The following is a 110,924-nucleotide window of genomic DNA, read 5'->3' as shown; positions in this document are numbered from 1 at the left end:
TATGAGGGCCATGCCATTGATTAAACCTTTGTGTATGCAATGGGTGGATTTGTAGTGATTGATGTGGGAGAGTGTGTGTGAGAAGGGGGTTTTTTCTTTTTTCCTTTCAAATTTCTATTTTCAAAATGCATTATTATGAATTTTGGTAGAAAGAGATTTTGGCATAATCCACTAGAAACCCTATTTGAGAACCCATTCATATCTTGTAGTCAAAGAGCTATAGATATGCTTTAAGAAGAGAGTGTGTCTGTGAGAGATTGGACAGCCAACCACTAACACCAACCAAAAAAATGTTTTTTTTTTATTTAAAAAAATTAATTTTATAAAAAGCATAATTAAACCCATTTGCAAAAGGTGAAAAAGGAGCTTGAAGGGTATCTTGTTATAAACAAAGAGCATAGTATTTCACAAAGCTTGAGAGAAAAGGATTAAGATTAACTATACATATATGCTGTTTAGATATTTGTACAGTTGTAAATATAATAATCAGGTTTAAAATATTGTTAATCTTATGATGTAAATACAACAAAGTTTCCCTCCTACATTAAAAGTTATATGAAAATTTTCAATTTATACTTCTAAACATAAACTTTGGAGGTTGTATTAATTTAACTTTAAATTAATAATTGTGTTAGTTTAAATTTGGAATGAAGGTTTAAATTGATATATGTATGAAAGTTTGAGAGTTTAAAGTGTTTTATGTTAAAGTTATCCTTATAAATATTTTACAATTATTTTTTGTTCAAATTTGTGGATGATTTGCTAAGCTGCTTTTGAATGAAGTGATAAGATTTGAAATCTCTAGTCTATGTGTTGATCTCCATACTTCAAAGGGCAAACAACCAATTAGGGATGATTATTCTGTTTAGAATTACAGAATTTGTGCAGCATATTTATATCCACTTTGACAATAAAAAAATAGTGAAATTTCAAGATTTTTGTTCTTTAATGTTGGAGCAAGAATTTTGGATTGATACAAAAGAGAATATAATCTTCTGTTTTTTTTTTTTAAATTTTATTTCTTTAACACAATAATTTAGGGTTCAGAACATTTGGTTGATGGGTCATTTCATTTCAATGGCTGTTCAAAAAATTAAAAGGGATCTTCTTGGAGAATAGTTCTAAAACTTTTAACTCAACCCACTATCTATGGTTTTGCCAATAGATTTGTCAACTCTTCTACTGTTTTTTTTTTTAAAGAAAATTCATTTTTTATGGGGAAATTTGAAGTAAATACATAAAGATCAAAGGTCAGACTTTTACTTTTACTTTGGATGTATTCCTCTTGTTTTTGATTTGTACAAATGTAATTGCCTGTGGGTTGGATTTTCAATTTTGTATTAAAGAATTGAAATTGGGTTTGGGGAAAAGGATTGATATTTGGAGCATATTCAGTAGAATCCCAATTAAAAAGAATTGAAAAAAAAAAAGAAAAAAAGTTTGATGGTGTGAGATTGAAAATAAAGTAGGAAAGAAATTTTTTTGAAAAATGTAAGTCATAAAGATTTGTGGTAAAGCACATAGCTTTCTGAATTCAACCCAAAACTTGCTTTTGTATTTTATGGCCTTTTATTTAACCTCAACGACAGAGAAAACAGAAACCACAGGTCAAATCCTCAAGGCTCAAGGCGAGCTGTCCTCTTTCTCCTTCTCTCTCTCTCTAATTCTTGGCAGCCATTGAAATGAACAAAACAAACCAGAGAAGTTCTTGCAGTGTTCTTATAGAGCTTCATTTTTCCCTTAACCATGCTTTTTGGTGATATATTCATTCTCTTATCTTCTTTTCCTTCTGTTAAAACCCCATTAGACTTGTTTTTCTCTTGGTATTCGTGTTCCTCTTTCAACTTTTACTAAAGCCCATTTCCATTTCATCTCTCTCAAAAGGAGGGGATTGGTTTACAGCCTTACAAGGGCTTGGTTGAGATCTGGAGTTTGTATTTTCACTTCTATTTTGGTACTTTTTGGGGAGTTTTTTTTTTTTTTTTTGCTTGATTTCTATCTTGTAGTTGTTCTGTTTTGTGGGTTTGTGGGGGGTTTTGGGATCTGAAATTGTGAAATGGGTAGTAAGTGGAGGAAGATGAAGCTGGCTCTTGGTTTGAATCTTTGTGTTTTTGTTCCAAGAACACTTGAAGACTCTCCATCTTTACCTGATTGTGATTCTACTGAGAGATTTTCAGATGCTGCTTTGCTTTCTCCCGCACATTGGGGCTCTTCTCGCCCTTCTACACCAACTCCATCTTCTCATGGCTTAATTTTCTCTAAAAGTGGCAGCAAATCTTCAAAGGTTTGTCTGTTTTTGTTTTTCTCTGTACTTGATTCCTGCTTCTACACTGAGTTTTATTGGGTTTGTTTCTTCTAAGCAAAAAGTAAAGTTATAGATCTTGAAGACTTGAACCCTTTTTTTCCTCACCAATTCTTTGTTCTTTACTCATTTGTATGCTATGTTTTCTGAGAAATTCCATATGAACTTTAGTAAAGATTTGTCTTCTTTTAATCATCTTGCGTTTTCTTGTTGATATGTTTACTTTTGTAGAAAAAACTAAAAAAGGAAAGACAGAAAGGAAGAAGAGATTTTAATTCCCTTCTTTTAGACTGAAGAAATTTTAGTATGGAAGTCAGCTTGTGACTACATACGGGTCAAAATCTTTACCATTTTCCGATTGTTTGTTTGAAACCCAAATTGATTCCTTCTTTAAATTCTCATTTCAGTTGAAGTTCATCAAACTTTAGTTGTGGACATAGATGTGATGACAAAATTGGTGATGTTTGTCCAAAGAGGTCAATGAAAGTTAATGGAATGTAAACCAAAAGAAGGTTGAATGGAAAATATCAGTGAAGTGAATTGAAGAAAGGCTCTTAATAGTTTCCATTAACATTCAACTTGCTTTCTCCTGGATTTTTTTTCTATTACTGAATAGGGAAACGGTTCTGCAATTTAGACAAATTAGATATTTTGAAATAGCAATTTGTGCTTCGGTATATTAGAACATAAAGATTGCAGAGATCTATGCTTTGGATTCTAATAAGAAAACACAAAACAATTACAAGCTATAGTTCCATAAATTTTGTACGTGTAGCCTTATGATGTTGACTCATATTAGATCACTTTTCAGATTCCTATCATTACCAGACATCATTTTTCGTTGCTGAAATTTAGGCAGACGTGTTCTTACAAAAGTGTCTCTAGTGTGCCTCAGCCTCAGCCTCAGCCTCAGCTATCTATTTTCTGTGGTTTTGCTCTCCTCTATAGGTTGATTGGGACTGACTAGTTAAGTCACTAACTTATTTTAAGTTTGTGATAATTCCATACCTACAGAGTTATCGAGGAGTGGCTAGAATCCGATATTGTGTGTTGATCTCGAGTGCGGCGTAGCTTAACTTTTTGTATAGAAAAGCACAGAATTTGGATTTCCTTCTTCTGCCAATGGAAAAGAGAAGTGTTTGATGCCCCTACTTGTCAAGAATTTGGTTTTGGTTGCAATTTTCTTCATAACCTTTTGTCTCTGCATACACACACAAAGAGATAGAATCAAATAACTTTGAATTGTGCAATTCTTAACATCTGTTTCAGAATTTTGATTTGTTTTGCATTTAGTAAAATTTCCTTTGTGGATGATCATCAAATTTTGTTGAAAACATTCATGTATTTGTTGATACGTTGCTGCTGCCGAATTCATTTGACTGATGTCTGTGGTCTTGATATTATGCAGCAGACTTGCTCGATTTGCTTAACAAAGTTGAAACAAGGAGGCGGACTTGCTATATTTACGGCTGAATGCTCACATTCCTTCCATTTTCACTGTGTCGTATCGAATGTAAAATATGGCAATCAAATATGCCCAGTCTGCAGAGCACAATGGAAAGAAATTCCTGTGCAAGGTCCCAATTTGGACCCTTCTCCTGGAAGAGCATCAGTTGGTCCTGCTGGCTGGAATCAAAATAATGCTTTAATGACTGTTGTCCGACGATTACCTCCTCCTCGAAGGGATTTGAGTCGGCGACTCATTGTTCCATTATGTCAGGCTCCCGAGCCAGGTGTATTTGATGATGATGAATCATTAGGTAACCAGACTATTTGTGCTGAAAGTTCTTGCAACAAAAATAGTGCAGATGGTGACTCCACTAAAATAATACAGATGAAAACGTATCCAGAGATTTCTGCTGCGCCAAAGTCGAAATCTTATGATGATTTCACTGTACTTGTCCATCTTAAAGCTGCTGCTGCTTCAGTTACGAGACAAAACTGTGCCGGAAATCAAGCTAGTTTGCCACAGTTTTCTCGGGCTCCTCGTGCACCAGTTGACTTAGTAACAGTTCTCGACATCAGTGGTAGCATGGCTGGTACTAAACTTGCGTTGCTAAAACGAGCAATGGGATTTGTGATACAGAATCTTAGCTCTAGTGACAGACTGTCAGTAATTGCCTTCTCCTCTACAGCTCGTCGCCTCTTTCCTCTTCGTCGGATGACTGACACAGGTCGCCAACAGGCCCTCCAGGCTGTCAATTCTTTAGTTGCAAATGGCGGAACCAATATTGCTGAAGGTCTAAGAAAGGGTGCCAAAATAATGGAAGATCGAAGGGAAAAGAATGCGGTTTCTAGTATAATACTCTTGTCAGATGGCCAGGACACGTATACGGTCAGTGGTTCGGGAGTTAACCAACCACAACCCAATTACCAGTTACTTCTTCCTCTGTCAATGCATGCTAAGGACGAGTCAGGATTCCAGATTCCTGTTCATTCTTTTGGATTTGGTGCAGATCATGATGCTTCTTCTATGCACTCAATTTCGGAGATATCTGGGGGAACCTTTTCTTTCATCGAGACTGAAGCTGTGATCCAAGATGCATTTGCACAGTGCATTGGGGGTCTCTTAAGCGTGGTGGTGCAGGAGCTGCAAGTTGCAATTGAATGTATACACCCGAAGATTCATCTTGGATCACTAAAAGCTGGAAGTTATCCAAGTCGACTGATGGTTGGTGGACGCACAGGATTTATCGATGTCGGGGACTTGTATGCTGATGAAGAGAGGGACTTTTTGGTCTCAGTGAGTGTCCCTGTAGAGCCTTCCAGCAATTCAACACCACTACTAAAAGTTAGGTGTGTTTACAGGGATCCAATCACCAAACAAACGACGACATTGGAAAGTGATGAAGTAAGGATCGAAAGGCCGGAAATGGGAGGAGAACCAGGAGTCATTTCAGTGGAAGTTGATCGACAATGCAATCGACTCCAAGCAGCGGAGGCAATGGCACAAGCAAGAATTGCAGCAGAGCAGGGGGACCTTTCTGGTGCAGTTGCCATACTAGAAAAGTGTAGGATGGCGTTGTCTCAAACCGTCTCCGCTAAATCTCACGACCGATTATGCGTTGCCTTAGATGCCGAGCTCAAGGAAATGCAAGAGAGGATGGCTAGCAGGCATGTATACGAGGCATCGGGAAGAGCATATATTCTTTCAGGACTTAGCTCACATTCTTGGCAAAGAGCAACAGCAAGAGGTGACTCAACCGATAGCTCAAGTCTCGTTCAATCATATCAAACCCCATCAATGCTAGAGATGCTTACTCGATCACAGGCTACATATCTGGGTAGCCCATCAGCACAGAGGCTTGTGCAGCCATTGTTGTCTTGTAGATCACAACCAAAACCAAGGTAATGAAGAAGTTGAATCCTTTTTGGGTTCTGTCAGTTCTTTTGAAGAAGAAGGGATGAAATGAAGAAGGAAATTTTTGCTGTTTGTTTTTGATTCCTGAACTGTATTGTACTTTTGTAAATGAATAAATGGGGAGAAGGGGTGAAAGGAGATTTTTGGAATGAAAAAAAGAAACAAGGAGAGAAGTAGGAAGTAGAGTTTTTTTTTTGGGGGGGAGGGGTTTGGTTTTTGTTTCATGGTTTATTCTGGGGTTGGTGTACATAAAGAGAAATGGTTTTTCTCTGTAAGAGAATTGGGTATAAGTGTGTGATTGTGAAAAATCTTGGACAACTCTTCACCTAATATATGGCTTGCCTTGTACATCAGCTAAATATTGTTAGGTTTCCCATTGACTAATTTGACTTGTAACATGTGCATCACACACCTACGGTCCATATTTCCTTTATTATCATTTGAACCATTGTCGAGCTAGCATTGATATAAGGAGAGAGATTTTGATATTGACTTTACTTTTTAGAATTTGAGTCCACCCTAATCAACTAATCATAACAAATTTCATCTCAAAATAAATTCCGTAGTAGAGTCCAATTTCATACCTAAAACCAACCGTTCAAACTTATGATTTATAATAGTGAATTTAACTATTTTTATTGATAGTCTTTAACAACATGAATACTTCAACCATTGCATAGGATAAAGTTGTTTTAGATAAATTTATTACAATTAAAATGCTTTGTAAAATGGTCAAATCGTTAAGTTTGGTTATTCTAGAAGAAGCGAAAATAATGATATTATACCAATGAGTTGATAAAATTGTGCGGTGAAAGAGCAATAACTCTATACCATTTTATTTTAGGTAGTTGTAATTTCTACCACTAATAATTGAGTCTATAACAACCAATATAGTAAAATTTATAAAGGACAAATGTTGCCATATTTATTTTGAATAATTTGGTGATGGAAAGAGAGATTGGTAAATGGTAAGTACAAGATTTAGGGCTGAGTTTGAGCATGTAAATAGGAGAGGACAGAGCAAAAACATCTCATTTTTCAAGGGCTGAAATTCCAATATATTGAGAGCCATACAATTAATTGGTTTCTTTCACTCCCAACCATTCCTTTTTTGGCTTTTTTTTTTCTTTAAATAAATAAATAAAACTCATTTCACCTCTTTTATTATTATTATTTGTTTCTGGATCAAAGACAATCAATGATAACAAAATTAACTATTAATCAGTTGGGTTTGTTAGATTCGAACTAAAAGAAAAGAAAAGGTATCCACCAAAAAGAAAACAAAAAGTTCATATTTATAGGCGTAATTACCTAAAATTCACAACGCATTCTAATTCCACACAATTTCCAGCACAAAAATAGTTCAATATTATTTACAGGCAATGTCCAAAAAGGGCGATTATTATATACAAATTTACGCTTTTACCCTTCAACATTGAATTAGAATTGCTACCCAAAGGCAAAGAGCATTACATGATTTTTAATATATAACAACATTAATCAAACCTTATTCTTCTAAACTAATCATATTTCAATCAGCAAAACATAATCAAGGAACTCAAGCAAATAACAATAAGTATTCGTCAACTTAATACATAGCTTAGCTTATGCATATCTAATCGCTTTTGTTTTTAGTATTACAAGTTACATTCACCATAGAGAAAACTTTTTTAAATGATAAAACTATTAAAAATATAGCAAAATGTCTACGTGTATTTATAATGGAATATATTACTTTTTTGTGCTTTCCCGACCCTACAATATTTGAACTAAAATAAAATGAAAAAAAAAAACATCAACCTAGCGGTGGTATTAACATGGTTTGTTAAGGGTATTTTTTTTACTAAAAATTAGAAGGTGAAATTTTAAAAAAGAAATTAGAAAAAAGAAAAAAGAAAAAAGAAAAAGGAAAAAGGAAAAAGAGAAGGGTAAAAGGGTAATTGCGAATATGGTTATGGTAATATTGTTTGTACGCCAAAACAGAGGGAGTTTAAAAAAGGAGTAAGAGAGATCAAAACGAAAATTGAGAAAGAAGAGGGAAGAAGCTTTCTCCATCTCCCTGAGAATTCAGAATCTGGATTTTTTTTCTCTTTCAATTTTCTGCCCTTGATTCTCTGATTCCCTTCGTCGGAATCAGAGAGTCATTTTCAATCCTCTGTTTCTTCCTTATTTTCATATAACCCCTCTTCTTCTTCTTTCACATTCTCTGTTTCAACCCATTTTGGGGGGAATTTTTCTGCATTCAAATCCATATCCCCATTCTAATGGCCATGCTCTAACCATAATTTCATCCCTCAATCTTCTGTAACTTCTTCCCTTTCTTCCTTCTTCTCATCATGGGGGCTCCTATTGAAGACGGCAAAATGGAAGGTTGGCTCTATCTCATCCGCTCTAACCGTTTCGGCTTGCAATACTCGCAGAAGCGATACTTCGTTCTTCAAGATGATTGCCTCAAGAGCTTTAAATCTGTCCCTGTTTCCGGGAACGAGGTATTATTCCCTTTATTTCTATTTCACCTCATTTTTTGTACTTTCTGTTTTTTCCTTTATTTCGTATCTGCTTAAGCGTTTATTTTGAAGAATTATTCCTTAATCATGCCTTTTTCTATCCGTTTATTAAGCATACTTGACTTGACTCTGGTTGATATGATAGTTTGTTCTGTCTTTCATATAGTTGGAAATTGGATAAAAGATAAGAAATGCCTAAGGGTCCACATTGTTCACTTCATCTAACTGCTTTTGTCTTATCTGTGCGGATTATTGGGCATCTCTGGATCATGGATGTGAACTATTATAGCTTTAACTGAAGTTATTCTCATTATGAATTTCCAATCAGCACGCCCTTCGAGGAAAACTTTGTGTAAGTTGTACAAATTGGTTTTTGATTTGTCCAACCCATGGTTAAACTCGTCATCTTCTTAAACAAAGTCCCAATAGTTTTTTATTCGTCTTTTTCCTCCTGTTCTTCTTGCTGTTTCTCTTTAACAATTCAATAGTTGAAGACACTCGCAGAAGACTTTTATTTGAGTATCGTTCTGTGGTAATTGACAGTTACTCCCTTCCTTGAAGTTGGAGGTTTTTATCCCTAGATTTTGGCTTCTTGTACATATAAGATATTAATTGCATGCTTTGGATGCATTTGCATTTTGTAGTTTCTTCAATAATCCTTAAATTGAATATTGATTAAACAAAAAGGTATACTAATTGAGATACTGTTTTTCACCAGGAACCAAATAGAAGTGCAGTGATTGACTCCTATATACGAGTTACAGATAATGGGAGGGAGAGTATTCATAGAAAAGTACGTTGGTAGTAGAGATTAGTATCTTTGAATGGGTTGTTTCTCGAGTAAATTTGTATTTGATAATTTCATATGAAATCTGTAGGTATTCTTCATCTTCACACTTCATAATACTGTCAATCAAAATGATCGACTCAAGGTAAAGTTAATTCTATATGAAATACAATGCAACATTTGGAATGAATTTGATTCTAAATTCCTTACATTTAACTTTATAGTTGGGAGCCAGCAGTCCAGAAGATGCAGCAAGATGGATCCGCTCTCTGCTTGATACTACGTTGAAGGTATAAAAGTTTGTATTTACAAATAAAGTGTTATTCCCATGGCAGAGTCCTTATTTTTCACTGTGCATCTAGGGCTGTTCGGATCCAACAAGAAATTTCAGGGATCGCTCTAAGAGACAGTATCCAGTTTTAAGGTATACTATAGCTGTTCATCCTTCAGTTCTTTTTTCTTTTAGTTCAATTGTGGGGTGCGGTCAAAATTGGAACCTCAGATCTCTTGGTGAATGGTTTGGCTTTTTCATATGGTTCTTTAGAGGTCTCTTTGCTGCTTTTATTTTTCTTTGATTTTTTAAAATAAAACATATGGTTAAGAAAAAAAAAAATGATGTTACCGTTGATTGAAATTATCTTTTCCCAAACGAAAAATTATTATATTATTATAATTTTAGAAGTAAAAAGTAAAATAATAGAGAAATATTTTCAACTATAGGATAATAAATTTAAAAAATTATAATATGTAGAGAAGATTTGTTTATCAATATTTATCATTGAAAATAAACGGACTCATTTTGTTATATTTTATAAATATTTTAGTTCTGTCATTTATAATAATTTTTCAATAATAAATATTAAAATATTATAAAATTATAGGTTAAATGCAAAATATTGAAGTTTTGGAGTATGATATTAACTTAGATGTTTTCAAATATAGCAAAATAAGTCAATTTATTTATAAATATAATAAAATTTTACTTTCTATTTGTGATGGTAGGCTACAAGGCCCAAATAGACATTTCTGACTGAAAGCAAAATATTACATGAGTGTACTTTTTTTTTTTGCTAATTTTCTATAAAAAAAACTGTAATTTAATATTTTTAAAAAAAATTGAAGGGAATTTTATAAATTTTAGAAGTAAACAAAACTAGGGGTAAAAAAATTCAATGAGAAAAAAGATAATGGGAAAAAAAAATGAGTATATAAAGTTTTTAAATTAAATTTAGAAAAAGACTAAAAAAGAAGGGAAAAACAGTCATTATTATAAAGAATTTATATTTGTAATATTAGAAAAAGGAGCAAAATGTGTAGAGAAGGTTTCTCTTATGGGGTGTGCGTGTGTAAGGATATCATGCATGTAAGTATTGAATTTTTGTTTCTGAATGCGTTTCGATAGGATCTTCTTTTTCTTTCTTGGATAGATTTCGTGGGTCAAAAAGAATGGACTGGAAGGCTTCAATAGACTGGACTGTCTGTTCCTCTGTACAAATGGAAGCAATGACATCTGATGTTATTGCACCTTCCCCATGGAAAATTTTTGGTTGCCAAAATGGTGAGACCTGAATTTCTCATTTGCATTAAAGTAGCCAAAATGGATATGTGGCTCCATTAATAATATATGTTGAGTTTGATTATATGCAGGTTTACGGCTTTTCAAAGAAGCAAAGGATAATGATTCTCATCGGAGGGTAAGTTTCCATTTTCATTTCCTTACCTGTTCTGATTCAATGTTTCTGTTCGATCTCTTTGTTTGATAATTTTGTGCTTTGTCAGCAATGGGATGATCATCCCGCTATAATGGCAGTGGGTATGGTTTGTGGAACTTCCGAAGAAATTTTTCGGACCCTTATGTCTCTTGGCCCATCAAGATCAGAGTAAGACTCTTTTATTACGTTTGCTAATGGAACTGTACTGATAAGCTCCGAGTTTTTCATATTTCATTTGTTCATTCCTTTTCCTTTTTTTTTCTCCCCCTCCCCCTATTTAGAACTCTTTGTAGTGCAATTGATAATTGTAGTTATGGTTTGTTCATGATTAATAGAGTTAATTATTCTTTGGTTTTCATGTCCTTTAGAACTAACTTCTTTCTGTCTCCAGATGGGACTTCTGCTTCCTCCGTGGAAGTTTGGTCGAACACCTTGACGGTCATACAGATATCATACATATGCAACTATATCGTGATTGGTTACCTTGGTTAGAACTTCCTATCTTGTAGAATTCTCGTTAGTATTTTCGTTAACAAAAAAAGAATGCATGCTTATGCATACTGAATGCAACATAACTTTCAGGGGAATGAAAAAGCGAGATTTTCTTTTGCGTCGGTATTGGAGAAGAGAAGATGATGGCACATATGGTAACAATTTTCAGGAGAAATTGAATGCTTGAGAAACTTTGGAATCTATAATAAGATCAACCCCTAACTTCTCTCATCTGTTTCTTCACAGTTCTACTATATCATTCTGTGTTTCACATGAAGTTTCCACCACAGAAAGGCTACGTTCGTGCTTGCCTTAAAAGTAATGTATGCAATGCCAATTAACTTTGTAGATACTGTAAAGAACACAATAGCTAACATTCATTCTCGACCCATTTGCTTCATTCACGTTGGTTCTTCCACATCTTTCAGGAATTATATATAAATAGTTTTTCTATACCATCTCTCGCTCCTATTAATTAATCCACACCGAAATTCTTTACCTCCTGAGTATTGGTGGATTGTAATTTGTTCTAATACTCAAGGATCTTTTATGGATGAACGTCCAGGTGGAGGATATGTTGTAACTCCAGTAAACCAAGGTAAACACTCTCTAGTAAAACACATGCTTGCAGTCGATTGGAAGTTCTGGAAACTTTACCTGCGCCCTTCATCAGCCAGAGCTATTACTATACGAATGGTAGAGAGGCTTGCAGGTATCAATATACTATTTAGAGGGTGTCCATGATGTAATTGGCTTTTATTTTAGATTTATATGGGAGATTTTCTCAAATTATACTGCATAATGGCAGCACTAAGAGAGCTTTTCAGAGCCAAGGTTGGTGACTCTTCGTCTGAGTTCTCATCATCAAGTAGAGATCTTAGACACTTTGAGTTGCCCCAAAGTGAAATGGACGAGATAAAGACAGAAATACAGTCTCCTGAAACAATGAGGAAAATCAAAGAGGCGTTTTCAAAAGAGAATGAAGCGGAAATGCCCCGTGCTAGTTTGATTGGACTGAATGATGCTGTTGATGAATTTTTCGACGTTCCTGAACCTTCAGAACTTGACCTCTATGAGAATGAATGGACGTCTGACTTGACTTTGCAACAGCTGGTACTTTCTTATTGCTGAACTTAAAATTTCTTACAATATTTATACCAACTTTATTCTGTTTTGCGATCTGCAGAATATGTCTCAGAACAAACTATCAACAGCAGCTGTTTTTGTGAAAAAGTTGCACGATCTTGCTGGTCAGTTTTTGGTGGTGATTTAATTTATTTTAAATGTGGAATTACAAGCTTTCTTTAGATTTCTTACTTCTAAAGAATAAAACAAGAATTGTGAGTTTCAGTTCAGAAGAAGGGTTATGCAGAATTACCCGAGTTGCCCAGAGAAGAAAGTATGGCATACTCGTATGGATCCACACTTCCAAAAGACTTAAACTTTTCTACTCCCTGCAGTGTAGCATCAGCAGATCCCTCTTTGTTTTTGATACGCGGAGAAAACTATTTGAAGGACAGCCAGAAGGTATTGTTTAATGTTATATATGGCTGCGTTTCATGATGTTGTTCAGCATATAATGGATATGGAAGTAACCCACCCGAAAATCTATGATAGAAAAAAATCTACATAACTCAAATTCTCTCGAAGTTTGGTACACTACGTTCTCATCGAATGACAAAGATGGGATATCATCCAGCAATATTTATGATCGAACTCAAACATTGGAATTGGACAAATTTTGATTATTTTCCACAATTCTCTATACCAGATCAAGGCAAATGGCACGTTGATGCAACTGGTTGGTGCAGACTGGCTAAGGTCTGACAGACGAGAAGATAATCTTGGTGGGCGTCCTGGTAGTATTGTTCAGGTTTGGCTTGGTTTGAAACTATATGTACTGTACTTACAAGAGTACATCATATGAATGAGGAAAATGGTTGATGTTAGTTATTATATATATGTGTGTGCAGAAGTATGCAGAACGAGGTGGACCAGAATTCTTCTTCGTTGTTAACATACAAGTAAGTGGCTTTTATGTTTCTTCTCACAGCCACCATAATTAAGTAGGATGGAAGTTTACTCATTGGTACTGTGAAACATGAATTAGGTTCCTGGCACAACCATGTATACCTTGGCAATGTATTACATGATGAGGACTCCTCTCGAGAGCAGTCCCTTGCTCAAAAATTTTGTTGAAGGAGACGATGCCTTTAGGAATTCGAGATTTAAGCTTATACCTTACATTTCTCAGGTCAGAAACAAAAGCTACACATATGAAATTAAAAACTTAACAATTCTGTCGTCTGACATTCTCCATTGTAAATTATATTGTTAGGGATCATGGATAGTCAAGCAAAGCGTTGGCAAGAAAGCATGCTTGGTTGGTCATGCACTTGAAGTACATTACTTTCGTGGAAAGAACTATTTGGAGGTGAAGTAACTAACTAAACTAAGAAGAGAGTAGTTATAATGATCTCTCTCACTCGCTCGTTCGTTCGCTGTCATGATATTGTAATTCCTTGTTTTTGGGTGAAAGCAGGTAGAAATTGATGTTGGGTCTTCAACGGTGGCAAGAGGGGTGGTCAGTCTTGTTCTTGGTTATTTAAACAATTTGGTCATAGAAATGGCTTTTGTAATTCAGGTGATACACTCCACACGCTTTCAAACATCTTCTACTGTCTTCTCTTCTCAGTTATACATTGTGGAGGAATAAGAACAATCTCATGAAATGTCAACGAATTTCATTTACTTACACGTTTGACTGGGAATGGTTTCGTTCTTTTGTTTTTTGGCAGGGCAACACGCAAGAGGAGCTTCCTGAGATCCTTCTCGGGACATGTCGACTCAATCATTTGGATGTGGCTAAATCACTCCTTGTAAAGCCATGAAAATACCTACCTCCAAAAGTTCTCAACCTATCTCAGAACAAGCATTGGACTCATTGAATTTGGATGTAGATTGATGATGCCATTTTGTTTCCCCCACAATATACAAAAATTTTCAGTTGATTGATGGGGGAAGAAGAGAGAGGGTGCCAGAAGAAAAGATTTATATTTGGTTGATTCTTTTTCCTGATTAACATTGTATAGAATCACTCAATTTTTTCTATTCAATCTGAATTCTCAGTTCAATTGTAAGGAACTTTCGTTCCATCTGACTCTTTTAGTTAATAGTCAAATAAAAAATAAAAATAAAAGGAAAAAAGTTGCTCTAAAGTTATGATGTCAATTAACCCTACGTCGTTTTGTCGTGGTTTATACCAAATTCTTATGCAATTTTGTGTGTTAATTATGGATAAATATACTGTGGATATCAGTTATTAATTGTTATGATAAATTTATTTGGTTTTTATCTAAGGATAGTTGTAAATTTAGTCATTAGATGCAAAATAATTAAGTATATAGCAACATTTTTAAAAAATTATAAATATAACCAAAATTGTCAAATTTTATCAATGATAAAAGTCTATTACTAATAGACCATATTGTAAATATTGGTCTATCATTGATATATCATATAAATCTATCAGTCATATAAGTCTATTAATGCTATATTTATAATTCAATTATACAAAAGTAATTACCCTTTTATTAGTACAAAACTAATCCAAAATAAAATGGAGTTATGGGCTGAGAGTATTAGGCTCCCATCATAGTCCTTCTGGGCCTAATAGCCGAGTACGGCCTAATCAATCTGAGATGTCCAATTTTCAATGGGCTTAGTAAAGTCCAATCAAGTGAGTCCGATGAAGAAATAAATATATAATATATATTAACAATTTCTTTTCGAATTATTATTATTGGATAGAATTCTTTCGACCTCTGAGTGCCACTAAAGATTGAGATACATTAGCTAAATGAAGAATTCATTCATCTCGAGATATAGTATGTCCTATATTGTGTATTAAAATCTACACGAATCGTATATCATCCGCAATTAAGAGAACTAATCTAGCTAATCGTTTATTTCGTAAAATTAGCTTTTGTTATAAATAATTTTAAAAGGTCATCAGAGTAAAAAAGAGTCTAAATTGATTGAAAATTATGGAGTTTAATAAACTGAAATGAACTTATAAGTTCCATATACTATTAATGGACAAAAGTTTACCGTTTATTTTGATAAAGTTATTAACTTATACTGTTAATTTATTTCAGAGTAATAAAGGAATGGTTTGTGTTGTTAATTGAATTTGAATGATTGTGATTGAAAATGGAAGACATTATAAATAACACCAAAAATTCAGAAAGAGAAATTAAATTTGTGTACGAAGAAATAATTAAAAATGGTGTGTCTGTCTGCACATAATTGGCGAATTTAAGAGGATACATATTTAGTATTTTGTTATAAAGAGGTTGAAATAAATGTAGAAACCTTTTTAGATAACAATTTAATTTTCCTCCTCTATCCCTTTTTCTTTTCTTTTAAATACATTTTTCCACCCATCACTTAAATACAAATACAAAACTTCCATCCTTCTTTTTAGATATACAATATTAAATTTATATGCCATCTATCAACTTCAATTTAAATAATTCAGTTATTTAAAACTATATAAAAAAACAAGTGTTTACGTGAAATTTCGAGAAAACTTAATATGTGGAGTTGAACTTATGTTCATGTTATATTTGTGTTGTTTTAATGCAGTATAGTTTGATCTCTAATATTTGATCATCTGATTCTCTATCGTTTGGATGCTCACGTTTGATTTGAGGAAAGAGAGCATGCGATGTTCTTGAGGTTAGAGTCTTGGAAAATAGCCTGTATCTTCAAAGAAGAGCTTCAATCTTCAAGTGCGATAAGCTTCGGGAGTTAGAGAGTCTTTTAACTCTTGAGAGAATTCTCTTTAGACTTTTTGGAGTCAAAATATTTCGAGGATAACTCTCATATTTATAGAGTTGATTCTACATGAGCTTTGTGGACTTGAGCCTGGTTGGTCCGTGTAATAGACTCAAATGCTCAACCACATGGATTTATGTTATATTTAGCACTTAGGCTAAATTAATTAAGTTTATTTTCTTAACTCAATTGAACTTTAGTCAAAAGTAAATAATATTTAATTGAACCAAAATAAATAACTTGATCCAATTGTCATAATGAAAACACGTGACATCATTATAATTCGTCAATTTATATCATCAATTTTAATTTGGGACACATGTCAAATCTTTTAATTAGTTCCAAATTCAATCACATGTATTTTTCATCTTTAATTTAGTAAATGTTATGGCATTTTGTGATTGGTCTAAAATTTCTTATTCAAGAACAAACAATTTCTATTCTAATTAACATTAAATTTATCTTTACCCATCAACTTTAAATTTTGTAGTGCATCAATTATTTAAATTTCTACAAATTAAATTTTAAGTTTTGAGATGAATACAAAATATAATCTACAACACTAACTATATACATATCAATATAATATAAGATATATAACAAATTACATGACATAAAAAAAAAGTAATTAAATACCACAAATACTAATATGACAAATAGTATTTTGTTTATAGACTATTATTTGTATAGATACAGTTACTAGATTGTCTTGTTCTATCACGAACAGATAGATCTAAAGTGTGATATTTTGTAAATATTTTAACTTATTTTGTGATATTTAAAAATAAACATAAAAGATGAATTTATATATATATATATATATATAATATAGATGACGTTGAAGCAAACACTCAACCAAATTGGGTGCATGATTGAAGTGAACCCATCTGCCCAAATTGGGCCCATGGAATTTACTTCCAAAAATAATTTTTGTAATTGTTATATAATATATATATATAAAAGAAACAAAGAATAATAGCAATAATAACAAGAATAATAATTTTAAAAAGAAATAGTGATGAATGATGCAAAAGTGAAAGGTAGAGTGCCATTTTCTTAAAATGACCTATAAAAATAAAATGTGAATGAAACTAAATATAGTAATACAAATAAGACATCCAATTTTACAAAACCCTAAACTATACTCTCCCAATACACTCTTTTTCATTCATAGTTAATGGACCAAAGTAGTTGTCTTCTCCCCTCTTACAACTTTCCATTATTAATTTCATTCACCAATATATCTCTACTTTTCCCACCCTATTTCATCCATTTCTTACGCTTTTCTTCCTTTATCGTAATAGATAAATCGATTTTGGTATAGCATCTCAAAATCTATCTTTGTCTACTATTAAAAAAAACAATCAAGTTTTGTAATGTTTATAAATATTTTAATTTATTTACGAAAACAATCTTCCTAAAACACATAACCCTCCAATTTGATGAACAAAATCAATGTTTTGGTTTGTGAATCTTCTCAAAACCAATATCGACATAATCCTTCCTTATTTTCAATCGACCACTTTGTGTTCGGTGACTTGTGCTCGCATGGCCGCTTTGCCTTGAATCCGTGATGAACTATTTAGCATATGATGGGCAATTTTGTGATTTTAATCGGTTTGAATTATTGTTTAGGCGCACGTTGGTGGCACATGTCAAAGCGCCCACGTGGCACGTGCCTCCCAAAAATTCAATGCTTTGTTTTTGTATGTAATAAAATTAAAATAATAAGAAAAAGAAAGATAGGGGTAATGTTGGTAAATTAGAAAAAATATATATATAATCACATGGGGGCGTCCCCACCATGTGGATGATGAAAGAGTGTACCAAAAAGGGTTGATCATTAAACCACCAATATCATTAACAAATCCACCACGTGGCATGATCTCATTTTCCAATTTTATATATATTTTTGTGATCTACTCTTACATGTTCTCACATTATTATCTCATCCTATTTTTAATACTAATTAAACTAACCCTCTCCCTCTCCTCATAAACATTTCATTTAAATTGTTTTTAATGAACTACATAAAACCTTCAATCACTACCATTTGATGATATTAAAACAATATATATATATATACAACATTTCAAGTTGAGTTCTCTTAATGATACATTTTCTTAAAAAAAAACAAATACTTCAACTTTTCATATTTTGTGTCGGTCGATTATAAACTTATCTTTTCGTATCTTTCACTTGCTTAAAATCGTCGAATGAGGTTACTTACCGTTTAACTCGTGTAGTGGTGTTTTGTTTGTGGTAATTTTGGAGTTCTCTTCATCTTACTTTGAAGATGTTGGTAAGGATTTGCTTGGTTTTTCTCAACTCTCGAAGTTTTCAATCGCTATGCGTAATATGTCTTTCACCTATTTCAAAATTTTCTTGTTCACGAATTTAACTAACAGACAAACAATCAAAGGCTTAATCTCCTGTTTCAAATAAAGTTCAATTTTGTGTAACAAAAACATGAAATAATATGTAAATCTGTGTACAGTTTGATTCACCTTGTTTTTCTCAAATAATCATATAATCTTTTAAAAGTCCTTTGTTTACGAGAGTAAGTCCAATTGATAAAAATATGTTTTGTCATAAATATTTATAATATTATACTTTTGAAAACATTGGTTTGGAGAAAGTTGTATATTCAAAAGATTTGGGAAAGATTACGTACAATTTCGAGATTAACAACAAGAAAAAAGAAAAAACCAAAACAAATTATAGTTTGGATGTGGGATAAAAAAAATCAAAATTTTATTTGAAAAACATGGTCTATCTCGATTTGGAAGTATAAAAAAAATCTTATAACAAATACAAAAAAAATGTGTTAATTCTTATGTTTAAAATTTTGGAAGTTCTACTCATTTTTTAAACGTATATATTACATTTTATACGTGTTTATCTCTATAAAATATGATGTTTTTGTGTCATATTTTCAATTATTTTATAAAGAATTAGGAAACTTTTTTTCTTGATATGTGTACTTATCATTACCAATGGGATAAAATAACTTCTTGAAGTGATCACGACCATGTATACGAATTGATTTTGAGACTATTTTTTCAATAGTTCAATCCGTTTCATATTTATGGTTGAGTTTAATTGCTTAGAACTAGAGAGCTATTCTACTAAATAATATATTGTTGTTGATATTTGTGAAGTCTATTTCTTTATTTATAGCATATATTGATCCGCTATGACTTATGATGAGTATATCTTCACCAACCAAAAATATAAATTTCGTATCAAAATTATTAGTGTTTCAATCAATAATATTAATTTTAAATTGAGAGAGATTAATTTAAAAATATTAATATCATTCTAATTCATAAGCTTTCAAATTTGTTCCATTAATTTAATCAATAAAATTTCATTTCATAACCATTCAAGTCTTTGAGTTTTTTATTTTGAAAATTAACACTTTTATCTATTGTTTAAAATGTTCATATTGTCTATTGAAGGTATTCCTTGAAAAGGGCCAAACCTAGAGGGAATTTGAATCTTCACGAGGAAACATGTGTTCCAAAAGAGAAAAGTCAAAGCATTAGGTTTTGAACTCACTAGTCATGTTGGTAATTAATTATATACCAATAGAAAAATAACCAAGTCGTGTTTGATCTAGCGCTTTGTAGCATTAAGGAAAATACGTTATAAATAGTATCATTCAATGTCTTCAATAAAGAAGAGTAAGTAATCTCCAAATGAGAGTCATGATCTTACTTTTTATTCTTAGCTAAACTATATGGTCGTCCCTGTATACTAACTTAGGCATTCGTGCATGAAAATTTGACACCACATTGGTAGGAAAACTCTCGCGTAGGTTACCTCGAATAGCGAGACTCAATGAAGAGAAGTGGTTGGTTGACAAGCCCACAAGAGCCTGCAACAAAAAAGAAGCGTGTGATCTAGTTACCCACACCAACATTATATATATCTTAGAAGTTTTTTTTTTTTTAATTAAAGACAAATATTCTAATAATTGAAGGGAAAAAATCTAATTTTAAAAAAGATTTCTAATTTTCTTTTGGGTAAATATGTTTTTTTTTTTTGTTTGAAATCATGTTTGTACTATTAACACACTAGTACACATATTCAAAGCTATTTATTATGTTCTTGTTTCATTTGAATTCATGCTAATATTAACATGTTAGCACATACATTCAAAATCGTAAAAGATATTTCTTTTGAAACCATACTCGTTTTAAGTAGTCTAATTTCCAACACACGTATTCCAAGCTAGATTATTTTCTTTTTATTTCTTTTGAAATCATACTTGTATTAGCAACGACGATACACATATTGAAAGCTATATTATTATAATATTTTTATTTAGTTTGAAATCATGTTGATATTATCATGCTAACACACACCTATTCAAAGCTATATTATTATCTTTTTATTCCTTTTAAAATCATGATCGTATTAATATTCTAGTAGAGATTCAAAAGTACATGGTAACCTTTTTATTTAGTTTGAAATCATGTCCCCTGTTAACATGGTATTGCAGATATTGAAATGGAAAATTAATTTAAAAAGTTGAAATTAAGATGGTAAAATATTGAAAAAAAGGAAAAGTTTATGGAGGTGATAATGAATAAGGTTGAAAGTGTAGATAGAAAATAGGTAAAGTTGAAAGTAAAGAAAGAGTAATTAGAAAAAGAGAATGGGAGAGAGGTTTGGCAGCAACCTGTTGGTGAATATATTGAGCTCATAATAAGGAAGAAATGCACATTGATGAAAATTACTTTTGTTCTATATATGCTCTTTTTGTTGTTCTAAATAATTGAATACAAAAACGATTTTAATTTATTCCTAGGTTTATGTTAATGTATAGGAGGAGGCATGAGTAAGTGAAGTGACACAACTTTATTATTTATTTATTTATTAATCATCATCATTATTATTATTATTATGATAAGTGGATTTTTGGCTAGCACATTGCAAGTGCAAATGCTTTGACATTTGGGGGGTCAAAGAACAAATACCAAAAACTCGGGGCCAGCTAGCTTTTGCTTTACAATGTTTATTTTATTTTTCTTTTTGCTTTATTTCTTTTGGAACTATTAATCATAATTTAGTGTAAGTAATAAAGTGAGTGGAGGTTCACTTCTTCTATACAATTACGTATACGTAATTCCCATTTTAGAGAATAAAATATAAAATATTCCACTTTTTTTATTAAAAAAAAAACGCGTTATTTGATTTTTGACTTTTAAATCACAAATTTGCAAAATTATTCACAAAAGGAAATATCGGGTGTGGCCGGGCCCACGGGTAGTCCGTCATCAGATCATGATTTTTGTCTTTAAAAAAAAACACTGTGATGTACGGTATGTGATTGATGGGTCCCACTGACAGTTCTTCTCCCTTATGGATCATCCCAACATCAACGAAACTTAAGCAAAGTGACAACTAGGCATTATCACGTGACTCTGGGACCTACTTCCCAGTTCCCCCTTACTTTCTCCTCTCCTCTCACCCATTATTCCATTCCATTTATATTTTTGCCTTCTTCCTAAATTAATAAGATTCTTTCTTTTCTCATTTTTCTCCATTTTTCGTATTTTGTATTTACTGTCATTACCCACACTTTTACATATTTTTCAAAATTTATATACATATATATACACAAAGTATTTATAATTTGAGAGCACGTTGGACACTCGTTTACAGTGGGTGGCTGCGTTATGGTGACCCAGCTGTAACATTGAGGAGTCGATTCCCTGTGGTGGGATCCACCCTAACCCTCAAATCTATTTTTATGAAACGCGTAATACCGTCGGTGGAAACGTGCCTCTGGCCCCCACCCACCGCACGCTTCATTCACGTGACATCCTCCTCCGCCGCCCGTTGCGCCGGGTTTTCCCTTTTTCATTCTTTTTTTCCCTTTCTGCCCCCACCCATCTTCAACTCTAACCATTTGGTTCATCGCCCTATTTTCGTCTTTCTTCTTTTCAATTGAAACCCACCGACTCCCACTCACATGATTTTTATGAAATTTCTTCTTTCTTTATGTATTCTATATGTTCCAAACACTTCTACGCGTACTACTTATTTACTTTATGTATTATTCAAATTCAAAAGTTTTAATTTATTTTAAAATAAAACCAAAATTGTTGCACATTTAACTTTAATCATTGAAACAAAAAGTAGATATATTGTTTTATTAATTTAAAATATTTTTTAAAAAATTCCCATTTACACCTATCCATTCATAATCCAATTTTAACTTTAGTTTAAAATTTTGACATTCATTGGATTTCCATCTTATTACATAAGTTATATCCAACCTGTATTATTTTCAGCATGATTAAATGAGTTGTTACATGTGTAATTAAAGAAATGTGATTAAAAAATAATATAACAAAATCAAAGGATGAGAAAAGGGGAAGTAAAATATGGAGGGCAAAATAAAATTGAAAGGGAACATTGTATTAGAAGAATAAAAAAGGAAGATTGACCTTTTTAATTAACATTCCCTTAGCTTAGAAGGAATGAGATGTTTTTATGTCTGATTAAGTTTAAAATATAAATTTATTAAAAGTTCACACACCAAAGGCCAAAGCCCAAGGTTTGACTGCCCTTCAAATTTGGGGGCACTTTGTCCCAAACCAAATTTTATCACTTAACAAAAACAAGTAAAAGAAACAACTTTCTAAAAGAAGTTGATATTCAATGAGTACATTGCAAGTTAATTGTTTCCTTTTTCTCTCTTTCTCATTAATTACAACATAAAAGTTACATCAAAACACTAACTTTTCATCCTTTTAATGTTTTTTTTTCTTCTTTTTTTCTTTTTTTCTTTTGTTTTGTGAGAGGGTCTTTAAGAAGGGATAGATTCAAAGAGTAGAAATCAAGTTAATTTAAAAGGTGATAGAGTTATATATATATACAAATTGAAGAAAACCCCTGAAATCAATACACGTCTTTATTTTGTTGTAATTTTAGCTGACTCTTTATATATTCCTTTGTAGTGAAAAATATTATTAAAACAAAATAATTTTTGAATACATTATCCATTTGGTTATTTTTGACAAATTCACTAAAAATTTAAGTTGTCAATTATATTTACAATAAGATAAAACCTTACAATTGTTTTTATTAATGTTTGTCACTTACCATTTTGGGCAGCGACCACCGACAATTCCGCCGACGATAATGAATCCTTTTTCGTAGGTGGGGTGAAGTTGTAAATTTAAGTAAATTGGGTTTAATATTTTATTGTGTTACAATTTTGTTTTTCTTTTCTTTTATATTGCTTCCATTCCTCATTTTCCAAAGTTAATTTTTATAAATATATCCAAAATATTTACGGTCTTTCAAAAAATTACACATTTATTCTTCATTTTTATCGTATATTTTCTTTTTTTTTTAAAACAATAATCTTTTTTTTTCAAATATAAAAGATCTTAAAGAAATCATTATAACTCAAAAAACACGGTTGTTTAGATTTGGATTGGAACTCAAAACACATTTGCTTTAAAATACGATCCTTTAGATTTAGGTTATTTAAAGAACGACTATAGTTAAAACAAAATACGATAGTCTAGCAAAAAAATCTCGAAAAAAATTTGTTTATATTATAAAAAGTACTCAAAATTTAAATTATATTAGCTATAAACTTTTAGTTGAAATCATGTTATATTTTATAAATATTTATTTTTATCAATTTTGTCATAATTCATTTTTCTCAATTATTTATAATTTAAATGATTGAATATACCAATTATTATTTTATAAAACTTCATTAACAACAACTTGGGAAAATAAAAAAATAAATTTAATATTGAAAAAAAATTATTTATACAGAAATTCATTATGGTTAAGTTAAAGAGTTTAATAACGTTTTTTTCAAAGTGAGCTTGGTTCATTAATAGTTAATTTAACATGAAAATTGACTACACTATTTTAATATAATTTTGGATATTTATCTTGAATATTTGAAATTCCATGAAATGGGAAAAAATAAATTATAATCCCCTAATATTTGACAGAATAAACTTTATACTAATAAACATGCATTAAAAATGAATGGAGTAAGAATGACGAGAAATAAAAAAGAAAAAATAATAATTGTTACTTATTTAAATTAATCAAATTTGATGAAAAGAATTAGAATGAATTAATTTAAATTAAATATACTAATTATATCGTAATTATCGGTTGTGATTTTCTTAATTTTCACCCTTCTACTTTTTTACGTAATTTCTCATTTTCCCACCGCCATCTATTATTATACTAATTTGATGGATTGCATTTTTTTTTTCTCCTTTGATTTAGACGATCTTTCCCACCTTACTTATTATTGTTATTATTTACTACTTAAGTTGTGTCTTTCTTGAAACTATTGAAAAAAAAAAAAAACAAAAATAGAGAATAGAGAATAGAAAATTTGACAGACTTTATCATAAATGTTAAACAGTTTCAATTTTTGATATTTTCTACGGAAATATTGAAACTGTTTAAAAATATAATAAAATCCATCGATTATTATTATTTTCTATTCATAAAAATTATCCTATAGAGAAATAAAAAATAATATAAAACCAATTATTAGTTAAGTGGATTTAACGTGGTGAATATAATTTAAGATGTAATTTGATTTTACATTTATATATATATATATAAAAATAGATTCTAGATTAAGGAACATAGAATTAGAATTGAAAAAAAAAAAAAAGGAAGAAATTGGTTGTGGGAAAGTGGGTCCCATTGGGTGCAATGAAAGAAGAAAGAGAAAGCTTGAAAATGAAGATATATATATATATATATAAATATAAAAATACAGCTAAGCATCCCAACAACAACCACTCTGTGTTTCTTTTTAGTCTCTCTTTTTGTTTCCCTCCTTCTTCATCTTCTTCTTCCCAATTTCATTTCACAACTCTCTCTCTACAATGCAACTTTCTTAAACTCTCCCTCCCTCCCTCAAACTCTCTCTGTCCATTCTCTTCACTTCAATTTCTATTTTCATTTTAGGTAATTTCAAATTCCTCACCTTCGTGTGTGTGTGTGTGTGTATATATATATTCCACAAATTATATATATACACACTTTATTTTTTGAAACGGAGATCTTTTTTCTTTTTTTCTTTTTTTCTTTTTTTATGGATATTGGTATTCGTATTCCTTATATATATATGAACTTAATTTTGTGTTTTTTTGTGTCTCTCAGTAAATTAGGAGAAATTTTATTTGTTTAAAGAGGATGATTGGAGAAAATATCGCGGAGGAAATTGACTGTGGGAATTTCTTCGACAATATTGAGGACCTTCTTGAAGACCTTGATCACGACGTCGATTTCAATACCAACTCCGCAGCCTTTCCTCCCATTTGGTCTGAACATTCCGATTCTTTGCCCTCCGACCCCGTCGTCGACCCCGTCTTGTTTTCCGTTAATACTGCTCCTGACTCTGCTCTCTCCCCCGACCTCTGTGTTCCTGTGAGTTCTCACTTTAATTTCAATACTTCATTTTCAAATTTTGTGAAAATTAAACTCTCTATTTTTTCCCTTACTTATCAATTCTCAATATTTGAGTATAATTGCAGGTATTTAAGATTAGGTGAATATAACATCAAATTTAAGATTTGAAAAAAAAAATTTCACAAATACACTGGAAAACTGATATACTAACTACAATCATAGTTAAACACTGGTTCATATAACGATGTAACGATGGATATATCTGCATATTCGTTGTTACTACTATATATTAACCAATATATTCGTAATTGAATGATTTAATATTGATATAAAGTATTAATAAAAAATATATAGAAATAGGTTGAATATCTTTTATATACAATTCTTATCATCTATTTAGCCCATATGAATTTAATACAATAGGATGGGCTTGGAGACAACCATTTATTATGCATGACTGCTGCACCCAATTAAAAATGCTAAGCTTTTTCAAAAGAATATTAAAATATTAATGTTTTATGTGGATAGAAAAAATAGATTATGGAATTTAATTTTATCTAACTCAAAATTTTATAAATTTTCTGAAATTTATATAAAAAATATGAAATTAACGGGACATTAGTAAAATGACGTCATGATGAAAAGTAAATTGAAAGAAATGGGGTTTTGATAGGCTAAGTAGTAGACCATGGAAATATACAATGAGTCCTAAATTCATAAATTTCTCTCCTTTTTTGTTCCAGTACGATGACCAAATGGAATGGCTCTCAAATTTCGTTGACGATTCCTTCTCCGGCGCTGAAACCCTAACCATCAACGCCTCCAATTTATCACCGCCGAGCCAATTTCACATCTCAAGTCCAGTCTCCGTTCTCGACAGTAGCAGCAGCAGCTCCAGCTCCGACGAAAAGAAGCCTCTATCCACCAAGGATGGTAGACGAGGCCGCGCTCGCAGCAAGCGACCTCGACCAACGACGACTTTCATTCCCCGGACACCGGAACTAACTTCACCAACGAATTCAGGCATTAAGGTTTCATCGGAATCAGAGAACTACGCGGAATCCTGTCCTCCATTACCACTACCAAAGAAAACGAAGAAAATCAAATTGACATTCCGACGGGATCAAAACGATACGCTTAATCCGCAAGGGGTGAGAAAATGCCTACATTGTGAAGTGACGAAGACTCCGCAATGGAGAGCAGGGCCATTAGGACCTAAAACTCTATGCAATGCTTGTGGGGTCAGATACAAATCGGGCCGCCTGTACCCGGAGTACCGACCGGCAGCGAGTCCAACATTCGTCCCGTGTTTACACTCCAATTCGCACAAGAAAGTTCTGGAGATGAGAATAAAACAAGTGGAGAAAGGTGTGGAGTTGAGGGCGGAGGAATCACCAGCGGAACTCATTCCAAATACAGACAGCGGCATTATCCTCGGGTACATTCGACCGGAGAAATCCATGTTGAACCTGACCTCAACCTCAATTCCTTGATTTTTTTTCTTTTTTATATAAATCTTACTTTGTAGGGGTTATTTGTACAAAGAGATGGATTTGGGAGTAAAATGAAAGAAATAGATGAGAGAATTTAGAATATTTAAAAGGGTTTTAGGAAGAGAGAGGAAATATGAAGGGTAGAAAGGACTAGGGGTTTTTAGTTTGGTTAATTGCTATTAGGTCCTTTATTTATAAGTTTATTATTAGATATTGGTTTATGGCTTTTTGGGGCTTTCTAATTCTTTTGTTTCATTTTGATATCCATGTTTGTTTATCACAATATTCTTTTTGCAGTTTAAACGGTAATGAAAAAGTTTTTATTTTTTATTTTTTTCATTAATACTTCCTTCTTTGTTTTTTTAAAGATACATTGGATCACAAAATTACTGTGGCTTAAAATTAACCAAAACCCTTTAAACCCCAATAAATTCTTTATTATTAATTTTCAAAAAGTGTTTTTAAGTGTTAAACTGACTCGATTGATCCAACCGATCGATCGACCGCTTACACATCGAAGTCAAGATTGATTTTGAACCTTTACTAAATCGACTACGGTTGGACTTTTAATGATCACTCATAATTATAGTTTGTTGAAGACGCTTACCATCTAAGCTTATTATTAATTTTAAAATATAAATTTATATCTCATATATTTATTATAAATATTAGAGAAATATATAGATGTCCATTTCAAGTCATGTGTCTTAGTCTTATGTACTTAGGGGCCGTTTGGGGTAAGGGTTGGATAATGAAAGGGTCAGAGTTATGATAAAACTAGTGTTAAGATAAATTGTATTTGTGGGAAGAGTTTATGAAAGTAGTATTATGATAAGATGTGTTTGGAGGAAAGTTATGTGAGTAGGGTTATAATAGTGTTACGATAAGGTGTATTTGAGAGAGGATTATGTAGATAGTGTTATGATAGTTTTATGATAATATGTGTTTGGAGAAAAGATTATGTAGGTAGTGTTATGATAAAAAAAAAAGGATTCTAAGAATGAACGTTTAATTAAGAAGTGATTTTAATAAATACATTCACAACCAATCTTATCACTTATAGATCCTATACTAAACCACCATGTCATCAGTCTCATGATATGCTCATTTACTATCACTGGTACGACATCTAACACTGATAGGTCCTACAGTAAACCACCATGTCATCTGCTCATTTACTATCAATGAGACGATATCTATCAGTGATAGACCATATCATTAAAAGCTTGATTGATGATATATATTGTAAGAATAAAAACATACCTGGGTTAATTTCTTTTAGTTTTGTAAAAAAGTTGGGAATCAAGGCATAAGATTCTTTTGCTTCACCATTCAAAGAATTCATAATAAGTTCCTTTGCCCTCCACGCTTTATAGTAGCTAACATTTACACTAAGTTTAGTGCGCATGTGAGTCATAATATCGTTTGGAGTCGAACAGTCAAAAGAACTAAAGTCTTTTATCATACAATCACTAATCAATGATGAAGATGCTTGTATTTGAGTAGTTTGAATAACATTCATGGAGCAATCATGATTAACAATATACTTTCTTAGTCGCCATAATTTCTCACCCTTGTAATGAAATGCACGAACATACCATGAACAATTATCTTGGGAGCACTTAAACCTAATAGATTTATAATTTGATCTCACGGTTTTGAACTCAAAATTGTTATTTATAGCAATGTAGTAAAATGACTTTGATAGTAGTTCCTTGCTAGCAAACATATCATTTTCTTTCAAATCGAATGTAGAAGACAACCTACTAACATGAATATATGTAAGAATTTGAAAATCATCATCAATTGAAGAAGAAGGTAGCAGAGAAGGCAAATTATTCATCCCACTGTTAACAACACTAGATGACCATTCTAAATCCATAGAGACATGAGGAGCATGGACAACTAATGGATGTCTTGTAATTTGCCCTTTAACTAAACTTAGAAACCAAGCAACATCTTTATCTTCAGGAATTTCAACCACAGTTTGAATATTAGTGATGCCATAATCCAATAAGATTGACAATTGTATTGAAGAAGGAGATGCATCCAATCGAACTTCCCTTAATATTAAGCCCACTAAATTTTCAAAACATATTGTCTCATCAACCAATACACATGTAGTCTTGTAATTCAAGTATTTATTTGTATCATCCCATTGTCCACTATGAAACACTATTATTGGAAGGTTAATCATAATTCCGAATTACTGCAAAATAAAAGAAAACAATTATCATCCTACTATTACATTGAAGTATTGATAAAATCTTTAAAGAAAACAAAGATCAAATGTAAAATCTTTAAAGAAAACAAATTCAATTGCATACCATATGATTTAACGAAAGATTGTTGCAAAGTTGTTGGACATTGAGAGCGACTAGTTGGAGGACGACTAATTGTTGGCGCACAATGAAGAAGGTTATCTTTAGAAGAAAATCACGAAGAAGATAGAGAAACGACGGTGAAGATGGAGAAGAGAGAAAATCGTGGAGTAATGACGGTGAAGATGGAGAAGTAGAAAATCGCGCAAATTTCCTTTTAAACCGAGAGTAATTTTGGAATATTTTAAAGAATAATTAAAGATTTGCTATATATGCAAATTGTTATATACTTAATATTTTATGCCAAATAGGTTACACATTACAATTACCCTTCAATAAATATATCTAGCTCAATACACTAATAAGTATTCCCAAGTAAAAAAAAAGTAAATCTCGTAAATTTTGAGAGCAAAGAAGTTCAAACTCGGCCAAATAAGCACATACATGAACATCTATTTTGAATTTTAAACTCAAAATAAGAAATATCACGATCGAGTTTGGTCAAGATTAACCAACAAAAACATTACAATAAATTTACAAAAGATTGGTTATTTTTTAAATGTTAAATTCAAAATTTTGAACAATTTCTCTATTTATTTAACTAAAAAAGAAGGAAAAAAATTAGGGTTAAAAATATTTATTATTAACTTGTATATATTTATTATTAATTTATAAATAGTAAATAGAAAATTGTTAAATTCGTCACATATATATATATATATATTTATTATTAATTTAGTAAATACTAAACCCTAAACCCTATATCATTTCCAATCGTCTCTCCTTCTCAGAAGTCTCCGATAGTCGCTCGCGCTCGGCTCTCCCTCACCATTGCGTTGTTGCCGGCTTCTATACTTTTGTTGTCTACAACTTTATCCTCAGCCTAAACTCAAAATTTAGGGTTTTTTCTTCGCCAAATTGAAACTCGCTCTGGAGCTCCCACCCGGCCATTTTTAAGGTAAGAAACTTACCTTCTAATCCTTCTTTCTTCATCAGTTTTAGGGCTTTAACTTGTACTTCCAAGCGTTCTAGTTAATGACTAATTCAAGATTTATCTTCATCTGAATTGAAATGTTCATAGTTTCTTTCCGTTCTGTCTAATTTCAGACACAATCGATGTTCAATAGCAAAAAGATATTATTTGCCTGTAGTCAAGCTATTGGGAACTGTTCTTTACGAAATTTCAATTCTGTTTCTTTTTCTTCTTTACAATTTGAAACGGGTAATCACTATTCTGTTCTTCAGTCCAGTAGTTTTCAACATTGGTTCAAAAATTGGCAAGAGCTTCGAAAGCATAAGTTAACAGCAAGTACTTTTGCTGGGGCAATTGGGTTTTGGCCTCGTCGAAGGACTCAACTATGGTTGGAGAAACTTGGGGCAATTGATCAATTTTGTGGTAATCTTGCTACTTGTTGGAGTAATATGAAAGAAGAAGAAGCACTCGAAAGATACAAGCTTATTACTGGAAACTCTGTTTTGTTTCCTGAATTTCAAGTCTATGGTAAAGCAAACTCGGAAGATGATTGGTTGGCTGCTTCACCTGATGGTGCAATTGATAAAATGGTTTATGGATTGCCTTCACGAGGTGTGTTGGAGATTAAGTGCCCATTTTTTAACGGTGATTTGAGAAATGCTTTACCATGGTCACGAGTTCCTCGTTACTGTATTCCTCAGGCTCAAGGTTTGATGGAAATAATGGATAGGGATTGGATGGACTTTTATGTTTGGACTCCTAACGGTAGTAGTTTGTTTAGATTGTATCGAGATCCCGAATATTGGGATGTCTTGAAGATTGCTTTGTCGGATTTTTGGTGGAAGCATGTTCAACCTGCAAGGGAGATGTGTAGTAAATATGTCATTACAAATCCCCTCGTTGAGCTTAAGTCTCTTAGGCCGTCACCCAGGCATGAACTGTGTAGTTATATAGTTTGTGAGAGCAAACGGGTTGTCAATAATTCTAAGTTGCTCTTGCGTGAATTTGATGGGAGACTTCAAACCTAATTCATTGCAATCAATGGCTAAGCTTACAGTAAGGAATCTCAAACTCGAGCTTGAAGGGAGTTCTTGTTAACTCGAAAATTGCGGAATCTAACAATGATGTGAATGTTGTCAAACCAAGCACATCTCAAGTTTGACTACTACCCTTTTGCATCCATTGTTGACCCCCAGCCACGTGCTAGGGAAGTCCATCATTGCTTAGAGACATATTGAACATGCCGTGACACATATATCAGTCCCAATTCTAACTTCATTGGTGTGTAAGGATATGGTAGCAGCATGAAATGCAAAGGGCCATGGGGGAAGGTAAGCCTTTGGACTTCTGTTTGAAGGCTATTGATAATAGAAAAATCTGAACACTCATCCGTTTTCTTATTGAAAACACACAAACTAAGACTAAACTAAAGGAGACTCTGAGTTCAGATCAGAACTTAGACCTATGCATCTTAGAAATAATTGTAATTGTCTTTTGTTCTTGGGCAATGATATTGAATTAAAGGAGGAGGTTACATGATTCTTTATCACAATTAATATCTCTATCAATTCTTCTTCTCTACTCCAATATCTTAAAGCTATTTTTCATTTCTTTATTGGGTTTGGAAAGAAAGTCGACGAGTAATTCCTAAATTACATTATTAATTATTAGGTTTCAAGTTATGAAGTTGGTGGGTTGTTTTTGTTGAAATTTAGTAGAACATGAAAACCATGATTGGACTCATGGTTTGTTCTTGACATTTTGCTTCATGTTTTACCTTCTATTTAAATTTAGAATCTTTTTCAACTAATTTATTTGGAAAGTTAAGTTTAATTTGAAATTTCCAAGTGTTTGTTAGACATTTTTTAATAATTTATTTTGCACTAAATTTGAAGCTTATAGCGTTTGATTATTAGATTATCCTTTTTTTTCCTTCATGTTTTTGTTTTCTCTTAAAATTATACTTATATATTAATACACATAATTTGCATTAAAAATTATAATGTGTCTATGTTCTCAAAATTTATAGTACAAAGGCTAAAATCAAAGTGTAAAATGAACTAACATTTGGATTAATCCAAATTTAGAATTCAATTCTAAGTATAGAAACTAAAATTGAAGTATAGATGATCAAAATAATACATTAACTTTAACGAAAAAGGCTTGATGTATATTACCTGTTTATTTATTTAAATTGAGCATATGTGGGAAAAAGTGAAATCAAATACATGATTTTAAGCTTATTGATATCTTACCCAACATAATATGAAGCTTTTAATGCAAATAGAGAATCGTGAACTTAAATCAAAGGAGTGATGCTAATAATTATTGTTTCCTCTTCACTCATTAGAAAGGCAAGCTTTTGGAAACATACAAGCAATTTGATTTGGGAATGGTTGGATGGGACAATTGACCAATATACATTAAGCTAGATTGATTTTCTATAAACAATTGATTTTCATTGAGGGTCATTATGTTAGGGCCATTTTTCCCATGGAAATATCTTGATATTGATTCAACTAGTTGATGATTGATGTACATTTTTTTTTCCAATATAGTGTTATTTTGCTCTCTCTTTCTTTCTTCTAGTTAAGAAAGTTGAAAGTTCAAATCCTCCCACCACAAGTTGTTTTACTAAAAGGGGATAGGTTTCGTGATGTTTTTTCATTCATAGCTTCACATAATATTATTATCGTTTTAGTTTGTTAAAATTTATTTTTAAATTAAAGTTGAATATATACTAAATAAGTGATTCCAGCCATTGTTGAACTCGTGAAAAGTAGAAAACAAAGTAACCTATTTAGCAGATATATAATCTCAAGCTTAAAAGTTCAAAATGAAATTAGTATATTGAAGAAAAAAAATTATGTAATGGAAGTAAAATGTCTTTTTAAAAATCAAATACAACTCAATCGTCGATTCTCTTACTCTTTAAAGTTTAAATTGATAAGAAGGGATAATGTGGCCTAAACCAAATACATATGGTGGGTCTTAATCCCTACCTTTCTCATTTTGTTGGCTTCACCTAAACTTGTTTAAACCCAAACCAAATCTTTATTAAATAATGTTCATTTAAATAACTAATAAAAAAACATTATTTTTTTAATCTATGCAACCTGTCATTGTTTGAACTATTTTTATTTAATTTTACCCTAACTTAACTTGAAATTTTGAAAATTTGAAGTTTTGACTTTTTTTTTTTTTTGGTTGTTGATAGTACAGTGTTTTGAGGACTAATTGGGTTTATCCTAGAGTTGATAAGATAAGATTATTATAGAGAATTATTGTTGTCTTGATTAAGTTGAAGAAGGTTTTTAAAGAAAATTACGTCCTAAGGTTTCGATGAGAAAATAGATATCCCAATAGTGAACCTTAGATTCATCTAATGATGAAACGAGACTTTATTGTTTCTTTCATTAGTTGAGTTAATGATTGGGTAAGGTTCTTATAATAAACATAGAAAAATACAATTAATCAAAAGTACTTATTTATTAACAATAATCGTATCTATTCATTGTTTATTTCTTATTTTACTGAAAATTATATTGATAGTATAAAAATTAAAGTCAAATTGGAATTGAAAGCAAACACAATGTTTCAAACATATTTGATATTTATCCCAACATAACAAGGTATATCTTAAAACCCTTCAATCCATTAATTTCACCAAGTCTTAAAATAGTTTTGTTTTTCTAAAAAATGATCGAGTCTCTACGATCATTTCCTTTAAAAATTGTGGAAATTGTCTTTAAAAATTAGTTTTAAATAACTTCTTAAAAATTATAGAGGACTAGAATTTGAAGATTGAATGAAGAGTATAGCAACTAGAATTGAGAAAAAATCACCATAGGGTTAGAATTGTTGTTTGTTTCTGATTGAAGTTAGATTGATAAAGGGTGTGAGAATTACAAGCAACGACGGGATAAGTGATAAAATTTCTTTAGTGAATAATTTTATATGTGTGTTTGTTTATTAATGTTTTAGAGGGTTTGTTCCAAACGTTACATAAGTTGACTAATCAATAATAATAATTCAATCGTTAAAGTATCAATTATCATTTTAAAGGTTGATGGTCTAATATCTCATTTTACAATTTTTTTTAAACTAAAAAGTATATCAAATAAAGGTTTTGAGAGTGAAAGAGTGTGAATTGGCAAACTTTGAAGAGAACTAAGTTCTTAATTAATCTGAAAGTTAAGAACTTGTACTATGAACCCCACTTCGTGTTTGATGTTAGTAGAAGGAAAAGAAAAGCATATAAGGGATGGGTGATGTGGGCCTAAGATTGAATGGGCTTTGTAGAGTCCAGTTTCATTATCACCAAGTTTAAAAAAGAAACGTAAATAGAAGTATTTAAAGTGGAGAAATTTTGAAGAGAAATAATAATGATATTATTATAAAACAAGAAGAAAGAAACTATATGAGAAGAGTGAAACCACCAAAGAGAGGCAATAGGGAATGGAGGAAGTAGAGAACAATTGAACTCAATTGTGGCGTGTCTTACAAATGCACTACATAACTCTATTTATAGGATATGTCATGGTATGAGTTACATTAAAAAATTCAATGGGATGAAAGTTACAGCATGGAGAAAGGGAGAATTTTAGGAATATTGGTAACATCTTATAGGTTATGGATATCTATATAATTACATTTATAATATTTTTCCTTAGATATACATATTATATTAAATAAATGTCTCGTTAAAACCTTACTAGGGAAAAATCCGATGGGAAAAAGTCCTAGTGAAGGAAAAAGAGTACATCATTTTATATATTAATAACGGCCTTATTAAAAACCTTACTAAGAAAACCCAATAGGAAAAACCATAGTCAAGGGAAAAAGAGTGCAGTATTTCTATTCCTTGAAGGCAATATTTCTACTCCCCATTGTGAATACGTCACTTGAGTTCTTTAAGTCATTGCATTTTAATGTTATGCACTAACTTTTCAAATGTTGATGTGGGTAATGCCTTTATGAATAAGTCTGCCAAGTTGTCATTTGAAGAAATTTGTTGAATACTGGTGTCACCATTTTCTTCAAGGTCATGTGCATAGAAGAGTTTTGGTGAGATATGTTTTGTTCTATCTCCTTTTATATACCCTCCTTTGATTTGTGCTATACATGCAGTATTGTCCTCAAATAACAATTTTGGTAGGTTTTTATTGAAAAACAAACCACGTGTTTCTTGAATATGATGAGTTATTGACCTCAACCATACACATTCTCTATTAGCCTCATGAATTGCAAGAATTTATGCATGATTCGATGAAGTGGTCGTAATAGTTTGCTGTACAAATCGCCAAGATATAGTAGTTCCTCCACATGTAAACATATAACATGTTTGAGATCTTGCTTTATGTGTGTTAGATAAATATCCAGCATCTGCATAACCAACTAAATCAATGTTTAATTTGATTGAATATAATTCTCTAGATTTTGAATTATATGATTCATGTATCTTAAATCTTTCAGGGATTTTCATATAGATTTCATTTTCCAAAGATCCATACAAATATGTTGTAACTACATCCATAAGATGCATATCAAGCTTTTCACATATAGTTAGACTAATTAGATATCTTAATGTAATAGCATCCACTACATGAGAGTATGTTTCCTCATAATCAATGTTCGATCTTTGCGAAAATCCTTATGCAACAAGCCGTGCTTTATATCTAGTGACCTCATTATTTTCATTTCTTTTAGACACAAATACCCATTCAAATCCCACAGGTTTTACCCATTTAGGTGTATGAACTACAGGTCCAAAAACTTCAAGTTTTGAAAATGAGTTCAATTCTGCTTGGATGACTTTTTTTCACTTGGGCCAATCCTTTCTATTACGACATTCTTCAACAGATTTAGGTTCAGAATCTTCATTTTCATGAATGATATTATGTGCAACATTATATGCAAAAATGTTGTCCACAACTACATCAGTTCTATTCCATCCTTTTCCTATCATGATATAATTTATCGAGATCTCATTGTTATTTACTTGAGTCTCTTCAACATTTTTACCATTAGTTATGTCCAAGACTTCTTCTTGAATGTTTCTATTGTGAATTAAGTCATTTCGACTATTGATCACTTTTCTTTTTTGAGGATTTTTATCCTTTGAACATATTGGTCTGCCATGCTTTTCTCGCAACACAGATTTGGCGACGTGCTGAATTGGGATTTCAATTTTAGATAGAGCATTTGCAGCTGGAATACATGACTTGATCATTTTTTTTGTATCTGTAAATACATTTGACATTTGGTTTGTAAATGAATTATCTTTTGAACTTCCAGTTCACATTGCTTTGTATGGGGGTCTAAATGAGACAATAATGATACATTTCAGACAATTTCATTTTTCAACTTCTTAATTCCTCCCCTAATGTTAGAAAATTGTCTCATTAAAATGACAATCAGCAAACCGTGCAATAAATACATCATCCTTCAAGGGTTCAAGATATTGGTAAATACATCGTGGATATCTACGTGATTACATTTATAATAGATATATATATATTGTTTTATTTAAAAGAGAAAAAAGAAAAAAGAAAAAGGGAGAGTTGACTGAAAAAAAAAGGAAGAGAGGTTTGGTTGGGTAAAGAGCAATGGGCGGGGCCGGCGGGGCGGCGTTGGAACAGCCACCGGAGACGCGTCGACATGTGTGAGCAATCAATGTTCCAACCCATCACCCATCAACCATCACCCACACTCCCACTCCCTCTCTTTTCCCACTTGCAGTTTTCTTAATTAATAAACACACCCCTTTGATGTGTTCTAGAGTTTTGTTTCTTATTTTATTTTGCTAAACATTTTATAATAATTAATTTTGAAATTAATTTATTTATGTTTCACCTCCTATTGTTAATCCAAAACGAAGAGATTTGAATAATAATAAATGAGAATAAACCGTGGTTACATTTAAAATGTTTATAGTTTGAATAATATTTAAGAGAGAGAGAGAGAGAGAGAGGAGAAAGGGAAGAGGAAGAAGAAGAAGAAGAAGAAGGAGGAGGAGGGCTTAGGGCAAAGAAGACAGAGATACGGAGAAGGGCCCGCATGGAAGGAAGGGCATTGGATGTCAAATCAAATAAGGCTGTCAATGAGGGTGACACATAGTGGGCCCTATTTTTGAGAAGTTACATCACACCCCTGAACTCAAATAATCCTTTCTCTTTTTATTATTCTAAAATCTAAACCCAATTATACGTACGCTTAAATAATCACCCTGAGCAATCCCCATATCACACACACACACTTCTCCCTTTCCTCTTACCCTATCCTTACCTCACATGTTCTTTCCCAGACCTTCCAACTTTAACTATCTTATATCATTTCAAATACATTTTCCCCATCCAATTAATAACCTTTTTTTTTTTTTTTGTTATTTTAGATTTTAAATCTAACGTTTTACTCCTATCAATTTCTAATTTTACATTTTAGGTTCTATTAATTAAATCTCAAATCATTTTTATATCATAATATTCAATTTAAACAACATTTTTTAAGATAAACATTTCAACGTTCATTTGGATTCAATTAAAAAAAAACTTGTTAGATTAAAAAATTCATTTTTGTTTAAATACTTTTTCTTACCAATTGTTTAAAATGCACATTAAAATCTGTTTTTGGTGTTAGTTTTTTTTTCAAAATAACTTATTTTTTAAATTAAACACTTGAAAATGTAATCCAAACATACGTTTATTTGAAAATAACTTAACAAGGAAAATAACCAAATGCAAAGTTAGCTCAAATATAATAATAAATTAAAACTCAGTTTTATCTATTTGATTCTCACATTTATCTGTTTGAGTCCATCGTGATCTAATTATAATATAAAGTAAATTTTTATTATATATATATATATATATTTAACAATTTTACTAATTAGAATAATTTTCCAAAAAGTTAATTTAATAAAATTTTGAACCTATAAGCTTAAAAAGATAGAGACCTGAAAAACTATATTTTTTTGTTTAGATTTTTTTTCTAAAATAAAATAATTAAATACAGAATTTAGGCGAATTGGTGCAGCTATAAATAAAAAACTGAGTAAATTGTTCACAACTATAAATAAAATAATTGTTCACAAATATATAAATAATGTTCACAATTTTAGGTCCAATGTTATTATTGCTATTTTGTATATTATTGGGTATTAAGATAATTAGTTGGATAATTAGATAAAAGTAAAACAAAGTAAAATTGTGAGTTTGGTTGAGAATATAATTCTGAATAATGGTTTTTATGTTTGTGAAGGAAGCAATTGAATGATGTGTTGTGAAGAAGAACAAGAAAGTGTTTATATATATATAAAAGAGTAAAAATGAAAAAGAAAAAAAAGGGAATTGAAGTGATGTGAAGTTGGACATAATAGTAACAGTTGGTTGTCTTGTCAATGTTTTGAATGATGTCCAACTCTCTTTGTGTCCCTATATCCCTATAAACCACCAAACAATACTCCATATCTTTTATTTCTAACATAATATACACACACACTTATACTTATATATAAATTCATTCATAAGATCATGTATATTATAAAATAAAAAATGTCAATTTTAAGACAGCATAGTGTGGTTAAACAGTCCTTTTCTACTCTACCTACATTGCCAGATTCCTTTTTCCAGAATGTCTTCTTTATTTCTCATTTATTCTCTATCATTTCTTCTCTTTTTACCTTTTTCACTTTTTATTACTCCTTCTTTCCCCCTCACTTCTTCTCATCATCTATATTTTTTTTTTTATCAATATTACAAAATCAATTATTCCAATTTTTGTCGCTATTTAGATAATATCTATGGACAAAATTAAATTAAATATTGAAAAATAAAATCTATATTTAGTTAGAGAAGCATATTTGTATGGAACCTAAAACTCAAATTGTGTGTGGTTTTAATTTCAACCTTATGAATAATAAAAAAGTGAGAATAAATTAATAAATATACTAAAAGGGAAATTTTAAAAAATATAATATTTATCTTTTCTAACGGTTTTTTTTAGTAATTTTGTTGGTAAATTGTTTGTTAATTTTTTATTTTTAAAAAATATGATTTTTTTTTTTGTTTTTTTTACAAAATATAGACTTTTACTCCACAATCTCAATTCATGTTTTACGAAAAAAAAAACTAAAATAAAATACTTGTATTATTAAACACAAATTCAAATCCATATGAACAACACCACATGTTACACAAATCTAAGAGTACAACTCAAGCTTACTACAATAGTGTCTCAATACACCTCCTCGTAGTTTGCTTAGAGTGGTTCAAGTTCATCCAATAATAAAATGGTAAAATTTATTTTCTGTTTTTAAATCTTAAAATGAGTTTTGAATAATGGTAGTCACTAGAAGAAAATGGATTTGTGGGGGGTCCTTAGTTAACAAAAATGGGTTGATCCAAAAAGAGATGAAGCGTAATGGAGAAATTAAAAAGAGATTTAATTAAAAGACAAAATGAGGGTTGGGGGGAGATATGAATGGCGAATGGAGTGTTGTAGTGTGTAGAACTGACCAAATCTTTGGAAGAGACCTAAAAATGGGGAAAACAAATAACAAAAAAAGAGGGGAAGAAAATTAAAGCTTATTTTGTTATTGTTAACCGACAACTTGGAAAGCCGGGATTCGGTTAAAGCCTTAACCATGGTTAACTCCGGAGAGTTAGGATTCATGACAACCTAACCTTGACTATGGTTCCTTTTTTACCGCCTCCACCCTCCCTTGATTTCAGTGCTTCTTCAACAATATCATCCCCCCAACCCCAACCATTTTGACTCTATCTTCTTAATACTATTTTTCTTTTCTTTCTAAATTACTACTTTTTCTCCTTTTTCCTTTTCTTTTCAAACTTTTATGTTCAAAAAAAAAAACAAATAGAATAATAATAAATTATTCTAAGAAATGCCTAATTATGTTATATAGTGTGGGAGACAAGACATTGATGTTGGGCTAGGGAGTAAGACAAGATATTAAGTAGTAGATTATGACAATTATTTAACTTATGTTTAAGTCAACACCATTTGTTTTAATATTAACATTTATACTTTCTAATCAAACAAGACTCAATTGTTCAATAAGAAAAATCTTTGCTTTTTATGAAATCGGATAAATTTTATGTGTTATAACTTTGAATCTCCAATATCTAAAAGAACAACTATATTTAATCACATGTGGTTGACTTTTCTTTCCCTATTTGTAAAAAGCACTATGTGATGATAGATTTGTTACATGAAAAATTAATAAAGTGAAAATGTGCTAAATCTCTAAGTAAATTTAAAATTTTAAATAATACATAAATTATTGTTATGTGTTTTTTCTCATAATGGATGAAAATGTTAAACACATAATATAGTAGAACTAAGAGGTGAGAAAATACTAATAAGCTAAATGTTAGAATTTGCCATAAATGACACTATTGACTATGTAGTCTTAGGATGGTTAAGAACTTGAAATAATTTTGGGATGTGGAAATAAATGTCAAATAGTGATTATAAAAAAAGGCATAATTTTGGTCGAACTACATCATGCACGCACTCCATCAATTCCTAGTTAATATGTTACCATATAATAAAAATTTCAAAGTAACTAATTAATACAACACAATTTCTTTTGTTATTTGATTAAAATTAAATAAATAGTCCTGAAAAAAAGAGAGTGAGGTCACGCGTCAAGAGGAAGAGTGGGAACAAAAAAAGCGGGAAAGGGGAAAAATAGAAATAATAGAAATAAAAAATTCGAGCAAATCGATGTTTGGGATCCAATAAATAAAATTACAAAAATTAAATTAAATTGCTATTTAATTAATTATATATATAGAGAGATATAAAATTTTATAGAAAAAATTGAAATAACAAACAAGGAAGAAGAAGAAGGAAAAGGACACCTGAATGAATGGCTGAATTTGTGGTTTTCTTGGGATGTGGTTGTTACACTCTTTGAGATCTAAAAAATAAAAATAAAAAACAAATATTAGAGGTTTTGATATTATTATTTTACAATTTGGAAATGGTAATTTTTTGTTTATTAATGTAAAAAAAAAAGATAAATATTGGATGTGTTTACTCGGCGCTGTTCCGAAAAATTTCCGAAAAAAATCTCATTCCTTACTTTCAACTATAATGCGAAATGAAAGGAAAGAAAAAAGGTGTTTTGTTACAAAAAAAAAAAGAAAGAAAAGAAAATAAAGATATATGACGTCATATAGTTAAAAAATAATAATTAGAAAAATATCGAAGAATGTTTTTATTTTTACTTTTTTTTTAAAAAAAGATTTGCAATATTTTTGTCTATGTTGAATTGACTACACTTTTAATTAACTTTATGTAGTTATTAACATAATCCAATTGACCAAAATAATGATTTGACTTTAGAGTTAATGTCACAAAATGATGGTGAAAAAATCACAAACTTATGCAAATAGATATTATTTGAAAATAATAATAATAAGGAACGAAAATTAGTTTAATTAAAATATCTAAAATGAGAGAGAGAGAGAAAAAAAAAAAAGAAAAGAGAGATGGAATTTGGGATTAAATAAATAAAGAGAAAATGAAATCGACAATATAAAAAAATAAAAAAGGAAGAGAAAAACAATTGAGAAGAGAATATAAATAAATCTCTCAGTTTCTCACTGGCAATTAAAGTGAGGTCGGCGAAGAAGAAAGAGTTTTCAGGCGAGTGTTGGTGAAGGAGGAAGCACTTCATTTCTAGCTCTCTTTTCCTCTGTACGGACGGTCTTAATCATAATTATCTTTATCAATTCTTCTCTTTCCCTTCTAATTTCAGCTTTTTTTCCTTTTCATTTCTTTGTTGTATCTGTGAAGTAAATTAAGACGGTTTTTTAGATTTGTATTATGGGTTTCACTCAGATTCTGTAATAACAGCTTGACAATTATTGAGTTAGTCTAGAGTTTTTTGCTTCTTTTTTTTTCTTTCTTTTTTTTTTCTTTTTCTTTTTGTATTTTTGTTCCGTCCATTTGGGGATTTGGGGAAACGATTTGGTTGATTGTGGAAGAATCGGTGTGGGTTTTGGTTTGGAATCTTGAGTTCTGTGTAAATGACAGCGAATTTGAGTTTGGGGTTTCACTGAAGTTTCATTCTCTTCGATTCTATTTGGATGTTATTTCGGAGGAGTCAACTTTTGATTCAGGATAAGAGGTAGGATAAATTTTTGTTTTTTGTTTTTTTGTTTTATTTTTCATTTTCTTGATGAATGTGTTTTTAGCTTCTGTAAAAATCACAATAGATCGACTGGTGGATATTTGTTTTTTCCTTGACTCATTTTGATGAGAAAATGCGTCTAGTTGTTTTTGTGGCCGATTTCTGATATTTTGTATTATTATTCAGCTTTTGGGTGTCTTAGAGTTTATTTTTTATTTTTTTGTTCTGATTTTTCCTTTTCTATTTGTTTGTTTGTTCTCCAGTAATCAAGCTTGGGCACCGGAGCTTTTTGTTGTTCTTTAGGATTTTTGGTATTTCCCCCCCTAATTTGTGTACGTTTATCAGAGGGTGATTGATTACTGTTCGCCTAGTTTTGTTAAATTCATTTATCTGTGAGGATTTTGATTGAGAATCAATAAGGAAGGAAGAGTTGTTTCTGTGACTTGGAGGACCTTTTGGTTTTATTACGACTAGAGGAATGGATTCAGTGATTGATCCAATGATGAACCATGACAAGCATTTAGATTCTCAGCTATGGCATGCCTGTGCCGGTGGGCTGATTCAATTGCCTACTATTAACTCAAAGGTAGTTTATTTCCCTCAGGGCCACACTGAGCATGCCCAGGGAAATGTCGATTTTGGGAATGCTCGAATTCCTTCAATCATTCCTTGCAGGGTATCTGGCATAAGACATATGGCAGATCCTGAAACTGATGAGGTTTTTGCCAAGATAAAGTTGAGTCCACTGGCGAACAACGAATTCAATTTGGATAATGAGGATGATTTACTAATTCACAATGAACTTAAGAGTCAGGATAAACCTACCTCGTTTGCAAAGACATTGACACAATCTGATGCAAACAATGGTGGAGGGTTCTCTGTGCCTCGTTATTGCGCTGAGACAATCTTTCCTCGGTTGGATTACTCGGTAGAGCCTCCTGTTCAGACTATTCTTGCCAAGGATGTTCATGGTGAGATTTGGAAGTTTAGGCATATATATAGAGGAACACCACGTCGTCATCTTTTGACGACTGGGTGGAGTAGTTTTGTAAATCAGAAGAAACTTGTTGCTGGGGACTCGATTGTTTTCTTGAGGGCAGAAACTGGCGATCTGTGTATTGGAGTTAGACGAGCCAAGAGGGGAATTGGTTGTGGAATTGATTACTCACCTGGCTGGAACCCAACTAATTCAGGCTCTTCACTTGTGGGGTATTCAGATTATATGAGGGAGAGTGAAGGTAGATTGGGGAGAAGAAACTCAAATGGGAATCTGAGCGGGAGAGTGAAGGTCGAATCTGTCATTGAAGCTGCAATGCTTGCGGCCAGTGGCCAGTCCTTTGAGATTGTGTACTACCCATGTGCTGGTACTCCAGAGTTTGTTGTTAAGGCCTCTAGTTTAAGATCTGCAATGCAAATTCACTGGTATTCTGCTATGAGATTCAAGATGCCTTTTGAAACTGAGGATTCATCTCGAATAAGCTGGTTCATGGGAACTGTATCTTCTATCCAGGCAGCTGATCCTATACGGTGGCCTGATTCTCCATGGCGAATGCTGCAGGTTTGTTTTTACATCAATTTGTTTATGCATTGTTTACTTACACAATTTGTTGGCATCAATCATCCCTCACAAAGAACAGAAATCCTTTGTATATGTTAAATTCAAATTACTTCATCTAGTTCACCTGTTGAGTGAATTTCCTGAGACTGTTGGGAATACGAGCTTTGAATAGGGTGCCTTTTTGATCTAGTAATTGATCATTTTCTTTTGTTATCATCACAAGCAATATGGTTTATATGTTCTGGGTTGTAATTTTTGCAATGGCTCATCATTGTTATAGGTGACATGGGATGAGCCAGATTTGCTGCAAAATGTAAAGAGTGTCAACCCGTGGTTGGTTGAAGTGGTAGTAAATATGCCAGCTATCCATGTCTCCCCCTTCTCGCCACCGAGAAAGAAGCCACGTTTTCCACTTCAAGCAGATAGTTCTGGTTTTGGTCACCTTCCAATGCCATCGTTTTCCACCAATATCTTTGACACAACCAACCCCTTACAAGGTATTACCGCTAACAAAATTCCTGCAGGCATACAGGGAGCCAGGCATACTCAATTTGGACTCTCTTCACCCAACCTCCAAATCAGCAAACTGCTTCCGGGACAATTTTCCCCTGGTCTTAAGCACCTTGATGATGCCACTCCTCTTCCTGGCATCCGAGGCGAAGATATTTTTGCAGGCATGAAAAACCCTGATAATTGTTCTCTCTGGCTACCAATGAGAAATCATATCCAAAGCTCGAAAGAAAGCTCAAAGGAAAGCTCAAAGGAAAGCTCGAAGGAGAGCAAAGAAACAAAACCAGCTCATATAATATTGTTTGGCCAACTTATTTTTCCTAACCAACAGAATTCTAACAGCTGCTCTGGAGATACGATGAATGCATCAGATGCAAATCAAGAGAAAGCATCAAATCTTTCTGACGGTTCTGGTTTGTCATCGCAGCAAAATGGTTCACTTGAGAATTCATCAGAGGGAGGATCTACCTTGTATAATGGTCAGGACAAATCTGGTCTTAGCTTGGACACTGTTTATTGCAAAGTGTTTGTGGAGTTGGAGAATGTTGGTTGTAACCTTGATCTTTCATCCCTCAGGTCGTATGAAGAATTATATAGAAAATTAGGCAATATGGTCGGTCTAGGAAGCTCAGAGATGCTGAATTCTGTTCTTTATCAGGATACATTAGGTGCTACAAAGCATGTTGGAGAAGAGCCTTTCAGGTAATCTTGTTTTAGATATTTTTAGTCTCTTTCATCATTGCCAATCGTCTGACCACGTAGTCTAAAAGACACTGTTTTTTTTTTTTTTCTTCTGGTTTTGACAGTGAGTTTCTGAAGAAAGCGCAAAAACTAACCATAAGCACAGATTCTCGAAGTAGGGACAACATTGATTCTCGAAGTAGAGACAAGATTAGAGGACATTAGAATGTAGTCGTAGGGAATATATGGAACTGCCTTTTCGTTGTACAGTTGAGTTATAAGTTGTGTTTGTTATTTCTTTCTATTTTTCTCATCTTGCCGGAAGTCTAAATTTTGATACTTTTCAGTTTGAAATGAGCACTTCTCCTTTGTTTACCCAGTAAACAAGAACTGGGTTTGTTTTTTAATTGTTGAAAACTTCAGAATTTTCTAGTAACGATATTCTCCTTTATTAGTTACTCAGTTTTGGTCAATAATTACCATGAAAAGGAAGGAAGTAAGCAGCAATACGAAATGATTCATTCATCTATGCAAATCCTAAACTATGCAAGGATTAATGTAAAAGTGTGAATGGATAAGATTTGAGAAGGTAAAAAAGGGTAAGATAAGTTTCAGGTTTATAGAAACAAAAGTAAACTGGACCAAAAGAGTGTCAGAAGAGGGAAAAAAAAAACAGAGAGTGTGATGAGAGAGGAAGAAAGAAAGAAACAATGACACTCAAAACTGCATTAGACAGAAACAGAACATAACAAAGGCCATGCTGTCACCTACTTTTTTTTTTTTTTTTTTTTTTTTGAAATTATGCTGTCAGCTACCTTAGAATCCATAAACTAAAAAAAAAAAGAGGGAAAAACCAAGGTTGTCGGTGGCCATGTTCACATGACCAAACACTGCACTATCTTCTAAGTCAACCAACAAACACTCACAAACACCCAAACAATCACAGAGGTGTCTTCCAAGAATATATATATATATATATATATATATATTTAAAATATGTCTTTTGGAGGTCTATCGACATTGTTTTAAGTAACCCCAGATCCAAGAATCCATGGGGAAGGCAGGTGGGGGGTTTTAAAAGTCAACTTTATGAGATCATTTTCTCCCTCCTTCCTTGTGCTTTCTCCTCTCCTCTCCTCTCTCTTTGTTTAAGAACTAAAAAGACTACAGTTCTTCTTTTTCCTTCTAATTTAATATTGGTTCTTCTGAGTCAGACTTGCATACCCCTTCCCGAGTAGATGGTTCCTTCAGTTTCCTCATTTCATACTATGGTATAAAACTGTTAAAATGTTAAGATGAAAATAGAACTTATAATGAATGATAAAAATCTCAAATTTTAATAAGACTTTTATTCAACAGATGACATATTTAGTTTATGGATGCTTTTTAATTAATACAAACAAGCTAGCCACGTACAATTAACTTAGTTGTTGGTCCTTAATATCTAGGTGATTCTGTAGGTTTAATCTGTATCTAATGGTATTTTGAATCAAACAAATCTATTAAAATAATCTCCTCTCAGATCAAAGATATGCTTACAGGATAACAATCACATCGGTGTTATTCTCACAAACCTCATTACAAATGATCTCTAGGTTTAGTGGTATCAAACCCCAACCTCAAGGTGGTGAAATAGAACGATATATTTGAAGCTCCAACAATAATAGAGAGGAAATGTTTTTTAATTATCATAGTCTACACAGATTATAATAACCAACTCAATGTTTCAAATACCCGCTTAAACCATAAATAAATGATGAGCATTATAGTTTGAATCTAATCCCGATCATAAACCCTAAACATTAAAGAATATGAAAAGAAAAGGTGGTGTAAAGTCAACAAAAAAATTGGTCAAACAAACAGACATTTATTACCTTGTTCATCGCCATGGTTTCTTCCAAGTTTGACGATTGCTAAGAACAGCTCAATGTACAAACATTTAAATATTCATCTGATTCCTCGTTGCTTCCACAAACAAACCCCCCCTCTTCTCTTTTTCAAATTAAACTATACCAATGAGACATTCGTGAAAATTTTTATAATGTTTTAATAATCCAAGAACACGGTTCTACTTCTTTATTTTATAATAAAGATGTTTTAAAACAAATATATAAAAGATTAGTGTTTAGACTAATTTATATCAAAATATCATATCAATAGGGTTAGTATTATTATATAAAAACAATCTTATCTTCTTCACCCTTCAAAATGTCTACAACTAACTATAAATATTGTCTTTTAACAATAGACTCTTCCTAATTTATTATAATTATTTTTCTTTTACTACTTATTTCATTAATTTTTTTTATCAATCTATTGAGATATAGTATAAAAGCACGTTGTCCAAGACATGTATTTTTTTCAAGTTCATAAGTGAGAAATTAGTAGATAGTTTTGATACTTTAAAAGTTTAAATTTCATCATTAATTTTTTGGTATATAAATTATAGACACCTTTTTTTAAAAAAAAAAAAGTGCTACACTTACCTGTTTTCGACAACTTTTAATCGTGGGGTGATGGTAATCTTCATGATGAATTCACGTCTTTCTTGATATTATCTTAGTACGTATAACACATTGAATAGATTCCTATTTCTCTTTTTTTTCTTTCTAGTACACAAATTTGTAGTAGGAAAGCAGATGATATAGAGTAAGAGAACTGAAACTGCCTAAGTCGAACAAAAACTGTTAAGGAGGAGAGATGGTGTGGAGGAAGGGTAGGAGAGGCTTCCCAACCCCTATTTCGAACCATAACACTAAACGAAAATCTTCTTTTACTTTTTCGGGATTTACGGGATGCGAATCCCCATAACAAAAAGAAAAATAATATTGATTCTTTTCATGGATTAAAATCTTATTTTGATATTTTTTTGTATCTTTTTTTGGTTTCTAAACTAAAAATACTTTCTAAACTAAAAATACTTTCTTCTGTCTAATTGGACTCTATATTTATTATATTGATTAAATAGATAAATAACATAAAAAAATCTTACTAATTTATTTATAAATCTTTTATATCAACCCTGAAATTGAATATAAGGAACTCGAATTAAAAATTAAGGTTGTTTTTTTTCTCCAAAAAAACTTAAATCCGTTACCCTGCTTTTGACCCTTTATTTATTTATTTTTCAAATTGAAATCTTCTGATACATTAGTGTTAACATTAATATAAGCTAAAAAAATAAAATATGTAAACACGTATAAAATAAACTCTACAAAATTGCAAATAAATATTTATGAAATGAATTACAAAACCCAAAAAGGAAGGAAGAAGAAAGAATTGATAGGAAGAGGGAAAAATGGTGGATGAATTGCATCTAAAACGTGAGTTGAGAAAGTAAAACTAAAACGACAATGTGCCAAAATGGTGATGATCAAAATCGTGAAAACAAAATGACTTTTAAAGTTCTCCTATAAAACTTCAATTTATTATCTAACCTTTTATTAAAAATTAAAACCTTAAATTATTATGACTGATTATCTTATTTTGGTAGTCTAGTCATCCAATTATAAAAGTCATCTCATTATTCTTATTCTAAATTTTAAAGCAACGACATTATGTTACATAACCAAAATACGTATTTTTAAAAGTTAAAAGAGATTAAAACATACAACTTTAGGAACAAAATAGAAAACTATATAAAATATCGAGGACTAAAATAGAATTTGAACTTTGCACCTTTTTTTTTTTGTGAAATTTTTGTGAGTAGATAGGCAGAGACAGAGTCTACTTAAGTATAACCATTGTGGGGATGAAAGGTTGAGTCCCCAGCTCTAACATTAACGAGTTATGTCTTCTCCAATTACTGCTATTCTCCAAACTCCCGTCTCATTCTGACTCTCCGCAGGATAAATGGACACTAAAGAGTTATGTTTGGAAGGGTAGATTTGATGTACACAAAGGTCCAAACCTCCTTTTATTTTTACAACATTACTATCAGGTTGAAAAGGTATGTGTGCCCTTTTTGTACACATTTTTATACCTTGTGTCTTACAAGTTAATTAACAGATAACATTTCACAGGTTTTCTACACAAAACTTAATCATTGGTAAGAAACCTCGGAGTAATTAAGAGACCTAAAACAATGTAACAATGAATTCGTTCTAAATGTTTTATGCTGCTAATTGCTAAATAATTAAGAGTGCTTTTAAAACAAATAGTAAGATTCCAATGATTTTTTTCAAAACCTAACCTAACTAATTAGATCCTATCATATAAAATTAACCATAAATATTATCGTGTCTCGTTTGCTTTCTTTTAATGCCACTAAGAACAAGATAATGAATAAAAATGGAATGGCATCTAATACCATTCCTATAGACTCCAAAACTATAAAACTAATTAAAAATAATATCCAAATCTTATAGGCCAATCTTAGTTCTTCCTAAATTTAAAATCTCAAATTGACAAGTTGCAAAATTATTTTTCAACCTTACTGAGACAACAGCAATAGAATTAACAAGTAACAGTCTTCATTCTTCAAATTTTAAAAATAGTTGAAGTTGAAGCTGAGAGAAATAGGAGAATATATTCCCCATCCTACAAATACATATTTATCAACTTTTATTAAATCCCTAACGAACATACTAAAAACTCAATTATTTATTGACGAAAGAATCCGAATCTTCAAACAATGATATTCTACAAACCTCATTCCTAATTCTTCAAATAAAAAATGGGGTAACAATGAAAATAAAAACAAAATCATAGGATCAAGAAAGACAGTTTAGCTCTATACATTGCTCCACTGTATGTAGGTACCGCATAGCTTTTAAAATTCTGAATTTGAAATCAACTGCTTAAATTCAAATTCATTGAAAACACAAAAACTAAACAATCAGTTAGAGCATAAGGTTAAATGAAGTTACCACATCATATGATATCACCGAACAAGCAGTTTGATTGTATATGTATTACATTGAAATCCCCAATCGAGTTTTATTCTGAAACAGTCATCAATATATGCTGTCTTATGTTACACAAATTACACAGGCAATGCCACACGACAACATTGAGCTCAGAGAGTTGTAGCAAAGCAGATCATATGGCTTTCCATGCCTGCATTAACTGAATTAAAAAGCGATAAATCAGCCCATTACTATTCAAGAACATGGAAACAGGTAGCTTGATGTATCTTAGTTGTTGGCAGGATTTACTTTAAAGGGTTATAATAATTATCCAGTCTTTTGTATTTACCATTTTCTTTATGTTCTGGAAGTTTCTAAACAGTAACTTTGTTTAGGCTGTTTTTAGTTTTATCGGCCAATATATAAGCTAGACCAGTTAGCTTGTTAAGTAATAAGAATCCATTTTTAGTTTTTGTCTTCCCAATTGATTACATCATAGCTTCTCCCAAATGAAAAGCAACCATCTGTAGTATTTGCTAAGAATAAAAACAAAGAAATACGCCTATTCAACAAGCGTGTTATCATTAAAATGCTAGTTTAAGGAATTTTATGCAATGTTTTGACTGCAATCAAGGGACATATATAACTTTTTTAGCTCAGAGACAAGTGGAGTGGAATGTTTGAACCTATGGCCTCGAAGTTGAAGACATTTTTTACCTTGAGGTTTAACATTGAGGAGTATAAAGTTGCCTCTCCATGACTACAAGAAAACACACCAGGCTACGTGGAGTAAGGCTCACTAAATGAAGGATCCAGAATTAAAACCTCACCATGGATGATTGATAATTTACCACGGTCCAGCAGACTAATTGATCACCATTGATGGATGACTCATAGTAGATAAAACATGGTTATATAATTAGTAATAGGAAATCCATAATTTTCATTTCTGAAAAGATCAAAAATCGCTAATCCTACCCCGTAAGAAAGGACCAAGATCGTTAAGAAAGAACCAGAGGGATATGACTTGACATATTGCAGCTTACAGTCATGAACAGCCCCCTACTCAGTAAATTAATTTTCCAAAAGTATTTCTTGATTTAGTTAGCGAAGTTGTAAGGCTCCAATATAGATTCTCCGGCAAGAATGAAAGGCTTCCTAAGTCACCTAGAATGAACTATACTCCAAATAAGGATCTAACGAATACATAGACAGAGAAAATTAGAGCAGTACTACTACAGAAAATTTATCTGAACTGTGGGCACCTTTGTGTTTCACCAACTTCTTTTATGTCTAATTTACAACAACCAAAACATGCCTTGTCGATCTCAAATAAAAAACATAATATGTAGTGCTTTCACATTCGAAGTGATCTTTCTCCTTTACACTGTAATCATCAATATTTAAATTAAAATAAAATGGAACTACGGGACTTCGGGGGAAATTAGTCAAGAACTCATGGAAGGAGTAAAAAAAATATTAGAAAAGAAAAGAGTTGTAAAAAAATAACCTAATTGTAACCATCAACCAGAGCCTGTAAAATTCATTCCAGAAGAAAAACAAATAAGTATCCGGAAAGCGATGAGAAAATAACCTAATTGTAGTAGAGTTCGAGGCCCATGCCGTCGTGGATTTCATAATCCTTGAGAGTAATATGATCCTTGTAGATATTGTACCATTTTTGAATCCGAATCTTCTCAGATCTAGTCCCAGTCTGGGCAGCCACGAGCTTCTTCAAGTCACCAATGGTGTCATCATCGTTGCATTTCACTCTGACCTTCTTCCCCAACCGATCATTCAGCACAACCTCGATCATCTTCTTCTGTCTCCCAAAAAAGCAAAACCCTAGGTCGTCTCAGAGTACAACAAGAGCAAAATGCAAAATTGAAGAGAAAATTTTGTTCCGCTCGTTCATGATTTATTTATTATATATTTTCCGCCGCCTTGAAAACTTTTGTGTCAATGGCGTTGACTCGGTCGTCATATAATATAATTGAATATTCTTAGTACCAACACGACGTCGTTTCATATTTATTTTTTTGGTTCCTATTTATTCAGTCTCGTTATAATATTAGAACGTGAAATTGAAGAATAAACTCATTTCTTCCACAAATTTATTACATCTTTCGTTTATTATTCTTGTAGTTCTTTTTATCTATTAGGTTTATTAAAATAAATTTAAAAGCCTCTCAAATAACTTTAATACTTTATTTTATAAATTATATAATATTTTAATTAAAATAATAACTTCTAAAAAATATATTCACTCGAAACTATTTGTTAAATATGAAATTTTGTTCAATTAAATTTTTGTCACATCATCACAACAAATAAAATGATAATTATATTTTTATTTAATTTTAGATAATTAAGTTTCCTCAACCAAACAAACTCAACATATGTGGGCTCAAGCCCAAGTCTAATAATAAAATGAACCTAAGCCCATATAAAGTTTATGAAATTTCTCGCTAAATAGATACATTTGTCATCTATTTAAAGGATCTTGTATTGAAGGAAGAAAAATTTTGAAGTGTTGAAGCTTTGAGGAATAGAATATTCAAATTTTTACAAGCTCTCAAGACGTACAAGTTCGTAATCAACATCTTCTAAAAGACTGAAGAGAAGCTTTCAAGACGTGCAAGTCCGTATCAACCTCAAGATTAACATATTTTGAAATATTAAAGAATTTGAGATTAAACTTTAATTAGACTCCAAAATATCGAAATTCATACTAACTTGCGACTACAATATCCCAAAAATCGAAAACTAAACAGTTCTAAAATTTTTATTTCGCATCAAAAAAGCAAATACTATAAACTATATTTACAATATTTATCAAAAGTTTAATTCCACAAATTACATTTCGTGTGAATACTATTCTTTTAGTAATTTTAAATATAATTAATTGACTTTTTAAAAACTAAACAAAAATACCTTTAGAATCTTCTAAATCTATCTTACAAAATCAATGACTAAAATGTATCATTTAAAAATTTAAAGACCAAAATAGTATACTTTTACAAACAATAGAAATCAATGACCAAACATACATTTTTAAATTTTAGCATTTCACACCCTTTAATTTTGATTCAATTACCTCATTTAATATCTACAACTTAATTATTCAATAATTATTAATATTTTTGGTTAATTCCATAAATTAATAAAAATAAGGTTAAATTGAAATGTCAAAATTAATTTTAATTTTATATAATAATAATGAAACTAACTAATTATAAATATCTTAGTTTAATCGGTAGATTTTAACCTAAGTAATTATGATTCAATCATAGTATATTGTTATATTTTTATAAATATTTTAATTTATTTTTGGTATATTTGTAAATAGGTATTTGTGAAAGCCAAAATATTGATTGATTTAAAGTCACCAAAGACATAGAACAGCAGGTGAAGAAAGGTGGAAGTTCTTGCTATCTCCGCACTGCCGAATAGCTTCTCTCCCTCAAAATATTGTAGAACCAAATCTCTGCTCTTTCAATGGCAGGTACACTTCATTTCATTGCAGTCTCTTAAGTTCTTCGATTTACAATTTAAGTTCAATTCCATATTCTAATATTCCATTTTTCCGGACAATCTGAATTTGGCATTATTGTATCATTTCGCCATATGTTGAAAATTCATTTCCCTCCGATGCGGTTCCTTCTTCTGGGAACTACTATGCAATTACTGGCAATCGAATAGGGGATAAATCTGTTGTTATGTGACGTCTTCGTTGACAATAGTTATATTGATGTAATACTATGTGAAAGTGAAGAGTGCGCTCAAGCTTTTGATTTCATTTCTTGTTCCTTCGTTCGTTTGTCAAGTTTCCTTCGATTGAATTTTGAAATTGTGTTGGAGTATTAGACTGGAGTGAGCTTCAGGAAGAAATGACTTAGCATGGGTTTTAAGTTTTTTTTAGTACAACAAATTTTCAACCCTGAGGGATGGAGTAGATGCCTTTGCCTCAACTTGTTAGTTATGTTTATTCAATCTTCCCACTATGTTGGCGACACATGGGAAATTCTCTTTAATGTATTTATCAGGTCTTTTAACTGTCGTGACCCATCAATCAACCCTGCATCACTGCAGATTTCTCAAACTATGACACTTTCAAGTTTATTTCCAAACTAATGGAAGATTGAATACAAAAAAGACTAGTAAAATTTCAACAGAAAAAACGAGTCAAATGACTATCAGAGTTTCACTCTTTTGCCAGACCATATTTTTACAGTATGTAGATGTTAAGCTTCAATCTTCCCTCTGGTCAAGGAGATTAGAATAATTTAGACCGTATTCATGGCTCACTCATTTCTAGCCATGGGCAACATAACTAACACAGAAGAGCAAGAGCAAGACTTCTGTCTTGTATGATTTTGAAGAATTGGGATAAATGAATGTACCATAACCTATCATCTTATCTGGAAGAATCCCCCTCCATTGCTGTTCCCTTGATTCGTCATATCTGGAAGAATAAAATTCCGAAGAAGGTGAAGTTTTTCTTATCGTCGCTTGCTTACAGAAGCCTCAACACCCATGAGAAACTACAAAAAAAAATTCAGAACACATTGCTTAGCCCCTCGATGTGTTGCCTATGCTCTAAAGATGAGGAAACCTTGGATCATTTATTTCTACATTGTCCCTTCACAAAAAAAGCTTGGAACACTCTGTTTGGTATTTTTGACTTGGAGCTTTGTCTTCCTAGTAAGATTGATAGTTGGATGATTGAAGGTCTTAATATTAGAGGTTACAGCCCTAAAGGAAACATCTTATGGAAATGTGCGACACGTTCCCTTTTGTGGAGCATTTGGAAAGAAAGGAATAGCAGAATTTTTTAAGATAGATTTAATTCTTTTGATTCTTTTTGGACTATGGTTCAGCACACAGCCTCTTGGTGGAGTACGAATTACACCAAACACTTTTGTAATTATAGCCTTTCTATGATTTTCAACAATTGGAAGGCCATCATTTCTTAGTTCCCTAGCTTCTTCCGGGGAGGGCCCTCTTGTCCCTCGCCCTTAGGATGTTCTGTTCTGTTATATGAATATATTTGTCTCTTATCAAAAAAAAAAAACCTATCATCTTAAGCTTTTGGGTTGAGTGGTAATTTAATATAATATTAGAGCAAAATGTCCCCTGTCCGAACCCTTGTAATGTCTTTTCATCTTCAATCAATGTTGATTGCTAGTTTTTGGAGCTTCTACGAGATTTCAAGTCCACAATTGACGAGAAGTGTTGGTATGATTAAATTTAGTGTAATCGATTAGATTGAGCTTTTGGTTTAAGTACTGATTGAACAAGCACGAAGAAAAAGGAAGAGAGGTATGTAACAAGTTGCTATAAAATTATTCAATTGTTGCAGAAGTTAATTGTTCACGACCCACACAGTAGTGGTGCGGTGCCAAACTAATGAAGATTAAAGTTTTCTCTGTGTTTTTAGCCTAAATAAAATGCTCAATGGCCTGAAGTGGTACTTCAGGAACAATATGACTACTAACATGATGGATTAATATTCTATGAATACTAAGTCTATAAATTGTAAATTTTTATGCAGCAATTTCAGGGAAGGTTTTCCAAAATATTAATGTATCACAGTGCTACCAACAGTCTAGGCAGTTCAGCAACCAATATCGAAGGGACTGTTTTGCCCCTTTTAACTTGCCTGCCTTTGATGGAGGGAAGGTTGCATGGACTAGCATCTCATCCATGCAGTTGCGCACCTTTTCCACACCCCAGATAAATTTTATTATTCGAGGACCTGTTCCCTGCAATGGTCTGTTCTAGACTCTCACTATCCAGGTTGACATCAAGCGTAAAACCACCATGCTAGACATCCTTTAGGATTTTCTTTTGCTTGATTCCTTTCATGCATAAAGTTTGCTTGCATTTTCTGCTGAGTTATTTTTCTTTCAATCCTTATTATTTGTTTGACTTCGGTTGTATATGGTGCCACTTCATATTTTTTTGTTTATGTTTTTCAATTACTAAAATTTTATAGCTTTGCCATCTAAACAATACTTGTGTTCATGATCTTATTGCAGCTGCTCCATCTACAATCTCTTCTCTTGACAATATTGATTTCCAGAAGCTTCAAAATGGAAGGTACTTAAAAATTACCTTCTTTTCTTACCACGTTCTGCCATTTACATCTATTTATTTTATAAAATACTTGAGATATCATCTTCTCATTAAGCCAAGCATGTGAAATTTTGATGCATCTTGGAGTTGGGAGGACTTAATAGTACTGAGCATCTTACTCATCTTACTTATGCATTTTATATTGAGAAATTGTCTGATATGGCAGCCCCCTTCCCAAGATTTTGTAGCTGGTCTCTATTGGCTAAAACGTGTCAGTGTTGCTTAACTTGCAGTGATATTCGAGGTGTTGCTGTTGCTGGTGTTGAGGGGGAACCTGTGAATCTTACTGAACTAGTTGCAGAAGCAATAGGAGCTGGCTTTTCTGCATGGTTATTAGAAAAGAAAAAAGCTGATGGTTCACAACGCTTGAGAGTTTCTATTGGACATGATTCACGTATTTCAGCTAAAAAATTACAGGTATTTTACAACCTCCACTTGATGTTTGGATTTAGTAATTTAATGCTGAAGTTATTAATTAACTTATCTAACATTTAGACCTTTAAAAACTTGATGTTTTTTCATTTGAAATCAGCTCCTTCACATGTCTCATGTTACATAATTATTGCTTGAACTTGTAAACTATAAATTGCGTTCAGTATGTTCAGTTGAATGAAATATCTAGTAATTAATGAACCCCATCCATCCTTTGTGGTTTTCGTTTTCTTCTATTTCTGACATCCCAATCAACTTTCAGGATGCAATTTCTCAAGGTATAGCTGGTGCAGGGCTGGATGTTATTCAATACGGGTGGGTTATATTCACAGGCCAATATTGATTTTGTAGTCTCTGTGGATAATATGATAACACATATAGATGTTATTACTTGTGTGCAAAGTGGTTAAATTTTTACTTAATTATTCCATGGCCATCTCTCTTTCTCTCTCACCTTTTCTCTGATAAGAAACCAAAGAACATAAATCAACAATGGAAGTCCAACAACAAGGGCCTGATCAAAGGGACAGGGCTGAAGAACAAAAACAATACTAATACTAGTAATACTAAAAGAAGAAAAAAAGGAAACAAAAAAAAGGAAGAAAGAAAGAAAGAAAACCAAAAATACACACATTCCAACTAAATCTAAAAAATTGCAATTATCATGCTTTGCTATTTTGTATAACTGGATCCAACTTCTTTATATTTTTTAGTCTAATGACATTATCTTTTGACTAGATACACAAGGAATAATACTTTTCCTTAGTAACTATGATGCTGATCATCTGCTATGGGAGACTTATGTTTGATATCTTTTCTTCTTTTGTAGATTAGCTTCTACACCAGCTATGTTTAACAGCACTCTCACTGAAGATGAAGCACTTTTTTGTCCTGTTGATGGATCTATAATGATAACTGGTAAACTATACATTAAAAAGTCTCTGAGTTTTGGGTTTCTTTTACGGAATGAAAAGAAAGCAAATTTATGAAAAATTCGCCGAAAGCTGGGTGTTTATGGAAAGGTTTCTGGTTTCAATCCTTTCAGAACTGAACATACATTACAGCTCTTTTTCATCTTGAATTGACAAAAACTTCCTGGCTTTCTCTTTACCATCCTAAGAAAATCTACATCCATCTCAGACTGTTTGACCTTGACGTTGATACCCCATGTTAGATCCAACAGATCCATTTTCCTGCTAAGAAAGAATGAGTCCTTTGCACAATGCTAGAATAGTCATATAGTCAATTGGAATTTAGCATGGAAAAAGTAATTAGTATAGGGAGAATGATGGGAAAATTCAAGAATGGGGCTGCGTATTTGGACAGTTGTCTACTAATTTAACTTTGGCAGAAGAATGTTAGAAAGAAAGACTCTTGAATATCTTCTCAAATTCTCAGCCCATCTTACTACTTAATAGTATCTACTATTGAGTACTACTGTCAGCTGTCATATCTTCAACAAGAAATTGGGCAAGGGCATTTTTTAATCTTTCATATTTATGGAGAATAGTAGATAGACAGTGACAGAGTGTTGAATTATGTGCTTAGCGACATTGTTTCTGAAACAGTAGTGCTGTGTATCAACTAAAAATTTTAGTGTAATGGCCACATTAGCCTTCTATTAGAGATTTGCAATGAAATCAGAGGCTACGAGGACCTTTTTTTTATGCATTTTGCATTTTGAAGCCTGGAACCGAACAAAATAATTGCAGAAAGATAGAGGCCAAAATTCTTGCACCATATTTATTTATTTATTTTCCTTGTTATATGTGCTTACACGAATCTCAAATACTGTTATTTTTTGTAGCAAGTCATTTGCCGTTCAACAGGAATGGATTCAAATTTTTTACTAATGTTGGTGGGCTTGGCAAAGCTGACATTAAAGAAATTCTGGGACGTGCTGCAGAATTCTATAGAAATCTGAATAGCACAGATGGTTTGAAAAATTCAAGGGGGAAAGGTTCTGCAACAATAAAGCAGGTTGATTACATGAGTGTCTATGCATCTGATCTCGTGAAGGCAGTTCGTAAAGCTGCAGGAAATAAAGGTGCAATCATCTAAACTTTTCATTGTGCTTAAATGGATGTGGAGATTAAAGTTTATGAGTCAACTTGGTTATATATGTCAATTTCTTAATTCTCAGAAAAGCCCTTGGAAGGATTCCACATTGTTGTTGATGCTGGAAATGGAGCAGGAGGATTTTTTGCAGTAAATACCTGTCCTCTTAACCCCCACCCACACTATGGACGCCATCTGATTTTTAATCAATTCTTTATTTATGCCCATAGTTCAAAACCTCTAAAAAGATCATCCTTTATTTTTGTGCTTGTGCTAACACTTTTTGCTTTTCCACTTTCACAAGCCTGCTTATTTTCATTTTTAGCTCCATATAAATTGAATTTATAGATGTTCTTCTACAGTTCTACTTTTGTTGGCTGATTCTAGTGAAGGTTTTATATGTTACATGTATGTACTAAAGAAGTTCTTCAATCATGGGTGAGTTGATCACATGGTAAAGAAAAGTCCAAACATTTTATACTTTGAAAAAATGAAGAAAAAACATAAGAAGTTATTGTTGTAATCATTGTAAAGCCCTAAGAACCATCACAAAGTTACTTGCCTTTACCATATTGTGCAGAAATTGAAAAGATGCTAGATCAACAAAATTATACATTAACAAAGTTCTAAACTCCAATCTCTTATCAGGCCAAGGTGCTAGAACCACTTGGTGCAATCACTTCGGGTAGTCAGTTCTTGGAGCCAGATGGTAATATTTGGTTTGGCAAAAGTTAGGTTGGTCCAGTTTCAAAATGGTTTATAAGATTAAAGAATAAAATTTATTTGTGCCAGGTTTATTTCCAAACCATATACCAAATCCCGAGGACAAGACAGCAATGAGAGCCATAACAGAGGCTGTCCTTCACAACAAAGCTGATTTAGGGATCATTTTTGACACAGATGTTGACAGGTAATAATCAATGCTGTAATGATAGTTGGTGCTACTAATGCTTAACTATTAATGATTGAATCGCTTTTATGCTATGCTCTATTGTTTCAAAACATCCATTTGCTTCAGATCTGCTGCTGTGGATTCTACTGGACGTGAGTTTAACCGGAATCGCTTAATCGCCTTGATGTCTGCCATTGTTCTTGAGGAGGTATTTTTGTATCAGCTCTCTGAAGAGATGTTGTCTTTAATTAGTAAAAGTGGTCCCAATAGTTTTTTTCTTCTCTCCAGCATCCTGGCACCACTATTGTTACAGACAGTGTGACCTCAGATGGCCTGACCTTGTTTATAGAGAAGAAACTTGGTATGAAGGATTCCAGAAATATCTTTACTTTAGTTATAGATTCGTATCTAACTCGATGTTTTTTTTTTCAGGAGGAAAACATCACAGATTCAAAAGAGGCTACAAAAATGTCATTGATGAAGCTATCCGTTTGGTAAGATTTATTGTTCTACTATATTCTAATACCACCATGGTTGGTATCAATGAGTTTCTCAGGGACACGAACACTTTGGGACACTTTTTTTTTCCTTGTAGAATATTTGTGTATATATATGATATATTTGATTATTCATAATAGATAATACATATAATTTAACATTAAAAAAACATATACTTCACTAAAGCAGAGTCAAGTCAATTATCAAATGTGGGGAGTTTGAGGATTTTGAAGAATTTGGTTGGGTACGGCTAGTGAAAGATGTCTCCTAACAGTTTAGGAATGATCAATATTTATAGAATCTCTGTTTTTTTTTCATGTTATGTTGGGATTTAATTTTAAAATCATAGTTACAAAAAGAAAGTTTTCGTTATCCATGTGAGTGAAGAAGAAGAAACAAAATCAAAGTACTCCTATAGCCGTCCGAATGACATTTTGTTAAATTTTTCATAATATTTATTCAGTAAGACAGGATCCTGTTCTTCCATTTTCACCTTATACACGTGCCTTTAGAGCGGGCAACTATAGAATTGTCCATGGCTTATGGGCTTGCGTTTACTCATTTTACAAGAAGAAGAGTATCAGTTATTGTCAGTTGTCTTTTGTTAGGCCTGGTTATCTAATATATTCAACTTTTATCTTGTCAGTAATCTTTATAATAAAACAATAAAATACTGATGTTGTAGAATTCTATTGGTGAGGAGTCACATTTGGCTATTGAAACCAGTGGTCATGGAGCTCTTAAGGAGAACCATTGGCTTGATGATGGCGCATATCTCATGGTGGGTGTTTCTATTCGATATAGCATCCCACAAATTTTTTCTCTTTATTTTTGATATGTTACCAATTGACAATAGTTGTCTGTCTTACATGTACTAATCTAATTTCTCTCTTTAGCTTCATTGTTTCCTTTAACAATGTAAAAATGAATCTCAGGTCAAAATTTTAAACAAACTTGCATCAGCAAGAGCCTCAGGATTAGGTGGTGGGAGCCAAGTTTTGACCAATCTGGTGGAAGGTTTACAAGAGCCTGCTGTTGCTGTTGAGTTGCGTTTAAAGATAAATCAAAACCATCCAGACCTTCAAGGAGGGTATGACCTATATGATTTTGCTTTAGAAGGTATTCCTCTCTTGATTCCTTTGCACAAAGTTTCTAATAAATCAATGTTTCCAGACCCTTCCGCGATTATGGAGAAGCTGTGCTGAAACATGTTGAGAATCTTGTTGCTTCTGATCCCAAGCTTATGAAAGCTCCTGTTAACTATGAAGGGGTAAGTTTAGATTTGTCTGCTGGATGACATCAGTTTAAAAAGGTTAAATTAAAAAAATAAAATTCCTAAAGAGTTTTGTCCTTTGTTTAAAAATACCCCCATTCTTTCCAAAGTTGATATATTACCCTTGGCCTATCTTAAACATTTCAAAACTACACTTGGATTAAAAATTCTTTAGAATTTCGGACAAAATTTGGGCCATTTGGATTAGTGAGAGACGCTTATGAAATATCAATTGTATTGGAACTTTTGAAAGAATAGAAGTATTCTTGGAATTTTTTCTAATAGAAGTACTTATAAGACAAAAGGACAAAGTTCAAGAGTATATTTTCTAATTTAGCCATTCAAAAGTTATATCCTTCATCTATAACAATTTTCACAACTTCAGTTGTCAATTTTCCATTTAGTAAATTGGTTTTAACAAAAAGCAATAGGATTTGTTGTGTATCAAGAGAATACTTGTGGATGTAAATGGTTTGTTCGGATAAATAAATCATCTGTTCAACTCGAAAACAGGTTCGGGTTTCTGGATTTGGTGGGTGGTTCCTTCTAAGACTCTCATTGCATGATCCTGTACTTCCTCTTAACATCGAGGTAAACCATTCATCCATATCTAAGTTGTTTGTACGATTTTGGTATGTCTTTACATCTAAAAGATTGTGAATAATGTGTATTCTAGGCACCAAGCAATGACGACGCCATAAAACTCGGCCTTGCAGTCTTATCTGCTGCCAAGGAATTCCCTGCTTTGGATACGTCTGCACTAAACAAATTTGTTCAAGTATGAATCAGTTCCCGAGGTATACGACCTCTGTATTTCTCAGACACCAATATTCCTAAAAAAACACTTCTGCTCTTCTCACTACACCTCGTCTATAGGCTTCGTCGTTTTTTAGTTTCCAGGCATGAACCACAGATTTTTTTCCCACAACTCTCTGAATGATAAACTTCTTGGTGAGAACTATTTTTTCCTTTTCCAATCATTCCATTTTCATATTCTCAATCTCTATCTGTGTGTTATTTCTAATAAAAGCAAGGGTTTTGAAATAATAGATGACATTTCTAATCTTTTGTTAGAAGTTGATTGCATTTTGAAGTCCACCTCGAAAACTTGAACTTCATTTTAATTCAAGTAATAAAGCCTTGAGTACTTTCAATTTGATTAGATACCAAATTAAACTTGTTTTATTTTCTTTGTTAAAATTATAGATTAAATCAACTAGATACGTACTTTTATATGGTAAAAATATTTCAATGAGTTCTATATTAGATCTCGATCAAGGGTTAGGCTGGCAGTGGTGGATAGATTCTGATTCAAAAACCAAGTTAGATCTTGATCTATTTATTTCTTATGTGTCTATTAATAAAATATAGAATTTTTTTCATGGATGACAAATAAATTGAATCCATTTAAAAATATATATAGAATTTTATTTTGAAAAATTGACTATAAAAGAATTAGATAGTTTTTGCTATATCTACCACTACTTTCAAAAACAACTTTTTTGCTATATTTTAAAATGGTTTTCTTTCTAACATGTTAGAAAAAGAATCCCAATGAATTAAAATTTACTGCAAATATCAATAATATTTTTATATTTTGGATTGTATCAATTAAAACTTTGAATTAATAATTTTATTTAATTTTGAACTAATAATTTTATTTTAAATTACAAATTTTCGCAATATCAATTTATATTTTGCCCAATCAATATTGTATCAACCTTAATGATTTAAGTCAACTGATTTAAAAAAATTTTAATTTGACGTTTAATTGCAACATTATTTATAGTTGTTTTCAAATATAACAAAATGAAACAAAATACTAATAAATCTAGCAAAATATCCTAGTCCACCGCAATAGACTAGTGTATCTATTTGTGACATTTTACTATATTCGTAAATATATTAATCAGTTTTGTTGTTTAAAATAAATTTTCAATGTTAAACGTGCATAAACGTCTTTAAGTGCTAATTTTACAAAATGGATAATGAGATTTGATATATAGATGATTCTCAAGAGACCTTTTGAATAAGTGTTTAATTAGTTATAGTTAAAAAAAGAATCAAAATTGATACAATTATTAATGTAATATTCAAATTGATAACTCCTCAAATTTGGATGATAAAATATACTTTTGGTCATTAAGATTGGTGAGAGACACTTCCCAATTGGTTTATAAAATTGTTTAAATAGTCTACCATACTAGACCAATCGCACTGAAATGTACAACTTGGGCTGCAGTTCTTTGAACTGTCTTATTTTCTTAATAATTTCTTTGAAAATTCGCATAGAAAACCATAAAACAATCAGCAGGATCATATAAAGATTCCACATAATGTTATTAATCATACAAACAAGGGAGCAATGTGCACCATTATACAATACAAATACAAGATATTCAGCTAACCAAAGTTCTCCTATCATTTATACAAGCTGTTCTAAAATATCCCACCATTCATTTCTATTTTGTTCAGAGATGGGAGTTTCTTTTGCACCCTTTTCTCCCCACTTATTTTAATCTTTAAATAATGTTGAAATGCCCTCTGAAGTTACTAAATTGAGGCTGGGTTTTTCAGAAGCTTCATCATGAAACTGTACTTGATGTCTGGAGAGGTCTTTGGCTGAGGCCAGTTTGCTCCTTCAGGTACTTTGATGCTCTTGAAACCCTGACCTTTATACAGCTTTGTAGCCCCCGGATTGTTCGTATCACAATGTAATGCGATTGCTCGGCAGCCCCAGTTCCTGGCTTCGGCCTCCGCCTTTAGTATTAGCTTTTTTGCTATCCCCTTGCGTCGAAACCGCTCACGAACTGCTACATTTGATATGTATGCAATCCCTGTCCTGCCATGGAAGATGTAAAAACAAGCAAAGGGATTATATTACATTTGAATTGATTTGGAGAACCATTGAACGGTGAGAAACTCGAAACTACATCATTGGAATGGATCAGACTTCAGCTGAAAACAATGGATGAAGCTCAAATTTTCAGGAAAAAATAATTTTAGATCACCTCTTTCTTTAGAGGAATGTTATCACTGAACTGTAGTAATATTGATAAAGGGTTAGTTGCTAAATACAGATCAGATGCCTACAAAAAGACTTAAATTCAGTTCATCTGATCGGTTTCAACTGCAAAATCAAGTGCAAGTATCCTAGTTTGACATTAAACCAAACTTTCCTGCCTCACTTGAAGAAGCCAGATCAGTATAAGCTGAAGGGTATTGTTATTGTTCCTCACTGAGTCAAACGATCCAAATGTAAAGGAACGTCAAGATTTGATACTTCCACACGACAAATGTGTGAATTGCAGACTTATGCATAACATCAGAAAGACTTAAGCATAACATCAGAAAACCTGTTACTTTTACTGTTTTACAATAGCAGACTTACGCATAACATCAGAAAGATAAAGCCGAAAACTGAATTACTTCAAAACAACAATAGTTCTTCTTGTCTAAGAATAGTCCTATTCCACAAGATAATCAAATGTAATATACTTTAATGCTCACCTTCTTTGCCGCATCGGTCCTTTTCTTGGTAAGAAATCGGCAACGGTATCAACTGTTAATATTCCAGCGACATAGCCCTTGTTGAGACTAACTTTACCATCAAATCCTCCAATCTTGAAGTCATCAGGACCAATAAGAAATGAGTCATTTTCTGAGCCACCAATTACAGCAACCAAACAAATCCTCCTACAACCATTTGGCACAGACAATCCAGATAGCATAGCCACAAGCCTATCAACCCTCAACACAAAATCCAATGGGAATGAGTATTCTGGGAAGAAGGAACTGCAATGAGTCTCAGCAACTTCCCAACAGTCCTCTATTCTTGCCTCTCTAACTGTTATCTCAGGAGTTAGAGTTGGAAATAAATCAAAAACTTGACTCGCTTTACAAACTCTTGCACCTGAAGGAAAATACCAGAAGAATCAAACTGAAACCCCATAGCCTAACTAAATGACCAATTCATTACACAATGAAATATGCATTTCTAAGCTCCAATGTCCACAATCCAGTAAAACTCCAAAACAATAACTATGAATCCATAAAGCCGGAAACTCAACAAATCAATAAACACCCATAAGAAAAAAAGACTTTGACCAAACAAATGAAACCCAAATCCATAAAACACTCGATAGCAACAACCAAACTGAGAATCAGCAGAGAAAGTAAAGTAACAAACAAAGGAAGAAGAATCAAAGAAACCCATGAAAAGGGGGTGTTTTTAAGAGAAAGTAGACACCTACCGGAGGCTGATTTGGGGGGAGAAAGAAGAGAGACGCCATGAGCAGAAGCAGATTTGTGGGGATTGAAGTTTGTGGAAGAGCAGGGTCTCAAGGAAGTGTAAGAAGAAGAAGAAGAGGAAGAAGATGATGATGATGATGAAGAAGAGGTTGAAGAGACTGTGAGTCCTAAGGATATGGCCCGCATTTCCAAAGCGATCCAATTGCTTGGCTTCTGTAATCCTCAGTGTTCCTCAGAAATTGGAGATTCTTTTTGGGGAAGAGCGTGGTAGTATAAAGGATTAGCAGGCGATGAAGGTGGCACACGTGTGATCATGGTTTGAAGAAACGGTGGTGATCGGCTGACCAGCTGAGGATGGTTCGTCCCGATGTGAATTTTATGATGTGAGGTCCGGATGAGTCTCTGAAGCACTGCCACTCACCTCCAAAATCCAAAACTCTCTTTGGTCAAATCAAAGCATCCTTCCTCAAAACCATACTTCACCCACCTCCGACATTGATTACATCACCATCACCGGAGGTTAGAAGTTTAAATTTAGATTAAATTTTTAATTTTACTCCTCATCATTTGAAAATCCCTTATAATTTAATCTTAAAAAACTTTTATAAAGTGTCTCTACGTTAAAGCCAAAGGTGGGTTAAAAAATTTCTCTGAGTCCGTATTATTTGATTTAACTTTATAATAAATTTCAAATTTGTCATTTCAAGATTTAATTTGATAGAAAGTTTAAATTTAGGTTGAAAAGAAAAAAGGTTCGGTCGAAGCGGTCGGGTAAATAACACGAACCGGCCCGATGGATATTCATAGAATTGAGTCAAACGAGCATATCGGGTTTTATCGTTTCGCGGCTGCTACACTTGTTGGTGTGTGTTCGGGTGAGGGTCGAAGAAAAAGAGCTGAAAATCTTCATCCTCCTTTCTTCCCGATTTCCAATTCTCCGAACTCCATGGCCGCTCTTCACCACTCCTCTTCCACTACGCCCGTCAAAAACGGCCTTCCTCCTCAAGAACTCATCGACGATCTTTGCAGGTCTTTTCTTCAACTCAACTCAACTCTCACTTTTCTTCTTTCTTCTTTTTCTTCTTCTTCTTCTTCAACTCCTCCATAATGTACTTCCATCATCTCATTCCTTTCATCTCCACTGTCTTCTTTTTTCTTTTTTCTTCAATGTTTTTTCACATTCTGTTGATTACTGTTTTGCAACGCCATCGATCGTAATTGAGAGAACTTGTTAAAGAAGAGTAGTCAGTTTACTTGCTTAAAGTTCCCCTTAAAAACGGCGATGAAACTTAGGGAGTTGAAATTTGGAATTTGAATGCGGTTTATGAGAAAGGAACATAGTGGATCGGCTACACGGATGTTCCTTCTATGTATGTGTATGTGTATGTGTATTTGTTTTTGTTATTGTTTTGAGTGATATCTCTACTTACTTAACTTGAACATGATTGATGTCGAACAATTTCTGTTTATGAATTATGGTAGGGAGTATTGTTTGTTCATATTTTTGTTAAGAGGAGTTTGTTGGCACGTTACTGGGTGTGCGGTTGAATTGTTTTTCCTTTCTTTCTTTCTGGAAGCAACGTTATGTTCTTCAATGTAGCAACAGGCTAAGAAATTTTGGCCTTGAACATTGATGACTGATAATGTTATTAGATGTCAAAGGACGATTTATGCAAAATAAAAGAAGCTCTGCTTGATTGATTTTTTGGAGGATCTTTTAGAATACAGTTTCCGATACTGATTTAGTAAGAAATTTCACAGGTATTTATCAACAGATGGACTAGAATTTTTATTGGAAACTTAGTTGTTACTCGAATAAAAGGTTGTTTTTTCTTGGACCTAGATCCATTTCATCCATAGTCTTTGTGTGAGATTTGACCTTGATGGATCTTAGATTCATTCTTCGTTATTTTCCTTATTTTCTAACCTGCTTGATGCAGCATTGAATCTCTTTTCCTCTTTCTTTATTTTCTTAAATATTTGTCTTGCTTTTTTTCTGCAGTCGTTTTGTTTTGAATGTGCCGAAAGAAGATCTACAGTCATTTGAGAGGATTCTATTCCTCATAGAGTATGCACATTGGTTTTATGAAGACAATTCTGTGGAAAGAAATCCATCTTTAAAGTCATTGAATCTGAAGGAGTTCACTTCATTAAGTATCCTGCACTGTTTTGCAACCATTTGATTATGGAAAAATAATTCGGAGTTCTCTTTCTATATATCTCTCTCAAATGATGACTAATAATTGTTAGTGGTATACTTTATATCAGTGTTTGCACATTCCTGTTTTCCCTTACTATATATCAGTGTTTAAAAGCTGTGATGTTTTAAGACCATATGTTGCCCATATTGATGATATCTTTAAAGACTTCACTTCATACAAGGTTCGAGTTCCTGTAACTGGGGCAATCATACTGGATGAGACATTTGAGCGGGTGAGGTCTTGTTAATGAAACTTGGCTCACTTAGCCCCCTCCCCCCCCTCGCATTATTAATGCAAAGGATGTTGACAATGCTCCCTTTTTCTTATTATTGGCAAAATACAGTGCTTGTTAGTGAAGGGATGGAAAGGATCTAGTTGGAGTTTTCCACGCGGTAAAAAGAGCAAAGATGAGGAAGACCATGCTTGTGCTATTAGAGAAGTAAGCTTGATTCTTTCCGAATTTTCTCATTGCATAGTCAGCATTCTTGTGTGTCATGTAAATACCACTCTGATTGTAACTGCAAATTTCACTTGAAGTTTAATGAATTAGAAGGTGTCAGATGTTATTCCATTTTCTTCTATAGGATCTGGCCAAGGACTGAATTTTGGTTCAATAATGTTCCATATATGGGGGGGAAGTTTTTCAGTTACCGGGAAAATTTTACAAACATTGATTTCCTGTTGACAGACAGTACCGGGTCTTCTATAAATTTGAGATGTACCATTTGATTGCAGGTCCTGGAAGAAACAGGATTTGACATTAGTAATCTTCTCAAAAAATCTGAATACATAGAAGTTATATTTGGACCGCAGAGGGTGCGGCTTTACATCATTGCTGGCGTGAAAGATGATAATCTCTTTGCCCCGCAAACTAAGAAAGAGATCAGTGTATGTGTGTTTCCTTACCTCAAAACATTTTTCTAGAGTTTTATTTTTGATTTGCATTGAAATCACTACCTCAAAATATGTTTTTTAAAGTTTAGTTCTTCAGGTTTTTTGCCTGCCATTCTTTTAATATTTTAAGCATTTATTATCCTACTCGAACTCCTAAAATTGTCTTGGAGCCAACCTGAGCTTTGTTTAACCAGGTTAAGTGTTTTATGCCACCCTTGAAGGATCACAAGTTAAAATCTTTTCCTGTATTTGTAACATAATTCTTCTTCTTAAAAAAAAAAACAAAAAAAGTCTCATTCCTTTGAAGGTTTTGGTAATTATGAACTATCATCTGATTATGGGCCATGCCTATCAAATGTTGAAAAGGTAGGCGTGTAGCTTTTAATTTTGAGCCCAGAGAAAATGGGTTCAACAAATTTCTGGGTAGAACGTAAAAGAACAGGATTATTTATTAATAACAGGTCATCATTGGAACTTTCTATAGTTGAAAGCACGTACTTAACTATTTGTAAACAGGAAATTGCATGGCATCGACTCGATGATCTTGAACCAGCTAGTGATAATGTAATATCTCGTGGGATGAGCGGTCTCAAGCTTTATATGATTGCTCCTTTTTTGGCGTGAGTACACCTGTATATTGTTAATGATTTCTTCTTCATGCTTTAACAAATTAGATATCTTAAGGGGTCGGCCTTTTCGTGCAGATCTCTAAGGTCATGGATTTTGACACATCATCCCCCTGTTCGTCCAAACCCCGATATCCCAATAAGAGGTTTTCTTTTCTCAGCTTACTTAGAGATAATTAGATTTTGCTGTTATTTTCAAAGATAAGACTCTGTATTTCAGTTCAAGTTAATAGATTGTCCAAATTCCAATGCTTAATCTCACAAACTTACATTCATTAATTTACATATTTAGGGTTTCTGAAATATGCTAATGTAGTGTCTGTTCATGTTTTCAAGGACTAACGGTATGGAAGGCTAAGAACAGCTCGATAGGTAGCAGCAGTACAATCATAATGGAGAGCCAAATAAGTAAAGCAGAAGTGGAAGTTGACACTGGTCCAGGCAAGAGCTTCAGAAATTTCAAGTTTGATACTGCCTCAATCTTACAATCAATGGAAAGAGCCTTTTCTTAAGTCTTCTATAAGTCCTAAATTCCTTTTTTTTTCTTAATTAGCTCATGCTTAGACATTATAGATATGTCAGATTACTAACTCATAGTAACAGCAGAAGAAAAAAAAAAAGTAGAAATAGGAGTGATAGCATAGATAGAGAGGGAGGGAAAGTGATTTCATCTACCCAACCTTCCTCCTCCTCGCTATTTTGGACATAAAAAGTGTTGGTTTAGAGTTTTGATTTTGTGTGAAATTTGCATATAGTCTGTAGTCTATACAAAAGTATCGGTGTGAAAATGTTTGTAAAGAAAAGAAAAAGGCTCCAAGAATTGGCATGAATTTGGAGTGTTCTTGTGGTGAAAGAGAGAGATGGAGAAATCACTTCTTGATGTACTTTGCCAGCTTGATTGCAACGACAGGTATCAGTTCGTAGGAGTTTATGTTTATGGCAAATGGGGTTTTCTGTACAGAAACATTGATGTGAGAAATGTGTTGAACTTTGATGTTTACTTAGTTTTTATCGGTTTGGTTTGGTAGTCTTGTGGGGGTGAGCACTTTTAGAAATGCTTCTCCTCTTCCCTCCTCTTTCCCAGTGTGGCTCGGCTTCTACCCATTTCTTTGTTGTTTCACTGAAACTTTGCTAGTTATGTGTTTTTTCCTCTTTATATGCGATGTGTGTGTGCGAATTGTTAATGAATGTAAAAGAAAATACACTAAAAAATGTATTTGAGTGAGTCAAGTAAAAAGAAATTTTTAAAAAATACTCTAAAAGTGGTTAGTTATTGGGTGTTTCCTTTTTCTTTTGTCGAAATTTAAATTCAAGTGTTTTTTTTTAAAAGGAAATTAAGAAGTGTTTTTCAGTTAAAAACATTTATTCCATAAGTACTTTTTTATTGTTTTGAACGATGGTTGAAGCATTTTTTATTGAGCACCAAACATGGATTAATTATATGCTTTTTGACGTGTGATTCTCATTCAGTGAAAGATATAATTCTAAATGAATAAATCATATTTCAAAATGATTTTGAATATGATGGAAAGGATAAGATGTTTGCATCGCTTTTTAATGGACTAAAGTTGTTTATAAAATAACAATACTAATAACAATTATACAAGTAACATTTTGTACTTCCAAATAAATTGTTTGAGAATCGTTTATCTTTGAAACCACTTTCAAATATTTAGTTAATAAAATTTTAAGAGCTTAGAACTCTTTTTGACCTTTCATAAAGTTATTAGCTTTACTTTGGGAAATTGCCAAAAAAAAAATGGGTCAAAAGTGAAAAATAAATTAAATGAATTTTAGGATTGATTTTAAAAAGGTTGTTTTAGGACAAATTGTGTGTAAAATGTCTAGATTACCTTTCTTTAATTTTTCCTTAGTAAAGAGAGAAAAAAAATCATCAAATCTCTAGCCTCTAAATCTCTCTAATCTCTTTCAAACTCCCTTTCTCTTAATCTCTTTTGCGATTCCATAGCTAATTTTGATCGAGTTCTCGTGCTGTCCCGTAAGAGTTTATGTTTTTTGTTTGGTTCTCTAAATTGAGTGCTTATATTGTAGTATTAGTGTCTCATTCCTCAAGTTCATTATCATTTTCACATATTCATCTACTTCCTTGTTATTTTTCTTGCTTTTGTTAAATTTTGTCTTCATTGCTGACAAGACGTGAATTGACATGCAAGAAGCAAAAAAAATTATGCAAAGAGTAGATAAGGTCGTTACTTATCTAAACGTCACGAAAAATTTATAGCGGATAGAAGCAAGCAAGGGTGTCGAACCCAAGGGAGTGATCAATTTTTTCTTGAATGAAATGTTTGGAAATATAGAGATTAGTAACAAAAGGAAGATAAAAATATTGAAAACAAATTGGAAGACAATTGTAGGAGGGAATGAGAATGAGAGTTTGGTATGAAAAACAACTCACAAAAGAGGGAGATAGTAGATATTGAATACCAATGTGGTAAGTGATGCATGAACTTAGGCTTACATCAAATCTTATCATTAAATCAAAGAAGGTAAGGAAATTGAATTCTGCATAGCTTTAAAAGATAATTTGATTCAAGATTTCCTTGCAAGATCAAATTGCTTGACCTTGGAAGGAATTCTTGAATCAAAATTAAAAAAAAAAACAAGTAAAGAATTTCAAATGGTTTAGTTTAATAATTGCAATTCTAACTAAACCTATTATTCTTTTCATTAAAAAAACACAAGATGGATCAACAACAACTTTATATTCAAGGAATCAAAGAGAAATTAATTTGTGCAAAAAAAAATACAATTTAATTCCAAGAATTACCCAAAAACAATTGAAATCCAAAAGAGGCATTACTCGATCCAAAAATTGGGAGAGATAAAATGAAGAATCATGAAAATTTTGCATATAAGCAAGCAAATCAACTAATCTTGCATTAATTGAAATACTAGGGATAAATTGCTTACAATGTTGAACCAAAAAATCCATAAAATCAAGAATCAATATTACAAAATTCAATAAAATTGAATTAAACATCCAACTCTTGATGCAATTTATTGATGGTTCTAACAAAAATTACATGAAAATCAATGACTAATCAAACCCTAATTGTAAAGAAAAATGTAATTAATCAAATTCTCAAAGACTGAAAATGCCTAAGCCCAATTTACCTCAAAAGATTAGCCTTCCATCTTCAATATTTCTCGAAAAATGGTTGAAGATAAAAAATTATAGAGTGAGAGGAGGAATTTTGGAGGGTACTGTGAATTGTATTCAAATTGAATATGAAATTAGGAGTTATTAAGGGTATTTATAGGGAGAATTAGAGGAAATGAGCCAAAGTGTATTTCTAAGCCCAAGAAAAGATGAAAATTGGAGTAATTTCGAAAGTTTGGATATTAATTACAAAAAGGGGTGAGTGGGACTATAGCAAATTACTATAAATTAATTAAGGAGGTAGCAAATCTTTAAAATAATTGCAAATATGGAAAATTTTAATTAAATTATAAGGTAAATGATGAAAATGCCCCCAAAATATTCCAGTCTTCCGCTTTCTTCTCTTTTCTTCGGCTTCAGTTTGTATTTCTTCTGTCTTTCGTGTTCTTCTCTTTTCTTCAGCTTCACTTTGTATAACTTCTGTCTTCCGCTTCTCTTTTATCCGGCTTCACTTCGTATTTCTTTCGTCTTCGACTTTCTTCTCTTTTCTTCCAATTCGGCTTCACTTCAGAATTTCTGCTTCTTTCAGGTACTTTTTTTTTTTTTTTTTTTCTGTTTGTTCGTAATAGATTTGAAATAGATTTATGTGTTGGGATATTGAACTTGTTTGTTTGGTTTCTTTAGTTTAGCTTAATGTGCATATTTTGGGTGAGATGTTGCTTATAGTCTATAAATGATATGTTATTGTTAGTGATTGATAGATTTGCTTATAGTCTATCAATGATATGTTCTTGTCAGTGATTAATGGATTTGGAGGATGTTGAACTTGTTTCCTTGGCATGCTAATATGTTTTCAGTTTGTTTTTTGTTGCTTAGGGATATGGTCTATCAGTGATATGTTCGTATCAGTAATAGACTTGATGGGTGTTTAGTTTGTTTGCATTGAGGCGTTAGTAGATGCGTTAGTTCAATGATGTGTATTTTTCTGTATGTTGTTGCTCATGATTTATCAGTGATATGTTTCTATTATTGATAGATTTGATAGACCTTGAGAATGTTTGGTTTGCTTGTGGTAAGATGCATTGGTGGATGTTTTAGTTTAAGTGTTGTTTCTTAATCTATCAATGATAGGTTCTATCATCGATAGACCTGGAATATATTTAGTAAATACGTTAGTCTAATATGCATATTTTAGGTGTGGTGTTGCTTAGGGTCTATCAATGATATGTTCTCGTCAGTGATTAATGGATTTGGAGGATGCTGAACTTGTTTCTTTGGCATGCTAATCTATTTTCATTGGGTTGATGTATTTATTGTAATTATAATAGATGGATAAGAAAAAAACTATGGAAAAGGAACCAAATGAAAAAGGGATAAAAGAGCATCAATACATGAAGGTGAATCAAGCAAAAAAAAAAAAGGTATCCCACTATATATATATATATATATATTCTCTAAATTGTTAGGCTGCATAGTTGTAACTATTATTTTGCTTTAAACCGGGAAAACAAATAATTATTCCCAAAGAAATGTGAAAGTCTACCTTGAGAATCACCTAGTTGTCTAGAATTGGAAATCGGAGTGTAATCTACAAACTACCGACCATATTATTGAAAGCCTATCACCTAGTTGTCTAGATTTGCTTAAAGAAGGTCTATTTGCACACTTACTAAATGTGAAAATGACCAAAATACCTTTACAACTTTTAGCACAATTGATTAGAAGACAATGTGTCTCAACAGACAACAACGCTATTCTTTTCAACATTAAAGGTAAAACTGTGGAATTTGGTTTGCAAGATTTTTGTTTGATTACAGGGTTAAATTGTTGTGAATACCCTATTGAGGATGTTTTGGATACAAGAAGAAAATGAGTCGATGGTTAAACAATTGTTTTTTAGAAACAATAGTTCTATTAGTAGACAAGAATTGAAGACTGCTTTTAACTATCATTGTAAAACCTGTAGTGATGAACAAGAACTAGCCAAATTAGCCAATCTTTACTTCCTATACAATGTTTTCATTCCTAGACAAAATCACAATGGCCTAGAAAGGAACGACCCGACTCAGAACAGTGTCAAAGGTCTCGAAAGTTCACATCTGACCACTAGGTGGTCTCGTTTTGAGCGATATTAAAGTATTTTGCCCACAAAAGCCGAACGGTGATGCCCCAAACTTTGTTTTTTGGTTCCGTCCCAAAACGTCGAAGAAATGGCCAATGCTATGGCCTAGAAAGGAACGACCTCACTTAGAACAGTGTCAAAAGTCTCGAAAGTTCACATCTGACCACTGGGTGGTCTCGTTTTAAACGATATTAAAGTTTTTTTCCCACAAAAGTTGAACGGTGATGCCCCAGACTCAATTTTTTGGTTCCGTCCCAAAACGTCGAAGAAAGGGCCAATGCTATGGCCTAGAAAGGAACGACCCGACTTAGAACAGTGTCAAAGGTCTCGAAAGTTCACATCTGACTACTAGGTGGTTTCATTTTGAGTCATATTAAAGTTTTTTGCTCACAAAAACCGAACGATGATGCCCCAGACTCGGTTTTTTGGTTCCGTCCCAAAACGTCGAAGAAATGACCAATGCTATGGCCTAGAAAAGAACGACCCGACTTAGAAAAGTGTCAAAGGTCTCAAAAGTTCACATCTGACCACTAGGTGGTCTCGTTTTGAGCGATATTAAAGTTTTTTGCCCACAAAAGCCAAATGGTGATGTCCCAGACTCAGTTTTTTGGTTCCGTCCCAAAACGTCGAAGAAAGGGCCAATGCTATGGCCTAGAAAGGAACGACCTGACTTAGAAAAGTGTCAAAGGTCTCGAAAGTTCACATCTGACCACTGGGAGGTCTCATTTTGAGCGATATTAAAGTTTTTTGCTCACAAAAGCCGAACGGTGATGCCCTAGACTCAGTTTTTTGGTTCCGTCCCAAAAATTTTAAAAATGGGTCAATGCTATGGCTTAAAATGAAACTACCCAACTTAGAAAACTGTCAAAGGTCCCGAAAGTTCACATTTGACTACTAGGTGGTTTCATTTTGAGTCATATTAAAGTTTTTTACCCATAAAAGCCGAACAGTGATGTCCCATTCTCATTTATTTTGTTATTTTCCAAAACGTTGAAATCATGGTCAATGTTATGGCCTAGAAAGAAACTACCCTACCTAGAACGATGTTAAAGGTTTCGAAAGTTCACCTCTAATTACTAAGTGGTCTCATTTTTAGTAATATTAAAGTTTTTTGCCCACAAAAGTCGAACGGTGATGCCCAGTCTCAGTTTTTTGGTTCTGTTCCAAAACGTTGAAAAAGTGGCCAATGCTATGGTCTTTGAAAGAAACTACCCAACTTAGAACAATGTCAAAGGTCTCGAAAGTTCACATCTAACTATTAGGTGGTTTCATTTAAAGTAATATTAAAAAAATTTGCCCACAAAAGTTAAACGGTGATGTCCCAGACTTTGTCTTCTTTTTTTTTCCATCCCAAAACCTTGAAAAAAAGACTAATGATATGGCCTAGAAAGAAACTACCTAACTTAGAACAATGTTAAAGGTATCGTAAGTTCACATCTAACTAATCGGTGTTCTCATTTTGAGTAATATTAAAACTTTTTGCCCACAAAAGTCAAACGCTGATACCTCAGTTTTTTTATTTCGTCTCAAAACGTTGGAAAAAGGGCTAATGTTATAGCCTAGAAAGAAACTATCCAACTTAGAACAATATCAAAGTTCTCAAAAGTTCACATCTAACTACTAGGTGGTCTCATTTTGAGTAATATTAAAAAATTTTGCCCACAAAAGCCGAACCATAATGCCTCACACTTAGTTTTTTGGTTTCATCCCAAAACGTTGAAAAAAAGGCCAAAGGAACATTCTCAAGTGAGAATTATGGTTAAAAGCAAGATCATACAATACCAAGAAAGTTCTTATTTATGATACAAGGAGTTCAAATGTACCCTTTTGAATAATCCATAAGGATCGGATACCCTTATCCTCGACGACGAGTTGTTTTTATGTTAGATTACATCTCATCATGATCATTGTGGTTGAGAAAAATAATATCCATAACATTTTTCTTCTTACAACCCCAACGACATTTCATGGAACAAATGGAGTTGAAGATTGACATTCTTGTAGAATGAAGAGATATAATGTTTGAAGTTGAAGGAGAATTGGAGAGCACAATTGCATAGCCATCATCCATGTAGTCAGTTCCTTCCGGGAATAGTTGCCACACCAGGCTTCCTCCTCCACTCCCTCCTTTCTTTGTTGAATCCAGCAGCGTCTTGTATACCGAGCTAAGATATTTATCCCTGTAAGTCGAATTGTAACCAGGATCCTTCGTCGATACCCCAAACTCAGCGAAAATGACTGGCATTCCAAGGTACTTCTCTGCATCCTCTATGTGAGCCTCCATCCATGATTTTGTGAATTGAAGATGGGCATCAGAGATTGCTTGAGAAACCCTTTCACAATTAAGTTCATGTTAGAATCATACAACAGAGTCTAGTTCATATCATATGTTTTAAGTTCAAATGTATAATTCCGATTCTAAGGGTTTTTTTTCTTTTTCTTTTGCAACCTACCATGTGTCTGCATAAATGTGAACTGAAGCAAAATCAACACCAAGAACTTTATGGTTTCTGATGAAATCAGTTCCAACTTGTTGAGCATATGTATTTGGATTGAACTGAACTCTATTGGGTGTGGATGGACCATAAAATCCCTCCAAACCAACCTCTAGTAAATGTTTTGGATCCATGCTCTTCACGAACACAGCCATTTCTTGAATCCATCCCTGCCAATTATCATTCAATTACTTCAAATTACAATATTGGTTGCTTGATTATGGCTATTTGGTTTTTGTTTTTTGATTTTTAAAAACTATGTCTACTTCATCTCAACTTCTTACAATGATCCGTATCTTACTTAAGTACAAAGAGTTGTCTTCTAAGTCAAATTCGGAAAATCAAAAACATGTATTTAACCACTTCTTTTTTTGTTTTCAAAATTGAGTTTAGTTTTATCAAAACATCGATAAAATGTAAATAAAAAGAAAAGAAATTTAGAGTAGATGGAGTGTTTGTAGGTTTAATTTTTAAAAACTAAATAGTTATCAAACGAGATCTTAGTTATTTGCAAAATCTTTGATAGAGAAGACAAACCTGCAGTGTATTGCCTGAAGGATCTGATGTACAACGGGGTTCGTTCATCAATTCCCAGGCGAAAATGGTTGGATCTTCCTTGTATGTTACATTTGTGTATGTATTCACTCTATTAAGCACCGTCTATGCCATTCACATGGGAATTAGCAATATATCATTTTCATACTAACAATATAAGATAACAATAATTTGACCATTCAATTCAGTGATACGTGGGGAACTCACTTTAACATGAGCTTTGTAGTAGCTTCTAAGAGTTGGATCAGTGAAGAAATCATCATCAGATGTCAAATTGAGGCCAGCAGCTTTTCCCCATTTCACATATTGCGCTTTGCCACCGAATGCTTCCCAATTGTTTGCTAATGATAATATCAACCTTATCTTAAACTTCTTTGCTTCACTAATCACAAAATCTAATCCCTACAATTCATAAATCAAGGCAGTTACAAATGAATTAAATTTGGCGCATACGCAACCAGCATTTTACTGATCGAAGGTGTAATTATAAACATTATTGAATATGTTGAATGAGAAACACAATTTTCTAGTTGTGATGTCAAAATGATCTCTGAGAAATATGATCAGATAGTTTGTAGATATTACTCTTGTTCTTATATTTACCTTGAAGACTTCTTCATCATACACAGATGGAGATTTTTGAAGAGCTCTCCACTGGCCATCATTGAAGGCCCATGTCCTACAAACAGTTAAACCCACAGAAGCAGCTTGTTTAAACACCTCTGTGACCTTTCCTCTTGTGGATTGGTCCGCTGCAAATATCATTAACCAGTAAGTGTTGAACCCATTAACATAGAATGGTTGGCCGTCTACTACAAATTGGTTCTGTTTTGTCTCCACCATACTCCATGCGTCGCTTTCCTTTTGAACCACCCTATCAAACCTACATTGATGAACCCAAAAAAACAAAAAAGAATTACATTTCAATATTATTTGATCCTAAAGTTAAACAATACTTTGGTCCATTCAATTCTATGTATTGAAAATGAGTTCAATATAGGTGACTTAAATACATCACAAAGTTATAACAGAAATTCAAAATCAGAATTTGTAAATGATTTGAAGATTTATATTTATAAAGATCCAAAGAAAATAATGACGGGTGGTCTGGTAGCCTTTTTTTTTCTTTTTTTTTTTTCTCGAAACAAATACGAATTTGGTAACGATTTGATTTTTAGTTTTTAACTTTTGAAAAATAAATCTACAAACATCTCTTCGACCTCTAAAATTGTTAGTTAGTTAACTATTTTTAAAAGTCAAAACAAAATTTGAAAACTAAAAGAAATATATTTAATTTTTTAAATTGACAAAGAATTCAACTCTTTTACTTTAGAAGAGAGAATAGTTACGTTTCTAAAACCAAAAACCAAAACAAAATGGTTACCAAATCTGAAATGTTTAAGAGCTATTTTGAAATGATAAAAATCACTTTTGTCATATTCAAAATTCCAATGAAAAAATATTGCTATTAAAAATCAATTTTAGACGGAATGAAAATTGTGTTTGAAAATGAAAGCCAAATACTAAATTAATTTAGAAGGATAAAAAACATGTTACAAATAATTTTAACCACTCCAAAATCACTTTCAAATATATTCGATTCAGAGTGGCGGGACGTTTAAATGAGAAAATGATACAACGAGGAGATATAAGTAATAGTTACCCATGACTCATGTCTGAATACGTAAAATGATTCTCAGTAGCATCCTCGACTGAGAAATCAAATGGCTGATCATCCCCATTACCCTCGACAAAGGATGAAATTGTATACTCAACACACGAGATAAGAACTACAATCAGAAAAACAAGTTTTAAATTTAGTAATATGTAACGAGCAGCCATTGTTTTGACTTCTCTCTGAGAAATCTATCACAAATTTGGACTATCATTTCTCAATCTATATATATATATACACACACAAATCTCCAACTACAGAGACATTAGACGCAACAGATAATTTCAAGAAAGAACTAAACAGTTCCAAATCTTTGAAGGCAAGATAAAATTAGATATTGATAATCCCATCTATGTTTTAATCTTTCAGTTTCAGAAATAGCAATGGCCGTAAGAGTAAAGATGCAAATGCTATCACTTCTAAGCTACGTCCATCTATTAAACTGGTAAGTACATACAGAGAGGAAAAAGAGTTGAAAAGGTTACCAACGCCATTGATTATTTATTTGAAGCATGAAAAGGAATTTGTCGTTACTGTAGTAAGTGGAATGCACAGTGAAGGCACTGTTCTGAGTAGGTCAGAAGGAACGAGCGACAAAGGTACGGAAGCAACCAAAGGCAATGGCAAGTGGATAGGCAGTGGTGCCCAACTCAGGCGGAGCCGCTGAAAATCACTGCTGCTTTTCTCTTCTTTTCCTTCAATTTATTCTTCATTAAATGCCGCTCTTCGCTTCGCGAAATTGCACCACATTTCTTTATTCAAAGTCTCTTCTAGGGCTTTGGTTTTGGTTTCAATTTTCTGTGTGTTTATGGCGAAGGACTACCAGGATCCGCCACCGGTGCCGCTGATAGACGGCGTGGAGATTAGGAAATGGTCTTTCTATAGAGCTCTGATTGCGGAGTTCATGGCGACTCTGCTTTTCCTGTATGTGACGGTGTTGACGGTGATCGGGTACAAAGCGGAAACGCATGGTATGGGGAAGAAGAATGTGGATTCTTGTGGAGGAGTTGGAATTCTGGGAATTGCTTGGGCTTTTGGAGGAATGATCTTCGTTCTTGTTTACTGTACTGCTGGAATTTCAGGTTGTTGTTCTTCTTCCTCTCTTCCTTCGTCTTCAAGTTAAAGAAAATTTAAAATTTTCTCTCATTTTCTTAGCTTCCAAACAAACCAAATTCCATTTCGCGCTTTTTTATTATTATTATTATTTACTTATTTATTAAAAATAATACTTACGTGTTCTTTCTTGAAAAATGAATGAAAAGAAAGCTAAGATAGTAAACTAATTCTCAGTCGCAACGGCTTATTAATTATTCTAAAGTAAACTAAATTGTTACTATTTTTATCGAGGTTTATTTGACAAAGTATTTTCGTAGACATTTATTTGAAACATTCTGAAATGTAGTATAATAAATCAAAACATTTATAAAATATAATAAAGTTTAAATTTTATTTACGGTAGATATCAATATAACTTCTATTATTTGTGTTTATAAAAATTAATTAATAGAACCTAAAATTTTAATAATATTTTGGTGAATACGTGCATGAATTTTATTATCAACAATAGTTTTAGAAACGGTTAACCGCGGAGATTGTGCAGGGGGCCACATAAACCCAGCAGTGACATTTGGGCTTCTGTTGGGGCGAAAGGTGTCACTTGTGCGGGCCGTGATGTACATGGTGGCCCAATGTTTGGGGGCGATCAGTGGAGTTGGGATTGTCAAGGCGTTCCAGAAGGCCCACTTCGAGAAGCACGGCGGCGGGGCTAATGGGGTTTCCGATGAGTACAGCATCGGCACTGGACTGGCGGCGGAGATTGTTGGGAGTTTTGTGTTGGTGTACACCGTCTTCTCCGCCACCGACCCTAAACGAAACGCCAGAGATTCCCATGTTCCGGTACACACACCTTAACCAATCTCTCTCCTTTTAAAACAACATTTCATTTTTGTTGTATTTCTCTTATTTTTTTAGCAGATAAGCCGTAGCATCTTAATTTACATTAATCTAACAAAACTCCATTTATGGTACATATAATAAAGTAAGAAATGCACGTGAAGCCTGATTATTTTTTCATAAGTTTCGTATTAGGTTCTGATTGATTTTAAATATTGAGTGACGAGTTTGATACTTGCTTTTCTTCTTATTCGCTATTTATTCTATCTTCGATCGTTTCAATCTCCTTTTCATTTTTATCATCTTCGACTATGTACCATTTCATTTCTAAATGGTTATATACTGAAATCTAAACCATTTTGTATATTGTATTATATGATTGTTAGGTTTAAAGTTTTTCACGATCATTTATATTGTACTACACGATCGTTTACCATAACCAACATGATCGTTTATCATAGTCAATACAATCGTTTATCATGGTCAATACAATCATTTAATGTCTATTATTTCACTACATGATAGTTTATTCTGACATAAACGATCGTGTATATGATCCAATGATTGTTTGGATTATATTATACTAACAATTATTTTTTAAGTTTTCTTGCCATTATTTAGAGCTTATTATTCGATAGTTTAAATTTGAAACATTTTTCCACATCGTTTAAAATGAACTACACGATCATGTCATAATTTAAATCACTGTTTAGTCTATAGTACATGCATGACCAATTAATCGTAGGTTGATTATGGCATTTTTGGTATTTCACGAGCTTTTTCTTTTTTCAAAATTATTTTACATAGTGTAAATATTTTAGTTGTGTTATATTTATGAAAAAATCCATAAGTAGAAAAGTAAATAACCAAATATAAAAATTAATAAGTTGAATAATGTTTAAAACAAACTTTCAATTTTGCGATTAATATATCACTCACTTATTCATCGACCTATAGTAGACAAAAGAAAATCTATTACACAAATAATTAAATACATTCGACAATAAGAGCAAAAAATAGAACAATACTTTAAGACACTAACTACCAAAAATAGAAAAAAAAAATTGACAAACTATTTACACTCTCTATGAAACAAAATAATTAAAAGACAAAATTCGTTACATTTAATTTTTTTTTTTTTGTTAAATGGTCTATTTTTTATCATTTTTTTATTATTATTTTATTGTTATTCTAGTTACTCAAATTCTCTATATTTTTTTTAGGTAATATTTCCAAGTTAGTGAATATAGCTTGGCATTAGGAAGTGGATTTGAGAATCACCCAACTTTTTTGTTTGTTTCTTAGGAAAACTACATTCCTTCCAAGAAAATATTTTCTCTACCTATATGCCATAATGACCTTTCTTTGCTTTCCATCTTTTTAAATGGTATACCTAAGTTTCTTTTCATTGAAAGAATTACAAAGTGGGTTCATGTGTTAGGCACCAACTTCCTACCCTAAATGCCTATTTCTGACCTTACTTTTACAAAAATTTAAAAATGAAAAATCCTTTTATCAAAGTTATCAACTTTGTTTTGTTTGGTTTCACATGCATACACATACTTTACTTTTCCTTAATTGTTTTAACTTCCTTCCCAGCAAATATTTTGCCAAAACAATTATAACTCAATGACATTTAGTATATAGTATATGTTAGTAACTAAGAAGTCTGTTGGTTAATAATGTATCTTATATTCCACTCTTTGGTTGAAGGTTTTGGCTCCACTTCCAATTGGATTTGCAGTTTTCATGGTTCATTTGGCTACAATTCCAATCACAGGCACTGGAATCAACCCGGCTAGAAGCTTGGGATCTGCCGTTATTTTAAATGACCAAAAGACTTGGAATAACCATGTTAGTCCTTATTTGTTTACATTCACATTTCAAAAAAAGAAATGTTGATTACAAGATTGATAACTCAAATTTACTAAATTATTGAAGTTTGTTTACAATGTGATGTGTCTAATTTTTTTATGGGTCTTTATTGTTTTGCAGTGGGTATTTTGGGTTGGACCATTTCTTGGAGCAGCCATTGCAGCTTTCTACCATCAATTCATCTTGAGAGCAGGTGCTGTTAAAGCTCTTGGTTCATTTAGAAGCAGCTCACATGTGTGATGATAATTAATAACGTTGTTTTTAGTTAAGCTGCCTCTTTGGAGATTAAGGTTCAAATCAACATTAGTTTATGCATTTTGAGTTTTTACTAATCATGTTTGCTACTGATTTTCATGAAGTTGATGGCTCTTCTTTTCCTTTTGCTATTGGAATGGCTAGAAATAGCTTCTTTAATAATCATGTTTGCGACTGATTTCCTAGTAATGTAACAGGCAATGTTTGTTCAAGTAGTTTATTGTTTTATTTGTTTAAAAATCTTAATTTATCTAGTTAAAGGAGAAAAAAATGTGGGATTACTCTAGAATATAACAAAAGTGAAAGTGAACTCATCTTAGAATATACTAAAAGAGAGACAAATTGATTCTCCCTCTCATAGCTTAAGATAAGATGAATGGAATTTCAACCTTTTTCAATGGAATCTCATTCTTTTTACCTTTATGCACAGAGAAATAAAGGAATTTAATATATGTCAAAAGAATAATACAAATTTTAAAATTATTTTGATGATATAAAATAATAAGAATTTAAAAAAAAAGTTACTGTACGAAACTTTAATACCTATTTCTAAAACTTTGTAACTAAAAAGTTACATTGAAGACCAAATGCATGTATTCGTAGTTAGATATTAAAAAAAATATACTTTGAAAACTCAATGCATGAATTCTTAGGTATTAAAAAAAATATTCTTTGGAAACTCTTGAACCAAACATATCTATTTTTCAAAACTCAAAAATTCACTAAAACGTAGTTTTTCTTTTCTTTCTTTCTTTTTTTTTTAAGATAAGAGTATAGAAATTTCACCTTCCAACTAAAGGGAAAATTTAAAGAAAAAGCATAAAACTAATTATGTAGAAACACAAATGAAACTCTGAGCTAAAAATGAGTACCTATTTGTTTTTATATATAATTTGGTGATATTCCCTTTATTTGAAATAACAAAACATCCCTATCCATCCATCATCTTGATCTTGTCACACACGAAATAATTTCTTCATTTTCTTGTTACTTTTCACCTTAAAAGGAAGTTATAATCACAGCTATTCTTTATTCTATCTTTGAAGTTTATGCTATTTCTTGATATAAGTCAAAAGTAACCTCACACTTAAACACAAAATTCATTCACAAATGCCAAAACAAAGAAACAAGAATGAAAAAAGCACCTAATATACTAAAAAAGCAAAAATGCATAGTTCAGGCTTAAAAGCAAAGATGACCTTCATTGGCTCACCATCACATAAGCTTCTAATTTTTACTCTTTATTAAGCCTTACACTCGACAATGAACCATAGGATTCCAATTTCCAAACTCTTCTGTCAAGTCTGGTCCTTTACCAATCTCCCTTTACTTTCCTTTTCTTCTTTTCTTTGCTACTGTTGGTGTTTCTTTCTTACTTTTTTCTCTTTGACAGTGGTTGTGAGTGCCTGAATCAGCTTGCATGCATTTTGACTAATCTTATAAAACAACTCATCTAGCTGTAAAACATTTTTAGATCAAAGAAATACGTAAGACATAAAATTTAAGTAGGTGAACAACATGAATTGAACTCATTTTCTCGAAGTCCTATAAAACTCATGACCTTCATGTACCATCAGGCCAACTCACGATGGTTGTTCTCTTTCCTTTATTGTTTCTTGTGGTTCTTTTTTTGGTATTCTTCCTCACAAATTTGAAAATATTTAACTATAAGCAACAACCATGACTATGTTTCACTTGTTTTTAGAATTCAAAGGCACGCCTACATAGTTACATTACATCATTCATATTCCACTACTCACAATTTTTGTCCCTTTTGATTTCTGGGTCAGGGCATAGGGACCCAGAGATTAAAGTAAAGTAACTCTACAGGAAGCCTTATGGCTAAATATATAAAAAGAACTCATGTTGTTCGATGAAGGGGTAAAGAATAAGCGAGACAAGTGTATTTCTTACAGGATTTGGAGAGAAAAAGAAATGGCTCCCATCTCCACCATCTTGTCTTTTCTGTTGTCTTCTCTATCCTTTTTATCTGATCCTTGGCCTGAGGCATTCTATGGTCTCCCTCTCGAACACTCGGCACAGCTGTCGCTCATCGGGTATGCTATTTTCCACACAGATACTGCAATTGTGTTATAATTTGCTAATACAAATCAAACTGTTAGTCTTCTCCAAAGTCTGCTCAAGATTTCTGTTGAAGATGAAGACAGCAGATAAGTAATGGTCATTTCACAGTTCCCTTCTGTTAATCATGTGCACTTGTGATATTGTGGTACTGGAGTTCAATTTCAAAAACTTCCAACATGAGAAATGCAAAGATTGTAAATGTAATATAATCAGCTCAAACTTTTATAGTTCTAAATCTATGACATAGCCTGTTTTTCCTGGTATAGAATAAAAGAAGGAAGAAAAAACGTTCTTATTTAATTATGAGAGGCCACTGAACGACTTTGATGCCCAGGGTGGCCTAAATTGCTCACAAAATTGATGAAGATAAGGAATGTGGTATCGACCCCATTCTCAAAGAATTTGCCGCCTCATCGATGTGATATTCACAATCTAAAAAGAACATATATATATACATATATACCTATAATTCATCACCTCAACACTAGACATCGTTTTTTCTGTTAGACTAGAAACGATCAAATTAACTTAAAAATCCTTTAGAACTATTCCTTAGATGTTAGAGACTAAATAGACACTAAGCTCAAACTTCATATATCAAAACTTCCCTTTTTTTTTCAAGACCCAAGTGTTCTACATTCAGATCAGAACTTGGGCTTGGTGTACTCATGTATTTGAATGGGAACTAGTTAATGGGACTTTGGCAATTGGGCTTGCTAACATATCCGATTGCCCAGCCTTATTATTTCACTGGCCGGGTCATCTCTCTCCTAGTCTTCTTTTCATTTCCTTGTAATACAAAAAATGAATTTTCACGTGAAAATTTTAATGTGACATCCGTTATTGTTCAGAAGCGTCCTTTTTATATGTTGCATTTTTTCTTTTAAAGATGTGAAGTGATAGAGATTCTAACCTTCAATCATTTGGCTAATAAACTATTAATGCTAATTGAAATAATTGATAAAGAAAACCAATCGCAATTGGAAGGCAGTCGATTGGAAAGTTCCAACAATCAACTCAACATGACCAACACTAAATTCAATTAATGCCATAGAATTTTAAGATTCTATTGAACGTCTCTTTGTGAGAGAGAATTCTATAGATATATGAAATTTACAAAAGAGGGGAGAAAAGAATCCAATCTATGGTGGTTGTCAAAAGAGAAGCGGAGTCTTTGGTTCTTTAAGTCCAAATATCCCAAAAAAGTTCTCCACATCATCAAATGAATGTGTTTACAATTTTAAAACTGATTGATCTTTGGTTTTGAATACAATATCTTTAGTTTTTGTTGAAATTCAACAACCTCTTTTATTCAAAATTGAAATTTCAATAACCAATTAATAATGGAGATTACATCGAAAACTTAAAATCTTTCGAACGTTCATTTAAATATCAAAGTTTTTTCTTTAATTTATTTGAGAATACCCTTTTGATCCTAGGTTCTAGGTCTAGTTTCTATTTGGCTTCTAAGTTTCAAAATGTTACACTTTTAGCCATTGAGTTCTGTTAATTTGACACCTGAATTTCAAGATTTACACTTTAAACTTTAATTTTTCACTTAACACTTAATGACATTAATTTAATTTAAGTTTAAGTTTAATTTTAATAGTGATAAAAATAATGAAACTTAATAAACTATAATTCTTCTAAATTAACAAATAAGAACGGTTAAAATTCAACATTTTGAAACTTGAAAGATTAAAAGTGAAGCATTTGGAAACTCAAAACTTAGTACAAAAAAAAATATTAATCCCTTTTTAACAAAAGAAAATTTTATTCTTGTCATAAGTTACCGGACACTTCAGAGCACACATTGATTCACAGAAGACAGATAAATGAAAAGAGAGTGACAAAGCACGTAGTAAGCTAGAAGAGAAAAATACATAATTTAGACTTAAAAACAAAAATTACCTTCAATTGGCTGATCATCCCACAACCTGCTTCCGGCATTTGATTCTTTATTCAGCCTTTCACTCAACAACGAACTAGAGGAGTCAAAAAATCTCCGACATGACTGGTCCCAGTGTCAAGTTTCTCCTTCCTTTATTGTTTGTTGTTATCCATCTTTTTTCCTTCATTTTTTTCCTAAAAAATCCCAAAATATTCAAATACAAGCAACCATGACTATGTTTCACTTGAGGTTGGAATTCAAAGACACGCCTGCATAATTGCACTGCATCAAACTCCTTCCAAACACAAAATATAATTCTTCCTGCTTTTTGGTGTCAGGGAATAGGACCCAAGAGTTTTAAGGAAGTAACCCTTCAGGAAGCTTTATGACTAGATATTTCAGCAAGCTTCAATCTCTTTCAGCTCTATATAAACTCACCCACTCCAGCGACTGCATTAACTTACACCACTTTTGTTAAGAAAAAATGGCACCCATCTGCACCATCTTGTCTTTTCTCTTCTCTTCTTTCTCCTATTTTTCTGATCCAAGGCCTGAGGCGTTCTATGATCTTCCCCTTGATAACTCGACCCAACTTTTGCTACATGGGTTTGCAATTTATCAAACAGACACTGCATTCCTGCCATAATATGTATCTCTAGATTCTCTGTAAACCAAGCTCGTTTCCTTTAAAGTTTGTAGCAAGTTCCGCTCAAGTTCACTCTGCTGGATATAAGATTTGCACATAAGTATGGTGTTGCATAGTTTTCCTCTATTAAGAATTTGTGAAGAGAAACTTTCATATGTATTAGTCTATTGCAGTATACAAGATCAAAACCTCTGAAAAGACAATCATTTCCTTGACAAATATTTCCCGCCTGAATCGAGCCATAATACTGAAGTTATCATCATTAGAGAGCAAGGATTGCAATCAGCAAAAACTTTCATAATTCTAATTCTATGATATAGGCATATAGCCCACTTTTCCTCACAAGAAATTTTTTTCCAGGTGTTTAGCAAACTCATGTAAGATGAAATTTTGAGGGACAAAGAATGCCAAAAAGGATGTTCTTTTTTCTTTTTCTTTTTTTCCTTGGTTGCTTCTAAAATTGTCCAACAGAGAAAGAAACGGACGGAAGTAAAGGAATAGTTAATCGGAAGAGCTTACCTTCATTTTTTCTAAATGAAAGTTGTTTCTTTTTTCTTTTCTTTTTTTTTTTTAAAAAAAAGAGTGAATTAACAAGAAGAGCATTCTTATCTAGGATGAGAGGCCATTGAACAAATTTTATGCTTGGGGGAATTAATTGCCCACAAAATCGATGCATGAAAGGAATTTGATCATAACTATTCCATCCTCCAAACTATAAAAGGAGACTTCGTCTTCCACTCCTTCTATACACTAACTTACTTGAGTTACTCTCTTCTTCCATTGTTTTGCACCCTCTTTCAGTTCTTTGTTCTTCGAGTTTCTGAGTTATTGATGAGAAGAAACAGTTTAGTTCATCAAAGTCAAAGAGCAGAGTTGTCTAACAATTCTAGACTGTACCTGTACTGTATTTCAAAGGAAAAAAAACAATAAATAAAACAAACACTTTAGCAAAAACTGTAGATTGCATATCCTAAGAAGAAACCACTAAGCGTTTTAAATTAAGCATCTTTTAAATTTGGAACATTTATGTAACTTTCAGTTAATTAATTTTGTCTAAATTGCACACATATTTTAATTTTTTTATGATTATCTGACAAAGACAGAAAAAATACCAAAATCTCATCCTCGTCTAACGATAGGTTCACCATCTCCTTGAGGAGAACATAACAGAATGTGACTTTAGAAACAGTTGGCAAAAATTTAAGAAAATAAAACTAATTCAGATAAAATATCATTTTACCTTGCTACCATTGCAATTTCAGAATATCCTGGATAACTTGTTCCACAACAATACCACAAGCAAATAAACCTAGCCCAAGTAGTGCAGACCTTTCTCTCGATAACACCTTGGATTCAGTCTCCTCTGATTCCCTACTGTGCATTGCCCATGCCATTGCTGGGGGGAGAACTCCATACAACATTGTCATGCAGTATCCTCCCTGTTTCCATTCAGAGCATCAGAGAAACAAGAAGATCAAGCACTGAAGTTCTGTTGCATAATAAAGGATATCCACAAACAATTATACTGACACGAAGGTTGATATACTTGATGAAAATCAATTAAGTGATTGTATCATTATGTAATCGAGATACTTTGAAATGTGAATAGAAATAAGTTAAATATTATACACAATTTTTTTACGTCATATGATTTTGTTGGGACATAATAGCCAGGTGATAATAAAGTAATAAACTGGGAGTTCGTTTTGAACAGAAGAGTTGGGTTTTAGGAGAGGCAAGCTAATCTTTGATGACTTTGGGCTTAAGTGGTATCTCTTTGAGGGGAGGTTCCGAGTTCCTAAAATACTTGGGAGAAAATGAATGCTATTGAAAGTAGAGATGTAGAACAAACACAAACTTACGTGGAAACCCTAGAACAGGGTGAAAAACCACGATGTTGATATTTTTTATTGCTTTCTTGAGATAATAAGGTACAAAGGAGAAAATATTTTTAGGCAACACGAGCTTAATTAAAATAATAAAAAATTAGAACAAAGTAAATCTCAACTACTCTTGGGCTTTCAACATGACCCAAAGCCCACTACTAACAAATGCCTTTCGTTTTTAATCTTTCAGAATGTTTTGGTAATTTGGATTTCTTCATTTTTCTTAACACCAGTCTTGCATCAAGAAAAAACTAAAGATAACATTACTTTTGTGCCTCTATTCCGATTTAGACATATTTTATTTTAGTAATGTTAATAGGCAAGAAATTACATTTGTATCAAGGATTTATGTCTTTCAAAATGCATACCCGATGTTCATAAAACAGCAGGCACCTGGTTTTGTTTACTTACCGCAATATCTGTAGCAGCAGAAAATGAATCAGGATTAGTAGTGGAGACAAGAAGGGAGGGACCAACAGCAATTGCCAAGGCAGTAAGGCCTAATTTATGCATTTCCCACCAGTGCTTCATTAAGCAGAACTTCGGTGGTTCCTGTCATAGCCAAGAACACATGGTGGCACATTAGTTTTGCCTCTTGCACTTCAACATATCCAACATATAAATCTACAGAAGACATGATTGTACACAACATTAAATCAGAGACTGTGAAGAAATTACTTTCAAAGCCTCTCTTGTAGACAAATCAGAAAAGATGTTACTGAGTTGCTCCTTGAAAAATGAAGAGAAGCTTAGCAATGTTCCCAGCATAGATGTTCCAACAGCAAGAAGTGAGAACCATTCTACCATGTAAGAAATTCCACTCCATTTAACACTGAATATCAAACCATTAACTTCTTTCAGAAACTTGAGGAGATGATACTTTAGCATATCATTACCTAGAGCTACTCAATGAAATGTTGAAGGTCTGGAATGAACTACCTCAGGAGCAATTCAACTGGGTCAATTACTTGATCTGCTTGTCCTAACAAGCCAAGGGCTATTGCATCCCAGACAAGCAATGCTAGCAGGGGAATAATGCTACCAAGCAAAACTGAAACTCTTAGGCGAGGAAGGTCACCTTCCAAATAAGCACATAGAACTGCCAACATATAAGATTTGACCAACCTAGTGAGGGCTATAGCTTTATACTTTCACAAATCATCGAAGCAAAGTAATGGCAACAAAAAAAAAATCAATATAATTTACCTGGTATTACATCATGATATACCAAAGCAAATATAATGACAGGTATTGTAGTTGGGACCTTCCTCCAGTCTCCTCCCCCATCTATTATGGACCAGCCTCCAAACTGAACTGCTAACACTTCAATTCCCAGTAGTAAACCTGTTGCCCAAAGACATTCAAGAATTACTAAATCATCTTTATCTGCAATTGTGAAAAATATTTGCAGCAAGAATTTTGCCAATGTCTTTCAATGGTTTATTTGGAATGAAAGAAACCAATGGATGTTTGAACCAAAGGAAACTACTCATTGGTTCTTTTTTTTATTATACAAGTCCTTTATTTTTCCTTCTCTTGGTCTAAATTGAATTCTTTTTTCTCCAATTATCCTATGACCTCTCTTTTGTTCAAATGGAAATCTTTATTGTAACTCCTTTGGATGAGGAATCTCTCTTTTCCCTTCTTTTGTAATTTGGCACGTTGATTTCAAACCAGTTTTCCATTCTTGAGTCTATTAAACTGTTTCTAAAATCCCATATCGATAGAGGATTAGTACTACATTTGGAACCATTATGTACATCATCAAAACTTAAGTGTAATAACAAGTTCAAGTCCAGATATGTTATAATTGAAATTGTGTCCCAAAAGTTAGAACTGCTCCAAGGAGAGAGACCATAATACTGGTTCAAGTCCTGAAGTTACCTATCATACAAGCTGTAAGCCATTGGTTGACTTGATCTACGGCTCTGGTCCTACCGACGGAGATTAGCAGAGAAAAAAACAACGTGAAAAGGAAGCCTGAAAGTGGAGATGGAAGATTAAATGATTGGAGAAGGATCTCTCCAGACTTGGAAATATAGGCAACCATGGAAGTGTAGCCTAAGAAAACATAGGTAACAGTGGCCAGGGTTCCACCAAAATCACCCAGAGTCTCCTGCGCCATAGTTCTGACTGAAATCACCTCCATCCCCGTCTCTCCCTCTTCGGCCTTCTTCTCCTTTTTCTTCCTCCTCCACAGAACCACACTAATCTCAACAAGCACCAGTGCTTCTACTAAAAGAAACCCCCAACATATTATTATCGATATCGAACTGGGGAAAAATCCCTGCCACGAATTAAACGTCGAAGATAACAAAAATAAGCTCTCCGGAGACTCCATTTTCAACCTAACTTGAATCAAATCGCTAAAGCTGAGAGATACTAGAAGAGAAAAAGAAAGTTACAGCCGGAGACGCTTTCTCTGGAATTGCAAGAATCCCCGATCCAATACTGGTACCAATAATAAAAGCCATAGCTCCAGCAACAGTTCCTTTCTTCTCAGACGACGAAACCGGCTGCAATTCTTCTGTAGATTGTAGACCTTCCTCTTTTTGCTCGAAGCAGAGCAACCGACGGTGGTATCTATAACACCAAGCGAAACTCAAGATTGGTGGATGGTGGATTAAATAGTGGAAAAAGTAGCATCGTCAAAGCGAGACAGACGTATTACCTATTTGATCTTTTGCTCCTTTGGAAGTTCTGTAGATTAGTTCTTAAACATGGCGACGGCAATGGCGATCGTGGAAGAAGTTGCAGGCATTGTATTTGGATTTTAGGGCATAATAAGGTGGAAGAGATGAAGGTGGAGTGTAAATTCATGGAAGCCAAATGCAGAGGCGAAGAAAGTGATTTTGAAATTATGGCTGGAAATGAATCTCAGTGAATGAAAGTTTCCAAATATGTTGGAGAAGATACCATGGGGTCCATTGTCGAAAGATACGGTTCTTGCGATTCCTTCAGAACCAAGCATGGGCCATTTATTGGGCTGAGAGCCTTTATCTAACCAATTGGGCTGTTTATTGGGCTCAAATGTCACGAGGCCCAGCCTAATTATTTCCTTCGTCAATGTTCAACAGCTCATTCTTACCAAACCCTCAACTCTCAAGCTATCATTTCTCCTCCTTTTCATTTAATGCAAAAACAAATATTCATATTTTAATTTCTTAAATTAAAATATAATAGAAAAAAGGTTAGTCATCCTATACACTTTTTCATATCCAATCCTTCTTCTTCTGGGTGTAATGATAATTACGAGCTACAAATACTGCTACCATCCTAGATTTCTTGTTTTTCTCAAGCAGTATTTTATTAAAAATAAAGTCATCTTTAAATATTAACAAAAGTAACTTCCAGGGACTTGTTTTGCCAAAAAGACATAAATACAGTGAACTATAAAACCCCCCCCAAAAAAAAATTAATAAATAAAGAGAACATACAACCTAGAAAACTACCCCTAATAAGGTCCACAAAGAAAAATTGATCACTTTTTCCAAGAACATAAACACAAAGTTTATAAGTCCTAAGCTGAAATCATCGCAACATAACCATATGTCAAAATAGTGGTGATGGTATTAGTCAAATAAAAGATGATATTTGTCTCTTAAGACTTTAGTTCAACACGAGAATGGATATAGTGGGCTTGCCCAATCAACAATTTGTACTAATTGAAATAATTAATCAAAAAACCAATCACATTGGATAAATAAAGAAACAACAGTCAATTTGGAAGACCCCATCATCAAATTAAAATTAGTGACCCATTCAAAACCAAACCCAATACTTATGATTTTCCAGTGACTTAAACAACTAATTCCAATTCAATTAAAGACATCATCACACGTGGTTTTCAACTATCACAAGCTTAAAACCATGAAAATGACACTGGTGACCATTGAATTAAAGTTTGATATGTGGTCATTTACGTAGTTTGTGCATACTAATATAATGTGTGAATGACACTGGTGACCATTGAATTAAAGTTTGATATGTGGTCATTTACGTAGTTTGTGCACACTAATATAATGTGTGAATTACACTGGTGACCATTGAATTAAAGTTTGATATGTGGTCATTTACGTAGTTTGTGCACACTAATATAATGTGTGTATCCATAGTGCCACTTTACGTTCTATCCAAATGATTAATTTGAACGTTTGATTTAGATTTTAACATGTTTTGAATGATTATGGTGTTTATTTAACTTGAATTTAAAGTACTCTTGATATTTCTCCTTGAGATGTATGTGTTGGGTTTTTTCTTTGTCTTTAATACGTTACCTTGTTATCGTTGTGTTTTTATTTGATCTCAACATGAGTGTGAGACATCTCTCTTTCTAACAATTTGATTGCTTTGAGAAGAAAAGCACATACTCTTAAAAAACGAGAGTTGATGGTGGGATGAAGTGAAGGACAGATTGGTCAGAAAGAAAGATTGAAATTTAATTTATTTATCGATTAATACAAGACCAAGAATAAGATTAAGCTTAGTGCGCGTCCACTCTAATTTTCGTTCACCGACGGGTTTTTTTTCATATTTGATAAAACCGGACCCACACGTAATGGCAAAGAAAGAACCGCGCCAAAGGAACAAATAAAATAATGGACTTTTATGTAATTTTACCGTTCATCACGGACAAACAAGAAACAACTGATTTGTCTGATCATAACTTAGACATAACATCTACCGTACATGATCAATCATGGCGTATTCCACAACGGTAAAAACAAAGTCACAAGCCAAAACGACACCATATTTCACAATCGAGATTATTGGTTTTTCTTGTAAGAAAAAGAGTCAGGTCCTGTGCAGCTGCAATAGGTTTAATCATGGCGTAAGCCACAATGGTAAAAACAAAGTCACAAGCCAAAACGACATCGTACAATCGAGATTATTGGTCAGGTCCTTTGCAGCTGCAATAGGTTTATGCAATAGGTTTAGGTTTCTTCTTCCATATTCATCTTCCTCCTCTACTCTGTCTCTGTTTCATTTTACTCTCTGTGTCTGTTTCATTTTACTAATAAGCTTAGTTATGAAATCTTCTTGAATCTTGTCCAACTAAAGTCAAAATTGAGAAATCCTTCTTGAATCTTGTCCAACTGAAGTCAAAATTGAGAAATCCTAGGAGGCATTTTCACTACTATACTTTTTTGCTACGAAAGATCATAACCGACGAAATAAAATAGACAAGCATTATTACCACTAAACTGACTATAAATATTAAATATTAATTGGTTTTGTTTACATATATTATATACACAATAAAGTTGAGGGGACTGAGCCGTGGCCTATAGTGAGGCCAGCAGTTCTACTGCAGGTCGAATTCTAGTTGAGGTGAAGGTTTGTTAGGGCGGTTGTTCAAAATCAGCTAGTTCAACCACAGCCGCTTTAGAAAAGGCGATGAAAGAGGCATTCACTGATAAGGGACGGACTTTAACTGTAAAAGATACTCTGAAACCAGTTCTGATACCTTGTTAGGACCTGTCAACAACGGCGCCATTTTTATTCTCGAGAGCCGACGCCCTAGAAAATGAAAGCTTCAACTTCCGGCTCTGGGAGGTTTGCAGAGCAACATCGGCTGAACCTGTCGTATTTGACCTGATAGCATTGAGGTCTGTCGACAACCAAACCAATTGTCTGGCCATCGACGGCGGTTTGGCGATGAGTAACCCGACGGCGGCCGCAATCACTCATGTACTACACAACAAACAAGAGTTTCCGTTCGTGCGAGGAGTTGAGGACCTTCTGGTTCTATCCTTAGGAACCAGCCAGCCATTAGAGGCCCGCCGTGATCACCGTCAGGTCACAAGGTGGAAGGAGAAGGAGTGGATTCGGCCCATGAATCGAATCTCTGGTGAGGCCTCGGCCGACATGGTGGACCAGGTTGTGCCCATGGCATTTGGTCAGTCCAGGAGCTCTAATTACGTGAGAATTCAAGTACAACAATCTGCCACGTGCACACAACTGCATTCAATTCCTATTTCCAAGAACTTACGTTTTTTTTCTGAGAAATACTTTCGTTTCTTTATTAGTCATGTCATTTTTAAATGAAAACATTCTCTTAAAATAATTATTATGACAACAAATGCATCAATTTCAATGAAAAAGTAGACATGTAGTATATCAATAGGCACGATATTGACCACATGAAAAGAAATGCATGTCAATTATTCAAGAAGAATCTACACTTCAACAGGAAATTTATGGTTCATTTCATAATCTCGTTCTAACCATTCAAGAATTAAATATTTGCCTTCCAATGTAAAGTAGAGATGAGTATATTAATTATTATAAAGTTACAAAGATTTTAGTTTAGTCGGTGGGACAAAAATTAGGTGTTTCATGAGTAGAATTGGCCTCTTGCAAGAAGAAAAGTCACCAGAACCGATGCGGTTTTGCTACCAATAGTGATGATTAATTATGGCATATAAGGACCCTCTGGCCCAGTATTATGTTTTGCCTTACATTCTGTATAATCAACACCCACTTTTGAATGTCATTACTCTCATAAGCAAACAGATTCTAAAGTTCTAATCCATTTAATTTTTCTTGAGAAGAGTTTGCTTCCACCAAAATAGTAATGTGATCAAGTCCATTGCGTAACCAGCCTTTGTAGCTAACCTTCGGTCCAATAATCTTATCGTAAGTTTCCTCAAAACAAGGAAATATAGTTGTTCGTGCGGGTAGGAGTGTAAATGCAAGAGGGGAAAGAGTATGGGGTTGATAAAAAGGCTGTGGCCAGTGGTGCATAATACCAAAATGGTACTTTACTCTTTGCTTTGCTGCTATTGCGGGGTCCATGCATGATGTATCAGAAATTTGGTCCCTTCTTATTTATTTATTTATTTTTCACTGTTCAACCAAACTATCTTACTATAAACACCTTAAAGTTTGTGTAAGTAATTCTATGATGGGAGATTCTGCCTTTTTCTCCGGAATTGGGGAAATTTTCTGCTCCTGTTTTAGTAAGGAGTCTTTTTCTTTTGTAATTGAAGAATATTCCTTCACCCCCACTCATTTCCTTTTACATAATACATTCGAACAGTCATATATGGGTAAAAGCTAATATTTATACATTTTTATTATTATCAGTGGTGTTCTTTGTAGCTTTAACTCATAATCTACTGCTTGAAATTCTCCAAGAAGTATTGAGTGAAAACTGAAAGACCTTTTAATGCAAATGATACTCAACCAATCATTATTGGGATTTCAGGCACTTGGGTCGAGCTTAGGCGAGGGTGGACCTAGCTCAAGTACTGATTATGATGCTGGTAATGTAAAGAAGCTAATTGAATTGACAGATGAGGTTCTCAAGCAGAAGAATGTTGAATCTGTGCTCTTTGGAGGAAAGCGATTTGCAGAACAGACCAACTTCGAGAAGCTCGACTGGTTTGCTGAAGAATTAGTGCTTGAACATCAGAGGCGGTCCTGCAGAATTGCTCCCACAGTGGCTTTCAAGCAAGCTACCACCAGCGAAAGTGCTAAGGAAGGTTCATAATGACCAAAAGTACGTTCACTCTTCCTTCTGCTCTTTTCATAATTCATCACCCTGTCTTCAGCTTGTTTGCTGAATCTTTCTTATTGTGGCTTGTATTACACAAGCTAAGAAGAAAATAAATTGTCAGACCCCACCGCTCTTAAGAAGCTAAGAAGAAAATAAGGTGCATAATAGAGATCAATGAATATCAATTAAAAACAAACCTGAAATTTTCAAGTATTCTCACTTAACTTATTTGTCATGCTTAAACTTGGATCTAAGTCCTATGACCTACTACAAATTCTCAATTCTAAAATGGAGGAGAAGCTACTTATATAATTAAATTTAGGTTAAATTACAAATCTAGTTTGTCTGATTACAAATTTAGTTTTCGAACTTTCAAATTTTTTTTAAATTCAACGGTTTACTCACCACAATTTAGAGTTGGATTTGACGCTTTCAAAAGAATCAAATAAAGATAAACCTCAAAATTCAATGACTGAAATTATAATTTAACCTTAAATTTGCCGTAACCCAACCTAGGTAAAAAGAAAAAATTCTTTTTGATGGCTTTCACTTTCTTTTAAATTTTTTATTGGAGAGTAAGAAGAAATCAACCACGAGTTCTCTAGTACGGTCGGATCTCTTGTACAGTTACAGAACCTAATTTGAATTTTTATTTTACTGTTAGTTAGTTTGGTAAATTCCAGATAACAATCTTGACCTAAAACATTCTTGATCCCACTTGAACTTAGGACAACAATTCAATACTATTCTTCTTAAAAATAACACTAAAAGAAATTAATCATCAAGCGTCAAGAAAAGGTTATCCCAACCACGACGTTAGGAGTTTTGTCGGCAAAAGATTGGTAAATTTTACTCTCGTCGACGCTCATTCTCCCGACCCAAATAATTATTATTAGTCCTTGATTCTATTCACTCTTTATGTTCTCTTATGGTAATTTCACAGGGTATGGTGTAAGAAGAAGAGAAGAGGAGGCCATGAAAAGGACAAAAAAAACATAATATACAACTAAGTTAAGTTTTGAATATTAAAAGCTAAACACAATTTTTTTGAACAACTAAGTTAAAGTTTTGAATATTAAAAGAAATTGTGTAAATTTTAAAATTTTATTTTATTGTTAGAATTTGGCTAAATTTCTTTTTAATTCAATAAATATTCACGTTTTAAAAATAATAAAATAAATTAAAATAGTTTACAAGCTATCAAATGTTTGTTATTGATAAAATCTAAAATTTTGTTTCATGTTGTAAATATTTTATCAAATTTGTTATTTTTTATAATTTCTCTTATCAAAAACTAATACTTGAAATGACGTTTAACTATGGGTCAATTTTTTTCAACTGTGCTTTATTTAACAAATTATTTTCTTTCCTCAAAAGTTGCAACACTACTGTTGATCTTTCATGAACATATCTCTACTCTCATTTTACTTTATTAGAGGTAATATTATAAATTTTTATAAAATAAGAAAACAATAAGTTTAAATAGCATATAAACATGTAATACCACCACTTAACTAAAGCTATATATATATTTCCACAGTTGATAAGAACCTTTTAGTGAGGATCGATATATATATATACTTTGTGTATGGATTTTCATATTAAAAACTATCCTTTATTCATTTCATTTTCTTTGCTTTCTCTCTCTATATACTGATAGTATAATTGTATTTTGTCGCCAAATATGACTTTGAAAACAATATATTCTTTAGGGCATCATAATGGATGACCATAACTTCTAAGAAGGAATCTACCTTTTTAAGAGACTTGTTGTGTCATTTGACAAGAAATGCTTATCCTCAATGTCTTCATAATCTCTTAATTATATATGATTTTGAGTTGTCCCTATGCAAATTGTCTTTGCTAATGTTGGATGTAATAGTATAGTCTCTTTCTGTAGGAGGGCCCAATAAGCAAAACAATTTTCAAACCTAACTAATTGTCTTGATAATTATGGATAGATGGAACTAGGGCGAGTGAAGCATCCATTCCGAAACTCGTGAATGCGAAGATGAGTTTAGTTTAATGGTAATTGACAACAAAAATTCTTTTAAAGATTGAAGATTTGAATAATATAGTTTATAAATATTTATAAGCATTTAGTCAATTCAAATGAACACTTACGTAAGCCTTAAAAGTTAATATTTCAACTTATAATGATCGAAGAAATTGAAACCCCAAATGAAAAAAAAAAATTGAACTTTTAAACTCATACAATTGTTCAAATTTATAAAATTATGTGAGTTTGAGAGTCCAATTTTAACATTTGAATCAGGCTGAGAGCTCAATTTTTACAATTGAAAATTAAAAAGTATAATTGAAACTATCACTATCACCATAGATAATTCTTTCTTTTTCCAACTTAGTTTTAAAAAACAATATCCTACTAAAATCGATGTCAATGCTTAATGATGAGAATAGACTAAGAAATTGTTTGGTATAATTTTAAAAGTTATTAAAATATAACAAAATAAACAAAAATATTTTCAAAACATCACTACCTATTTATAACAAAATGTCGCATATCTATGATAGATTATAGATTGGGGTATTTTGCTATATATGTAATTAGTTTTTATAAATTTAGTTAAAAACTTCCTAGTTTTTAAGTGATTTTTAAGGGTGAATGGCGTTTAATTTAAAATATGATAATATGCAATGGTTTGACACTAATAAAAAAATCAATGTTAGAACTTCCTAAACAATTCAAAGTGATCGTGGTAATTTAACATTTAGAAAATCACATTTAAGTATGATGCGAACATATGGTAAGAGATTTCTTAAAATCCTATAATAAGGAAAAAGAAAATAATATAAAAAATTGTGGCATTTCAAAGTATGAGGAAAGCAAAAGGATACTTTTAACTTAATTTCATATTTTTCCATATATTGAGGACTAATCATGAGTAATTAACACATTTGATCATAAAATATAAATAAATAAAGGATTTAGGTATGAATACGAGAATATTTAACATTACACCCTTTCTAGTAATTTCCATTGATAGTCAGTCTTGTGTTCGACTTCTCGTACCTTTTTCCCACCTTAATAATATCAATCATAATTAAGTTATGGTTTAAATCTTAAAAAACAAAAAAAATAGTCTTTTTCAGCCCAGTTTTCAAAATAAGTTTGAAATGTATTTTTTTTGTTTGATTTTTTAAGATAATTATATAATACTTAAAACTAAAAAAAAAAATTGTTTTTATGTATATAATTTTTAGAAATTATTTGACAATTTTAAAGCTTATTTTGAAAAACTTCCAAACTAAAAGTTATATTTTGATAACTTAGAGACTAAATTGTTCTATTCATATAAGTTCTGAGACTAAACGAACACAAAACTTGAGAACTAAAAGAAGTAATTTCCAAATAATAATAATAATTAATGATTTGAATACTTTGTTACGAAAATTATGATAGAGAGCATTAGCAGGGTTATGAAATAAGGTCACAATTCAAATACTTCATTCCCAAAATTTTGACGTCTCATAAATTTCAAGGGTGAAGCATCACAAACAACTCAGCAATATTAACTTATTTTGTCCCAAGATCCTAACAGATTACAGGAAGATTAGGGAAACAAAAGAATTGAGCACAACACTGAGTGCAAAGCGTATAAGAGATCTATGTTACAATAGCTTTTGTTCAAACAGTCGTTTTCGAAACCCCAACTTTTGGTTCGATAGGTGACTGCAAGTCTGGATTGATTGGGAACAGATTGCATTGTCCATGTTGTGCCATCAACTGGTCCATAAGAACTAGAGCTACCATGGCTTCAACCATAGGCACAGCTGCATAACCATCAAAACAAACAAAGGCAATTGTTGTAATATATACAGAATTCTCCATTTCTGTAAGTGTATGTATATGTTCATGGTCACAAGATTTCTAATGCTATTTTAAGAAAGGTAAAATCTTACATCTCTTAACACATTTTCTAGGGATTACTAAATTAGAAATCGGCAGTCAAATGTGAAATAAAATATACTACGGAGTGGAGTGTGGAGACTGCAATCTGCCAATATCTTAAGTTTATATCTTTGCTTTCTTGCTAATAATGGCCACACTTCCAAAGGACAGATAGATGAATATATAAAAAATCAATGAATACCTCTTGGGACGACACAAGGGTCGTGACGGCCACGAGCAATCAGCTCAACCTCTTTCTTATCTCTGGTAACTGTATTCTGCTTTTTCTGCATAGAGCACAAAGTATTTTTATATCAGGATTAAAGCACCAAAAAACATATACAGAAAAAGGTAAACTGAAGCAATGTGGGATTCACTTGTTATGTTCACCAAAAGCGAACCAATAATTGCGGGCTGGGTTAAAGAAAAGAAAATTGGTTCAAGTGCCATGTAAGTATATTGGTGGAGATTACATTTCTCATCAGATGTGCATGGAAAAGATCATGATAGAGAAGCATCTTACCCCAATGGTAGCTGTTGGCTTGAAAGCTACCCTCATGCTTATGACTTCTCCATTAGATATACCTCCCTAAACGACAATACAGATTCTCAGTAATTAGAACAAAATCACATAAAGAAAAGGCACCATGTTCTGTTGATCGATTTTAATCACTTCATTTTGGCACGGCTCATTACCTGTATTCCACCAGAGCGGTTTGTAACCGTTCTAATTCTTCCATTCTCATCTAAATAGAATGGATCGTTGTGTTCACTGCCAGTTAAAAATGTACCTGCAGGGGGTTTAGTTTTGAACATGTGAGTGCTGAATAAAAAAGAAAAACAAAACTAAGGCAACGAGCAACCACAAAACATGAATTAATTTCAAAAAGGGTTGTGTAATTAATGTAAAAATAGTGTGCTCCAAAGAGCTAGACAAAATTTCAACCTCCGAATCCACTGCCAATTTCAAAGCCCTTCGATGCTGGTAATGACAAAACAGCTTTAGCAAACTCAGCTTCAAGTTTGTCAAAAACTGGTGAACCAAGCCCCTGATGAAATTTGTAATCCTCATTACTTCAACAAAATTTTAAAAATATAGAAATATCTTGAGATATGAAAATAAGACTTTTAGACGCAGAAATATTCGCATGCCAACAGTGTGTTTAGGGAGGGAGAGAGACACATACAGGTGGACAGTTCTTCACAATGCATGTGACAACACCACCAATTGATTCCCCCCTCACACGAACAGCGTCAATGGCAGCAATCATTTTCTCAGCATATTCAGGATCTGGGCACCTGACTATGTTGCTCTCAATCTGATAGATTCAAAGCAATGATCATCAGGTCGATATTAATAAAAGAAAAGAAACCGAGTATACAAGGAGAACATTTACTATGAAAAATTTGAAAGGTTATTAGAAATATTTAGAATAACCATCCATAATTGATAATATTTCAACGTGCATATACACAAATCATTATATGTCAGTGGAGACATAATTAATGGGAAACCAGTTCTACAGCAAGAGAATCCAATTGTTCAACAAAAGTAATAAATGTACAATAATTGCAAAAAGAAAACGAAGACGGCACCTAAAGAGAGGCATTAAAGTGAATCACACCCCACTTGTTAAGCTTTCAGATAGTAACTTCAATGTAATTCCCAATATATTTTCAGCATTGGTATTCTTGAAGGCAAACAACAATTCGGATATCAAAATTTGGTATCTTTACATATTTTAGAGTATCCGTTTTAACTCCCTGAATTGCTAGCTAGTTTACCTGCTCCATTGACAAAGTTTCATGATCAACCACACCCTCGGGCAGTACAACCTTGTAGACTTGAGATACATAAGCAAGTACCTAAAGAATTGACAATAACAAATCAATCAGGAGAAAAGTGGCGGCTAGGATTGAGAAATAGAAAGCTCAATCATAATATGGGATACGCAGTTTTGGATGCGAGTATAAACAGTTCATCCTATGCTATAAATATGAAAAATAGCTAAGATTCAGTATGAAACTATTGACAATGACAATAATGAAAAGGAACATAAACTTCACAGTTAAGTTAAAGTATGAATCCACCTCAGTTCCTGCTAGTTCCTTCAAAATTTTCTTAGCAACAGCTCCAGCAGCAACCCTCCCAATGGTTTCCCTGGCTGAAGATCTGCCGCCACCCTACATGAAAACACATGAAGGACATATCTATTACAAAAAGTTTTACTAGTATCAGAATGATATACAAAAATATGAAACAAGAGGAATTACCTCAACAGCTCGAATTCCATATTTCATGTCATATGTGGCATCGGCATGAGAAGGCCTGTAGGCTATTGACATTTCACTGTAATCCTGAAATCAAACAACAAAATTATTAGAACTACGGCCTACACCTAACATTCCAATATAATCAGGAATAAAGCAAACTTCAAACATATGGCTAGTGCATAGGTCTCTAATGAACTAATACACTTAAAGCTCAAGCTAGGCATAAACGAGAACATTGAATAAGAATCCATGCACCACATTCATTATAAAATCATCTTGTGCAACGTAATATATATTTGCATTGTGAGATAAAAGACGTTTAGAGCACAAAGAGAATCTTAAACCAAAAGAAGAAGAAAGAAGATCTAGAAATCATTGTTTTCACTGATCATTTAATGTGCTAAATCATTCACAATGTGTGTGGAAAGAATGCAGGTCAGAGTCAATATAAAGCCATGAAATTACGGCTATTGAGGACGAGAAAAATAAAAAAGATAAGAAACTAAAATTCTAATAAAATAAGCTAAGCAACTCACATGTCCTCTCTGATCGGTATTTGGTACAAATACGTGAATTGGTGTTCCAGTAGTAACTCCTGCAATAGAAGTATCATAAATAATTCACTCAAGGAAGTAGTCATTGAATGACTTAAATGTGAAGAAAATTCCTAAGGAAGCTAAAATGGTTTAGTACCATACCATTAGTGACTCCTGAAAGTATCCGACATGTATCAGTCTCTTTTCTTGGAGTGGTAATTCTACTCTGACCTGGTCTCCTGGATAGTTAAATATATTCTATCAGTTAATGCTGAAAGAAAATTCATTGCTAAGGAATGCATCAAATTATCACTTGTAAAATAAATAAAACTTAGAAACATGGTAACTTTCTAACTTTTTGGACAAATAAACCAATTGAACCTTTTCTACCAGCCATAATCAACAACAAAAAAAAAGACGAACAAAGATGGAAATGTCAATATCAAAAGATATCTCGAGTGTAGGATTTTTGTGGAAATGTAGGGAAAAAAATCAGTCTAACTAGAATCAAGAAAATACATTTACAAGGTGTTTGGGCGTTGAGTTAGTTATTATAGTATGTGGTTATTATAATTAATGGGCTATCATAGTTGATGTTTGGAGTGCAGATTGTTTTAGTCTAAGCTATCACATTTGTATTTGGAGTGTAAACTATTTTTGTTTGAGTAGAAAATAGTAAAGAAGAAAATAAAGGATGAGAGAAAAATAGTGAATACCGTAGAAAATAGTAAATAAAAATAATGCAGCAAAGAGAATTTTGAAATAGCTATCCTTAATTGTAAGTTATAAACAGTAATACACCACTATTGTTGTTGGTGCCCTATACATGGAGTGGGCTATAATAACCCACTTCACCAACTTCTAGCTGGTATCCCAAAAGATTTCAACACATTAAGATACTCATCTTATATATGGTAGTATTTTTGTATGATGCTGTCTGAACAGATTAATAAAAGAATCCAATAATTGGTTTTTCATGAATATCATTCGGTATTTTAATTTCTATTGATAAGAAATATCATTCTCCATGTAATCAATGAACAAGTAACATTAGCTCCATAGAAATGGCAAGAACGCTACCAATATTTCGACCTTTTATTTACACAAGCAGCCACAGATAAAATGTCAGATCATGAGGTTCCTAGCAAGTACCTTCTGTCAAGCTCCACTTGCAAATCAGCTTCCGAAATTGGGCGGCGTGGAGGACATCCATCAATCACACAGCCAACTCCACCTCCATGAGATTCTCCATAGGTTGTAACACGAAAGTAATTTCCAAATGTACTACCAGCAGCTTTTATCTCTGCGATTAGCCGAAAGAAATGTAAGAAATTCAAAAGTTAAAAGACTACATTTTCCAGACACCCCATTCAACTCATACCAACCAGCCCAATCCCACCATTCTACACTAATTATATACCATTGACACCACATTGGACTATTGGATGACCAGGAGAAGGGGGAAAAAGCTAAAACGGTTCAACAAAAAAAACTTCCATCCACTTATCACATGAGCTCAATTCAAGCCCTCGATAAAACTATAACCAAACGAACAAAAGCAACTGAGTAAAATCCGAGTTCATGAATTCTCCACAAAGCCAAGTCAGAAATCAAGTAAGCTAAATGGGTCATTCAACAATTCGTACAAAATTTCTTATAGCTAATAATCAATAAGCAAACGAAACCCCCAACACAAAACTCCACCATCAGAAGAAAGCAAAAGAAATGCAATACAGAAGAAGAAAAAGCAAAACATACGCAGCTTCTTCGCGTTTCGAGACCCAACTGAGATTTTAACGGCGGAAAAGGAAAGCTTGGAAAGATCTGTAGAGAGAGAGGTCAATCCAGAAAAGCCTTCGGTTCTGGAAGAACCCAGAAACGGTTTAGAAGAGAGAGAGGAAGCCATGGGAGAAGAAGAAGAAGAAGAGGAGGAAAGGTTGAGATTTGTAAAGAAGCAATTTTGTGGGAAATATGTTTAAGTAATAGAAAAATGTGTACCAACCCACCAGTTCTACCTCACCTACCCCCTCAATTTCTCACTGCTTTCTCTCTGGTTCTGTTCGTTTGTTTGGTGAGTCTTGTGGCGGGCGGTTGAAGATGGTGGGCTGTGAATTTGGTTGGTGGCCCTTGTGACATTCCACAAATTTGACTGTGGAAACGACATGTCGGTTTTGTTTATTTATTTTAAAAGTGGGCCTTTGAACAATGCTCTTTTCAAGGCCCAATATATTTAAATAGGCTCCTTATTAGGTCCACAAGTTTGGGCCCTGGAAATTCTATTTTGATTGTTCGGGATTCCAAGTACTATATTACAAGATTTAACCTAAATTTCTCACATTAAATGTACTAATATTTTAGGTAAATATAAAACTTAAATATAAAACTCAAATGACTAATTTATCAATATTTATTATTATTAATATATTAAAAAAAAAAAAGTTGACTATAATTAATATTTGTATTTATTGTATATTCTATGTAAATATGGTAAGTGAATAATTCTACTATGGTAATACTATAATATAAAAAAAAATTAATTATTTTTATTTTGGTTATTTTGTTCAAAATATCTTTCCTAGATCTCTGTCACTCCGTTCATTCTTTCTTTCATTTTGCATTATTTTTCATATATTCCACGTAAGTATAATATATATTGAATAATACGGGGTATATTTTATAAATTAAAGGTTTTTATATTGATTTGTTTATAAAAGGTGGACCAATCAAGGATGTGGATTACGGTTTAGAATTTTTTTTATAAAAAAGGTAAAAGTTTCATTCTTCGAATACGTTGAATATTGATTCCATTTTCTTTATAGAAGACTTCGAATAATATAAGATTGATGAAAGTATAAACGCCGACTAGTATAGTGATCTTTCAAAAAAAAATGCCAAAAATTTAAGGTTGGTAAGAATTTATATTTTGATTTGAAATACATTAGGATATATTGAAGATAACATCATTTATGTATTATCGAGTATATGTAGTATATATGTAACAAATCACATAAAATATATGTATTATGCAGTAGTATATATGTAAGAATTAAAAAAAATGTTGATCGGATACATAATCTATATATACAATAGTATATAAGTGCAGTAAGAAAAAATCACAAAACATGAAGAAAAAAAATATGTATTATTGAATATATGCAATAGTATATATGTAAAAAATCACAAAACATAAATAAATTATCCAGTAGCATATATGTAAGAAATAAAAAAAATACCGAATGGATATATAATATGTGTATATATTGGTAAATATACGCAATAAGAAAAAATTACAAAACATAAAATATATATATATATATATGTGTGTATTAGTGAATATATACGGTACTATGTACGTGACAAATCACAAAAGAAAGGAGGAAGAACTCCTTGCCGGCGTCGGAAGAAATTTCCTAATTCTTAATAAGATAATGAAAATAGTTATATAAGTTTAAATTTAATTATTACATTATTCCAGGTTAGAAAATATTTTATTTATTTATTTATTTATTTTTGAAAAAGATACGTTGGGTAAGTGCACCCGGACATCTCCACTAGGTGGACACCTTCTTAGCACCCTCATCATGCAGGGACAAAAGCCAAACTACAGTGCCAAAGGCTAAAGGGCTAGAGCTAAGCCCACAATAAAAAGTTAGAAAGCATTTAAATTGATAGTGATATAGAAAGCACTATAATTTGCAAACATACGGTATTTACTAGCCCACAGCCCCGAGAGAGAAAGGATGTCTGCCCAGAGATCAACAGTAGATTTTTCCTTATCCTTGAAAATGCGATTATTTCTCTCCAACCATAAGATCCACAACACGGATGCTATAGTATTAAAAAAGGTGATATCCCTTTTGTTGCGTTGTTTTATTGAGCATAAGGAAACAACATTCTGTTGTTGGTTTTTCCATCCCAGAAGTCCTTCAAGCTTGTTCCATAGAATTTTGGCAATATGACAATCAATGAAAATATGATCAATCTGCTCTGAGTGTCTTTTGCATAAAGAACACCAATTTGGACTTAGATTGAGAGTTGGAACTTTTTTCTGAAGAATGTTAGCAGTGTGAATACAACAATGTAAAAGAGAACATATGAAAAAACGACATTTATTGGGGATTTTGGTTTTCCAAAGTTGAGAAAATGTGTTATCATCAATATTAAAATCATCTCTTTGGTTCAAGCTAGAAAAGGCTTTCTTAACAGAAGCAACGGAGAATTTACCATTAATGTTCAATTTCCAAGTGGAATAGTCAATACCTCTAATGTCATTTGGGAATTTAAAATGTTGCTTGTTTTCATTCCATTGCTGATGTTCACAATTTCGAAGGGGTCTTCTTGGTTTGAAGTCCCAATCCAAAATGTTGCAATTCCAAATGTCTTTTACGGAGCCATTTTGGATGGTAGATAAGGCAAATAACCTTGGTTTATATCTTTTTATGGGACTAATTTCACACCAAATTCCTTTCCAAAAGGAGAGATTTTCGCAATTGTTTACCGTCCATTTGATCTGAGCATTATACCAGTCGACACCTTTGATAATATTTCTCCAAGGAGCTTTCAAAGAACTATATTTTCCATATGCAGGCAGCTCTCCAATGAAGGACTGATTATATTTAGCAGTCATAATTTTTTTCCAGAGGGGATCTGCTTCAGTATGGAATCTTCAGAGCCATTTGCATAAGAAGGAAAAGTTGGTATCTGCTATTTTATGTATACCAAGACCACATTTTTCAATAGGAAGAGTGACTTTGGACCATCTAAGGAGGTGGGTGAGCTTGTCTTCATTTTTGTTCTTCCATAAGAAATCACTCCAATATTTTTCCATTCCAAGGTAAGGAATTGGAAGGTACTGTTTTTTTAGGCCCCAAAGATTACACACAACATCAGTTCTGCAGTTGTCGACATTTATGGGAGATATGGTGGACTTTGATAGATTGAAGCAGATGTGTGAGGTTGAATTCATTATTGAAGCAGACTCCTTTAATTTTACCTTGTTGTTGAACATGTCGAATCAACCTGCTGAAATAATCTATGGCAAGTACGAATATGAAAGGAGAAAGTGGATCACCTTGTCGTATGCCTCTAGTAGGTTTGATTTTACCCCTGGGTTTTCCATTGATGAGGATTGAGTAATGTACATTGCTAATACACGAATGAATCCACCTCCTCCACTCTGTCCAGAGTAGTTTTTTTTCATTAACATATAATCTATAAAGCTCCAATTGATTTTGTCGAAAGCCTTTGCGATATCCAGCTTGATCACAAATCCCCTTGTTTTCTTGACTTTCCAGTAATCAATGGCTTCATTGGCAATGAGAATGGCATCAGTAATTTGCCTTTCTTTAACAAAGGCCATCTGATGGTCTGATATGGTGTGAGAGAGGGTGACCTTGAGTCTTTCTGTCATGGTTTTTGCAATTAGTTTGTATAAGGTTGTTGTAAGGCTAATAGGTATGTTGTATAAGGCTTTGGAGCATTTTTCTTTCTTAGCAATAAGGGCAATGTAAGTCTCATTTACAATATTATTTATGATCCCCTTTTGAAAGAAATCAACAAAAACAATCTTGATGTCTTGTTTCAGAATTTTCCAATGTTTTTTTAGGAATTCAATAGTAAACCCATCTGGACCAGGGGTTTTGTTGTTTGCAAAAGATCTAAGAGTTGAATGAATTTCTGACTCTTGAAAGGGGAGGCAAAGTTGATCCTTGAGACTATCTGTAATGGGTGCCCAAATGAGATTTTCAATCAATCACCCATTTAATAGGTTTATTCATAGTATAAATCTTCTTGAAGTGATCTATGAAAGTTTTTTCAATGGACTACTTCTATGATAAAATCGTAAAAATATACGAAATCCTAATTAAAAAAATAAATTTTAGTTTAGGACATTTGTGAAATTTCGTATTAAATTTAGGTTTTTTATCTAAATTTCTCAAACCAAAAAGTCCTCAAACCTTTGAGCTTCGACCCGAAACTGTCCTTCATTATTTTGTTTTACATTGGCTGTCGAGAAGAATGACAAATTTATATGTTTTACTTTGGGAAAATAACAAAAACAATTTTAAATTGTTAGAACAACAGATATATAAAAAATATAAAATAAGTAAATCCTTCAAATGCCCCTGTTCAAACTAAGAAATGGAAATTGTTTACCCCACTAACATAAACTTCTGTTACGCGTAATTGAAAAACAAATGCTATAAAATCAAAAAACATCTCATCATTATGAACTCCACCTCACACCTTGAGAATTTAAACTTCTCCAAATAATCATTTTCTTCCTTGAAATACGGCAGGTGGCTTCCTTCTTAATTCACAACCCTAAGGTTACTCCCTTGGAATTCGTCTTGTTAGTATAAGCACTCATCTAAGCAGGTTTCTACTTTCTTCTAAACACATATTTCATTGCCAGTAACGCTCCCCTCCTGATCTTGGCACTCCCATCTTCTCCGCCGTAGCCTCTGCCTTACGAAGAACTCCCCGCCGCTTGTTGTTGAGCTAAAAATACCTAAAAGAGCAGTCCGTTGTTGAGCTAAAAATAACGGAAAAGGGTAAAGAGAGAGGAAAAACCAGCGTCGAGGGAAGAGGAGAAGCCGGAGGAAGCAGAAGTTAAAGGAAGAGATGTAGGGGAATGGGAAATTAGAATGGAGGGTGTGAATAATCCAGCTGAGAAAACCAATTTCTTCTGATTGAATCAGTCAGCTCACCCATATCATAACGAAGGATTATGACAAATGTAAAAAAAAAAAAAAGATAAGGGAAATTGACCAGAATGAAGGAAGGAAGAGAAGGAGGGCGACGACGAGAGAGATGGGGGATGGTTGCAGACGGCGGAGATTGCAGAGAGAATGATATTTTGGAAATGGAATTAGAATTGGGAGTGAGTGAGAAAATCCTAATCCAACTACTCTGAATTCACCAAAGAGTTAAATACAAAATTCAATTAGCTAAAACAACCCCTTAAGCAAA

General features: G+C 32.7%; 13 protein-coding genes, 1 long non-coding RNA gene and 1 pseudogene across 32 annotated transcripts in view; 9 read left to right on the top strand and 6 right to left on the bottom strand.

Annotated features, from left to right (window-relative positions):
- Positions 1 to 1,451: 1,451 nt before the first annotated feature.
- LOC101203839 (E3 ubiquitin-protein ligase WAV3) lies at positions 1,452 to 6,022 on the top strand. 2 transcript variants are annotated; one of them, XM_011659192.2, is made up of 2 exons: positions 1,452 to 2,284; positions 3,714 to 6,022. In XM_011659192.2, exons 1-2 carry the CDS (start codon positions 2,057 to 2,059, stop codon positions 5,652 to 5,654), a joined length of 2,169 nt encoding a protein of 722 aa, XP_011657494.1. In that variant the 5' UTR covers positions 1,452 to 2,056; the 3' UTR covers positions 5,655 to 6,022. The 2 variants fall into 2 exon arrangements, with proteins under 2 accessions (XP_011657494.1, XP_004149903.1); XM_004149855.3 differs by having other exon boundaries at positions 1,454 to 2,284; positions 3,711 to 6,022.
- Positions 6,023 to 7,674: 1,652 nt separating this feature from the next.
- LOC101207368 (protein ENHANCED DISEASE RESISTANCE 2-like) lies at positions 7,675 to 14,392 on the top strand. Its single transcript, XM_004149870.3, has 21 exons — positions 7,675 to 8,152; positions 8,889 to 8,963; positions 9,049 to 9,102; positions 9,182 to 9,247; positions 9,320 to 9,381; positions 10,385 to 10,515; positions 10,605 to 10,651; positions 10,737 to 10,837; positions 11,061 to 11,156; positions 11,252 to 11,316; positions 11,408 to 11,479; positions 11,727 to 11,873; positions 11,970 to 12,274; positions 12,348 to 12,411; positions 12,513 to 12,688; positions 12,933 to 13,034; positions 13,135 to 13,185; positions 13,272 to 13,415; positions 13,500 to 13,595; positions 13,704 to 13,805; positions 13,960 to 14,392. Exons 1-21 carry the CDS (start codon positions 8,000 to 8,002, stop codon positions 14,050 to 14,052), a joined length of 2,202 nt encoding a protein of 733 aa, XP_004149918.1. The 5' UTR covers positions 7,675 to 7,999; the 3' UTR covers positions 14,053 to 14,392.
- Positions 14,393 to 24,827: 10,435 nt separating this feature from the next.
- LOC101204084 (GATA transcription factor 8) lies at positions 24,828 to 27,183 on the top strand. Its single transcript, XM_004149856.3, has 3 exons — positions 24,828 to 24,979; positions 25,175 to 25,441; positions 26,167 to 27,183. The coding sequence occupies exons 2-3, from the start codon at positions 25,208 to 25,210 to the stop codon at positions 26,914 to 26,916; spliced, it is 984 nt and encodes a 327-aa protein (XP_004149904.1). The 5' UTR covers positions 24,828 to 24,979; positions 25,175 to 25,207; the 3' UTR covers positions 26,917 to 27,183.
- A 2,806-nt stretch (positions 27,184 to 29,989) lies between these two features.
- On the top strand, positions 29,990 to 31,791 carry LOC101207616. The gene has a single exon (XM_031886631.1). It carries the CDS (start codon positions 30,354 to 30,356, stop codon positions 31,236 to 31,238), a length of 885 nt encoding a protein of 294 aa, XP_031742491.1. The 5' UTR covers positions 29,990 to 30,353; the 3' UTR covers positions 31,239 to 31,791.
- A 9,985-nt stretch (positions 31,792 to 41,776) lies between these two features.
- LOC101204568 (auxin response factor 18-like) lies at positions 41,777 to 45,577 on the top strand. 4 transcript variants are annotated; one of them, XR_969676.2, is made up of 5 exons: positions 41,810 to 42,367; positions 42,634 to 43,928; positions 44,209 to 44,917; positions 45,015 to 45,140; positions 45,245 to 45,577. XR_969676.2 is itself a non-coding variant. In XM_011657993.2 (4 exons), exons 2-4 carry the CDS (start codon positions 42,849 to 42,851, stop codon positions 45,342 to 45,344), a joined length of 2,112 nt encoding a protein of 703 aa, XP_011656295.1. In that variant the 5' UTR covers positions 41,777 to 41,934; positions 42,634 to 42,848; the 3' UTR covers positions 45,345 to 45,577. The 4 variants fall into 4 exon arrangements, 3 of the variants coding, with proteins under 3 accessions (XP_011656295.1, XP_011656294.1, NP_001268716.1); XM_011657993.2 differs by having other exon boundaries at positions 41,777 to 41,934; positions 44,209 to 45,140; XM_011657992.2 differs by having other exon boundaries at positions 41,818 to 42,367; positions 44,209 to 45,140.
- A 4,326-nt stretch (positions 45,578 to 49,903) lies between these two features.
- On the bottom strand, positions 49,904 to 51,875 carry LOC101204809 (ubiquitin-like protein 5). The gene is made up of 2 exons (XM_004149859.3): positions 51,561 to 51,875; positions 49,904 to 50,186 (listed from the first exon to the last, which is right to left on the bottom strand). Exon 1 carries the CDS (start codon positions 51,780 to 51,782, stop codon positions 51,561 to 51,563), a length of 222 nt encoding a protein of 73 aa, XP_004149907.1. The 5' UTR covers positions 51,783 to 51,875; the 3' UTR covers positions 49,904 to 50,186.
- A 1,452-nt stretch (positions 51,876 to 53,327) lies between these two features.
- Positions 53,328 to 62,333, top strand: LOC101204322 (phosphoglucomutase). Of its 2 annotated transcripts, XM_004149857.3 has the most exons (18): positions 53,328 to 53,471; positions 55,521 to 55,739; positions 56,008 to 56,068; positions 56,338 to 56,521; positions 56,799 to 56,851; positions 57,366 to 57,454; positions 58,344 to 58,583; positions 58,680 to 58,744; positions 59,243 to 59,303; positions 59,387 to 59,504; positions 59,613 to 59,694; positions 59,775 to 59,847; positions 59,919 to 59,980; positions 60,670 to 60,765; positions 60,920 to 61,074; positions 61,158 to 61,254; positions 61,771 to 61,848; positions 61,934 to 62,333. In XM_004149857.3, exons 1-18 carry the CDS (start codon positions 53,465 to 53,467, stop codon positions 62,039 to 62,041), a joined length of 1,848 nt encoding a protein of 615 aa, XP_004149905.2. In that variant the 5' UTR covers positions 53,328 to 53,464; the 3' UTR covers positions 62,042 to 62,333. The 2 variants fall into 2 exon arrangements, with proteins under 2 accessions (XP_004149905.2, XP_011657493.2); XM_011659191.2 differs by lacking the exon at positions 55,521 to 55,739 and having other exon boundaries at positions 53,333 to 53,471.
- Positions 62,334 to 63,548: 1,215 nt separating this feature from the next.
- Positions 63,549 to 65,986, bottom strand: LOC101207861. The gene is made up of 3 exons (XM_004149872.3): positions 65,511 to 65,986; positions 64,768 to 65,170; positions 63,549 to 64,099 (listed from the first exon to the last, which is right to left on the bottom strand). The coding sequence occupies exons 1-3, from the start codon at positions 65,692 to 65,694 to the stop codon at positions 63,811 to 63,813; spliced, it is 876 nt and encodes a 291-aa protein (XP_004149920.2). The 5' UTR covers positions 65,695 to 65,986; the 3' UTR covers positions 63,549 to 63,810.
- Positions 65,987 to 66,286: 300 nt separating this feature from the next.
- Positions 66,287 to 70,385, top strand: LOC101205224 (mRNA-decapping enzyme subunit 2). Its single transcript, XM_004149861.3, has 8 exons — positions 66,287 to 66,537; positions 67,511 to 67,662; positions 67,814 to 67,941; positions 68,053 to 68,148; positions 68,445 to 68,597; positions 69,120 to 69,223; positions 69,308 to 69,375; positions 69,566 to 70,385. The coding sequence occupies exons 1-8, from the start codon at positions 66,302 to 66,304 to the stop codon at positions 69,739 to 69,741; spliced, it is 1,113 nt and encodes a 370-aa protein (XP_004149909.2). The 5' UTR covers positions 66,287 to 66,301; the 3' UTR covers positions 69,742 to 70,385.
- Positions 70,386 to 76,225: 5,840 nt separating this feature from the next.
- Positions 76,226 to 79,414, bottom strand: LOC101205464 (mannan endo-1,4-beta-mannosidase 6). Its single transcript, XM_004149862.3, has 6 exons — positions 79,186 to 79,414; positions 78,126 to 78,405; positions 77,730 to 77,924; positions 77,505 to 77,627; positions 76,926 to 77,137; positions 76,226 to 76,805 (listed from the first exon to the last, which is right to left on the bottom strand). The coding sequence occupies exons 1-6, from the start codon at positions 79,362 to 79,364 to the stop codon at positions 76,361 to 76,363; spliced, it is 1,434 nt and encodes a 477-aa protein (XP_004149910.1). The 5' UTR covers positions 79,365 to 79,414; the 3' UTR covers positions 76,226 to 76,360.
- Positions 79,415 to 79,763: 349 nt separating this feature from the next.
- On the top strand, positions 79,764 to 83,435 carry LOC101205700 (probable aquaporin PIP2-5). Its single transcript, XM_004149863.3, has 4 exons — positions 79,764 to 80,279; positions 80,798 to 81,093; positions 82,804 to 82,944; positions 83,086 to 83,435. Exons 1-4 carry the CDS (start codon positions 80,006 to 80,008, stop codon positions 83,203 to 83,205), a joined length of 831 nt encoding a protein of 276 aa, XP_004149911.2. The 5' UTR covers positions 79,764 to 80,005; the 3' UTR covers positions 83,206 to 83,435.
- Positions 83,436 to 84,227: 792 nt separating this feature from the next.
- Positions 84,228 to 92,618, bottom strand: LOC101208104 (tyrosine-specific transport protein 1). 14 transcript variants are annotated; one of them, XR_004217530.1, is made up of 11 exons: positions 92,400 to 92,618; positions 92,134 to 92,311; positions 91,613 to 92,015; positions 90,935 to 91,072; positions 90,668 to 90,827; positions 90,407 to 90,560; positions 90,140 to 90,280; positions 89,083 to 89,281; positions 88,740 to 88,744; positions 88,602 to 88,662; positions 84,881 to 87,919 (listed from the first exon to the last, which is right to left on the bottom strand). XR_004217530.1 is itself a non-coding variant. In XM_031887567.1 (10 exons), the coding sequence occupies exons 1-8, from the start codon at positions 92,546 to 92,548 to the stop codon at positions 89,087 to 89,089; spliced, it is 1,518 nt and encodes a 505-aa protein (XP_031743427.1). In that variant the 5' UTR covers positions 92,549 to 92,618; the 3' UTR covers positions 84,881 to 88,662; positions 88,740 to 88,744; positions 89,083 to 89,086. The 14 variants fall into 14 exon arrangements, 6 of the variants coding, with proteins under 6 accessions (XP_031743427.1, XP_031743426.1, XP_031743429.1 ...); XR_004217529.1 differs by having other exon boundaries at positions 84,881 to 87,916; XR_004217524.1 differs by adding an exon at positions 84,228 to 84,677 and having other exon boundaries at positions 85,135 to 88,744; positions 92,400 to 92,617.
- A 1,951-nt stretch (positions 92,619 to 94,569) lies between these two features.
- On the top strand, positions 94,570 to 97,425 carry LOC101208347 (annotated as a pseudogene).
- Positions 97,426 to 100,668: 3,243 nt separating this feature from the next.
- On the bottom strand, positions 100,669 to 106,065 carry LOC101205929 (chorismate synthase, chloroplastic). Its single transcript, XM_004149864.3, has 13 exons — positions 105,711 to 106,065; positions 105,105 to 105,255; positions 104,115 to 104,191; positions 103,953 to 104,011; positions 103,417 to 103,500; positions 103,234 to 103,326; positions 102,928 to 103,008; positions 102,330 to 102,461; positions 102,089 to 102,191; positions 101,839 to 101,933; positions 101,666 to 101,731; positions 101,345 to 101,429; positions 100,669 to 101,024 (listed from the first exon to the last, which is right to left on the bottom strand). The coding sequence occupies exons 1-13, from the start codon at positions 105,856 to 105,858 to the stop codon at positions 100,879 to 100,881; spliced, it is 1,320 nt and encodes a 439-aa protein (XP_004149912.1). The 5' UTR covers positions 105,859 to 106,065; the 3' UTR covers positions 100,669 to 100,878.
- Positions 106,066 to 110,021: 3,956 nt separating this feature from the next.
- Positions 110,022 to 110,924, bottom strand: part of LOC116404411 — a 1,672-nt gene continuing 769 nt past the window's right edge. The window contains exon 2 of the long non-coding RNA XR_004217259.1: positions 110,022 to 110,463. This is a non-coding gene — a long non-coding RNA (uncharacterized LOC116404411). The remainder of the gene's footprint in view (positions 110,464 to 110,924) is intronic.

Source organism: Cucumis sativus, chromosome 6, assembly GCF_000004075.3.
Source record: "Cucumis sativus cultivar 9930 chromosome 6, Cucumber_9930_V3, whole genome shotgun sequence".
Classification (NCBI taxonomy): Eukaryota; Viridiplantae; Streptophyta; class Magnoliopsida; order Cucurbitales; family Cucurbitaceae; genus Cucumis; species Cucumis sativus.
Note: the sequence above shows the minus strand (reverse complement) of the source record. Positions and strands in the feature narration are given on the sequence as shown.

Coding starts and splice junctions, on each gene's coding strand:
- LOC101208104 (XM_031887567.1), bottom strand. CDS start 92,548: ATGAATTTACACTCCACCTTCATCTCTTCCACCTTATTATGCCCTAAA. Junction 91,073..91,612: donor GCTTACAGCTTGTATGATAG/GTAACTTCAGGA, acceptor TTTGGGCAACAG/GTTTACTACTGGGAATTGAA. Junction 89,282..90,139: donor CTGCTGCTACAGATATTGCG/GTAAGTAAACAA, acceptor GAATGGAAACAG/GGAGGATACTGCATGACAAT.
- LOC101205700 (XM_004149863.3), top strand. CDS start 80,006: ATGGCGAAGGACTACCAGGATCCGCCACCGGTGCCGCTGATAGACGGC. Junction 81,094..82,803: donor CCAGAGATTCCCATGTTCCG/GTACACACACCT, acceptor CTTTGGTTGAAG/GTTTTGGCTCCACTTCCAAT. Junction 82,945..83,085: donor AAAAGACTTGGAATAACCAT/GTTAGTCCTTAT, acceptor ATTGTTTTGCAG/TGGGTATTTTGGGTTGGACC.
- LOC101204322 (XM_004149857.3), top strand. Junction 59,304..59,386: donor TCAGTTCTTGGAGCCAGATG/GTAATATTTGGT, acceptor TATTTGTGCCAG/GTTTATTTCCAAACCATATA. Junction 60,766..60,919: donor ATGATGGCGCATATCTCATG/GTGGGTGTTTCT, acceptor AATGAATCTCAG/GTCAAAATTTTAAACAAACT.
- LOC101204809 (XM_004149859.3), bottom strand. CDS start 51,782: ATGATCGAGGTTGTGCTGAATGATCGGTTGGGGAAGAAGGTCAGAGTG.
- LOC101205224 (XM_004149861.3), top strand. CDS start 66,302: ATGGATATTCATAGAATTGAGTCAAACGAGCATATCGGGTTTTATCGT. Junction 68,149..68,444: donor ATGCTTGTGCTATTAGAGAA/GTAAGCTTGATT, acceptor ATTTGATTGCAG/GTCCTGGAAGAAACAGGATT. Junction 69,224..69,307: donor ATGATTGCTCCTTTTTTGGC/GTGAGTACACCT, acceptor CTTTTCGTGCAG/ATCTCTAAGGTCATGGATTT.
- LOC101205464 (XM_004149862.3), bottom strand. CDS start 79,364: ATGGCTGCTCGTTACATATTACTAAATTTAAAACTTGTTTTTCTGATT. Junction 78,406..79,185: donor TATTCAGACATGAGTCATGG/GTAACTATTACT, acceptor TCATCAATGTAG/GTTTGATAGGGTGGTTCAAA. Junction 77,628..77,729: donor ACTACAAAGCTCATGTTAAA/GTGAGTTCCCCA, acceptor TGAATGGCATAG/ACGGTGCTTAATAGAGTGAA.
- LOC101207616 (XM_031886631.1), top strand. CDS start 30,354: ATGTTCAATAGCAAAAAGATATTATTTGCCTGTAGTCAAGCTATTGGG.
- LOC101205929 (XM_004149864.3), bottom strand. CDS start 105,858: ATGGCTTCCTCTCTCTCTTCTAAACCGTTTCTGGGTTCTTCCAGAACC. Junction 105,256..105,710: donor TCGAAACGCGAAGAAGCTGC/GTATGTTTTGCT, acceptor GGCTAATCGCAG/AGATAAAAGCTGCTGGTAGT. Junction 101,025..101,344: donor CCCTTGTGTCGTCCCAAGAG/GTATTCATTGAT, acceptor ATGGTTATGCAG/CTGTGCCTATGGTTGAAGCC.
- LOC101207368 (XM_004149870.3), top strand. CDS start 8,000: ATGGGGGCTCCTATTGAAGACGGCAAAATGGAAGGTTGGCTCTATCTC. Junction 13,596..13,703: donor GTGGAAAGAACTATTTGGAG/GTGAAGTAACTA, acceptor GGGTGAAAGCAG/GTAGAAATTGATGTTGGGTC. Junction 13,806..13,959: donor AAATGGCTTTTGTAATTCAG/GTGATACACTCC, acceptor GTTTTTTGGCAG/GGCAACACGCAAGAGGAGCT.
- LOC101204084 (XM_004149856.3), top strand. CDS start 25,208: ATGATTGGAGAAAATATCGCGGAGGAAATTGACTGTGGGAATTTCTTC. Junction 25,442..26,166: donor CCCCCGACCTCTGTGTTCCT/GTGAGTTCTCAC, acceptor TTTTTGTTCCAG/TACGATGACCAAATGGAATG.
- LOC101203839 (XM_004149855.3), top strand. CDS start 2,057: ATGGGTAGTAAGTGGAGGAAGATGAAGCTGGCTCTTGGTTTGAATCTT. Junction 2,285..3,710: donor GTGGCAGCAAATCTTCAAAG/GTTTGTCTGTTT, acceptor GATATTATGCAG/CAGACTTGCTCGATTTGCTT.
- LOC101204568 (XM_011657993.2), top strand. CDS start 42,849: ATGGATTCAGTGATTGATCCAATGATGAACCATGACAAGCATTTAGAT. Junction 43,929..44,208: donor CTCCATGGCGAATGCTGCAG/GTTTGTTTTTAC, acceptor TCATTGTTATAG/GTGACATGGGATGAGCCAGA. Junction 45,141..45,244: donor GTTGGAGAAGAGCCTTTCAG/GTAATCTTGTTT, acceptor TGGTTTTGACAG/TGAGTTTCTGAAGAAAGCGC.
- LOC101207861 (XM_004149872.3), bottom strand. CDS start 65,694: ATGCGGGCCATATCCTTAGGACTCACAGTCTCTTCAACCTCTTCTTCA. Junction 65,171..65,510: donor TCCCCCCAAATCAGCCTCCG/GTAGGTGTCTAC, acceptor ATTTTCCTTCAG/GTGCAAGAGTTTGTAAAGCG. Junction 64,100..64,767: donor GGACCGATGCGGCAAAGAAG/GTGAGCATTAAA, acceptor CTTCCATGGCAG/GACAGGGATTGCATACATAT.